This window comes from Amblyomma mixtum, chromosome 3 (assembly GCF_055824585.1).
Source record: "Amblyomma mixtum isolate Tamu chromosome 3, ASM5582458v1, whole genome shotgun sequence".
NCBI lineage: Eukaryota > Metazoa > Arthropoda > Arachnida > Ixodida > Ixodidae > Amblyomma > Amblyomma mixtum.
Genome location: NC_143014.1, coordinates 410421779 through 410565957, shown reverse-complemented (window position 1 = coordinate 410565957; position 144179 = coordinate 410421779). Strand labels below are relative to the sequence as shown.

Genomic DNA, 144179 nt, shown 5'->3' with positions numbered 1-144179 from the left:
GTACCTGCCGACCACCCCCACGGAAAGACACCCGGATTACCAAGGCAAGGAGAACGAGACGCTAGATCGCGACATCCAGACCTGGGAAGTAAGAGTTGCCCTGCAGGAACTCAATGGAAGGTCTGCCGCGGGTCCCGATGGAGTGACCAACAGAAAGCTCAAGAACCTCAACGAAGCGGCCATCGAAACGCTCACGAACTTCTACAACAAGTGCTGGCAAGAAGGAAGGCTACCCAAGCAATGGAAAGCAGCCAAGACGATCCTCATCACCAAGCCTGGCAGGCCGCCCAACATAGAGAACCTCAGGCCGATCTCACTCACTTCGTGCGTGGGAAAGGTCCTCGAGCACGTTCTCATGAACAGGTGGCAGCGTTACCTGGAAGAATCGGAGCTTTACCCAAAATCCATCATCGGGTTTCGGAACAAACTCGGGACGCAAGACGCCATGATCTTACTGAAGAACGAGATCATCGACGATACGACGGGCACCAAGGACAACAGAGCCGTACTCGGGCTGGACTTGCAGAGCTCCTTTGATAAAGTGAGGCACTCGGCTATCCTGGCCCAAGTATCCAGGCTAAACATGGGCAGGAGGACATACCAGTACATCAAAGACTTCCTGACGGAACGAACCACCGAAATCTGTGCGGGAGACCTACAGCTCGAAGAGAAGAAGCTGGGCAGCGTCGGAACTCCGCAGGGGTCGGTGATCTCCCCGCTACTCTTCAACCTCGTGATGATCGGGGTGGCCACCCGGCTAGAAAGAGTAGCGGGAGTCCGGCACACCATCTACGCCGACGACGTGACGCTATGGGTACCGGGAGGAAGCGACGGACACATCGAGACAACGCTGCAAGAAGCGGTCAACGCCATCGAGGAGCAGATGGACGGGTCTGGACTCGTTTGCTCCCCGGCCAAGTCAGAACTGCTGGTGATTCCCCCGAAAGGATCGTGCAGGAAAAGAACGAATATGGAAGTCAAGTACGAGCGTCCCAAGATCACGGTCAAGACGGCGGGAGGACAGGTAATACCGGAGGTCGAGAAGATTCGGGTACTCGGGCTGCTCGTCCAGCGAAACCGAGTCAACGGTGACACGGTCAACAAGCTCGCGGGCAAGGCGGCTGCGGCAATGAGACTCATCAAGAGGGTGTCCAACAGAAAAGCGGGGATGAAGGAGGAGAGCCTGACTAGGCTCGTTCAATCCTTCGCAGTTAGCCACATAACGTACGTGGCCGCCTTCCACAACTGGAGGCCGAGTGAACGTAACAAGGTAGACGCCACCATACGCAAGGCGTATAAGGCGGCACTCGGTCTCCTCGGGGGCACGAGCACCGAAAAATTCATGGCGCTGGGAGTCCACAACACGCTGGACGAAATAGCCGAAGCACAGAGAACGGCGCAACTCGAGCGTCTCGCCGAAACGAGAACCGGAAGACAGCTACTGCGGGACCTTGGTCTCGAACCGAGGGAAGGCAAGCAGCAGAAAGACGTACCTATACCAGATAGCATCAACAGAAAGCTCACGGTCTTCCCGATCCCGAAGAACGTGAACCCCGAGCACAACAGGGAGCGGAGGTTGGCGAGGGCCAGGGCTCTCGTGGACCTCCACGCCAGAGAAGAAGGCGCCGCCTACGTGGACGCGGCAGAGTATCAAGGGCGCACCGACGCATACGCGGCGGTGGTCGTCGGGGATCGACGGGTGCAACGAAGACCGCGGTGAGCGTCCGGACTCGAGAAGCGCACCGGGCGGAGGAGGTGGCCATCGCCTTGGCCGTTTCCGACCCCGGATGTACTACAGTGTTGTGTGACTCTAGAACGGCAGTGAAGAACTACGCCAAGGGTAGGGTATGTAGTGAGGCCGCGAGCATACTGCGCAAGGCCGAAGACATCGGACCCAACAGTCCTGTGGTGATCAAGTGGTTTCCGGCCCACATGGGCATTGACGTGTCGGAACACGGAAACGTGAACCACAACGAGACGGCCAACTCGGCCGCGCGAGGACTAACCAACCGCGCGGCTGAAAGCACGGCCGACTCGGAGTCCTGGTCGCGGCGCAGTGCCAAGGAAAAGATGACCACCTTCAACGAAAGAGTGAAATGGTACAGACTGAACAGACAGACTATGCCGCCACCTCACCCGGGGCTTACCCGGAAGCAGGCAGTGTTATATAGACAGTTACAGGCGGGGTCCCTGCAAACCTTCGGTGCTAGCTAAGCACGTGTGTCCGAGTGTGCACGCGAGCGACATATGCAGACTGTGCGCGAAGGAGAGAGCCACCGCGGCTCACATCCTTTGGGACTGTAGCGTAAATCCGCGCGAAGCCAGCGAGAAGACGACGATCCCACCGCAGCTAGAGGCTGCAACGAGGAGCTGTGATCAAAAGACACAACTCAAGGCTGTCCAGCAGGTCTCGGCAGCTCTCGAGAGGCAGCGACCGAGCGAAACCGTGGAGAGGGGGGCGGCACCCCCAGGAAGGGGGCGGCGGCCCTCTCGAACCCGCGGAAGTAGCGAGGGACGTAACAAGACCTCAAGGAGCACAACGCACGAGATTGACGTAGTGGCCGCGTCGCGGTAAAAGCTTGTCCTCCCTGCTTGGAGGGAGTCTAACCGACTCTGCAGGCTTTCTAAATAAAAGTTGTTCTCTCTCTCTCTCGCAGCACACCCGGACTGGATGTCGCCAAGAAGTCCTTCGTGCAACTTGGGCGCTGAGCAATGCCAAGTTCTCCTACAGCAGGTCGGGTTTGCGAAGACGGGGCTCTTCCGGAGTATTGGTGTAGGGTAGTCGTTTCTCACTTTGTTCCGTACCAAGGCAGGACGCCCACCCACGGAGCTGACCGATACCGACCAGTGGCACGTCAACATCCTACTGCTTGCGGCCCAGCAAGCAGTAGGATGACATTTTTCTAGTGAACCGATTTCACACGTTGAACTCAAAGCCGAACTGGTCGCCTAGAAGGGAAAAGCTAAAAGGCTTGAGTATTTCACGGTGTGTGTTGTGAATTTTATAAGCGTCCTAAACTACTATGTCCTTCCCGAATGTATTTCGAATAGTGTATAGGTACGCTTTGGGATAATCAACGATCAATAGCCAATTACGACCGGTTAAATTTTACTCTTACTGGCGGAGCAGAAGACAACGCTCAAACCACGTGATAACTTATCATGTCATGTCTACTGTCATGTGGGGAGGGCCAGCGCAGCAGCAGCAGCCAGTGGACTACCGCACTAGGCGGCCCACCCACATGTTCTGAGAACATTTAAGAAATAAAGATGTTTGTAATCAATCAATCAATCGCGCCATCACCGAACCCCTGAATGCGAGAGTCACTGAACCAACTGGCGACAACCCTGCAGAGTTGTGCACAAGTGTAGTAGAAGTTATGGGCTTCAAATGCCTAAAAATTACACCAAACGATTATGTGCAACGTTGCAATCTAAACAAATTTTATTAATTCCAAATTTGCAGCTGCATAAATATTTTACAACAAAATTTAACAATTGTTTCAAAATTTAGACTGTTGCCAGACTTACGTGAATAACCTTGGTGGCCAGATTTCTGAACCAAACTATCACTTCCCGCTTGTACTAAAAATGCTTAGTGGGAACTTATTATTTGTTGAGAAAAAAGGAACCTCATTTCTGCAGCAAGTAAAACAGTGTGAGCTCCAAGCTTACAACAAAGACATTGTTGTTGAGCTTTCAAATTTTTGATGCATTGTGGCCAGACGTTTGTGCTCGTCGTGGCAACTATGCATTTCTTATAGCAGATATGTTTCGCGTTACAGTAAAAAGTATTATTTTATTTTTTCTGTTGTGAGGTAGCAATAATTTATGCAACATCTAGTCTAAATCTTAGTGAGTCGTCTGCATCAACGATGTTACAGCGGCGCCTCGCATCGAGCGCCCGTACCCGCGGTCCGACGCGGCATTTCGCCCTGCAGAGGAGCTGCCCAGCCCATAAGACATTTGCATGCGCCCAATCCACCGCTCCAGCTGTCAGTAAGGATTCCTGGGTGGTATCGCCACGCAGCCATAGGACCTGGAATAGCATAAGACCGTCGTAAGACAAGCCTTCGAAGCCGCCTGGTCCCGAGGGATTTCGGCCTTTTGACAAGGACGCGGGAGGGAGGGTGGGGGGCAAGTCCGCATTCCTGCCACTTATCTGAACTAAATAAAGTTTGTCTGTGCTAGCTCTGCGCGTAGCCCGTTCCAAGTGTTGTTAGCCCTCTATTACCAACTAGCAGAGTGTTCATTTTTCTTTAATTTTGCTGCGCTGCCTTACGGCCACAGCAAATTGAATATTTTCTCTGGCCAAGTCGGTGCGCGTTGTGAGGCCAAGACAGAGGCGGGCGGGGAGCACATAGATCAGAACCCCAGAAGCGTGCACGGCGGAGTCCGATTTGCGTCGGCGGAGTCCAGTGTTGTTAGCCCTCCATTACCAACTAGCAGAGTGTTCATTTTTCTTTAATTTTGCTGCGCTGCCTTACGGCCACAGCAAATTGAATATTTTCTCTGGCCAAGTCGGTGCGCGTTGTCAGGCCAAGACAGAGGCGGGCGGGGAGCACATAGATCAGAACCCCAGAAGCGTGCACGGCGGAGTCCGATTTGCCAGTCGCGGGTGTACTTCCGGGTGACGCGTAAAATTTTCTATGTATGCAGGACCAAGCAAGCGACACGGGCGAAACACTTCACGCGACGGTGCTGCTCTAACAGCGCCCTACGAGGTCCACAAACAGTGCTAATTATTTACTCTCCAAAGTTTCTGCTATGCAGCGCGCGGGGCTGGAGGGAAGCGGCGGAGTGCTTGCGCTTTGCAAAAAAATACATATGAAAACAAAATGCATAAGAAGGCAAAAAGAAATGAGCGCGCGCTGACACGCCGATTAACGGGGAGGACTCTGCGTAGACCTTCGTCAGTGCTGCTGTTTCCAAAGCCATAAAGGCGATCTAGTCGAGCCGACCACCCACTGAAGACTCGTCGCAGTGAAATTATTCACTCCATTCTCCCAGTCGCTTGTCCCGGCGGCCGCCGGCGCACTAGCTCAACGCCGAGTTACCATGGAAAAAGGAGATTTTCCTTCCTCCATGATGCGCCGCGAGCTGTGGGGGCGAGATCTAGTGCGGAAAACCGCATGGCGCTCGCGAGCTGTGGCCGCCGTGCTTTCCAAAAGTCGGTGCTAGTTGCTCGCAGCCGAACGGCGTCGTCGCGCACGCTGAGGCGCAGAAAAAATGAGCGGCAGCACACCCGGACTGGATGTCGCCAAGAAGTCCTTCGTGCAACTTGGGCGCTGAGCAACTCCAAGTTCTCCTACAGCAGGTCCGGTTCGCGAAGACGGGGCTCTTCCGGAGTATTGGTGTAGGGCAGTCGTTTCTCACTTTGTTCCGTACCAAGGTAGGACGCCCACCCACAGAGCTGACCGATACCGACCAGTGGCACGTCCACATCCTACTGCTTGCGGCCCAGCAAGGAGTAGGATGACATTTTTCTAGTGAACGGATCTCACACGTTGAACTCATAGCCGAACTGGTCGCCTTTCAGCAGAAGGGAAAAGCTAATAGGCTTGAGTATTTCACGGCGTGTGTTTTGAATATTATAAGCGTCCTAAACTACTATGTCCTTCCCGAATGTATTTCTAATAGTGTATAGGTACGTTTTGGGATAATCAACGATCAATAGCCAATTACGACCGCTTAAATTTTTCTCTTGCTGGTGGAGCAGAAGATAACGCTCAAACCACGTGAAAACTGATCATATCATGTCTACTGTCATGTGGGGAGGGCCAGCGCAGCAGCAGCAGCCAGTGGACTACCGCACTAGGCGGCCCACCCACATGTTCTGAGAACATTGAAGAAATAAAGATGTTTGTAATCAATCAATCAATCGCGCGATCACCGAACCCCTGACAGCGAGAGTCACTGAACCAACTGGCGACAACCCTGCAGAGTTGTGCACGAGTGTAGTAGAAGTTATGGGCTTCAAATGCCTCAAAATTACACCAAACGATTATGTGCAACGATGGAAACTAAACAAATTTTATTAATTCCAAATTTTCAGCTGCATAAATATTTTATAATAAAATTTAACATTTGTTTCAAAATTTAGACTGTTGCCAGACTTACGTGAATAACCTTGGTGGCCAGATTTCTGAACGAAAACTATCACTTCCCACTTTTACTAAAAATTCTCAGTGGCAACTTATTATTTGCTGACACAAAAACAGCCTCATTTCCGCAGCAATCAAAACAGCGTAAGTTCCAATCTTACAACAAAGACATTGTTGTTGAGGTTTCAGATTTTTTATGCAATGTGGCCAGACGTTTGTGCTCATAATGGCAACTATTTCTATTCGCGGATATGTTCTGCTTTATAAATTCAAAATTTGTAGCTGCCTAAGTATTTTATAACAATATTTAACATTTGTTTCAAATTTTTTACTTTGTTGCCGGACTTACGTGAATAACCTTGGTGGCCAGATTTCTGAACGAAAACTATCACTTCCCGGTTGTGCTAAAAATGCTTAGTGGGAACTTATTATTTGCTGAGACAAAAGGAACCTCATTTCTGCAGCAAGTAAAACAGTGTGAGCTCCAAGCTTACAACAAAGACATTGTTGTAGAGCTGTCAAATTTTTGATGCATTGTGGCCAGACGTTTGTGCTCGTCGTGGCAACTATGCATTTCTTATAGCAGATATGTTTCGCGTTACAGTAAAAAGTATTATTTCATTTTATCTGTTGTGAGGTAGCAATAATTTATGCAACATCTAGTCTAAATCTTAGTGAGTCGTCTGCATCAACGATGTTACAGCGGCGCCTCGCATCGAGCGCCCGTACCCGCGGTCCGACGCGGCATTTCGCCCTGCAGAGGAGCTGGCCAGCCCATATGACGTTTGCATGCGCCCAATCCACCGCTGCAGCTGTCAGTAAGGAGTCCTGGGTGGTATCGCCACGCAGCCATAGGAGCTGGAAGAGCATAAGACCGTCGTAAGACAAGCCTTCGAAGCCGCCAGGTCCCGAGAGATCTCGGATGGATGACAAGGACGCGGGGGGGAGGGTGGGGGGCAAGTCCGCATTCCTGCCACTTATCTGAACTAAATAAAGTTTGTCTGTGCTAGCTCTGCGCGTAGCCCGTTCCAAGTGTTGTTAGCCCTCTAATACCAACTAGGAGAGCGTTCATTTTTCTTTAATTTTGCTGCGCTGCCTTACGGCCACAGCAAATTGAATATTTTCTCTGGCCAAGTCGGTGCGCGTTTTGAGGCCAAGACAGAGGCGGCCGGGAAGCACATAGATGAGAACCCCAGAAGCGTGCACGGCGGAGTCCGATTTGCCAGTCGCGGGTGTACTTCCGGGCGACGCGTAAAATTTTCTGTGTCTGCAGGACCAAGCAAGCGACACGGGCGAAACACTTCATGCGACGGTGCTGCTCTAACAGCGCCCTTCGAGGTCCACAAACAGTGCTAATTATTTACTGTCCAAAGTTCCTGCTATGCAGCGCGCGGGGCTCGAGGGAAGCGGCGGAGTGCTTGCCCTTTGCAAAAAAATACATATGAAAACAAAATGCATATGAAGGCAAAAAGAAATGAGCGCACGCTGACACGCCGATTAACGGGGAGGACTCTGCGTAGACCTTCGTCAGTGCTGCTGTTTCCAAAGCCATAAAGGCGATCTAGTCGAGCCGGCCACCCACTGAAAACTCGTCGCAGTGAAATTATTCACTCCATTCTCCCAGTCGCCTGTCCCGGCGGCCGCCGGCGCACTCGCTCAACGCCGAGTTACCATGGAAAAAGGACATTTTCCTTCCTCCATGATGCGCCGCGAGCTGTGGGGGCGAGATCTAGTGCGGAAAACCGCATGGCGCTCGCGAGCTGTGGCCGCCGTGCTTTCCAAAAGTCGGTGCTAGTTTATCGCAGCCGAAAGGCGTCGTCGCGCGCGCGGAGGCGCAGAAAAAATGAGCGGCAGCACACCGTGGGGGCGCTGCGGTCGCCGACGGGAGGGGACACGCTTCTATGCCAATTAACGCAGTGTTAATTTACAGTTACCGCGATATATTTGGTATCAAAGTGTGCGCGAAGGTGCGGGGCATCGACCGGTACCAGTTTTGACCAAGCGGTACGTGATTCTCCCGATTTACGAGGACTTTTCTTGGGTGCGGTGCTAGGCCTAGCGTCGGCCTACCACAAGTACGGCCACCGGTGGCGACGGGCCCGGCCGCTAGGCCTAACCCGACGACGAGTAGGACCAAGATGGCGTCCGACATGGAAGTGGCCACGTCGATGGGAGAGAACATAACGTCAGCGCCGAGCATCGGCAGTCTCGGCGGGCGTACGTCCATTGAAGTTCCCGGAGAGGACATTACACCGGAAGAAGCCGAAGGCTGGTCGGCCTCCGGCAAGCGCATCAAGCAGATCATGGCCGGCAAGGAAAACGGTGAGTCCGCCGCCACTACTCGCCAGTCTAGACCCAAGACTAGGGCCAGTTTTGCTAAGAGAGTTGCAGCCTCGGTAACGAAAGCGGCGATCATGCCGATAGACATGCCGAAGGAAGACACCAAGATAGTCATGAGACCACGGGGAGGTCTCAACGTAGCGAGAACTGAGGTTTCAATAATTATGTCGGCCGTCATGACGGCGGTTCGAATAACGAAGGAAGAAGCCAAAGCAGACACCATCTGCACGAACGCGCAGCAAAACATCATCGTGGTCAGCACCCCGGACGAGAGGCGTGCCACGCTGTACTCTAAGGTCAAAACCCTAAACGTAGGAGACAAGGCATACGAAGTCAGCGCCTACCGAACGGCGCCGGACGGCACGGTCAAGGGAGTCATCCGAGGCATAGCCGTACACGACACCCCGGAAGAGATAACCGAAAACATCGTGAACCCATGCAACCCCCTAGCGGTGGAGGCGCGCAGAATCGGCAATACAACCACAGTGATAGTACTCTTCGCTGGACAAAAAGTACCGAACTACGTCAAGTATGGCTCGATATTAGTCAGCTGCGGGCTTTACCGCAAGCACTTTGACGTGTGCAGGCAATGCGGCAGGATCGGCCATAGAAGAGACGTATGTCCGAATCCCAATGCCAAAGTATGCTTCGGCTGCGGAATCATGAACCCCAGCGAGGATCACAAACGCGAATGGAAGCCCAAGTGCAACCTCTGCGGGGGACAGCATCCAACGGGCGAGAGGGAATGCAAAAACAAGTACAAGATGCCGTATGTGGTCAAAAAACGGCAATGGGAACGCAAGATGGAAGCCATGCAGCAACAACTGGGTCCGAAAAGCTTTCCGCCGCTGCGAGCGCCGTCTGCTGAGAGACCCCGCGGGGATTCGAGGCAGCGCGACAGCAGCCGCAAGAGGGACAACAGCAAGGGAGGCAGGAGCGCCAGCCGCCACAGACCGTCGCAGTCGGGGGTAAGAGTCACCTGGGCCGAAGCAGTCAAGGCTAACATGACAGAGAAAAGACAACCACCGGCGCAAAACGCCACGAAGAAGTTCCAAGAAGAGAATGGAATGGTAATAAAAGCCCTAAGAGACGAGAACGAGAAGCTAAAGCAGAGAATCGCCGAGCAGGACGCAACCATCAAGGAAATCAACGCGAAGCTAACGACATTAATTGCGATGCAGCAACAGCAGCAGCTGCTGCCGAAGCCCGCACAAGAGAGGGAACAAGAAGAGATAACCGAGGACGAACTAGAGGTCGAGGTGGACCCGAGAGCCACGAAAACGGCGGGACCGGCTCCCAAGAGGAGAGCCATAGAGGTCGCCAAGGAACGAAAGACAATGGAGGGAATCGAAAAACAGGACGTGAGACTCGACCGTCTGGAGGCGACCAGCAAGGAAACCAACGAACGACTTACTGCGCTCGCGCAAACGGTTCAGCAGATGACAACGAATATACAGAGCACGATCCAGAACATGATGGCGCAAATGCAAGCACAGCTGCAGACGCAGATACAGGCACAAATACAATGTATGGAAGCACAGATCACCGCCAAACTGCAGCAATCATGGACGGGACAGCAAGTACAGCAGCATCCACACCCCCCGTGAGAGACCTCTTGGTCTGGCACTGGAACTGCAACGGCTTTACCGGCAAGAGAGCAGTGCTGCAGCAACACTTGCAGCAACTAACGAGGTAACCAGACGTCATAATGATTCAAGAAACAGACAGCGAAGAGACGCCGAAACTACCGGGCTACCGGTCGCACGACAGCCCGCCGAGCAAAAGGGACACGTCCAAGGGCAAGGGCAGAGGGGTCTGCACCTTCGTTAGGAGAGGGATCACCTTCGTGGAACACGAAATGATCGGCAGAAGCGCCATCGAACACTGCACGGTGGAAGTAATCACGGGAAAGAACAGGAGGGAGAGCACGTTCCTGGTGAACGTCTACAGCAACCCGTCCCACGGACAACAGAAATTCAAGGCACTGTTCCACAAGGCAGCTTCAGTCGCGGGAAGCAATACGCTCGTAGTGTGCGGAGACTTTAACGCACCGAGCCAAGACTGGGGCTACCAGAGAACGACGGTCAAGGAGAGAGAGCTGATGCAAGACGCCACCGACGTCGGACTGAACCTAATCACGGATCCGGCATTTCCCACCAGGATCGGCACATCTGTTCCGAGAGACACAACTCCGGACCTTACCTTCATCAAAACTGAAGGAGGATCAAGAGAAGCGAAATGGAGAAACACGGGCCAAGAGCTGGGCAGCGATCACTACATCGTAGAGGTCGTCATACTGCTCGAAGGCCAAGGCAACACCGGCATAAGAAAGCATCGCTTTACGGACTGGGACGCCTTTCGAAAGGCGCTACCCGCGGTGCAAGAGGACATTACGGACATCGAGCAATGGGCGGCCAACGTCGTTGAGACGACGGAAGGAGCCACCAAAGAGCTAGAGACGGACGAACGGATAGACAAGATGGACAGTCGGCTGGCCCACCTGATAGAAGCCAAGCAGTCCATAAAGGCGAGGTGGCAGAAGCGACGAACCAACCGAAGTCTAAGGAAGAAGATCGCCGAGCTCAACAGGCAGATCGAGGTCCACTGCAGGGTGCTATGCACCCAACAGTGGAACGAGGCCTGCAACGAAGCCGACGGAATGATGCAGAAGGGCAAGACGTGGAACATGCTGCGGCACCTCCTCGACGAAACCAAGACCAAGGGCCACCAACACAACAACCTGGCCAGGATCCTACACAAGGCAATCTGCGAACACGGGGAGGACGAGGTCAAGCGGCGCTTGGACGCCAAGTACCTGCCGACCACCCCCACGGAAAGACACCCGCATTACCAAGGCAAGGAGAACGAGACGCTAGATCGCGACATCCAGACCTGGGAAGTAAGCATTGCCCTGCAGGAACTCAATGGAAGGTCTGCCGCGGGTCCCGATCGAGTGACCAACAGAGCGCTCAAGAACCTCAACGAAGCGGCCATCGAAACGCTCACGAACTTCTACAACAAGTGCTGGCAAGACGGAAGGCTACCCAAGCAATGGAAAGCAGCCAAGACGATCCTCATCCCCAAGCCTGGCAGGCCGCCCAACATAGAGAACCTCAGGCCGATCTCACTCACTTCGTGCGTGGGAAAGGTCCTCGAGCACGTTCTCATGAACAGGTGGCAGCGTTACCTTGAAGAATCGGAGCTTTACCCAAACTCCATCATCGGGTTTCGAAACAAACTCGGGACGCAAGACGCCATGATCTTACTGAAGAACGAGATCATCGACGATACGACGGGCACCAAGGACAACAGAGCCGTACTCGGGCTGGACTTGCAGAGCGCCTTTGATAAAGTGAGGCACTCGGCTATCCTGGCCCAAGTATCCAGGCTAAACATGTGCAGGAGGACATACCAGTACATCAAAGACTTCCTGACGGAACGAACCACCGAAATCTGTGCGGGAGACCTACAGCTCGAAGAGAAGAAACTGGGCAGCGTCGGAACTCCGCAGAGGTCGGTGATCTCCCCGCTACTCTTCAACCTCGTGATGATCGGGGTGGCCACCCGGCTAGAAAGAGTAGCGGGAGTCCGGCACACCATCTACGCCGACGACGTGACGCTATGGGTACCGGGAGGAAGCGACGGACACATCGAGACAACGCTGCAAGAAGCGGTCAACGCCATCGAGGAGCAGCTGGACGGGTCTGGACTCGTTTGCTCCCCGGCCAAGTCAGAACTGCTGGTGATTCCCCCGAAAGGATCGTGCAGGAAAAGAAAGAATATGGAAGTCAAGTACGAGCGTCCCAAGATCACGGTCAAGACGGCGGGAGGACAGGTAATACCGGAGGTCGAGAAGATTCGGGTACTCGGGCTGCTCGTCCAGCGAAACCGAGTCAACGGTGACACGGTCAACAAGCTCGCGGGCAAGGCGGCTGCGGCAATGAGACTCATCAAGAGGGTGTCCAACAGAAAAGCGGGGATGAAGGAGGAGAGCCTGACTAGGCTCGTTCAATCCTTCGCAGTTAGCCACATAACGTACGTGGCCGCCTTCCACAACTGGAGGCCGAGTGAACGTAACAAGATAGACGCCACCATACGCAAGGCGTATAAGGCGGCACTCGGTTTCCTCGGGGGCACGAGCACCGAAAAATTCATGGTGCTGGGAGTCCACAACACGCTGGACGAAATAGCCGAAGCACAGAGAACGGCGCAACTCGAGCGTCTCTCCGAAACGAGAACCGGAAGACAGATACTGCGGGGCCTTGGCCTCGAACCGAGGGAAGGCAAGCAGCGAAAAGACGTACCTATACCAGATAGCATCAACAGAAAGCTCAGGGTCTTCCCGATCCCGAAGTACGTGAACCCCGAGCACAACAGGGAGCGGAGGTTGGCGAGGGCCAGGGCTCTCGTGGACCTCCACGCCAGAGAAGAAGGTGCCGCCTACGTGGACGCGGCAGAGTATCAAGGGAGCACCGACGCATACGCGGCGGTGGTTGTCGGGGATCGACGGGTGCAACGAAGACCGCGGTGAGCGTCCGGACTCGAGAAGCGCACCGGGCGGAGGAGGTGGCCATCGCCTTGGCCGTTTCCGACCCCGGATGTACTACAGTGTTGTGTGACTCTAGAACGGCAGTGAAGAACTACGCCAAGGGTAGGGTATGTAGTGAGGCCGCGAGCATACTGCGCAAGGCCGAAGACATCGGACGCAACAGTCCTGTGGTGATCAATTGGTTTCCGGCCCACATGGGCAGTGACGTGTCGGAACGCGGAAACGTGAACCACAACGAGACGGCCAAATCGGCCGCGCGAGAACTAACCAACCGCGCGGCTGAAAGCACGGCCGACTCGGAGTCCTGGTCGCGGCGCAGTGCCTAGGACAAGATGACCACCTTCAACGAAATAGTGAAATGGTACAGACTGAACAGACAGACTATGCCGCCACCTCACCCGGGGCTTACCCGGAAGGAGGCAGTGTTATATAGACAGTTACAGACGGGGTCCCTGCTCACCCCGGTGCTAGCTAAGCACGTGTGTCCGAGTGTGCACGCGAGCGACATATGCAGACTGTGCGCGAAGGAGAGAGCCACCGCGGCTCACATCCTTTGGGACTGTAGCGTAAATCCGCGCGAAGCCAGCGAGAAGACGACGATCCCACCGCAGTTAGAGGCTGCAACGAAGAGCTAACCTGCCGAAGGTTAGCCTCGATTCCGTAGGCGCGGGAACTTCCCCGAAGCCACCGCATTACGGCGACCACTACCCAACGCGGCTATGATCCAACTGCAATGGCTTGGACTGAAATCGACATCCAACAGCCTGAAGACAACTCTCCGCCCATCGAAGATGAAGGCCTCTTTACGCTGATTTCAATGCGCAAGCGGGCCCAGCGTCCCAAGGCATCCAAGGGCAGCGCATCGATGGCGTCGCTCAAATCAACACAGGCACCCGGCAGCGATCGCGCTTCGCTTCCGCTGTATAACAAGACTGCTCTTTGGCGTCCGCAAGAGACGCCGAAAATGAACTCCGAAGACATCATTGTAGTTCTCAAGCCAAGAAAAACCATGGACCTTAAGGCGATTTTCCGGCACGGCGAGTTGGGAGCGGCTATTGCCCAGTATGTGGGAGGAGACGCTGGCGCCGCGCTCAGCATATGGCCAGTCTGGACCCAGAACCTCGTGGTTTGTGAAACTCAAAACATCGACGCAGCAAATAAGTTGACTAAAGACTTTGACCTCAAGACCGGAGCGGACTCCCATCCATTTCGGGGCCACGTGAAGCTTAATGGTTAGGTGTGCCGGGGTGTGATCAGTGTGCGGGCTGATGAGACGACGGCTACCCTCAAGAATAAGGTGCAGTGGCGCGGAGGTGAGATAGCCTTTGTGCGCAAACTTGGAAAAACAAATGTGGCGGTGCTCACCTTTGTGGGCCGCAAGGTGCCCCGCTACGTGCATTACAATTGTGAATGCACACTTGTGCGAGAATATAAACGGACGATCCCTGCATGCTACCGCTGCGGGACCATCGGCCACCGGGTCGACAACTGCCCACACCCGGACATCGGAAAATGTGGATTTTGCGGGAATACTGTAGGAGCCTCCAAGCAGGGTTTAAAAGAACATGACTGCACCCCATGCTGCATGGTCTGCGGGCAGGCCCATTTGACTGGCTCCGCGGATTGCAAGATCAAGTTTCGGCGTCTCCAACGATCGAGACCGCTAGCCCAGCAGCAACAAGCGGGTCAACCAAGCAAGCCGGGCAAGTCGCCTATGAACAAGACGGGAAAGTCCGACAAAACTGCCGGGCAGCAAGGAAGCGGAAACCAACCACCTCCAGCTTCTAAAAAGGCAAAATCCGGGACCGGGGCCAAGCCGCCAGCTTTCCAAGCCGGGGATTTCCCCCCCTTGGAAACAACCCACCCTCAACATCAAAGGTAAGCAACTGGGCGGGTGTCGCCTCTATTTCCTCTCCCTCCCCTTCCCCTCTCGAACTTGAGCTGAGAAAAGAGCTAGCGTTTCTCTCAGAACACGCAGCTACAATCCCAAGTCAACGCATTACAAAACGCTAGGGCAGAGCCGCCTGTCTCTGAAACAATGGAGGACGCTGGTGAACTGGCGTCTGCGTGCTCGAGCGTCGCTCCGTCAAGTGCTCCGCTCACTGCAAATATGGAAACCCGCATGACGGATATTGAGAAAAATGTGGCCGATCACAAGGCCCAACTACCAGCGATTATTTCACAAATTATCCAAACACAAATGCAGCAGCTGGTAACAACCATAACTCAGCAACTAACTGTGTCCATAAACTCAGCAAGTCACCCAAAACATTAAAGCCTGGATACAGACTAGCCCAAAATTATTTAGGCGCGCAGGACCCGTAAAGGAAGTAGGCCGCCCATCCAAAATTTGCCGCGACGCTATTGAGGAAGAGAATGAGGATAACCTCCTCGCTACGGTGCAGAACACCAATGCAGTGAGTGGGGTGAGCCAGCCAGCCTCTAGCCTTCATCATGGCTCAGGGCAGTAAACGGACACCTCATAAAACAAAACAGGAACCTTTGGGCGTAATACAATGGAATTGTAGAGGTTTTCGCGACCACGCGAAACGAGCACACCTACGCCTTTACCTAGAAACATTAGAATTTCTTGCCGCCATCGTCGCGCTTCAAGAACCTGGGGCTTCAGCAAAAATTTCTGGATATAACACATTTCAGCGGGACCCATCCACCTGTATCCTTGTACATAAGTCATACACAGCACAGGAGGTAGACCTCGACATAGATATAACATACTCGTACACTATGGTCACCGTGTTACCCCTGCGACGCTCTGACCCCCCTGTACACATACTGAATATATACTGTCCGCCAAAGCTAAAACATATTACTTTCTCAGATATCTTCAGCCGGGCACTGAAGATAGCGGGTCGGGGCCCATTATTGATTGTGGGCGATTTCAATGCCCCCAACCAATTATGGGGCTACAAAAAGGGGGAGGCGCGAGGTAGAAAGCTAGCGGAGCTTATCTCTACGCTAGGCATCACCCTCCGGACCGACCCAGCACATCCCACACGAATGGGAAACTCTGTGACTCGGGACACGTGTCCTGATCTCACACTTTCCAAACACATCCAACACGTGGAATGGAACAATACAGAAGACACGCTAGGCAGTGACCACTGCATCATTAACACACTAATTCACACGCGGCCTCTCAAAAGGCCACTCACACAGGCTCGACTCCCAGACTGGCAGGCTTTCAGAAAGTCCCTGCCCACAACCAGCCTGGTTAAAGATGGATACGAGCAGTGGGCCCAAACACTTATGACAACACTCAAGAAACACGAAACACAGATACAAACCACGGAGGACTGCCCAGCGGTGGACAACCATCTACTCCACATCTGGGAAGCCCGCCGCAGTCTCACGAAACGTTGGAAAAGACAGAAACATAACAGAACACTCAAGAAGCGCATCCTAGATCTCACTCACAAAGCAGCTCAGTATGCCTCAAAACTTGCTGACGCCAACTGGATAGATCGCTGTAACACGGCTGCCAGGCAGATGTCCGGGAAGAACACTTGGAGGCTTTTCCGCAGCCTTATAGACCCCGCGCAGACCCGGGGCGAAACACAGCGCCACATACAACGAGCACTTCATAATTTCAAGGGCAGCACAACACAACTCGCAGACACACTCAGGGACAAGTATCTCTGCTGCAAACAGGACCCTTGTGGTCAGGAGTATCTTTACGCAGGCAAAGATAATCCTGAGTTAGACGAACCGTTCCAACTCTTTCACCTCAAGGCAGCCCTGGCTAAAATGAGAAGGGGCACTGCGCCTGGACGGGACAAGGTCACAGTCAAGCTTCTGGCCAATCTCCCTGACCAGGCGTATGAGGCCCTTCTGGAATACATCAACACTATATGGAAGGGCGAAACCCCGCTCCCTCTAGACTGGAAAACATCTCTAGTAACCTTCATCCCCAAGGCGGGAAAGGAAATCAACACAGACAACTTGAGGCCTATCTCGCTCACCTCGTGTGTGGGCAAGCTAATGGAGACAATGGTGCGGGATAGGCTCTCCGAATACTTGGAACAACGGAATACGTTTCCAGGCACTATGTTCGGCTTTCGCTCACATAAGTCGGCACAGGACATACTCCTCCAACTCAACAGAGACATAATACAACCAGTTGAACATCCACATAATGACAAGGTCGTCCTTGCCTTAGACTTGAAAGGAGCCTTCGACAATATCAAACACAGCGTCATACTGACACACCTCAGTGAGACCCACTGTGGCCGCAACACTTTCAACTATATCAAAGTCTTTCTCACCCATCGAACAGCATTAATCAAAATCCAAGAGGCAGAATACGGTCCGTATCAAATGGGTACGCGGGGGACACCAGAAGGCGCGGTGCTATCCCCCCTACTCTTTAATTTGGCGATGCTCCATCTCCCGGACCAGTTGCAGGGTATTGACGGCATACGGCATGCGCTGTATGCCGATGATATCACGATCTGGGCCACAGAGGGAAACTTAGGGCGCATGGAGTAATGCCTGCAAGCAGCCGCTCACGTAGTGGATCGCTACGCAGGGCACTGTGGTCTCCAATGCGCACCCAGCGAATCTGAATTTGTACACCTTAGGGCATCACCTAAGGACAATACCAAAATGCATCTCTCCTTAACAAGTGGCCCCATACATGAGGCCAAAGAAATTCGAATACTCGGACTCTTCATCAATAGCCAAAGAAGAGTAGACACAACATTGCACAAGCTCCGCAAAATCGGAGACCAGGTGGGCCGTATGGTCCGTCGCGTCTCCAATAAGAGAGGGGGTTTGCGAAGCAAGGATGCAGTTCGGCTGGGCCATGCTTTCGTAATCAGCCGAATTCTCTATTCGGTCCCTTATCTACACTTGCGGAAGCACGACGAAGACAAAGTTGAGGTAATACTCCGTAAAATGATGAAGAGGGCACTTGACCTTCCTGTCTCCACCTCCAATGCGAGACTTCTTGCATTGGGAGTGGTGAACACATTTCAGGAGCTCAAGGAAGCCCATCTCACAAATCAATACACGAGGCTAGCCCAAACGAAGTCGGGCCGGGACTTGCTAGCCCGGCTTCACATCCAACACGATTTACACATTCAGGAGCGGGTCCGAGTGCCCGAACTCTGGAGACGCGCCGTCAGAGTTCGACCCCTCCCCACTAAGATGGATAAGGAAGACCATAGTGGTCGTCGCCAGGCTAGGGCGGGAGCCTTAGCGCGCCACTATGGCAACAAGCAAGGTGTCTACTACGTAGATGTAGCCGGACCGACCCACGGGGGGTGGTACACTGCCGCGGTCATACATCAAGAAATACAGGAGGATGGTCTCTCCTTTCAAGCCCCAGGCACAACACAAGCTGAAGAGGTTGCTATCGCCCTAGCTGCTTCTGATACCAAATCAAAACACATCATAACAGATTCGCGTTCGGCGTGTAAAAATTATGAGGCTGGCTGGATAACTCCACTAGCTGAACGAATACTAAGGAACTGCAGCCGAGACACCGATCCTACTCCCCGCTGCATAGTTTGGACTCCGGGCCATCAGGGCCTAGCAGGAAACGAAGCTGCAGACGCGGCGGCCCGAGCACTCATTCACCGGGCGTTCCCATTGGCTCCTGAGCACCTGAAACCTGAAGGTGGCTCTTTACTCTCGCTCAAAGACATAACATCTTATTATAAGGATAGGCACCGCGTGTACCCAGCCCCTGCAAAGGGACTGGGGAAAGCAAACGAACGCGTTCTACTTAGACTATTCACTAACACAATGCTGTGCCCGGCAGTATTAAAACACTTCGATCCCGCGTTCACTGGCAGGTGCAAACACTGTGGCGAGGTGGCTGACACCTACCACATGGTTTGGGCTTGCCAGCGCAACTCAGCTCTCTCCCCCCACCCCAACCCTACCAGAGAGGAATGGGAGGCGGCCCTCCTTGGCTGCTTGGACCTTCTGGCCCAAAAGGCTTTGGTCAAGAGGGCTAAGCTGGCGGCTTCAACCAATGGGGTCCCGGAATAGGGACTCCACCCATTGCGGGGCTCTTTAAGAAAGCCTCACCTCTTTTATTAAATAAAGGCTTTTCATCATCATCCACCTCACGCGGGGCTTACCCGGAAGGAGGCAATGTTATACAGACAGTTACAGACGGGGTCCCTGCTCACCCCGGTGCTAGCTAAGCACGTGTGTCCGAGTGTGCACGCGAGCGACATATGCAGACTGTGCGCGAAGGAGATAGCCACCGCGGCTCACATCCTTTGGGACTGTAGCGTAAATCCGCGCGAAGCCAGCGAGAAGACGACGATCCCGCCGCAGCTAGAGGCTGCAACGAGGAGCTGTGATCAAAAGACACAACTCAAGGCCGTCCAGCACGTCTCGGCAGCTTTCGAGAGGCAGCGACCGAGCGAAACCGAGGAGAGGGGGGCGGCACCCCCAGGAAGGGGGCGGCGGCCCTCTCGAACCCGCGGAAGTAGCAAGGGACGTAACAAGACCTCAAGGAGCACAACGCACGAGATTGGCGTAGTGGCCGCGTCGCGGTAAAAGCTTGTCCTCCCTGCTTGGAGAGAGCCTAACAGACTCTGCAGGCTTTCTAAATAAAAGTTGTTCTCTCTCTCTCTCGCAGCACACCCGGACTGGATGTCGCCAAGAAGTCCTTCGTGCAACTTGGGCGCTGAGCAATGCCAAGTTCTCCTACAGCAGGTCTGGTTTGCGAAGACGGGGCTCTTCCGGAGTATTGGTGTAGGGCAGTCGTTTCTCACTTTGTTCCGTACCAAGGCAGGACGCCCACCCACGGAGCTGACCGATACCGACCAGTGGCACGTCAACATCCTACTGCTTGCGGCCCAGCAAGCAGTAGGATGACATTTTTCTAGTGAACCGATCTCACACGTTGAACTCAGAGCCGAAATGGTCGCCTTTCAGCAGAAGGGAAAAGCTAATAGGCTTGAGTATTTCACGGTGTGTGTTTTGAATATTATAAGCGTCCTAAACTACTATGTCCTTCCCGAATGTATTTCTAATAGTGTATAGGTACGTTTTGGGATAATCAACGATCAATTGCCAATTACGACCGGTTAAATTTTTCTCTTGCTGGTGGAGCAGAAGATAACGCTCAAACCACGTGATAACTTACCATATCATGTCTACTGTCATGTGGGGAGGGCCAGCGCAGCAGCAGCAGCCAGTGGACTACCGCACTAGGCGGCCCACCCACATGTTCTGAGAACATTGAAGAAATAAAGATGTTTGTAATCAATCAATCAATCGCGCGATCACCGAACCCCTGACAGCGAGAGTCACTGAACCAACTGGCGACAACCCTGCAGAGTTGTGCACAAGTGTAGTAGAAGTTATGGGCATCATATGCCTAAAAATTACACCAAACGATTATGTGCAACGATGCAAACTAAACAAATTTTATTAATTCCAAATTTGCAGCTGCATAAATATTTTATAACAAAATTTAACATTTGTTTCAAAATTTAGACTGTTGCCAGACTTACTTGTATAACCTTGGTGGCCAGATTTCTGAACGAAAACTATCACTTCCCACTTTTACTAAAAATGCTCAGTGGCAACATATTATTTGCTGACACAAAAACAGCCTCATTTCCGCAGCAATCAAAACAGCGTAAGTTCCAATCTTGCAACAAAGACATTGTTGTTGAGCTTTCAGATTTTTTATGCAGTGTGGCCAGACGTTTGTCCTCATAATGGCAACTATTTCTATTCGCGGATATGTTCTGTGTTTTATAAATTCAAAATTTGTAGCTGCATAATTATTTTATAACAATATTTAACTTTTGTTTCAAATTTTTTACTTTGTTGCCAGACTAACGTGAATAACCTTGGTGGCCAGATTTCTGAACGAAAACTATCACTTCCCGCTTGTACTAAAAATGCTTAGTGGGAACTTATTATTTGCTGAGACAAAAGGAACCTCATTTCTGCAGCAAGTAAAACAGTGTGAGTTCAAAGCTTACAACAAAGACATTGTTGTTGAGCTTTCAAATTTTTGATGCATTGTGGCCAGACGTTCGTGCTCATCATGGCAAATATGCATTTCTTATCGCACATATGTTTCGCGTTAGAGTAAAAATTATTATTTTATTTTTTCTGTTGTGAGGTAGCAATAATTTATGCAACATCTAGTCTAAATCTTAGTGAGTCGTCTGCATCAACGATGTTACAGCGGCGCCTCGCAGCGAGCGCCCGTACCCGCGGTCCGACGCGGCATATCCCCCTGCAGAGGAGCTGCCCAGCCCATATGACGTTTGCATGGCCCCAACCCACCGCTGCAGCTGTCAGTAAGGAGTCCTGGGTGGTATCGCCACGCAGCCATAGGACCTGGAAGAGCATAAGACCGTCATAAGACTAGCCTTCGAAGCCGCCAGGTCCCGAGGGATCTCGGCCGGTTGACAAGGACGCGGGGGGGAGGGTGGGGGGCAAGTCCGCCCTCCTGCCACTTATCTGAACTAAATAAAGTTTGTCTGTGCTGGCTCTGCGCGTAGGCCGTTCCAAGTGTTGTTAGCCCTCTTTTACCAACTAGCAGAGTGTTCATTTTTCTTTAATTTTGCTGCGCTGCCTTACGGCCACAGCAAATTGAATATTTTCTCTGGCCAAGTCGGTCCGCGTTTTGAGGCCAAGACAGAGGCGGGCGGGGCGCACATAGATCAGAACCCCAGAAGCGTGCACGGCGGAGTCCGATTTGCCAGTCGCGGGTGTACTTCCGGGCGACGCGTAAAATTTTCTGTGTATGCAGGACCAAGCAAGCAACACGGGCGAAACACTTCACGCGACGGTGCTGCTCTAACAGCGCCCTACGAGGTCCACAAACAGTACTAATTATTTACTGTCCAAAGTTCCTGCTATGCAGCGCGCGGGGCTGGAGGGAAGCGGCGGAGTGCTTGCCCTTTGCAAAAAAATACATATGAAAACAAAATGCATAAGAAGGCAAAAAGAAATGAGAGCGCGCAGACACGCCGATTAACGGGGAGGACTCTGCGTAGACCTTCGTCAGTACTGCTGTTTCCAAAGCCATAAAGGCGATCTAGTCGAGCCGACCACCCACTTTAAACTCGTCGCAGTGAAATTATTCACTCCATTCTCCCAGTCGCCTGTCCCGGCGGCCGCCGGCGAACTCGCTCAACACCGAGTTACCATGGAAAACGGACATTTTCCTTCCTCCATGATGCGCCGCGAGCTGTGGGGGCGAGATCTAGTGCGGAAAACCGCTTGGCGCTCGCGAGCTGCGGCCGCCGTGCTTTCCAAAAGTCGGTGCTAGTTGTTCGCAGCCGAAAGGCGTCGTCGCGCGCGCGGAGGCGCAGAAAAAATGAGCGGCAGCACACCCGGACTGGATGTCGCCAAGAAGTCCTTCGTGCAACTTGGGGGCTGAGCAACGCCAAGTTCTAATACAGTAGGTCTGGTTTGCGAAGACGGGGCTCTTCCGGAGTATTGGTGTAGGGCAGTCGTTTCTCACTTTGTTCCGTACCAAGGCAGGACGCCCACCCACGGAGCTGACCGATACCGACCAGTGACACGTCAACATCCTACTGCTTGCGGCGCAGCAAGCAGTAGGATGACATTTTTCTAGTGAACCAATCTCCCACGTTGAACCCAGAGCCGAACTGGTCGCCTTTCAGCAGAAGGGAAAAGCTAAAAGGCTTGAGTCTTTTACGGTGTGTGTTTTGAATATTATAAGCGTACTAAATTACTATGTCCTTCCCGAATGTATTTCTAATAGTGTATAGGTACGTTTTGGGATAATCAACGATCAATTGCCAATTACGACCGGTTAAATTTTTCTCTTGCTGGTGGAGCAGAAGATAACGCTCAAACCACGTGATAACTTACCATATCATGTCTACTGTCATGTGGGGAGGGCCAGCGCAGCAGCAGCAGCCAGTGGACTACCGCACTAGGCGGCCCACCCACATGTTCTGAGAACATTGAAGAAATAAAGATGTTTGTAATCAATCAATCAATCGCGCGATCACCGAACCCCTGACAGCGAGAGTCACTGAACCAACTGGCGACAACCCTGCAGAGTTGTGCACAAGTGTAGTAGAAGTTATGGGCATCATATGCCTAAAAATTACACCAAACGATTATGTGCAACGATGCAAACTAAACAAATTTTATTAATTCCAAATTTGCAGCTGCATAAATATTTTATAACAAAATTTAACATTTGTTTCAAAATTTAGACTGTTGCCAGACTTACTTGTATAACCTTGGTGGCCAGATTTCTGAACGAAAACTATCACTTCCCACTTTTACTAAAAATGCTCAGTGGCAACATATTATTTGCTGACACAAAAACAGCCTCATTTCCGCAGCAATCAAAACAGCGTAAGTTCCAATCTTGCAACAAAGACATTGTTGTTGAGCTTTCAGATTTTTTATGCAGTGTGGCCAGACGTTTGTCCTCATAATGGCAACTATTTCTATTCGCGGATATGTTCTGTGTTTTATAAATTCAAAATTTGTAGCTGCATAATTATTTTATAACAATATTTAACTTTTGTTTCAAATTTTTTACTTTGTTGCCAGACTAACGTGAATAACCTTGGTGGCCAGATTTCTGAACGAAAACTATCACTTCCCGCTTGTACTAAAAATGCTTAGTGGGAACTTATTATTTGCTGAGACAAAAGGAACCTCATTTCTGCAGCAAGTAAAACAGTGTGAGCTCCAAGCTTACAACAAAGACATTGTTGTTGAGCTTTAAAATTTTTGATGCATTGTGGCCAGACGTTTGTGCTCATCATGGCAACTATGAATTTCTTATCGCAGATATATTTCGCGTTAGAGTAAAAAGTATTATTTTATTTTTTCTGTTGTGAGGTAGCAATAATTTATGCAACATCTAGTCTAAATCTTAGTGAGTCGTCTGCATCAACGATGTTACAGCGGCGCCTCGCATCGAGCGCCCGTAAATGCGGTCCGACGCGGCATTTCGCCCTGCAGAGGAGCTGCCCAGCCCATATGACGTTTGCATGCGCCCAATCCACCGCTGCAGCTGTCAGTAAGGAGTCCTGGGTGGTATCGCCACGCAGCCATAGGACCTGGAAGAGCATAAGACCGTCGTAAGACTAGCCTTCGAAGCCGCCAGGTCCCGAGGGATCTCGGCCGGTTGACAAGGACGCGGGGGGGGGAGGGTGGGGGGCAAGTCCGCCCTCCTGCCACTTATCTGAACTAAATAAAGTTTGTCTGTGCTAGCTCTGCGCGTAGCCCGTTCCAAGTGTTGTTAGCCCTCTTTTACCAACTAGCAGAGTTTTCATTTTTCTTTAATTTTGCTGCGCTGCCTTACGGCCACAGCAAATTGAATATTTTCTCTGGCCAAGTCGGTCCGCGTTTTGAGGCCAAGACAGAGGAGGGCGGGGAGCACATAGATCAGAACCCCAGAAGCGTGCACGGCGGAGTCCGATTTGCCAGTCGCGGGTGTCCTTCCGGGCGACGCGTAAAATTTTCTGTGTATGCAGGACCAAGCAAGCGACACGGGCGAAACACTTCACGCGATGGTGCTGCTCTAACAGCGCCCTACGAGGTCCACAAACAGTGCTAATTATTTACAGTGCAAAGTTGCTGCTATGCAGCGCGCGGGGATGGAGGGAAGCGGCGGAGTGCTTGCCCTTTGCAAAAAAATACATATGAAAACAAAATGCATAAGAAGGCAAAAAGAAATGAGCGCGGGCTGACACGCCGAATAACGGGGAGGACTCGGCGTAGACCTTCGTCAGTGCTGCTGTTTCGAAAGCCATAAAGGCGATCTAGTCGAGCCGACCACCCACTGAAAACTCGTCGCAGTGAAATTATTCACTCCATTCTCCCACTCGCCTGTCCCGGCGGCCGCCGGCGCACTCGCTCAACGCCGAGTTACCATGGAAAACTGACATTTTCCTTCCTCCATGATGCGCCGCGAGCTGTGGGGGCGAGATCTAGTGCGGAAAACCGCTTGGCGCTCGCGAGCTGTGGCCGCCGTGCTTTCCAAAAGTCGGTGCAAGCTGTTCGCAGCTGAAAGGCGTCGTCGCGCGCGCGGAGGCGCAGAAAAAATGAGCGGCAGCACACCCGGCCTGGATGTCGCCAAGAAGTGCTTCGTGCAACTTGGGCGCTGAACAACGCCAAGTTCTCCTACAGCTGGTCTGGTTTGCGAAGACGGGGCTCTTCCGGAGTATTGGTGTAGGGCAGTCGTTTCTCACTTTGTTCCTTACCAAGGCAGGACGCCCACCCACAGAGCTGACCGATACCGACCAGTGGCACGTCAACATCCTACTGCTTGCGGCCCAGCAAGCAGTAGGATGACATTTTTCTAGTGAACCGATCTCACACGTTGAACTCAGAGCCGAACTGGTCGCCTAGAAGGAAAAAGCTAAAAGGCTTGAGTATTTCACGGTGTGTGTTTTGAATATTTTAAGCGTCCTAAATTACTATGTCCTTCCCGAATGTATTTCAAATAGTGTATAGGTACGCTTTGGGATAATCAACGATCAATAGCCAATCACGACCGGTTAAATTTTACTCTTGCTGGCGGAGCAGAAGATAACGCTCAAACCACGTGATAACTTATCATGTCATGCCTACTGTCATGTGGGGAGGGCGAGCGCAGCAGCAGCAGCCAGTGGACTACCGCACTAGGCGGCCCACCCACACGTTCTGCGAACATTGAAGAAATAAAGATGTTTGTAATCAATCAATCAATCGCGCATTCACCGAACCTCTGAAAGCGAGAGTCACTGAACCAACTGGCGACAACCCTGGAGAGTTGTGCACAAGTGTAGTAGAAGTTATGGGCTTGAAATGCCTAAAAATTACACCAAACGATTATGTGCAACGTTGCAAACTAAACAAATTTTATTAGTTCCAAATTTGCAGCTGCATAAATATTTTACAACAAAATTTAACATTTGTTTCAAAATTTAGACTGTTGCTAGACTTACGTGAATAACCTTGGTGGCCAGATTTCTGAACCAAACTATCACTTCCCGCTTGTACTAAAAATGCTTAGTGGGAACTTATTATTTGCTGAGACAAAAGGAACCTCATTTCTGCAGCAAGTAAAACAGTGTGAGCTCCAAGCTTACAACAAAGACATTGTTGTTGAGCTTTCAAATTTTTGATGCATTGTGGCCAGACGTTTGTGCTCATCATGGCAACTATGCATTTCCTATAGCAGATATGTTTCGCGTTACAGTAAAAAGTATTATTTTATTTTTTCTGTTGTGAGGTAGCAATAATTTATGCAACATCTAGTCTAAATCTTAGTGAGTCGTCTGCATCAACGATGTTACAGCGGCGCCTCGCATCGAGCGGCCGTACCCGCGGTCCGACGCGGCATTTCGCCCTGCAGAGGAGCTGCCCAGCCCATATGACGTTTGCATGCGCCCAATCCACCGCTGCAGCTGTCAGTAAGGAGTCCTGGGTGGTATCGCCACGCAGCCATAGGACCTTGAAGAGCATAAGACCGTCGTAAGACAAGCCTTCGAAGCCCTGCTTCGAAGGCTTGCTGTGTGCCTTACGGCCACAGCAAATTGAATATTTTCTCTGGCCTAGTCGGTGCGCGTTTTGAGGCCAAGACAGAGGCGAGCGGGGAGCACATAGATCAGAACCCCAGGAGCGTGCACGGCGGAGTCCGATTTGCCAGTCGCGGGTGTACTTCCGGGTGACGCGTAACATTTTCTGTGTATGCAGGACCAAGCAAGGGACACGGGCGAAACACTTCACGCGACGGTGCTGCTCTAACAGCGCCCTACGAGGTCCACAAACAGTTCTAATTATTTGCTGTCCAAAGTTCCTACTATGCAGCGCGCGGGGCTCGAGGGAAGCGGCGGAGTGCTTGCCCTTTGCAAAAAAATACATATGAAAACAAAATGCATATGAAGGCAAAAAGAAATGAGCGCGCGCTGACACGCCGATTAACGGGGAGGACTCTGCGTAGACCTTCGTCAGTGCTGCTGTTTCCAAAGTCATAAAGGCGATCTAGTCGAGCCGACCACCCTCTGCAAACTCGTCGCAGTGAAATTATTCACTCCATTTTCCCAGTCGCCTGTCCCGGCGGCCGCCGACGCACTCGCTCAACGCCGAGTTACCATGGAAAAAGGACATTTTCCTTCCTCCATGATGCGCCGCGAGCTGTGGGGGCGAGATCTAGTGCGGAAAACCGCATGGCGCTCGCGAGCTGTGGCCGCCGTGCTTTCCAAAAGTCGGTGCGAGTTGTTCGCAGCCGAAAGGCGTCGTCGCGCGCGGAGGCGCAGAAAAAATGAGCGGCAGCACACCCGGACTGGATGTCGCCAAGAAGTCCTTCGTGCAACTTGGGCGCTGAGCAACGCCAAGTTCTCCTACAGCAGGTCTGGTTTGGGAAGACGGGGCTCTTCCGGAGTATTGGTGTAGGGCAGTCGTTTCTCACTTTGTTCCGTATCAAGGCAGGACGCCCACCCACGGAGGTGACCGGTACCGACCAGTGGCACGTCAACATCCTACTGCCTACGGCCCAGCAAGGAGAAGGTTGACATTTTTCTAGTGAACGGATCTCACTCGTTGAACTCAGAGCCGAACTGGTCGCCTTTCAGCAGAAGGGAAAAGCTTATAGGCTTGAGTATTTCACGGTGTGTGTTTTGAATAGTATAAACGTCCTAAACTACTATGTCCTTCCCGAATGTATTTCTAATAGTGTACAGGTACGTTTTGGGATAATCAACGATCAATAGCCAATTACGACCGCTTAAATTTTCTCTTGCTGGAGGAGCAGAAGATAACGCTCAAACCACGTGATAACTTATCATATCATGTCTACTGTCATGTGGGGAGGGCTAGCGCAGCAGCAGCAGCCAGTGGACTACCGCACTAGGCGGCCCACCCACATGTTCTGAGAACATTGAAGAAATAAAGATGTTTGTAATCAATCAATCAATCGCGCGATCACCGAACCCCTGACAGCGAGAGTCACTGAACCAACTGGCGACAACCCTGCAGACTTGTGCACAAGTGTAGTAGAAGTTATGGGCTTCAAATGCCTAAAAATTACACCAAACGATTATGTGCAACGATGGAAACTAAACAAATTTTATTAATTCCAAATTTGCAGCTGCATAAATATTTTATAACAAAATTTAACATTTGTTTCAAAATTTAGACTGTTGCCAGACTTACGTGAATAACCTTGGTGGCCATATTTCTGAACGAAAACTATCACTTCACACTTCTACTAAAAATGCTCAGTGGCAACATATTGTTTGCTGACACAAAAACAGCCTCATTTCCGCAGCAATCAAAACAGCGTAAGTTCCAATCTTACAACAAAGACATTGTTGTTGAGCTTTCAGATTTTTATGCCGTGTGGCCAGACGTTTGTGCTCATAATGGCAACTATTTCTATTCGCGGATATGTTCTGTGTTTTATAAATTCAAAATTTGTAGCTGCCTAAGTATTTTATAACAATATTTAACATTTGTTTCAAAGTTTTTACTTTGTTGCCAGACTTACGTGAATAACCTTGGTGGCCAGATTTCTGAACGAAAACTATCACTTCCCGCTTGTACTAAAAATGCTTAGTGGGAACTTATTATTTGCTGAGACAAAAGGAATCTCATTTCTGCAGCAAGTAAAACAGTGTGAGCTCCAAGCTTACAACAAGGACATTGTTGTTGAGCTTTCAAATTTTTGATGCATTGTGGCCAGACGTTTGCGCTTATCCTGGCAACTATGCATTTCTTATCGCAGATATATTTCGCGTTAGAGTAAAAAGTATTATTTTATTTTTTCTGTTGTGAGGTAGCAATAATTTATGCAACATCTAGTCTAAATCTTAGTGAGTCGTCTGCATCAACGATGTTACAGCGGCGCCTCGCATCGAGCGCCCGTACCCGCGGTCCGACGCGGCATTTCGCCCTGCAGAGCAGCTGCCCAGCCCATATAACGTTTGCATGCGCCCAATCCACCGCTGCAGCTGTCAGTAAGGAGTCCTGGGTGGTATCGCCACGCAGCCATAGGACCTGGAAGAGCATAAGACCGTCGTAAGACTAGCGTTCGAAGCCGCCAGGTCCCGAGGGATCTCGGCCGGTTGACAAGGACGCGGGGGGAGGGTGGGGGGCAAGTCCGCCCTCCTGCCTCTTATCTGAACTAAATAAAGTTTGTCTGTGCTAGCTCTGCGCGTAGCCCGTTCCAAGTGTTGTTAGCCCTCTTTTACCAACTAGCAGAGTGTTCATTTCTCTTTAATTTTGCTGCGCTGCCTTACGGCCACAGCAAATTGAATATTTTCTCTGGCCAAGTCGGTCCGCGTTTTGAGGCCAAGACAGAGGCGGCCGGGGAGCATATAGATCAGAACCCCAGAAGCGTGCACGGCGGAGTCCGATTTGCCAGTCGCGGGTGTACTTCCGGGCGACGCGTAAAATTTTCTGTGTATGCAGGACCGAGCAAGCGACACGGGCGAAACACTTCACGCGACGGTGCTGCTCTAACAGCGCCCTACGAGGTCCACAAACAGTGCTAATTATTTACTGTCCAAAGTTGCTGCTATGCAGCGCGCGGGGCTGGAGGGAAGCGGCGGAGTGCTTGCCCTTTGCAAAAAAATACATATGAAAACAAAATGCATATGAAGGCAAAAAGAAATGAGCGCGCGCTGACACGCCGATTAACGGGGAGGACTCTGCGTAGAAATTCGTCAGTGCTGCTGTTTCCAAAGCCATAAAGGCGATCTAGTCGAGCCGACCACCCACTGAAAACTCGTCGCAGTGAAATTATACACTCCATTTTCCCAGTCGCCTGTCCCGGCGGCCGCCGGCGCACTAGCTCAACGCCGAGTTACCATGGAAAAAGGACATTTTCCTTCCTCCATGATGCGCCGCGAGCTGTGGGGGCGAGATGTAGTGCGGAAAACCGCATGGCGCTCGCGAGCTGTGGCCGCCGTGCTTTCCAAAAGTCGGTGCTAGTTGCTCGCAGCCGAAAGGCGTCGTCGCGCACGCGGAGGCGCAGAAAAAATGAGCGGCAGCACACCCGGACTGGATGTCGCCAAGAAGTCCTTCGTGCAACTTGGGCGCTGAGCAACTCCAAGTTCTACTACAGCAGGTCTGGTTTGCGAAGACGGGGCTCTTCCGGAGTATTGGTGTAGTGCAGTCGTTTCTCACTTTGTTCCGTACCAAGGCAGGACGCTCACCCACAGAGCTGACCGATACCGACCAGTTGCACGTCAACATCCTACCGCTTGCGGCCCAGCAAGGAGTAGGATGACATTTTTCTAGTGAACAGATCTCACACGTTGAACTCAGAGCCGAACTGGTCATCTTTCAGCAGAAGGGAAAAGCTAATAGGCTTGAGTATTTCACGGTGTGTGTTTTGAATATTATAAGCGTCCTAAACTACTATGTCCTTCCCGAATGTATTTCTAATAGTGTATAGATACGTTTTGGGATAATCAACGATATAGCCAATTACGACCGCTTAAATTTTTCTCTTGCTGGTGGAGCAGGAGATAACGCTCAAACCACGTGATAACTTATCATATCATGTCTAGTGTCATGTGGGGAGGGCCAGCGCAGCAGCAGCAGCCAGTGGACTACCGCACTAGGCGGCCCACCCACATGTTCTGAGAACATTGAAGAAATAAAGATGTTTGTAATCAATCAATCAATCGCGCGATCACCGAACCCCTGACACCGAGAGTCACTGAACCAACTGGCGACAACCCTGCAGAGTTGTGCACAAGTGTAGTAGAAGTTATGGGATTCAAATGCCTAAAAATTACACCAAGCGATTATGTGCAACGATGGAAACTAAACAAATTTTATTAATTCCAAATTTGCAGCTGCATAAATATTTTATAACAAAATTTAACATTTGTTTCAAAATTTAGACTGTTGCCAGACTTACGTGAATAACCTTGGTGGCCAGATTTCTGAACGAAAACTATCACTTCCCACTTTTACTAAAAATGCTCAGTGGCAACATGTTATTTGCTGACACAAAAAACAGCCTCATTTCCGCAGCAATCAAAACAGCGTAAGTTCCAATCTTACAACAAAGACATTGTTGTTGAGCTTTCATATTTTTTATGCAGTGTGGCCAGACGTTTGTGCTCATAATGGCAACCATTTCTATTCGCAGATATGTTCGGTTTTATAAATGAAAAATTTGTAGCTGCATAATTATTTTATAACAATATTTAACATTTGTTTCAAAGTTTTTACTTTGTTGCCAGACTTACGTGAATAACCTTGGTGGCCAGATTTCTGAACGAAAACTATCACTTCCCGCTTGTACTAAAAATGCTTAGTGGGAACTTATTATTTGCTGAGACAAAAGGAACCTCATTTCTGCAGCAAGTAAAACAGTGTGAGCTCCAAGCTTACAACAAAAACATTGTTGTTGAGCTTTCAAATTTTTGATGCATTGTGGCCAGACGTTTGCGCTTATCATGGCAACTATGCATTTCTTATCCCAGATATATTTCGCGTTAGAGTAAAAAGTATTATTTTATTTTTTCTGTTGTGAGGTAGCAATAATTTATGCAACATCTAGTCTAAATCTTAGTGAGTCGTCTGCATCAACGATGTTACAGCGGCGCCTCGCATCGAGCGCCCGTACCCGCGGTCCGACGCGGCATATATGACGTTTGCATGCGCCCAATCCACCGCTGCAGCTGTCAGTAAGGAGTCCTGGGTGGTATCGCCATGCAGCCATCGGACCTGGAAGAGCATAAGACCGTCGTAAGACTAGCCTTCGAAGCCGCCAGGTCCCGAGGGATCTCGGCCGGTTGACAAGGACGCGGGGGGGGGGGGGGGGGCAAGTCCGCCCTCCTGCCACTTATCTGAACTAAATAAAGTTTGTCTGTGCTAGCTCTGCGCGTAGCCCGTTCCAAGTGTTGTTAGCCCTCTTTTACCAACTAGCAGAGTGTTCATTTTTCTTTAATTTTGCTGCGCTGCCTTACGGCCACAGCAAATTGAATATTTTCTCTGGCCAAGTCGGTCCGCGTTTTGAGGCCAAGACCGAGGCGGGCGGGGAGCACATAGATTAGAACCCCAGAAGCGTGCACGGCGGAGTCCGATTTGCCAGTCGCGGGTGTACTTCCGGGCGACGCGTAAAATTTTCTGTGTATGCAGGACCAAGCAAGCGACACGGGCGAAACACTTCACGCGACAGTGCTGCTCTAACAGCGCCCTACGAGGTCCACAAACAGTGCTAATTATTTACTGTCCAAAGTTTCTGCTATGCAGCGCGCGGGGCTGGAGGGAAGCGGCGGAGTGCTTGCCCTTTGCAAAAAAATACATATGAAAACAAAATGCATATGAAGGCAAAAAGAAATGAGCGCGCGCTGACACGCCGATTAACGGGGAGGACTCTGCGTAGACCTTCGTCAGTGCTGCTGTTTCCAAAGCCATAAAGGCGATCTAGTCGAGCCGACCACCCACTGAAAACTCGTCGCAGTGAAATTATTCACTCCATTCCCCCAGTCGCCTGTCCCGGCGGCCGCCGGCGCACTCGCTCAACGCCGAGTTACCATGGAAAAAGGACATTTTCCTTCCTCCATGATGCGCCGCGAGCTGTGGGGGCGAGATCTAGTGCGGAAAACCACATGGCGCTCGCGAGCTGTGGCCGCCGTGCTTTCCAAAAGTCTGTGCTAGTTGTTCGCAGCCGAAAGGCGATGTCGCGCGCGCGGAGGCGCAGAAAAAATGAGCGGCAGCACACCGAGAGGGCGCTGCGGTCGCCGACGGGAGGGGACGCGCTTCTCATCGGCCCCTGCTATTATGCCAATTAACGCAGTGTTAATTTACAGTTACCGCGATATATTTGGTATCAAAGTGTGCGCGAAGGTGCGGGGCATCGACCGGTACCAGTTTTGACAAAGCGGTACGTGATTCTCCCGATTTACGAGGACTTTTCTCTGGTGCGGTGCTAGGCCTAGCGTCGGCCTACCACAAGTACGGCCACCGGTGGCGACGGGCCCGGCCGCTAGGCCTAACCCGACGACGACTACGACCAAGATGGCGTCCGACATGGAAGTGTCCACGTCGATGGGAGACAACATAACGTCAGCGCCGAGCATCGGCAGTCTCGGCGGGCGTACGTCCATTGAAGTCCCCGGAGAGGACATTACACCGGAAGAAGCCGAAGGCTGGTCGGCCTCCGGCAAGCGCATCAAGCAGATCATGGCCGGCAAGGAAAACGGTGAGTCCGCCGCCACTACTCGCCAGTCTAGACCCAAGACTAGGGCCAGTTTTGCTAAGAGAGTTGCAGCCTCAGTAACGAAAGCGGCGATGATGCCGAAGGAAGACACCAAGATAGTCATAAGACCACGGGGAGGTCTCAACGTAGCGAGAACTGAGGTTTCAATAATTATGTCGGCCGTCATGACGGCGGTTCGAATAACGAAGGAAGAAGCCAAAGCAGACACCATCTGCACGAACGCGCAGCAAAACTTCATCGTGGTCAGCACCCCGGACGAGAGGCGTGCCACGCTGTACTCTAAGGTCAAAACCCTAAACGTAGGAGACAAGGCATACGAAGTCAGCGCCTACCGAACGGCGCCGGACGGCACGGTCAAGGGAGTCATCCGAGGCATAGCCGTACACGACACCCCGGAAGAGATAACCGAAAACATCGTGAACCCATGCAACCCCCTAGCGGTGGAGGCGCACAGAATCGGCAATACAACCACAGTGATAGTACTCTTCGCTGGACAAAAAGTACCGAACTACGTCAAGTATGGCTCGATATTAGTCAGGTGCGGGCTTTACCGCAAGCACTTTGACGTGTGCAGGCAATGCGGCAGGATCGGCCATAGAAGAGACGTATGTCCGAATCCCAATGCCAAAGTATGCTTCGGCTGCGGAATCGTGAACCCCAGCGAGGATCACAAAAGCGAATGCAAGCCCAAGTGCAAGCTCTGCGGGGGACAGCATCCAACGGGCGAGAGGGAATGCAAAAACAAGTACAAGATGCCCTATGTGGTCAAAAAAGGGCAATGGGAACGCAAGATGGAAGCCATGCAGCAACAACTGGATCCGAAAAGCTTTCCGCCGCTGCGAGCGCCGTCTGCTGAGAGACCCCGCGGGGATTCGAGGCAGCGCGACAGCAGCCGCAAGAGGGACAACAGCAAGGGAGGCAGGAGCGCCAGCCGCCACAGACCGTCGCAGTCAGAGGAAAGAGTCACCTGGGCCGAAGCAGTCAAGGCTAACATGACAGAGAAAAGACAACCACCGGCGCAAAACGCCACGAAGAAGTTCCAAGAAGAGAATGGAATGGTAATAAAAGCCCTAAGAGACGAGAACGAGAAGCTAAAGCAGAGAATCGCCGAGCAGGACGCAACCATCAAGGAAATCAACGCGAAGCTAACGACATTAATTGCGATGCAGCAACAGCAGCAGCTGCTGCCGAAGCCCGCACAAGAGAGGGAACAAGAAGAGATAACCGAGGACGAACTAGAGGTCGAGGTGGACCCGAGAGCCACGAAAACGGCGGGACCGGCTCCCAAGAGGAGAGCCATAGAGGTCGCCAAGGAACGAAAGACAATGGAGAGAATCGAAAAACAGGACGTCAGACTCGACCGTCTGGAGGCGACCAGCAAGGAAACCAACGAACGACTTACTGCGCTCGCGCAAACGGTTCAGCAGATGACAACGAATATACAGAGCACGATCCAGAACATGATGGCGCAAATGCAAGCACAGCTGCAGACGCAGATACAGGCACAATTACAATGTATGGAAGCACAGATCACCACCAAACTGCAGCAATCAAGGACGGGACAGCAAGTACAGCAGCATCCACACCCCCAGTGAGAGACCTCTGGGTCTGGCACTGGAACTGCAACAGCTTTACCAGCAAGAGAGCAGTGCTGGAGCAACACTTGCAGCAACTAACGAGGAAACCAGACGTCATAATGATTCAAGAAACACACAGTTAAGAGACGCCGAAACTACCGGGCTACCGGTCGCACGACAGCCCGCCGAGCAAAAGGGACACGTCCAAGGGCAAGGGCAGAGGGGTCTGCACCTTCGTTAGGAGAGGGATCACCTTCGTGGAACACGAAATGATCGGCAGAAGCGCCATCGAACACTGCACGGTGGAAGTAATCACGGGAAAGAAGAGGAGGGAGAGCACTTTCCTGGTGAACGTCTACAGCAACCCGTCCCACGGACGACGGAAATTCAAGGCACTGTTCCACAAGGCAGCTTCAGTCGCGGGAAGCAATACGCTCGTAGTGTGCGGAGACTTTAACACACCGAGCCAAGACTGGGGCTACCACAGAACGACGGTCAAGGGGAGAGAGCTGATGCAAGACGCCACCGACGTCGGACTGAACCTAATCACGGATCCGGCCTTTCCCACCAGGATCGGCACATCTGTTCCTAGAGACACAACTCCGGACCTTACCTTCATCAAAACTGAAGGAGGATCAAGAGAAGCGAAATGGAGAAACACGGGCCAAGAGCTGGGCAGCGATCACTACATCGTAGAGGTCGTCATACTGCTCGAAGGCCAAGGCAACACCGGCATAAGAAAGCATCGCATTACGGACTGGGACGCCTTTCGAAAGGCGCTACCCGCGGTGCAAGAGGACATTACGGACATCGAGCAATGGGCGGCCAACGTCGTTGAGACGACGGAAGGAGCCACCAAAGAGCTAGAGACGGACGAACAGATAGACAAGATGGACAGTCGGCTGGCCCACCTGATAGAAGCCAAGCAGTCCATAAAGGCGAGGTGGCAGAAGCGACGAACCAACCGAAGTCTAAGGAAGAAGATCGCCGAGCTCAACAGGCAGATCGAGGTCCACTGCAGGGTGCTATGCACCCAACAGTGGAACGAGGCCTGCAACGAAGCCGACCGACAGATGCACAAGGGCAAGACGTGGAACATGCTGCGGCACCTCCTCGACGAAACCAAGACCAAGGGCCACCAACACAACAACCTGGCCAGGATCCTACACAAGGCAATCTGCGAACACGGGGAGGACGAGGTCAAGCGGCGCTTGGACGCCAAGTACCTGCCGACCACCCCCACGGAAAGACACCCGGATTACCAAGGCAAGGAGAACGAGACGCTAGATCGCGACATCCAGACCTGGGAAGTAAGAGTTGCCCTGCAGGAACTCAATGGAAGGTCTGCCGCGGGTCCCGATCGAGTGACCAACAGAGCGCTCAAGAACCTCAGCGAAGCGGCCATCGAAACGCTCACGAACTTCTACAACAAGTTCTGGCAAGAAGGAAGGCTACCCAAGCAATGGAAAGCAGCCAAGACGATCCTCATCCCCAAGCCTGGCAGGCCGCCCAACATAGAGAACCTCAGGCCGATCTCACTCACTTCGTGCGTGGGAAAGGTCCTCGAGCACGTTCTCATGAACAGGTGGCAGCGTTACCTGGAAGAATCGGAGCTTTACCCAAACTCCATCATCGGGTTTCGGAACAAACTCGGGACGCAAGACGCCATGATCTTACTGAAGAACGAGATCATCGACGATACGACGGGCACCAAGGACAACAGAGCCGTAATCGGGCTGGACTTGCAGAGCGCCTTTGATAAAGTGAGGCACTCGGCTATCCTGGCCCAAGTATCCAGGCTAAACATGGGCAGGAGGACATACCAGTACATCAAAGACTTCCTGACGGAACGAACCACCGAAATCTGTGCGGGAGACCTACAGCTCGAAGAGAAGAAGCTGGGCAGCGTCGGAACTCCGCAGGGGTCGGTGATCTCCCCGCTACTCTTCAACCTCGTGATGATCGGGGTGGCCACCCGGCTAGAAAGAGTAGCGGGAGTCCGGCACACCATCTAAGCCGACGACGTGACGCTATGGCTACCGGGAGGAAGCGACGGACACATCGAGACAACGCTGCAAGAAGCGGTCAACGCCATCGAGGAGCAGCTGGACGGGTCTGGACTCGTTTGCTCCCCGGCCAAGTCAGAACTGCTGGTGATTCCCCCGAAAGGATCGTGCAGGAAAAGAAAGAATATGGAAGTCAAGTACGAGCGTCCCAAGATCACGGTCAAGACGGCGGGAGGACAGGTAATACCGGAGGTCGAGAAGATTCGGGTACTCGGGCTGCTCGTCCAGCGAAACCGAGTGAACGGTAACACGGTCAACAAGCTCGCGGGCAAGGCGGCAGCGGCAATGAGACTCATCAAGAGGGTGTCCAACAGAAAAGCGGGGATGAAGGAGGAGAGCCTGACTAGGCTCGTTCAATCCTTCGCAGTTAGCCACATGACGTACGTGGCCGCCTTCCACAACTGGAGGCCGAGTGAACTTAACAAGATAGACGCCACCATACGCAAGGCGTATAAGGCGGCACTCGGTCTCCACGGGGGCACGAGCACCGAAAAATTCATGGCGCTGGGAGTCCACAACACACTGGACGAAATAGCCGAAGCACAGAGAACGGCGCAACTCGAGCGTCTCTCCGAAACGACAACCGGAAGACAGATACTGCGGGACCTTGGCCTCGAACCGAGGGAAGGCAAGCAGCAGAAAGACGTACCTATACCAGATAGCATCAACAGAAAGCTCAGGGTCTTCCCGATCCCGAAGAACGTGAACGCCGAGCACAACAGGGAGCGGAGGTTGGCGAGGGCCAGGGATCTCGTGGACCTCCACGCCAGACAAGAAGGCGCCGCCTACGTGGACGCGGCAGAGTATCAAGGGAGCACCGACGCATACGCGGCGGTGGTTGTCGGGGATCGACGGGTGCAACGAAGACCACGGTGAGCGTCCGGACTCGAGAAGCGCACCGGGCGGAGGAGGTGGCCATCGCCTTGGCCGTTTCCGACCCCGGATGTACTACAGTGTTGTGTGACTCTAGAACGGCAGTGAAGAACTACGCCAAGGGTAGGGTATGTAGTGAGGCCGCGAGCATACTGCGCAAGGCCGAAGACATCGGACGCAACAGTCCTGTGGTGATCAAGTGGTTTCCGGCCCACATGGGCAGTGACGTGTCGGAACGCGGAAACGTGAACGACAACGAGACGGCCAACTCGGCCGTGCGAGGACTAACCAACCGCGCGGCTGAAAGCACGGCCGACTCGGAGTCCTGGTCGCGGCGCAGTGCCAAGGACAAGATGACCACCTTCAACGAAATAGTGAAATGGTACAGACTGAACAGACAGACTTTGCCGCCACCTCACCCGGGGCTTACCCGGAAGGAGGCAGTGTTATATAGACAGTTACAGACGGGGTCCCTGCTCACCCCGGTGCTAGCTAAGCACGTGTGTCCGAGTGTGCACGCGAGCGACATATGCAGACTGTGCGCGAAGGAGAGAGCCACCGCGGCTCACATCCTTTGGGACTGTAGCGTAAATCCGCGCGAAGCCAGCGAGAAGACGACGATCCCGCCGCAGCTAGAGGCTGCAACGAGGAGCTGTGATCAAAAGACACAACTCAAGGCCGTCCAGCAGGTCTCGGCAGCTCTCGAGAGGCAGCGACCGAGCGAAACCGAGGAGAGGGGGGCGGCACCCCCAGGAAGGGGGCGGCCGCCCTCTCGAACCCGCGGAAGTAGCGAGGGACGTAACAAGACCTCAAGGAGCACAACGCACGAGATTGACGTAGTGGCCACGTCGCGGTAAAAGCTTGTCCTCCCTGCTTGGAGGGAGCCTAACCGACTCTGCAGGCAGGCTTTCTAAATAAAAGTTGTTCTCTCTCTCTCTCGCAGCACACCCGGACTGGATGTCGCCAAGAAGTCCTTCGTGCAACTTGGGCGCTGAGCAATGCCAAGTTCTCCTACAGCAGGTCTGGTTTGCGAAGACGGGGCTCTTCCGGAGTATTGGTGTAGGGCAGTCGTTTCTCACTTTGTTCCGTACCAAGGCAGGACGCCCACCCACGGAGCTGACCGATACCGACCAGTGCACGTCAACATCCTACTGCTTGCGGCCCAGCAATCAGTAGGATGACATTTTTCTAGTGAACCGATCTCACACGTTGAACTCATTGCCGAACTGGTCGCCTTTCTGCAGAAGGGAAAAGCTAATAGGCTTGAGTATTTCACGGTGTGTGTTTTGAATATTATAGGCGTCCTAAACTACTATGTCCTTCCCGAATGTATTTCTGATAGTGTATAGGTACGTTTCGGGATAATCAACGATCAATAGCCAATTACGACCGGTTAAATTTTTCTCTTGCTGGTGGAGCAGAAGATAACGCTTAAACCACGTGGTAACTTATCATATCATGTCTACTGTCATGTGGGGAGGGCCAGCGCAGCAGCAGCAGCCAGTGGACTACCGCACTAGGCGGCCCACCCACATGTTCTGAGAACATTGAAGAAATAAGATGTTTGTAATCAATCAATCAATCGCGCGATCACCGAACCCCTGACAGCGACAGTCACTGAACCAACTGGCGACAACCCTGCAGAGTTGTGCACAAGTGTAGTAGAAGTTATGGGCTTCAAATGCCTAAAAAGTACACCAAACGATTATGTGCAACGATGCAAACTAAACAAATTTTATTAATTCCAAATTTGCCGCTGCATAAATATTTTATAACAAAATTTAACATTTGTTTCAAAATTTAGACTGTTGCCAGACTTACGTGAATAACCTTGGTGGCCAGATTTCTGAACGAAAACTATCACTTCCCACTTTTACTAAAAATGCTCAGTGGCAACATATTATTTGCTGACACAAAAACAGCCTCATTTCCGCAGCAATCAAAACAGCGTAAGTTCCAATCTTGCAACAAAGACATTGTTGTTGAGCTTTCAGATTTTTTATGCAGTGTGGCCAGGCGTTTGTGCTCATAATGGCAACTATTTCTATTCGCGGATATGTTCTGTGTTTTATAAATTCAAAATTTGTAGCTGCATAATTATTTTATAACAATATTTAACATTTGTTTCAAATTTTTTTACTTTGTTGCCAGACTTACGTGAATAACCTTGGTGGCCAGATTTCTGAACGAAAACTATCCCTTCCCACTTTTACTAAAAATGCTCAGTGGCAACATATTATTTGCTGACACAAAAACACCCTCATTTCCGCAGCAATCAAAACAGCGTAAGTTCCAATCTTACAACAAAGACATTGTTGTTGAGCTTTCAGATTTTTTATGCAGTGTGGCCAGACGTTTGTGCTCATAATGGCAACTATTTCTATTCTTGAATATGTTCTGTGTTTTATAAATTGAAAATTTGTCGCTGCCTAAGTATTTTATAACAATATTTAACATTTGTTTCAAAGTTTTTACTTTGTTGCCAGACTTACGTGAATAACCTTGGTGGCCAGATTTCTGAACGAAAACTATCACTTCCCGCTTGTACTAAAAATGCTTAGTGGGAACATATTATTTGCTGAGACAAAAGGAACCTCATTTCTGCAGCAAGTAAAACAGTGTGAGCTCCAAGCTTACAACAAAGACATTGTTGTTGAGCTTTCAAATTTTTGATGCATTGTGGCCTGACGTTTGTGCTCATCATGGCAACTATGCATTTCTTATCGCAGATATGTTTCGCGTTAGAGTAAAAAGTATTATTTTATTTTTTTCTGTTGTGAGGTAGCAATAATTTATGCAACATCTAGTCTAAATCTTGGTGAGTCGTCTGCATCAACGATGTTACAGCGGCGCCTCGCATCGAGCGCCCGTACCCGCGGTCCGACGCGGCATTTCGCCCTGCAGAGGAGCTGCCCAGCCCATATGACGTTTGCATGCGCCCAATCCACCGCTGCAGCTGTCAGTAAGGAGTCCTGGGTGGTATTGCCACGCAGCCATAGGGCCTGGAAGAGCATAAGACCGTCGGAAGAGAAGCCTTCGAAGCCGCCAGGTCCCGAGGGATCTCGGCCGGTTGACAAGTACGCGGGGGGGAGGGTGGGGGGCAAGTCCGCCCTCCTGCCACTTATCTGAACTAAATAAAGTTTGTCTGTGCTAGCTCTGCGCGTAGCCCGTTCCAAGTGTTGTTAGCCCTCTTTTACCAACTAGCAGAGTGTTCATTTTTCTTTAATTTTGCTGCGCTGCCTTACGGCCACAGCAAATTGAATATTTTCTCTGGCCAAGTCGGTCCGCGTTTTGAGGCCAAGACAGAGGCGGGCGGGGAGTACATAGATCAGAACCCCAGAAGCGTCCACGGCGGAGTCCGATTTGCCAGTCGCGGGTGTACTTCCGGGCGACGCGTAAAATTTTCTGTGCATGCAGGACCAAGCAAGCGACACGGGCGAAACACTTCACGCGACGGTGCTGCTCTAGCAGCGCCCTACGAGGTCCACAAACAGTGCTAATTATTTACTGTCCAAAGTTCCTGCTATGCAGCGCGCGGGGCTGGAGGGAAGCGGCGGAGTGCTTCCCCTTTGCACAAAAATACATATGAAAACAAAATGCATATGAAGGCAAAAAGAAATGAGCGCGCGCTGACACGCCGATTAACGGGGAGGTCTCTGCGTAGACCTTCGTCAGTGCTGCTGTTTCCAAAGCCATAAAGTCGATCTAGTCGAGCCGACCACCCACTGAAAACTCGTCGCAGTGAAATTATTCACTCCATTCTCCCAGTCGCCTGTCCCGGCGGCCGCCGACGCACTCGCTCAACGCCGAGTTACCATGGAAAAGGGACATTTTCCTTCCTCCATGATGCGCCCGAGCTGTGGGGGCGAGATCTAGTGCGGAAAACCGCTTGGCGCTCGCGAGCTGTGGCCGCCGTGCTTTCAAAAAGTCGGTGCTAGTTGTTCGGAGCCGAAAGGCGTCGTCGCGCGCGCTGAGGCGCAGAAAAAAATGAGCGGCAGCACACCCGGACTGGATGTCGCCAAGAAGTGCTTCGTGCAACTTGGGCGCTGAGCAACGCCAAGTTCTCCTACAGCAGGTCTGGTTTTCGAAGACGGGGCTCTTCCGGAGTATTGGTGTAGGGCAGTCGTTTCTCACTTTGTTCCGTACCAAGGCAGGACGCCCACCCACGGAGCCGACCGATACCGACCAGTGGCACGTCAACATCCTACTGCTTGCGGCCCAGCAAGCAGTAGGATGACATTTTTCAATCAACCGATCTCACTCGTTCAACACAGAGCCGAACTGGTCGCCTTTCAGCAGAAGGGAAAAGCTAAAAGCCTTTTTGTATTTCACGGTGTGTGTTTTGAATTTTATAAGCGTCCTAAACTACTATGTCCTTCCCGAATGTATTTCTAATAGTGTATAGGTACGTTTTGGGATAATCAACGATCAATATAGCCAATTACGATCGGTTAAACTTTACTCTTGCTGGTGGAGCAGAAGATAACGCTCAAACCACGTGGTAACTTATCATGTCATGTCTACTGTCATGTGGGGAGGGCCAGCGCAGCAGCAGCAGCCAGTGGACTACCGCATTAGGCGGCGCACCCACATGTTCTGAGAACATTGAAGAAATAAAGATGTTTGTAATCAATCAATCAATCGCGCGATCACCGAACCCCTGACAGCGAGAGTCACTGAACCAACTGGCGACAACCCTTTAGAGTTGTGCACAAGTGTAGTAGAAGTTATGGGCTTCAAATGCCTAAAAATTACACCAAACGATTATGTGCAACGATGGAAACTAAACAAATTTTATTAATTCCAAATTTGCAGCTGCATAAATATTTTATAACCAAATTTAACATTTGTTTCAAAATTTAGACTGTTGCCAGACTTACGTGAATAACCTTGGTGGCCAGATTTCTGAACGAAAACTATCACTTCCCACTTTTACTAAAAATGCTCAGTGGCAACATATTATTTGCTGACACAAAAACAGCCTCATTTCCGCAGCAATCAAAACAGCGTAAGTTATAATCTTACAACAAAGACATTGTTGTTGAGCTTTCAGATTTTTTATGCAGTGTGGCCAGACGTTTGTGCTCATAATGGCAACTATTTCTACTCGCGGATATGTTTTGTGTTTTATAAATTCAAAATTTGTAGCTGCATAATTATTTTATAACAATATTTAACATTTGTTTCAAATTTTTTACTTTGTTGCCAGACTTACGTGAATAACCTTGGTGGCCAGATTTCTCAACGAAAACTATCACTTCCCGCTTGTACTAAAAATGCTTAGTGGGAACTTATTATTTGCTGAGACAAAAGGAACCTCATTTCTGCAGCAAGCAAAACAGCGTGAGCTCCAAGCTTACAACAAAGACATTGTTGTTGAGCTTTCAAATTTTTGATGCCGTGTGGCCAGACGTTTGTGCTCATAATGGCAACTATTTCTATTCGCGGATATGTTCTGTGTTTTATAAATTCAAAATTTGTAGCTGCCTAAGTATTTTATAACAATATTTAACATTTGTTTCAAATTTTTTACTTTGTTGCCAGACTTACGTGAGTAACCTTGGTGGCCAGATTTCTGAACGAAAACTATCACTTCCCGCTTGTACTAAAAATGCTTAGTGGGAACTTATTATTTTCTGAGACAAAAGGAACCTCATTTCTGCAGCAAGCAAAACAGTGTGAGCTCCAAGCTTACAACAAAGACATTGTTGTTGAGCTTTCAAATTTTTGATGCATTGTGGCCAGACGTATGTGCTCATCATGGAACCTATGCATTTCTTATCGCAGATATATTTCGCGTTAGAGTAAAAAGTATTATTTTATTTTTTCTGTTGTGAGGTAGCAATAATTTATGCAACATCTAGTCTAAATCTTAGTGAGTCGTCTGCATCAACGATGTTACAGCGGCGCCTCGAGTCGAGCGCCCGTACCCGCGGTGCGACGCGGCATTTCGCCCTGCAGAGCAGCTGCCCAGCCCATATGACGTTTGCATGCGCCCAATCCACCGCTGCAGCTGTCAGTAAGGAGTCCTGGGTGGTATCGCCACGCAGCCATAGGACCTGGCAGAGCATAAGACCGTCGTAAGACTAGCCTTCGAAGCCGCCAGGTCCCGAGGGATCTCGGCCGGTTGACAAGGACGCGGGGGGAGGGTGGGGGGCAAGTCCGCCCTCCTGCCACTTATCTGAACTAAATAAAGTTTGTCTGTGCTAGCTCTGCGCGTAGCCCGTTCCAAGTGTTGTTAGCTCTCTTTTACCAACTAGCAGAGTGTACATTTTTCTTCAATTTTGCTGCGCTGCCTTACTGCCACAGCAAATTGAATATTTTCTCTGTCCAAGTCTTTCCGCGTTTTGAGGCCAAGACAGAGGCGGGCGGGGAGCACATAAATCAGAACCCCAGAAGCGTGCACGGCGGAGTGCGATTTGCCAGTCGCGGGTGTAGTTCCGGGCGACGCGTAAAATTTTCTGTGTATGCAGGACCAAGCAAGCGACACGGGCGAAACACTTCACGCAACGGTGCTGCTCTAACAGCGCCCTACGAGGTCCACAAGCAGTGCTAATTATCTACTGTCCAAAGTTCCTGCTATGCAGCGCGCGGGGCTGGAGGGAAGAGGCGGAGTGCTTGCCCTTTGCAAAAAAAATACATATGAAAACAAAATGCATAAGAAGGCAAAAAGAAATGTGCGCGCGCTGACACTCCGATTAACGGGGAGGACTCTGCGTAGACCTTCGTCAGTGCTGCTGTTTCCAAAGCCATAAAGGCGATATAGTCGAGCCGACCACCCACTGAAAACTTATCGCAGTGAAATTATTCACTCCATTCTCCCAGTCGCCTGTCCCGGCGGCGGCCGGTGCACTCGCTCAACGCCGAGTTACCATGGAAAACGGACATTTTCCTTCCTCCATGATGCGCCGCGAGCTGTGGGGGCGAGATCTAGTGCGGAAAACCGCTTGGCGCTCGCGAGCTGTGGCCGCCGTGCTTTCCAAAAGTCGGTGCGAGTTGTTCGCAGCCGAAAGGCGTCGTCGCGCGCGCGGAGGCGCAGAAAAAATGAGCGGCAGCACACCCGGACTGGATGTCGCCAAGAAGTCCTTCGTGCAACTTGGGCGCTGAGCAACGCCGAGTTCTCCTACAGCAGGTCTGGTTTGCGAAGACGGGGCTCTTCCGGAGTATTGGTGTAGGGCAGTCGTTTCTCACTTTGTTCCGTACCAAGGCTGTACGCCCACCCACAGAGCTGACCGATACCGACCAGTGGCACGTCAACATCCTACTGCTTGCGGCCCAGCAAGGAGTAGGATGACATTTTTCTAGTGAACCGATCTCACACGTTGAACTCGGAGCCGAACTGGTCGCCTTTCAGCAGAAGGGAAAAGCTAATAGGCTTGAATATTTCACGGTGTGTGTTTTGAATATTATAAGCGTCCTAAACTACTATGTCCTTCCCGAATGTATTTCTAATAGTGTATAGGTACGTTTTGGGATAATCAACGATCAATAGCCAATTACGACCGGTGAAATTTTTCTCTTGCTGGTGGAGCAGAAGATAACGCTCAAACCACGTGATAACTTATCATATCATGTCTACTGTCATGTGGGGAGGGCCAGCGCAGCAGCAGCAGCCAGTGGACTACCGCACTAGGCGGCCCACCCACATGTTCTGAGAACATTGAAGAAATAAAGATGTTCGTAATCAATCAATCAATCGCGCGATCACCGAACCCCTGACAGCGAGAGTCACTGAACCAACTGGCGACAACCCTGCAGAGTTGTGGACAAGTGTAGTGGAAGTTATGGGCTTCAAATGCCTAAAAATTACACCAAACGATTATGTGCATCGATGCAAACTAAACAAATTTTATTAATTCCAAATTTGCAGCTGCATAAATATTTTATAACAAAATTTAACATTTGTTTCAAAATTTAGACTGTTGCCAGACTTACGTGAATATCCTTGGTGGCCCGATTTCTGAACGAAAACTATCACTTCCCACTTTTACTAAAAATTCTCAGTGGCAACATATTATTTGCTGACACAAAAACAGCCTCATTTCCGCAGCAATGAAAACAGCGTAAGTTCCAATCTTACAACAAAGACATTGTTGTTGAGCTTTCAGATTTTTATGCAGTGTGGCCAGACGTTTGTGCTCATAACGGCAACTATTTCTATTCGCGGATATGTTCTGTGTTTTATAAATTCTAAATTTGTAGCTGCATAATTATTTTATAACAATATTTACCATTTGTTTCAAATTTTTTACTTTGTTGCCAGACTTACGTGAATAGCCTTGATGGCCAGATTTCTGAACCAAACTATCACTTCCCGCTTGTACTAAAAATGCTTAGTGGGAACATATTATTTGCTGACACAAAAACTGCCTCATTTCCGCAGCAATCAAAACAGCGTAAGTTCCAATCTTACAACAAAGACATTGTTGTTGAGCTTTCAGATTTTTTATGCCGTGTGGATAGACGTTTGTGCTCATAATGGCAACTATTTCTATTCGCGGATATGTTCTGTGTTTTATAAATTCAAAATTTGTAGCTGCCTAAGTATTTTATAACAATATTTAACATTTGTTTCAAAGTTTTTACTTTGTTGCCAGACTTACGTGAATAACCTTGGTGGCCAGATTTCTGAACGAAAACTATCACTTCCCGCTTGTACTAAAAATGCTTAGTGGGAACATATTATTTGCTGAGACAAAAGGAACCTCATTTCTGCAGCAAGTAAAACAGTGTGAGCTCCAAGCTTACAACAAAGACATTGTTGTTGAGCTTTCAAATTTTTGATGCATTGTGGCCAGACGTTTGTGCTCATCATGGCAACTATGCATTTCTTATCGCAGATATATTTCGCGTTAGAGTAGAAAGTATTATTTTATTTTTTCTGTTGTGAGGTAGCAATAATTTATGCAACATCTAGTGTAAATCTTAGTGAGTCGTCTGCATCAACGATGTTACAGCGGCGCCTCGCATCGAGCGCCCGTACCCGCGGTCCGACGCGGCATTTCGCCCTGCAGAGGAGCTGCCCAGCCCATATGACGTTTGCATGCGCCCAATCCATCGCTGCGGCTGTCAGTAAGGAGTCCTGGGTGGTATCGCCACGCAGCCATAGGACCTGGAAGAGCATAAGACCGTCGTAAGACTAGCCTTCGAAGCCGCCAGGTCCCGAGGGATCTCGGACGGTTGACAAGGACGCGGGGGGGAGGGTGGGGGGCAAGTCCGCCCTCCTGCCACTTATCTGAACCAAATAAAGTTTCTCTGTGCTAGCTCTGCGCGTAGCCCGTTCCAAGTGTTGTTAGCCCTCTTTTACCAACTAGCAGAGTGTTCATTTTTCTTTAATTTTACTGCGCTGCCTTACGGCCACAGCAAATTGAATATTTTCTCTGGCCAAGTCGGTCCGCGTTTTGAGGCCAAGACAGAGGCGGGCGGGGAGCCCATAGATCAGAACCCCAGAAGCGTGCACGGCGGAGTCCGATTTGCCAGTCGCGGGTGTACTTCCGGGCGACGCGTAAAATTTTCTGTGTATGCAGGACCAAGCAAGCGACACGGGCGAAACACTTCACGCGACGGTGCTGCTCTAACAGCGCCCTACGAGGTCCACAAACAGTGCTAATTATTTACTGTCCAAAGTTCCTGGTATGCAGCGCGCGGGGCTGGAGGGAAGCGGCGGAGTGCTTGCCCTTTGCAAAAAAATACATATGAAAACAAAATGCATATGAAGGCAAAAAGAAATGAGCGCGCGCTGACACGCCGATTAACGGGGAGGACTCAGCGTAGACCTTCGTCAGTGCTGCTGTTTCCAAAGCCATAAAGGCGATCTAGTCGAGCCGACCACCCACTTAAAACTCGTCGCAGTGAAATTATTCACTCCATTTTCCCAGTCGCCTGTCCCGGCGGCCGCCGGCGCACTCGCTCAACGCCAAGTTACCATGGAAAACGGACATTTTCCTTCCTCTATGATGCGCCGCGAGCTGCGGGGGCGAGATCTAGTGCGGAAAACCGCTTGGCGCTCGCGAGCTGTGGCCGCCGTGCTTTCCAAAAGTCGGTGCTAGTTATTCGCAGCCGAAAGGCGTCGTTGCGCGCGCGGAGGCGCAGAAAAAATGAGCGGCAGCACACCCGGACTGGATGTCGCCAAGAAGTCCTTCGTGCAACGTGGGCGCTGAGCAAAGCGAAGTTCTCCTACAGCAGGTCTGGTTTGGGAAGACGGGGCTCTTCCGGAGTATTGGTGTAGGGCAGTCGTTTCTCACTTTGTTCCGTACCAAGGCAGGACGCCACCCACGGAGCTGACCGATACCGACCAGTGGCACGTCAACATCCTACTGCTTGCGGCCCAGCAAGGAGTAGGTTGACATTTTTCTAGTGAGCGGATCTCACACGTTGAACTCAGAGCCGAACTGGTCGCCTTTCAGCAGAAGGGAAAAGCTAATAGGCTTGAGTATTTCACGGTGTGTGTTTTGAATATTATAAACGTCCTAAACTACTATGTCCTTCCCGAATGTGTTTCTAATAGTGTATAGGTATGTTTTGGGATAATCAACGATCAATAGCCAATTACGACCGCTTAAATTTTTCTCTTGCTGGTGGAGCAGAAGATAACGCTCAAACCACGTGATAACTTATCATATCATGTCTGCTGTCATGTGGGGAGGGCCAGCGCAGCAGCAGCAGCCAGTGGACTACCGCACTAGGCGGCCCACCCACATGTTCTGAGAACATTGAAGAAATAAAGATGTTTGTAATCAATCAATCAATCGCGCGACCACCGAACCCCTGACAGCGAGAGTCACTGAACCAACTGGCGACAACCCTGCAGAGTTGTGCACAAGTGAAGTAGAAGTTATGGGCTTCAAATGCCTAAAAATTACACCAAACGATTATGTGCAACGATGGAAACTAAACAAATTTTATTAATTCCAAAGTTGCAGCTGCATAAATATTTTATAACAAAATTTAACATTTGTTTCAAAATTTAGACTGTTGCCAGACTTACGTGAATAACTTTGGTGGCCAGATTTCTGAACGAAAACTATCACTTCCCACTTTTACTAAAAATGCTCAGTGGCAACATATTATTTGCTGACACAAAAACAGCCTCATTTCCGCAGCAATCAAAACAGCGTAAGTTCCAATCTTACAACAAAGACATTGTTGTTGAGCTTTCAGATTTTTTATGCAGTGTGGCCAGACGTTTGTGCTCATAATGGCAACTATTTCTATTCGCGGATATGTTCTGTTTTATAAATTCAAAATGTGTAGCTGCATAGTTATTTTATAACAATATTTACCATTTGTTTCAAATTTTTTACTTTGTTGCCAGACTTACGTGAATAACCTTGGTGGCCAGATTTCTGAACCAAACTATCACTTCCCGCTTGTACTAAAAATGCTTAGTGGGAACATATTATTTGCTGACACAAAAACTGCCTCATTTCCGCAGCAATCAAAACAGCGTAAGTTCCAATCTTACAACAAAGACATTGTTGTTGAGCTTTCAGATTTTTATGCCGTGTGGATAGACGTTTGTGCTCATAATGGCAACTATTTCTATTCGCGGATATGTTCTGTGTTTTATAAATTCAAAATTTGTAGCTGCCAAAGTATTTTATAACAATATTTAACATTTGTTTCAAAGTTTTTACTTTGTTGCCAGACTTACGTGAATAACCTTGGTGGCCAGATTTCTGAACGAAAACTATCACTTCCCGCTTGTACTAAAAATGCTTAGTGGGAACATATTATTTGCTGAGACAAAAGGAACCTCATTTCTGCAGCAAGTAAAACAGTGTGAGCTCCAAGTTTACAACAAAGACATTGTTGTTGAGCTTTCAAATTTTTGATGCATTGTGGCCAGACGTTTGTGCTCATCATGGCAACTATGCATTTCTTATCACATATATTTCGCGTTAGAGTAAAAAGTATTATTTTATTTTTTCTGTTGTGAGGTAGCAATAATTTATGCAACATCTAGTGTAAATCTTAGTGAGTCGTCTGCATCAACGATGTTACAGCGGCGCCTCGCATCGAGCGCCCGTACCCGCGGTCCGACGCGGCATTTCGCCCTGCAGAGGAGCTGCCCAGCCCATATGACGTTTGCATGCGCCCAATCCATCGCTGCGGCTGTCAGTAAGGAGTCCTGGGTGGTATCGCCACGCAGCCATAGGACCTGGAAGAGCATAAGACCGTCGTAAGACTAGCCTTCGAAGCCGCCAGGTCCCGAGGGATCTCGGACGGTTGACAAGGAGGCGGGGGGGAGGGTGGGGGGCAAGTCCGCCCTCCTGCCACTTATCTGAACTAAATAAAGTTTCTCTGTGCTAGCTCTGCGCGTAGCCCGTTCCAAGTGTTGTTAGCCCTCTTTTACCAACTAGCAGAGTGTTCATTTTTCTTTAATTTTACTGCGCTGCCTTACGGCCACAGCAAATTGAATATTTTCTCTGGCCAAGTCGGTCCGCGTTTTGAGGCCAAGACAGAGGCTGTCGGGGAGCCCATAGATCAGAACCCCAGAAGCGTGCACGGCGGAGTCCGATTTGCCAGTCGCGGGTGTACTTCCGGGCGACGCGTAAAATTTTCTGTGTATGCAGGACCAAGCAAGCGACACGGGCGAAACACTTCACGCGACGGTGCTGCTCTAACAGCGCCCTACGAGGTCCACAAACAGTGCTAATTATTTACTGTCCAAAGTTCCTGCTATGCAGCGCGCGGGGCTGGAGGGAAGCGGCGGAGTGCTTGCCCTTTGCAAAAAAATACATATGAAAACAAAATGCATATGAAGGCAAAAAGAAATGAGCGCGCGCTGACACGCCGATTAACGGGGAGGACTCTGCGTAGACCTTCGTCAGTGCTGCTGTTTCCGAAGCCATAAAGGCGATCTAGTCGAGCCGACCACCCACTGAAAACTCGTCGCAGTGAAATTATTCACTCCATTCTCCCAGTCGCCTGTCCCGGCGGCCGCCGGCGCACTAGCTCAACGCCGAGTTACCATGGCAAAAGGACATTTTCCTTCCTCCATGATGCGCCGCGAGCTGTGGGGGCGAGATGTAGTGCGGAAAACCGCATGGCGCTCGCGAGCTGTGGCCGCCGTGCTTTCCAAAAGTCGGTGCAAGTTGTTCGCAGCCGAAAGGCGTCGTCGCGCGCGCGGAGGCGCAGAAAAAATGAGCGGCAGCACACCCGGACTGGATGTCGCCAAGAAGTCCTTCGTGCAACTTGGGCGCTGAGCAACGCCAAGTTCTCCTACAGCAGGTCTGGTTTGCGAAGACGGGGCTCTTCCGGAGTATTGGTGTAGGGCAGTCGTTTCTCACTTTGTTCCGTACCAAGGCAGGACGCCCACCCACAGAGCTGACCGATACCGACCAGTGGCACGTCAACATCCTACCGCTTGCGGCCCAGCAAGGAGTAGGATGACATTTTTCTAGTGAACGGATCTCACACGTTGAACTCAGAGCCGAACTGGTCGCCTTTCAGCAGAAGGGAAAAGCTAATAGGCTTGAGTATTTCACGGTGTGTGTTTTGAATATTATAAGCGTCCTAAACTACTATGTCCTTCCCGAATGTATTTCTTATAGTGTATAGGTACGTTTTGGGACAATCAACGATCAATAGCCAATTACGACCGCTTAAATTTTTCTCTTGCTGGTGGAGCAGAAGATAATGCTCAAACCACGTGATAACTTATCATATTATGTCTACTGTCATGTGGGGAGGGCCAGCGCAGCAGCAGCAGCCAGTGGACTACCGCACTTGGCGGCCCACCCACATGTTCTGAGAACATTGAAGAAATAAAGATGTTTGTAATCAATCAATCAATCGCGCGATCACCGAACCCCTGACAGCGAGAGTCACTGCACCAACTGGCGACAACCCTGCAGAGTTGTGCACAAGTGTAGTAGAAGTTATGGGCTTCAAATGACTAAAAATTACACCAAACGATTATGAACAAGCGAGGGGAAAACCTCAGGTTGCTAGAGCCAACGTTTCGACAAGGGGACTTGTCTTCGTCTGGTCAAAGCGTTCATCATCGGCAGGGATTAAATAGGGCCTTCGCTCCGAGGAGGAAGGCCCCGGGGGTGGGGAAGGTAAGTGATGTGCGAGGGGATGCGTGTCAGGAAGGGGAGGGAGGTGAATCATGATTCCTTAGGCTGCAATAGTGGAACAACTAATATCCGGGGGGTGTGTAATGAACAAAAGGCTTTGAAGGGGCTGCGACGGGGGAGGAGGCGCTGGGTGAACCTGCAAAACTCAGATAAAAGGATTAGTCAGCGTGGTACAGGGAAATGAGAACAAGGGGAAAAAAAAGAAGCTGGCACTGGAAGGAGAAAGGAAGGGGGGCATTTCCAAGGAAGGACAAGGCAGGGGGAGGGGGGGAAATGGCTCGTGTTCAGAGAAAGCCAAAAAGTGGGGGCGGAGGGGGTAACAGGAGTGTCATGGTTTCCGAGAACTGGTAGGAGGGGATTAGGAGAAAAAAAAAAGTGAACAAAGGGAGAGGGTGACAAGGCCGGAAATGTGGTGGAAGATATGACGTGGGAAGGGTGCAAGGAGCGACAATATACTTATGTGAGGTTCTACGAAATAGTCTGACCACGTGCAAGACATTTGTTAATTTAAAATTATGCTGACCCTGGAATGTACCTGAGAGATTCCAGGTTTCTTCTGGACATGTTAATCCCTGTTGGTTGCAGTGTTTTAAATTTGTGGATTAGGAATGCTTCTCTGTATTTTCTGTCCCTAGTCGATTTGAAGCCTGACTGAAGAATGAACAATTTGAGTTCGTCGAATTTGTGATGGCGTTGATTAAAATGGGTCGACACTGCCTTCTGTTCATTCCGTGTTGTGTCAGCCCGGTGCCCGTTTAATCTGGCACTCATTGTTTTTCCGGTTTCTCCGATATATTGTTTCTGGCAGTAGGAGCACTGGAGCATGTAGATAATATTGGACGATGTGCAGTCAAAACTGGTCTTTATATCGAAACTGAAATCGCTTGCCGTATTTTTAACCGTAGTGTCCCTTTGTAAATGTCTGCATGTCTTGCATCTAGGTCGAGAGCATGAAGTTACTGTCGGTGGTGGTTTCTTACCGAGCCTAGCATGCACCAGGATTCAAGCGTTTGGCAGCAGCGGCAGCGGACTGTTTCTACGCCGGATCGCCTGACATCGTTGCTTTTTTTTACCACTTCGCAGACTGCTGCAAAACTTTGGACGCGGTGCCGTGGTCACCGAAGCACTGATCTGCTATCTTCAGAGGAATCGACGGAAAAGCAGCTACGTGCAAACCGACGTCACAGTGCTATGAAAGCCACGGACTACGCCCCTTAGGCATTCAAGCGTTTGGCAGCAGCGGCAGCGGACTGTTTCTACGCCGGATCGCCTGACATCGTTGCTTTTTTTTTACCACTTCGCAGACTGCTGCAAAACTTTGGACGCGGTGCCGTGGTCACCGAAGCACTGATCTGCTATCTTCAGAGGAATCGGCGGAAAAGCAGCTACGTGCAAACCGACGTCACAGTGCTATGAAAGCCACGGACTACGCCCCTTAGGCATTCAAGCGTTTGGCAGCAGCGGCAGCGGACTGTTTCTACGCCGGATCGCCTGACATCGTTGCTTTTTTTTACCACTTCGCAGGTTGGTGCCACGAATTTTTGTTGTACTGTTTTTTATGTACTGTTACAACACTCTGCGGCCGCTGCTGCTACTGCTGCCAAACCAGTTTCTTTGTTTACTCTGTGATCCTGTTACTTTGCTCTAATGCCGGGCCAAACAAACTGTGTATCGTGCAGAGAAAAACTTGGGGATGATGACCAGTATGCCACATGTGTAGAATGTTCCTTCAGTTACCATTACGGTAACTGTTCGGGGGGTTTCGAGAAAAGCGGGAAAGGCAAAGGTGCTAAAAGTTCATGGAAATGCCCTACTTGTAAAGCTGCTCGTCTGAGAGGGCAGAAATCATTAGACAAGCACAACAGCGAGGAAGGCTGTGAACACACTGGCGTACTGGCCGACATCAATGCGAAGTTGGCTGTTTTGGTCGAGATGAAAGTGCAAGTTGATGGTTTGGCGGGTTTGCGAACAACAATAGAAAGTCTTGAAACATCTGTTCAACTGATGTCTGAAAAGTATGATGAAATTCTGGCCAACCAAAAAAAAACAGGATTCTGATATTCAGACCCTCAAAAAAAGAATGGACTACCTTGAAGCAGCTGATCATGCAAATGAAATTATCAACCTAAAATTGCAGGTCAATGAGCTTGAGCAGTACAGTAGACGACAAAACCTTGAACTTCACGGACTTAAGCAAGATGAGGATGAAAATTTGCTGTCAAAAGTGAACAAGCTAGCCGAGTCACTTGGTATCGATTCACTCGAAGAAACTGACCTCGATGGAATTCACAGGCTCCCCTCGAAAAACGCAAACCCTCCAGTTTTAATACGTTTCGTGAGCCGCAAGACAAAGGAGCAATGGCTATCCAAATATCAAGAACTCAGTGAAGTTCGCGGTGCCGTGTTTTGTTTGCTGCATCCGGTCGCTTTATGGGAATGCCCATTAAGTCCTTTTTCTTAGGCCCTCCGTACAACCGCACAGAAAGGGGTCAGTGAACCCAGCGGGAGAAGGGAGGCGCCGAACGGCGGGGGATTACAGGAGACGTCAAACTCCCCTCATGGACGGAGTCGTTAGGCGGCATCCTGTGTGCACGTGTGTACGGCGAGGCAAACCCGCGTCCCAGTGCGTGGCTTTGTGCCATGTCTCCAGCGGCGTGCTTTGACCTATTGTCACGCTAGCTGCAGGCATGAGGAGCGACGATGGGAAAGAGATGAGTTGAAATGGCGTTCCTCGAACTTGGCGGCAACCGGACTTTGGGAAAGCGAGTGTTCGCGAAGCTCGCAGCGGGAAAGCATAATTATCTGAAATCGTGATGGTGGAAAGTGTGCATATGTGTACAGTGTCGCGATGAGTTACCTTCTTTCCCCAATCATTCATTGGTTGTGTTATTCTTTCCCCAATTGCTGATTGGTGGTATTTTCCTTTCCCCAATAAGTTATTGGGTGGATGTTTGTATAGTACTTGATTGGTTATTCTCCCACCGAGGGCGGGGACATAGGATTTAAAACCCGCTGCTTCGGCAGGACCGAGGGCTGGTTTCGTCACATAGAACTGCGAGCCAGTCAAGTGTAAATATGTTTTCTCCTTGCTTGTATCCTCCTTTGTGCTTTTAAGGTATGTCACCACCTTTGAAAAAGCGCTTTTTTTGAAAAAATGACATTTTTTCTTTTTTATATTTTGGGAGTCCCAAAACATTCAAAAATGTTTTGCAGCAAGAATAATGTTCGTATCTTATTTTGTTAAAAAGTTATAGCCAACTTTCGAACAGGTGGTGAACAGTTCTGAAACCGAAACTAATGTGGTTTGGTAACTGAAAATGATAACTCGGCAATAATCAGCGGCGCATATTGAAAATTTTTTGTTTTGTTTTAGTCTGATATGTAAAAGATTACTCAAAGGCAATTTTTAAGGCTTATTTTGTTTTTTAAACATTACTTTAAATTTCTGCAAGGGGGATGCATGAGGCTACAAGCGTCTGAGTTGTTTGCTTCGCGCTATCGCTTTGAATGCTACCGAATTCGTCCTTCAGTGATGGCAACAGAAGTACAGCAGATATTTTGAGGGAAGCAGGCATCGAATCTGGCCGCCACACTCTCCTACCATGTTGCACCAGTGACCATTACCATGTGATGAAGGCCCAACGTCAATCAACGGCTGAGGCAAAACATCTCCGCAAAAAAAGGAGGGGCAGCAACAAATGCCAAAAGAGAGCTCACATCAGCTAAGGAGGGCCCTAGCTATGAACCTGAAGGATTTTAACTTCCTAGGGCATGATGATCTTCTTTCTACAAGGATTGAAAAACTTTAATCTTGTTTTTCTCCAAACTTTATTTCTTGCACTTTCATGTTGCGCAAACAGTCATAACTTCAAAATAAATAAATATTTTTCAATGAAACTTTGCACGCTCTCTCCTTTGTTATTAGCCTGTGCAATGAACTAGAATAAATTAAATCGAATGGTGAGTTTTGATATAATCATGTTTTATGTCAAGGAATGCAGGCAAAAATGACACATTTTTTTGTTTTCTTTGGCATTTTTGCTATAACTTTTTTCCCAATTATCAGATGGCAAAGATCCTAGTTGGATGCACAGTATGGTTAGTTGGCTAAGTCTGCGCCAAAAAGTTTAAAATTCCTGCTCTCCATTCGCTAGTTATGAATGTTTGCATAACAACCAAGTTTGGGCATTTTTCTGTGAATTATTAATACCAGCATGCCTTTTTTCACTCTTTCTTCCTTTTGAATATCATATAAAACGGTGCTTTATAACGTAAATGTGAAATAAAAATTTAATACTCAAATTTAAAAAAATTTTTGAAAAAGGTGGTGACATACCTTAATTGTTATAAAAAGTTTAACCTCTCCAGAAGTGTCCTCTTGCAATGTGATTGAGCAAAACGAATCTGCAAGACGTCAAGAATCCTACAACAATCATCTTTAACCCAATTTCCCTCTACAAGATCAAGAGGGAATCCAACTGGCGCAGTCGCGGCAGGATTTGCTACGTCTTCCTGCTCGAGGTATCTGACGGCGGGGCGGAGGATCAAGTCGGTGGACAAGCTGCAGAGCGGTACGTCCTAAAGGAGGAACGTGAGTCAGCGTCAGAGCGACGCTGAAAGCTTCGGAGACTTCTGGTCATTGTCAACGGGACGTAGGAGGCTCAAGTCAGCGAGGAGCTGAAGGAGCCAGGCGACCGACGTGTCGTGGAGGTGCCAAGTCCGTGAGCTGCGGAAGGAACCAGGCGTCCGCGTTGAGGTTCAAAGAAGAACCAGGCGACCAGCAAGTCAAACGAGGCAGGACAAGTCAGCGAGCTGCTGTGAGAGCCAGGGCTCAACTCAACTCATCCGCATCAAGGAGCCCGCTGTCGTCACTCAGGGCGACGTGACTACCGTGGCAGAGGAAAGCAACCTGCGAGGTAGGAGACCTTTCTGCTTCCTCCGAATTCACCATGTCGGTGTAGTGTTTTCGTGCTATAGATGATAGCACGGAAAAGGGAGATGGCTGCCGTGCGGTACGATCGGAAGAGCATGATGCGATGTTTGGAGACTGAGCAGAAGGCAGAACAGCTGCTTGAAATTGGCAAGTTGAAACTCGAAATTGAACGAGAAAAGATAAAACTTGCACAGATGCAATCTAAATTCAACCAGGGAACGAAATCTGATAGAGGGATGTTATTGGCAGCAGTTCAATGTTTTGACTGCATGGAATTTGGGCATCTAATGATTGACTGTCCGAAATCGAAGCGAGAACAGCATGTTCCCGTATTGAGAGTGACCTGTGGGCCAATGGCTATAGGTGTGAAAGCTGCAGCGTTTAGGCAGCAGGGCCCAACCGTGTGTGCCGTGCCAGGAGAGATGGCCGAGGGCATAGGGGCGTTAGTCACGCCTTTGAAGCGCTACTTGTCAGAGCAAGCCGAGATAGAGGAGACCCAGGAGGCTCATGAGTGTTTGGTTTGTGAACAGGAGTTCAGCATTGAGCAAGAACAGGTTGGCGCAAACTCTGGCGCAGCTGTAACGCTCGACGAAGAGCTAGAGCAGGCGCGCATAACGGGAACACCCTTTGCAGGCGAAGGTAAGCTGGCTGTCAAAGATGAATCGGTTAGCCAGCCGGAGCTGACACTCTGCGCAGTGACAGCAGATGTAGCTGACGGTGTAGCGAAGTTGGTGACACCTGAGACGCACTCGCTGTTAGACCAGATAAAAAGAGAGCGTCTACATCAAGAAAATGAGAGAGCTGATTTGGAAGAGCATTTCAAAATTCGAGACAAATCTGAGACGCCGGTAGAGCTTGAGGCCAATTCGGTAGCTGCAAAAGTTTTTGCAGCAGATTGTGAGCTAACAACGAGCGATGAGGCTGCATTTGATGCCGAGGAAGGAAGGAATGCGCGTTTGATCACTGCAATGGTTTTCGAAGCTGATAAGGAATTGCAGGATTCGGATAATGCGTCTGTCCCTGTGGGTATCAGCGTGGAGGAGAGACAGTCTGTTTCATCGCCAGAAGTGCGCAAGCAAGCTGGTGGAGTCAACTGTGAGAGAAGAAGGCTCGAAGGCATGATTTTCTTTGAAGCGTACGTCGGCGGGCAGTTGTACGAAGAGCTAGGGCTACTTGAATCTCGTTGCAAAACTGCATGCGAAGTAGCCGATGAGAGGCCTGAGCGAACTGTAAAATTGAAAGAAGTGGAGAATGCAGACGCGAGGGCAGCAGCAATCTTCGTAGCCCGCGGGGAGCAGGTGAGCTCTATTGCTCCGACGGTGGCGGCAGCCTTTGGAACCGGCGTTGTCCCGGATAATTCGGAATTTTGGACCAGTCTTATGGACAAAGCCCAAAAGAAACAAGTTTTGTTTCGAGATGTAGGCGGCTAGAAGTAATTTCTGCCAGTTTGGGACACCGATCTGACATGGTGAATTCTGGAATATGCAGATTGGTTTCCAGCCTTGTGTGTGCGGGTTGAAATATCCGCTGTGTGCGCGCATGTGTGCGTGCTGGTGTACTGACCGGACAGCATGTGCATGTGTGCGTGTGTGTGAACTGACCGGACAGCCGACGTACGTGTGTGTGCGTGCGTATGTACTTTTGTTGTTGGACACCGTGGCTGAACTTTAATGTCCCACTGACAACAAGTGTCTGTGTGACATTCTTGGTTGGGAGGAGTGAAGTTCGCGGTGCCGTGTTTTGTTTGCTGCATCCGGTCGCTTTATGGGAATGCCCATTAAGTCCTTTTTCTTAGGCCCTCCGTACAACCGCACAGAAAGGGGTCAGTGAACCCAGCGGGAGAAGGGAGGCGCCGAACGGCGGGGGATTACAGGAGACGTCAAACTCCCCTCATGGACGGAGTCGTTAGGCGGCATCCTGTGTGCACGTGTGTACGGCGAGGCAAACCCGCGTCCCAGTGCGTGGCTTTGTGCCATGTCTCCAGCGGCGTGCTTTGACCTATTGTCACGCTAGCTGCAGGCATGAGGAGCGACGATGGGAAAGAGATGAGTTGAAATGGCGTTCCTCGAACTTGGCGGCAACCGGACTTTGGGAAAGCGAGTGTTCGCGAAGCTCGCAGCGGGAAAGCATAATTATCTGAAATCGTGATGGTGGAAAGTGTGCATGTGTGTACAGTGTCGCGATGAGTTACCTTCTTTCCCCAATCATTCATTGGTTGTGTTGTTCTTTCCCCAATTGCTGATTGGTGGTATTTTCCTTTCCCCAATAAGTTATTCGGTGGATGTTTGTATAGTACTTGATTGGTTATTCTCCCACCGAGGGCGGGGACATAGGATTTAAAACCCGCTGCTTCGGCAGGACCGAGGGCTGGTTTCGTCACATAGAACTGCGAGCCAGTCAAGTGTAAATATGTTTTCTCCTTGCTTGTATCCTCCTTTGTGCTTTTAATTGTTATAAAAGTTTAACCTCTCCCGAAGTGTCCTCTTGCAATGTGATTGAGCAAAACGAATCTGCAAGACGTCAAGAATCCTACAACAATCATCTTTAACCCAATTTCCCTCTACAAGATCAAGAGGGAATCCAACTAACTCAGAACGCAACAATCTGACCTCCGGTTCTATGAAAACCTGACAGCCAAAAACAAGCGACTTCTCTGGCTTGCTCGTGTGAAGGCAAAGGAATTTGACTACAAGTTCACATGGGCACCAAATGGGAAAATTTTCTCAAGAAAAAGGGAAGGCGACCGTGTACTATGCATTGCTTCTGAGAGCGATCTCGAGAAGATTAGATAGTTTTCCATTTATCGTCTCAAGCTCTAAACCTGATTTTTTTTTGGTTAAGTATCACTATGGCTTACATTGACATTGTTTCTTTCAATAACCAAATGTCAAGCTTGAAGAAGCCTGAAAAAAATTATTTCTCAGTTCTTGATTTAAACGTCCGAAGCCTATGTCATAAACAGGATGAACTGGTCACATTGCTGAACGAACTGTCGATAAAATTTGATGTCCTGGTATTCTCGGAAACATGGTTGAAAAGTGAACTTGATGCTTTTAATCTTGAATCTTACACCAGTGTTTCTCAAACAAGGGGTGACAGGAGAGGAGGCGGACTCACTGCATACATAAAAAATGGAAAGTCCTACTACATACTTTCTGAAATTTGTGAAAACAATGAGGATGTTGAGGTACTGGCAGTGTCTTATAATAACATTATTGTGATAGCAATTTATCGACCCCCGTCGGGCTCTGAACACATGTTTTGTAATTACCTTGAAAAAATACTGGACTTTGTTACAATTAATAATATGAATGTAGTGATTGTAGGTGATATCAACATAAACCTTCTCTGCAAACAACCAGCTACTAAACACCTCCTTGACCTGTTGCTTAGCCACGGATTTGATAACAAGGTTGAATCTCCAACTAGGGTGACTGATTTTTCTGAGACACTCATTGACGTGTGTCTGTGCAACTTTGGCGGTTCTGGTGTAATTTCAGGTGTCCTGACTGTTGGTCTCAGTGATCACATGCCCATTTATAGCCTCATCCCACACCACACTGAATACAAAGATAAAAAACAACAAGAAAGCACTTATCGGAGGATTAATGACGAAAGTATAGCCAATTTCAGGAGTCTAGCCATGAACGCGGATTGGAGTGCCGTCCTATCTGAAAGTGATCCATGCTTTGCGCATGGAACATTTCAGACAATTGTTGAGTCACTTTATAATGAGGCGTTTCCGCGGCGGCCAGCAACGAAACATAAAAAGTCCAGGAAACCATAGATCTCAAAAGAACTTTATGACCGCATACTACATAAAAATCGCTTATTCTCAACTTTTATCGAAACAAAAAACGCAGAGATATTTCGAAATTTCAAGAAAATCAGGAACAAGCTAGGGGCCGACATAAAAAAGGCTAGACAACAATACTATCTAAACAAGTTCTCGAATACTACATCTCCAAAGCAGAGTTGGGCTCTCGTAAACGATATCCTCGGGAAAAAACCAAACAGTGTCCTCTCTTCACTAAACATTAATGGGATAGAATACACGGGGATTGAGTTGGCAAATAAATTTAACGAGCATTTCCTTACAGCTGGTGTAATGAAAAATGTAGATCCTCTCCGTAAAGAGCCTACAAGTTACATAAAGAAGACATACACAAATTCAATTTTCCTGGAACCATGTACTGATATTGAAATTGTAGACATAATTAACTCACTCCGAAACAATAGTGCTCCAGGAATAGATGACATCCTGACACGGCCAATCAAATTTGTTGCAGATATTTTAGCTGCCCCACTAGCACATATCTGTAACATCATGCTTAACACTGGTAGGTTCCCAGACTTGATGAAAGTGGCTCGTGTAGCTGTAATTCACAAGAGCGGTGATGCCAACAACCTCAACAACTACAGACCGATTTCCGTTCTCTCAAATTTTGCGAAGGTTGCTGAACATGTAATAAATAATCGCCTATATAATTATCTGGCACGACACAAAATTATTCAAAAGAGCAATATGGTTTCCAAAAGAATAAAACAACAGAATCTGCTTTGCTTAATATTAAGGAACAGCTAATTGACAATATAGAGAGAAGACTAGTAACAATAGGAATTTTTCTTGATTTAAAGAAAGCTTTCGACTCGGCTTCTCACCAGTTATTTAAAAAATCGTTTTCAAATAACCCAAATAAACGCAGTATCATCAACACCAGGGGAAATTGTAGTTGGTGTACCACAGGGTTCTATTTTAGGACCGATACTATTCCTTCTGTATATTAACGACATAGTGAACATACCTCAGACTAAGAATATTATTATTTACGCAGATGGTACTAATGTGTTGTTTTCAGGAAATAATATGGCTATCTTAGAAAAAGAAGCAAACGTATGGCTACAAGAACTTTCTTCATGGCTGGAATCTAACCAATTGAAACTAAATGTTGAAAAGACTAAATATGTCGTATTTAGAGCCAAAAACAAGATGATTACTGAAAGTTTTCAACTGAAATTTCAAAATTCAACTCTACTTCGTGAAAATTCAATAAAATTTTTAGGAGTAATTTTCGAGCAGCACTTACTGTGGAATGACCATTCAGATTATTTACGCAGTAAAGTATCGCGGTCAGTGGGCATAATAAACAGACTACGAATGCTTGTACCTGTCAGATGCAAACTACAGCTATACTACTCTTTAGTTCACTCCTATATACATTACGGCCTACTTGTGTGGGGAACAACAACACTTACTAATATAGCAAAATTATTTGCGCTGCAAAAAAGGGCTATCCGAGCTGTATTCAACCTTACACTCAGCCAAGACACAGGGGAGGTTTTTAGAAAGCACAAGTTACTTAATATACGAACAATGTATGACAAAAAACTGGCTATATACATAAAGAATCAAATAAAATACAGTAAAGAAACGTTTCAGAACACATATCTGCACATGCCTGGACTATATAACTTCCGAACAGCTAGTTTCCATGTTTCAAAGTCCCGCACAAATTATGGCCACCAAATGTTGACATGTATGATACCGCGAGTTCTAAATGCTTACGCCCCGCTACTTTCTATGGCAATGGAAAAACGAAGTGACCAAAGCTATAAAAGAGCCGTGCATGATATGCTACTTTCGTGACAGTGCTGTATAAGTAAACACCGTTGTATCCTTTTTGGTATCAAATCTGTATACTACTGCCAATTTAATTTTAACCTGCGTTTTTTTTTTCTGTTCGAAGTCGGTTGCTGTCAAATGCTTTGAATGTTTGTTTTAATTTGTTGTTTGTTTTTGTATAGGAGGGCAGGCCTTAGTCAGGTGTTGTTTAACGCCTTTTGCCTGCTCGTCCTTGGTTTACGTATGCATTGTAAACCAAAAATAAACCAATAAAAAAAAATGTCCCTCAGGTTTGTGTTGCGTCTGTATGTTACCCTTGGTCCGTCGGGAAATATTTTCTTGAGACGGTCGTTACCAGTTAAAATGGGGTAGTGTTTCCGCAGGATATTGTTTATGTTTGGAAGCGCGTTTGAGTATTTCGTTATAACTGCAGGAGGTCGTTGACTGTTGGCTTTTGTTCGTTTTTTAAGAACTACATCTCGTTTCAAAGTGGTTGCTCGTTGGAACGCATTATTAAGGGTTGTCTGTGGATGGTTTCTGGTGATTAGTGTGTTTTTTAGCGAGTGCAGGTGTTTCAGGTAGTCATCGTCGTCGCTACATATTCTTCTTAGTCTCGTTGCCTGTCCTACGAATATACCTTGTTTGCAGTGTCTTGGATGATGGCTAGTGAAATCTAAGTATTGTTGTCGGTCAGTAGGCTTCCTGTAAAGTGTGGTTTTGAGCTTGCTATTTTCTAAATAGACAGTGGTGTCAAGGAAATTGACTTGCGTTTTCGAGGAGTTCAAGGTGAATTTAATGCTGGAGTGGAATGAATTGAAATGTGTGACGAATGCCTTCAGGGTCTCAGCCCCATGCTCCCATATCATGAAAATATCGTCTATGTACCGCAGGTATATGAGTGGTTTTTTTAGAAATGAATTTAGAAGTTTAGATTCTAGTAGCCCCATAAAAATGTTCGCGTAGGTGGGTGCGAAGGGAGTGCCCATGCTTGTTCCAAATACTTGAAGGTAGTAAGAAGAATTGAATTCAAAGTAGTTGAGTGTTAGTACCAATTCAAGTAGCGTGAGGTACACTTCAGTTTCGTGCGGGTGAGGACTTTGAGTTAGAATTTTTAAGAGTGCGTCGATACCTTCATTAATGGGAATATTTGTGTACAAAGCGGCGACGTCAAGTGTGACAAGTATGCTATCTGCTGGGATAATGGAAGCGTCATTCAGAGACTCTATTATGCGGAGAAAGTGCGGTGTATCCTCGACAAAGGAAAGGAGGTGGGTGGGAATATCTGCAAGATAGTTGTTCAGGAAAATTGATAAGTTCTCTGTGGGCGTGTTATTGTTTGAAACGATAGGTCTGCCGGGGATATCTGCGGTAAACAAGTCTTCTTCGGAAACCTTATGGATTTTGGGAAGTAGGTAAAAGCGTCCTGCCTGTTTGTTTAGCGGATTTAAGAAGTGGTAATCGGACTGCGTGATTAGTTCTCTTGATAGTAAGTTTGCCAGTTTGTTCAGAATCAATTTGCAGAACTCTGAAGTGGGATCTGAATCTAATTTCCTATAATGACAAGGGTTGTTAAGTTGCCTAAAAGCTTCTTTTTTTGTATTTTTCGGCTGGCAGGATAACTATGCTACCTCCTTTGTCTGCAGGTTTAATGACTATATCGGTTCTAGAAGCTAAATGGTTCAGAGTAGCCTGTTCCGTTGGGGTAACGTTTCTGCGTTTTCGAGCTTGCTTTGTTTGGTCTATAATTTCTTTCGAGACAGATTTAATGTACAAGTCTAATTCGGGACTCTGCTGCGCTTCCGGCGTCCACGTGCTTTCGGCTTTGAGAGGGATGGGATTAAGGCTGGTTACTGCAGTAGGGTGAGCACGTGTTGGCCACGTGTTACAGGAAAGAGCTAGGTTAGTAATTGGGGTGTTTGCTTTTTCGGCAAAGAATTCCTTAATTCGCAATCTTCGCGCAAATTCTGTGAGGTCTTTGTGAAGTTCATACTCGTTAAGAAACAATATATCGGAGAAACGGGACAAACAATGAGTGCCAGATTAAACGGGCACCGGGCTGACCCAACACGGAATGAACAGAAGGCAGTGTCGACCCATTTTAATCAACGCCATCAAAAATTCGACGAACTCAAATTGTTCATTCTTCAGTCAGGCTTCAAATCGACTAGGGACAGAAAATACAGAGAAGCATTCCTAATCCACAAATTTAAAACACTGCAACCAACAGGGATTAACATGTCCAGAGGAAACCTGGAATCTCTCAGGTACATTCCAGGGTCAGCGTAATTTTAAATTAACAAATGTCTTGCACGTGGTCAGACTATTTCGTAGAACCTAACATAAGTATATTGTCGCTCCTTGCACCCTTCCCACGTCATATCTTCCACCACATTTCCGGCCATGTCACCCTCTCCCTTTGTTCACTTTTTTTTTCTCCTAATCCCCTGCTACCAGTTCTCGGAAACCATGACACTCCTGTTACCCCCTCCGCCCCCACTTTTTGGCTTTCTCTGAACACGAGCTATTTCCCCCCCTCCCCCTGCCTTGTCCTTCCTTGGAAATGCCCCCCTTCCTTTCTCCTTCCAGTGCCAGCTTCTTTTTTTCCCCTTGTTCTCATTTCCCTGTACCACGCTGACTAATCCTTTTATCTGAGTTTTGCAGGTTCACCCAGCGCCTCCTCCCCTGTCGCAGCCCCTTCAAAGCCTTTTGTTCATTACACACCCCCCGGATATTAGTTGTTCCTCTATTGCAGCCTAAGGAATCATGATTCACCTCCCTCCCCTTCCTGACACGCATCCCCTCCCACATCACTTTCCTGCCCCACCCCCGGGGTCTTCCTCCTCGGAGCGAAGGCCCTATTTAATCCCTGCCGATGATGAACGCTTTGCCCAGACGAAGACAAGTCCCCTTGTCGAAACGTTGGCTCTAGCAACCTGAGGTTTTCCCCTCCCTTGTTCATTTTGTGATCGCCAAGGACCATCTACCGCACCCTCTCTCTACCATGGACCAAACGATTATGTGCAACGATGGAAACTAAACAAATTTTATGAATTCCAAATTTGCAGCTGCATAAATATTTTATAACAAAATTTAACATTTGTTTCAAAATTTAGACTGTTGCCAGACTTACGTGAATAACCTTGGTGGCCAGATTTCTGAACGAAAACTATCACTTCCCACTTTTACTAAAAATGCTCAGTGGCAACAATTATTTGCTGACACAAAAACAGCCTCATTTCCGCAGCAATCAAAACAGCGTAAGTTCCAATCTTACAGCAAAGACATTGTTGTTGAGCTTTCAGATTTTTTATGCAGTGTGGTGAGACGTTTGTTCTCATAATGGCAACTATTTCTATTCGCGGATATGTTCTGTTTTATAAATTCAAAATTTGTAGCTGCATAATTATTTTATAACAATATTTAACATTTGTTTCAAATTTTTTACTTTGTTGCCAGACTTACGTGAATAACCTAGGTGGCCAGATTTCTGAACCAAACTATCACTTCCCGCTTGTACTAAAAATGCTTAGTGGGAACATATTATTTGCTGACACAAAAACAGCCTCATTTCCGCAGCAATCAAAACAGCGTAAGTTCCAATCTTACAACAAAGACATTGTTGTTGAGCTTTCAGATTTTTTATGCCGTGTGGCCAGACGTTTGTGCTCATAATGGCAACTATTTCTATTCGCGGATATGTTCTGTGTTTTATAAATTCAAAATTTGTAGCTGCCTAAGTATTTTATAACAATATTTAACATTTGTATCAAAGTTTTTACTTTGTTGCCAGACTTACGTGAATAACCTTGGTGGCCAGATTTCTGAACGAAAACTATCACTTCCCGCTTGTACTAAAAATGCTTAGTGGGAACTTATTATTTGCTGAGACAAAAGGAACCTCATTTCTGCAGCAAGTAAACCGTGTGAGCTCCAAGCTTACAACAAAGACATTGTTGTTTAGCTTTCAAATTTTTGATGCATTGTGGCCAGACGTTTGTGCTCATCATGGCAACTATGCATTTCTTATCGCAGATATATTTCGCGTTAGAGTAAAAAGTATTATTTTAATTTTTCTGTTGTGAGGTAGCAATAATTTATGCAACAAGTAGTCTAAATCTTAGTGAGTCGTCTGCATCAACGATGTTACAGCGGCGCCTCGCATCGAGCGCCCGTACCCGCGGTCCGACGCGGCATTTCGCCCTGCAGAGGAGGTGCCCAGCCCATATGACGTTTGCATGCGCCCAATCCACCGCTACAGCTGTCAGTAAGGAGTCCTGGGTGGTATCGCCACGCAGCCATAGAACCTGGAATAGCATAAGACCGTCGTAAGACTAGCCTTCGAAGCCGCCAGGTCCCGAGGGATCTCGGCCGGTTGACAAGGACGCGGGGGGGAGGGTGGGGGGCAAGTCCGCCCTCCTGCCACTTATCTGAACTAAATAAAGTTTGTCTGGGCTAGCTCTGCGCGTAGCCCGTTCCAAGTGTTGTTAGCCCTCTTTTACCAACTAGCAGAGTGTTCATTTTTCTTTAATTTTGCTGCGCTGCCTTACGGCCACAGCAAATTGAATATTTTCTCTGGCCAAGTCGGTCCGCGTTTTGAGGCCAAGACAGAGGCGGGCGGGGAGCACATAGATCAGAACCCCAGAAGCGTGCACGGCGGAGTCCGATTTGCCAGTCGCGGGTGTACTTCCGGGCGACGCGTAAAATTTTCTGTGTATGCAGGACCAAGCAAGCGACACGGGCGAAACACTTCACGCGACGGTGCTGCTTTAACAGCGCCCTACGAGGTCCACAAACAGTGCTAATTATTTACTGTCCAAAGTTCCTGCTATGCAGCGCGCGGGTCTGGAGGGAAGCGGCGGAGTGCTTGCCCTTTGCAAAAAAATACATATGAAAACAAAATGCATATGAAGGCAAAAAGAAATGAGCGCGCGCTGACACGCCGATTAACGGGGAGGGCTCTGCGTAGACCTTCGTCAGTGCTGCTGTTTCCAAAGCCATAAAGGCGATCTAGTCGAGCCGACCACCCACTGAAAACTCGTCGCAGTGAAATTATTCACTCCATTCTCCCAGTCGCTTGTCCCGGCGGCCGCCGGCGCACTCGCTCAACGCCGAGTTACCATGGAAAAAGGACATTTTCCTTCCTCCATGATGCGCCGCGAGCTGTTGGGGCGAGATCTAGTGCGGAAAACCGCATGGCGCTCGCGAGCTGTGGCCGCCGTGCTTTCCAAAAGTCGGTGCTAGTTGTTCGCAGCCGAAAGGCGTCGTCGCGCGCGCGGAGGCACAGAAAAAAGGAGCGGCAGCACACCGAGAGGGCGCTGCGGTCGCCGACGGGAGGGGACGCGCTTCTCATCGGCCCCTGCTATTATGCCAATTAACGCAGTGTTAATTTACAGTTAAAGCGATATATTTGGTATCAAAGTGTGCGCGAAGGTGCGGGGCATCGACCGGTACCAGTTTTGACCAAGCGGTACGTGATTCTCCCGATTTACGAGGACTTTTCTCTTGTGCGGTGCTAGGCCTAGCGTCGGCCTACCACAAGTACGGCCACCGGTGGCGACGGGCCCGGCCGCTAGGCCTAACCCGACGACGAGTACGACCAAGATGGCGTCCGAGAATGGAAGTGGACACGTCGATGGGAGACAACATAACGTCAGCGCCGAGCATCGGCAGTCTCGGCGGGCGTACGTCCATTGAAGTTCCCGGAGAGGACATTACACCGGAAGAAGCCGAAGGCTGGTCGGCCTCCGGCAAGCGCATCAAGCAGATCATGGCCGGCAAGGAAAACGGTGAGTCCGCCGTCACTACTCGCCAGTCTAGACCCAAGACTAGGGCCAGTTTTCCTAAGAGAGTTGCAGCCTCGGTAACGAAAGCGGCGATGATGCCGATAGACATGCCGAAGGAAGACACCAAGATAGTCATGAGACCATGGGGAGGTCTCAACGTAGCGAGAACTGAGGTTTCAATAATTATGTCGGCCGTCATGACGGCGGTTCGAATAACGAAGGAAGAAGCCAAAGCAGACACCATCTGCACGAACGCGCAGCAAAACATCATCGTGGTCAGCACCCCGGACGAGAGGCGTGCCACGCTGTACTCTAAGGTCAAAACCCTAAACGTAGGAGACAAGGCATACGAAGTCAGCGCCTACCGAACGGCGCCGGACGGCACGGTGAAGGGAGTCATCCGAGGCATAGCCGTACACGACACCCCGGAAGAGATAACCGAAAACATCGTGAAGCCATGCAACCCCCTAGCGGTGGAGGCGCGCAGAATCGGCAATACAACCACAGTGATAGTACTCTTCGCTGGACAAAAAGTACCGAACTACGTCAAGTATGGCTCGATATTAGTCAGGTGCGAGCTTTACCGCAAGCACTTTGACGTGTGCAGGCAATGCGGCAGGATCGGCCATAGAAGAGACGTATGCCCGAATCCCAATGCCAAAGTATGCTTCGGCTGCAGAATCGTGAACCCCAGCGAGGATCACAAACGCGAATGCAACCCCAAGTGCAAGCTCTGCGGGGGACAGCATCCAACGGGCGAGAGGGAATGCAAAAACAAGTACAAGATGCCGTATGTGGTCAAAAAACGGCAATGGGAACGCAAGATGGAAGCCATGCAGCAACAACTGGATCCGAAAAGCTTTCCGCCGCTGCGAGCGCCGTCTGCTGAGAGACCCCGCGGGGATTCGAGGCAGCGCGACAGCAGCCGCAAGAGGGACAACAGCAAGGGAGGCAGGAGCGCCAGCCGCCACAGACCGTCGCAGTCGGAGGAAAGAGTCACCTGGGCCGAAGCAGTCAAGGCTAACATGACAGAGAAAATACAACCACCGGCGCAAAACGCCACGAAGAAGTTCTAAGAAGAGAATGGAATGGTAATAAAAGCCCTAAGAGACGAGAACGAGAAGCTAAAGCAGAGAATCGCCGAGCAGGACGCAACCATCAAGGAAATCAACGCGAAGCTAACGACATTAATTGCGATGCAGCAACAGCAGCAGCTGCTGCCGAAGCCCGCACAAGAGAGGGAACAAGAAGAGATAACCGAGGACGAACTAGAGGTCGAGGTGGACCCGAGACCCACGAGAACGGCGGGACCGGCTCCCAAGAGGAGAGCCATAGAGGTCGCCAAGGAACGAAAGACAATGGAGAGAATCGAAAAACAGGACGTCAGACTCGACCGTCTGGAGGCGACCAGCAAGGAAACCAAAGAACGACTTACTGCGCTCGCGCAAACGGTTCAGCAGATGACAACGAATATACAGAGCACGATCCAGAACATGATGGCGCAAATGCAAGCACAGCTGCAGACGCAGATACAGGCACAAATACAATGTATGGAAGCACAGATCACCGCCAAACTGCAGCAATTATGGACGGGACAGCAAGTACAGCAGCATCCACACCCCCAGTGAGAGACCTCTTGGTCTGGCACTGGAACTGCAACGGCTTTACCGGCAAGAGAGCAGTGCTGCAGCAACACTTGCAGCAACTAACGAGGAAACCAGACGTCATAATGATTCAAGAAACACACAGCGAAGAGACGCCGAAACTACCGGGCTACCGGTCGCACGACAGCCCGCCGAGCAAAAGGGACACGTCCAAGGGCAAGGGCAGAGGGGTCTGCACCTTCGTTAGGAGAGGGATCACCTTCGTGGAACACGAAATGATCGGCAGAAGCGCCATCGAACACTGCACGGTGGAAGTAATCACGGGAAAGAAGAGGAGGGAGAGCACTTTCCTGGTGAACGTCTACAGCAACCCGTCCCACGGACAACAGAAATTCAAGGCACTGTTCCACAAGGCAGCTTCAGTCGCGGGAAGCAATACGCTCGTAGTGTGCGGAGGCTTTAACGCACCGAGCCAAGACTGGGGCTACCACAGAACGACGGTCAAGGGGAGAGAGCTGATGCAAGACGCCACCGACGTCGGACTGAACCTAATCACGGATCCGGCCTTTCCCACCAGGATCGGCACATCTGTTCCGAGAGACACAACTCCGGACCTTACCTTCATCAAAACTGAAGGAGGATCAAGAGAAGCGAAATGGAGAAACACGGGCCAAGAGCTGGGCAGCGATCACTACATCGTAGAGGTCGTCATACTGCTCGAAGGCCAAGGCAACACCGGCATAAGAAAGCATCGCATTACGGACTGGGACGCCTTTCGAAAGGCGCTACCCGCGGTGCAAGAGGACATTGCGGACATCGAGCAATGGGCGGCCAACGTCGTTGAGACGACGGAAGGAGCCACAAAAGAGCTAGAGACGGACGAACGGATAGACAAGATGGACAGTCGGCTGGCCCACCTGATAGAAGCCAAGCAGTCCATAAAGGCGAGGTGGCAGAAGCGACGAACCAACCGAAGTCTAAGGAAGAAGATCGCCGAGCTCAACAGGCAGATCGAGGTCCACTGCAGGGTGCTATGCACCCAACAGTGGAACGAGGCCTGCAACGAAGCCGACGGACAGATGCACAAGGGCAAGACGTGGAACATGCTGCGGCACCTCCTCGACGAAACCAAGACCAAGGGCCACCAACACAACAACCTGGCCAGGATCCTACACAAGGCAATCTGCGAACACGGGAAGGACGAGGTCAAGCGGCGCTTGGACGCCAAGTACCTGCCGACCACCCCCACGGAAAGACACCCGGATTACCAAGGCAAGGAGAACGAGACGCTAGATCGCGACATCCAGACCTGGGAAGTAAGAGTTGCCCTGCAGGAACTCAATGGAAGGTCTGCCGCGGGTCCCGATCGAGTGACCAACAGAGCGCTCAAGAACCTCAACGAAGCGGCCATCGAAACGCTCACGAACTTCTACAACAAGTGCTGGCAAGAAGGAAGGCTACCCAAGGAATGGAAAGCAGCCAAGACGATCCTCATCCCCAAGCCTGGCAGGCCGCCCAACATAGAGAACCTCAGGCCGATCTCACTCACTTCGTGCGTGGGAAAGGTCCTCGAGCACGTTCTCATGAACAGGTGGAAGCGTTACCTGGAAGAATCGGAGCTTTACCCAAACTCCATCATCGGGTTTCGGAACAAACTCGGGACGCAAGACGCCATGATCTTACTGAAGAACGAGATCATCGACGATACGACGGGCACCAAGGACAACAGAGCCGTACTCGGGCTGGACTTGCAGACCGCCTTTGATAAAGTGAGGCACTCGGCTATCCTGGCCCAAGTATCCAGGCTAAACATGGGAAGGAGGACATACCAGTACATCAAAGACTTCCTGACGGAACGAACCACCGAAATCTGTGCGGGAGACCTACAGCTCGAAGAGAAGAAGCTGGGCAGCGTCGGAACTACGCAGGGGTCGGTGATCTCCCCGCTACTCTTCAACCTCGTGATTATCGGGGTGGCCACCCGGCTACAAAGAGTAGCGGGAGTCCGGCACACCATCTACGCCGACGACGTGACGCTATGGGTACCGGGAGGAAGCGACGGACACATCGAGACAACGCTGCAAGGAGCGGTCAACGCCATCGAGGAGCAGCTGGACGGGTCTGGACTCGTTTGCACCCCGGCCAAGTCAGAACTGCTGGTGATTCCCCCGAAAGGATCGTGCAGGAAAAGAAAGAATATGGAAGTCAAGTACGAGCGTCCCAAGATCACGGTCAAGACGGCGGGAGGACAGGTAATACCGCAGGTCGAGAAGATTCGGACTCGGGCTGCTCGTCCAGCGAAACCGAGTCAACGGTGACACGGTCAACAAGCTCGCGGGCAAGGCGGCTGCGGCAATGAGACTCATCAAGAGGGTGTCCAACAGAAAAGCGGGGATGAAGGAGGAGAGCCTGACTAGGCTCGTTCAATCCTTCGCAGTTAGCCACATAACGTACGTGGCCGCCTTCCACAACTGGAGGCCGAGTGAACTTAACAAGATAGACGCCACAATACGCAAGGCGTATAAGGCGGCACTCGGTCTCCTTGGGGGCACGAGCACCGAAAAATTCATGGCGCTGGGAGTCCACAACACACTGGACGAAATAGCCGAAGCACAGAGAAGGGCGCAACTCGAGCGTCTCTCCGAAACGAGAACCGGAAGACAGATACTGCGGGACCTTGGCCTCGAACCGAGGGAAGGCAAGCAGCAGAAAGACGTACCTATACCAGATAGCATCAACAGAAAGCTCAGGGTCTTCCCGATCCCGAAGAACGTGAACCCCGAGCACAACAGGGAGCGGAGGTTGGCGAGGGCCAGGGCTCTCGTGGACCTCCACGCCAGAGAAGAAGGCGCCGCCTACGTGGACGCGGCAGAGTATCAAGGGAGCACCGACGCATACGCGGCGGTGGTTGTCGGGGATCGACGGGTGCAACGAAGACCGCGGTGAGCGTCCGGACTCGAGAAGCGCACCGGGCGGAGGAGGTGGCCATCGCCTTGGCTGTTTCCGACCCCGGATGTACTACAGTGTTGTGTGACTCTAGAACGGCAGTGAAGAACTACGCCAAGGGTAGGGTATGTAGTGAGGCCGCGAGCATACTGCGCAAGGGCGAAGACATCGGACGCAACAGTCCTGTGGTGATCAAGTGGTTTCTGGCCCACATGGGCAGTGACGTGTCGGAACGCGGAAACGTGAACCACAACGAGATGGCCAATTCGGCCGCGCGAGGACTAACCAACCGCGCGGCTGAAAGCACGGCCGACTCGGAGTCCTGGTCGCGGCGCAGTGCCAAGGACAAGATGACCACCTTCAACGAAATAGTGAAATGGTACAGACTGAACAGACAGACTATGCCGCCACCTCACCCGGGGCTTACCCGGAAGGAGGCAGTGTTATATAGACAGTTACAGACGGGGTCCCTGCTCACCCCGGTGCTAGCTAAGCACGTGTGTCCGAGTGTGCACGCGAGCGACATATGCAGACTGTGCGTGAAGGAGAGAGCCACCGCGGCTCACATCCTTTGGGACTGTAGCGTAAATCCGCGCGAAGCCAGCGAGAAGACGACGATCCCGACGCAGCTAGAGGCTGCAACGAGGAGCTGTGATCAAAAGACACAACTCAAGGCCGTCCAGCAGGTCTCGGCAGCTCTCGAGAGGCAGCGACCGAGCGAAACCGAGGAGAGGGGGGCGGCACCCCCAGGAAGGGGGCGGCGGCCCTCTCGAACCCGCGGAAGTAGCGAGGGACGTAACAAGACCTCAAGGAGCACAACGCACGAGATTGACGTAGTGGCTGCGTCGCGGTAAAAGCTTGTCCTCCCTGCTTGGAGGGAGCCTAACCGACTCTGCAGGCTTTCTAAATAAAAGTTGTTCTCTCTCTCTCTCGCAGCACACCCGGAATGGATGTCGCCAAGAAGTCCTTCGTGCAACTTGGGCGCTGAGCAATGCCAAGTTCTCCTACAGCAGGTCTGGTTTGCGAAGACGGGGCTCTTCCGGAGTATTGGTGTAGGGCAGTCGTTTCTCACTTTGTTCCGTACCAAGGCAGGACGCCCACCCACGGAGCTGACCGATACCGACCAGTGGCACGTCAACATCCTACTGCTTGCGGCGCAGCAAGCAGTAGGATGACATTTTTCTAGTGAACCGATCTCACACGTTGAACTCAGAGCCGAACTCGTCGCCTTTCAGGAGAAGGGAAAAGCTAATAGGCTTGAGTATTTCACGGTGTGTGTTTTGAATATTATAAGCGTCCTAAACTACTATGTCCTTCCCGAATGTATTTCTAATAGTGTATAGGTACGTTTTGGGATAATCAACGATCAATAGCCAATTACGACCGGTTAAATTTTTCTCTTGCTGGTGGAGCAGAAGATAACGCTCAAACCACGTGCTAACTTATCATATCATGTCTACTGTCATGTGGGGAGGGCCAGCGCAGCAGCAGCAGCCAGTGGACTACCGCACTAGGCGGCCCAGCCACATGTTCTGAGAACATTGAAGAAATAAAGATGTTTGTAATCAATCAATCAATCGCGCGATCACCGAACCCCTGACAGCGAGAGTCACTGAACCAACTGGCGACAACCCTACAGAGTTGTGCACAAGTGTAGTAGAAGTTATGGGCTTCAAATGACTAAAAATTACACCAAACGATTATGAACAAGCGAGGGGAAAACCTCAGGTTGCTAGAGCCAACGTTTCGACAAGGGGACTTGTCTTCGTCTGGGCAAAGAGTTCATCATCGGCAGGGATTAAATAGGGCCTTCGCTCCGAGGAGGAAGGCCCCGGGGGTGGGGAAGGTAAGTGATGTGCGAGGGGATGCGTGTCAGGAAGGGGAGGGAGGTGAATCATGATTCCTTAGGCTGCAATAGTGGAACAACTAATATCCGGGGGGTGTGTAATCAACAAAAGGTTTTGAAGGGGCTGCGACGGGGGAGGAGGCGCTGGGTGAACCTGCAAAACTCAGATAAAAGGATTAGTCAGCGTGGTACAGGGAAATGAGAACAAGGGAAAAAAAAAAGAAGCTGGCACTGGAAGGAGAAAGGAAGGGGGGCATTTCCAAGGAAGGACAAGGCAGGGGGTGGGGGGGAAATGGCTCGTGTTCAGAGAAAGCCAAAAAGTGGGGGCGGAGGGGGTAACAGGAGTGTCATGGTTTCCGAGAACTGGTAGCAGGGGATTAGGAGAAAAAAAAAGTGAACAAAGGGAGAGGGTGACAAGGCCGGAAATGTGGTGGAAGATATGACGTGGGAAGGCTGCAAGGAGCGACAATATACTTATGTGAGGTTCTACGAAATAGTCTGACCACGTGCAAGACATTTGTTAATTTAAAATTATGCTGACCCTGAAATGTACCTGAGAGATTCCAGGTTTCCTCTGGACATGTTAATCCCTGTTGGTTGCAGTGTTTTAAATTTGTGGATTAGGAATGCTTCTCTGTATTTTCTGTCCCTAGTCGATTTGAAGCCTGACTGAAGAATGAACAATTTGAGTTCGTCGAATTTGTGATGGCGTTGATTAAAATGGGTCGACACTGCCTTCTGTTCATTCCGTGTTGTGTCAGCCCGGTGCCCGTTTAATCTGGCACTCATTGTTTTTCCGATTTCTCCGATATATTGTTTCTCGCAGTAGGAGCACTGGAGCATGTAGATAATATTGGACGATGTGCAGTCAAAACTGGTCTTTATATCGACACTGAAATCGCTTGCGTATTTTTAACCGTAGTGTCCCTTTGTAAATGTCTGCATGTCTTGCATCTAGGTCGAGAGCATGAAGTTAGTGTCGGTGGTGGTTTCTTACCGAGCCTAGCATGCACCAGGATGTCCCTCAGGTTTGTGTTGCGTCTGTATGTTACCCTTGGTCCGTCGGGAAATATTTTCTTGAGACGGTCGTTACCAGTTAAAATGGGGTAGTATTTCCGCAGGATATTGTTTATGTTTGGAAGCGCGTTTGAGTATTTCGTTATAACTGCAGGAGGTCGTTGACTGATGGCTTTTGTTCGTTTTTTAAGAACTACATCTCGTTTCAAAGTGGTTGCTCGTTGGAACGCATTATTAAGGGTTGTCTGTGGATGGTTTCTGGTGATTAGTGTGTTTTTTAGCGAGTGGAGGTGTTTCAGGTAATCATCGTCGTCGCTACATATTCTTCTTAGTCTCGTTGCCTGTCCTACGAATATACCTTGTTTGCAGTGTCTTGGATGATGGCTAGTGAAATCTAAGTATTGTTGTCGGTCAGTAGGCTTCCTGTAAAGTGTGGTTTTGAGCTTGCTATTTTCTAAATAGACAGTGGTGTCAAGGAAATTGACTTGCGTTTTCGAGGAGTTCAAGGTGAATTTAATGCTGGAGTGGAATGAATTGAAATGTGTGACGAATGCCTTCAGGGTCTCAGCCCCATGCTCCCATATCATGAAAATATCGTCTATGTACCGCAGGTATATGAGTGGTTTTTTTAGAAATGAATTTAGAAGTTTAGATTCTAGTAGCCCCATAAAAATGTTCGCGTAGGTGGGTGCGAAGGGAGTGCCCATGCTTGTTCCAAATACTTGAAGGTAGTAAGAAGAATTGAATTCAAAGTAGTTGAGTGTTAGTACCAATTCAAGTAGCGTGAGGTACACTTCAGTTTCGTGCGGGTGAGGACTTTGAGTTAGAATTTTTAAGAGTGCGTCGATACCTTCATTAATGGGAATATTTGTGTACAAAGCGGCGACGTCAAGTGTGACAAGTATGCTATCTGCTGGGATAATGGAAGCGTCATTCAGAGACTCTATTATGCGGAGAAAGTGCGGTGTATCCTCGACAAAGGAAGGGAGGTGGGTGGGAATATCTGCAAGGTAGTTGTTCAGGAAAATTGATAAGTTCTCTGTGGGCGTGTTATTGTTTGAAACGATAGGTCTGCCGGGGATATCTGCTTTAAACAAGTCTTCTTCGGAAACCTTATGGATTTTGGGAAGTAGATAAAAGCGTCCTGCCTGTTTGTTTAGCGGATTTAAGAAGTGGTAATCGGACTGCGTGATTAGTTCTCTTGATAGTAAGTTTGCCAGTTTGTTCAGAATCAATTTGCAGAACTCTGAAGTGGGATCTGAATCTAATTTCCTATAATGACAAGGGTTGTTAAGTTGCCTAAAAGCTTCTTTTTTGTATTTTTCGGCTGGCAGGATAACTATGCTACCTCCTTTGTCTCCAGGTTTAATGACTATATCGGTTCTAGAAGCTAAATGGTTCAGAGTAGCCTGTTCCGTTGGGGTAACGTTTCTGCGTTTTGGAGCTTGCTTTGTTTGGTCTATAATTTCTTTCGAGACAGATTTAATGTACAAGTCTAATTCGGGACTCTGCTGCGCTTCCGGCGTCCACGTGCTTTCGGCTTTGAGAGGGATGGGATTAAGGCTGGTTACTGCAGTAGGGTGAGCACGTGTTGACCACGTGTTACAGGAAAGAGCTAGGTTAGTAATTGGGGCGTTTGCTTTTTCGGCAAAGAATTCCTTAATTCGCAATCTTCGCGCAAATTCTGTGAGGTCTTTGTGAAGTTCATACTCGTTAAGAAACAATATATCGGAGAAACCGGACAAACAATGAGTGCCAGATTAAACGGGCACCGGGCTGACCCAACACGGAATGAACAGAAGGCAGTGTCGACCCATTTTAATCAACGCCATCACAAATTCGACGAACTCAAATTGTTCATTCTTCTGTCAGGCTTCAAATCGACTAGGGACAGAAAATACAGAGAAGCATTCCTAATCCACAAATTTAAAACACTGCAACCAACAGGGATTAACATGTCCAGAGAAAACCTGGAATCTCTCAGGTACATTCCAGGGTCAGCATAATTTTAAATTAACAAATGTCTTGCACGTGGTCAGACTATTTCGTAGAACCTCACATAAGTATATTGTAAGGGTTCGGTAGCGTTCGCGGGGGTCATCGGAACGCGGCTGGGTGTGCTCACAGCGAAGCGTCTCCTTTCTTGGAACGCGGCCGCTCGCGAACGCGCCGGCAGGTATACGGGTGTTCCCCCACCCGCGGTACTGATTCGCACACGTGCTGGCACGGATGTATATTTGTGTTTTTGTTTTATTTTGTGGTGGAGAGAGCGCTCTACCTTACGGAAGCTGGAGGGCTGGCCATGCCCTGGATGAACCAACCATGTTAAGAGCACAACATGATTGGAAGCTGCAAATGTGGGCTGGGCCTTGATGTCTTTAAAACCTGGCTCCGGCGCCAGAAAAAGAGGTTCTGCGCTAAGGTCAGATGCAACGCATCTTCGGCAACGCCGAGTAGGGGCTTCCCCTAGTATTAGCCAGATCCACCTTTTTGTTTTTGTTTGTCCTTGTGCCGTTAATTTGTCTCGAGTGTCTAAACTTCTGTACGCTGTAAATATCTGTACATAAACCTCAGTTATTGCCTTTCTTTATCCCTGCGTGTCAACACATCTTGAGACCGTCTCTGACGGGGCACCGCTGGTGCAGAGACCAAGCTTCAGTCTTCCAGTTGAAACCAACCCGTCTCTGGCGGGGCACCGCTGGTGCAATAAGGAAGATAATGAACCTGTGAAAATTTACTTATATTGTCGCTCCTTGCACCCTTCCCACGTCATATCTTCCACCACATTTCCGGCCATGTCACCCTCTCCCTTTGTTCACTTTTTTTTTTCTCCTAATCCCCTGCTACCAGTTCTCGGAAACCATGACACTCCTGTTACCCCCTCCGCCCCCACTTTTTGGCTTTCTCTGAACACGAGCCATTTCCCCCCCTCCCTCTGCCTTGTCCTTCCTTGGAAATGCCCCCCTTCCTTTCTCCTTCCAGTGCCAGCTTCTTTTTTTTTCCCCTTGTTCTCATTTCCCTGTACCACGCTGACTAATCCTTTTATCTGAGTTTTGCAGGTTCACCCTGCGCCTCCTCCCCCGTCGCAGCCCCTTCAAAGCCTTTTGATCATTACACACCCCCCGGATATTAGTTGTTCCACTATTGCAGCCTAAGGAATCATGATTCACCTCCCTCCCCTTCCTGACACGCATCCCCTCCCACATCACTTTCCTGCCCCACCCCCGGGGCCTTCCTCCTCGGAGCGAAGGCCCTATTTAATCCCTGCCGATGATGAACGCTTTGCCCAGACGAAGACAAGTCCCCTTGTCGAAACGTTGGCTCTAGCAACCTGAGGTTTTCCCCTCCCTTGTTCATTTTGTGATCGCCAAGGACCATCTACCGCACCCTCTCTCTACCATGGACCAAACGATTATGTGCAACGATGGAAACTAAACAAATTTTATTAATTCCAAATTTGCAGCTGCATAAATATTTTATAACAAAATTTAACATTTGTTTCAAAATTTAGACTGTTGCCAGACTTACGTGAATAACCTTGGTGGCCAGATTTCTGAACGAAAACTATCACTTCCCACTTTTACTAAAAATGCTCAGTGGCAACAATTATTTGCTGACACAAAAACAGCCTCATTTCCGCAGCAATCAAAACAGCGTAAGTTCCAATCTTACAACAAAGACATTGTTGTTGAGCTTTCAGATTTTTTATGCAGTGTGGCCAGACGTTTGTGCTCATAATGGCAACTATTTCTATTCGCGGATATGTTCTGTTTTATAAATTCGAAATTTGTAGCTGCATAATTGTTTTATAACAATATTTAACATTTGTTTCAAATTTTTTACTTTGTTGCCAGACTTACGTGAATAACCTTGGTGGCCAGATTTCTGAACCAAACTATCACTTCCCGCTTGTACTAAAAATGCTTAGTGGGAACATATTATTTGCTGACACAAAAACGGCCTCATTTCCGCAGCAATCAAAACAGCGTAAGTTCCAATCTTACAACAAAGACAGTGTTGTTGAGCTTTCAGATTTTTTATGCCGTGTGGCCAGACGTTTGTGCTCATAATGGCAACTATTTCTATTCGCGGATATGTTCTGTGTTTTATAAATTCAAAATTTGTAGCTGCCTAAGTATTTTATAACAATATTTAACATTTGTTTCAAAGTTTTTACTTTGTTGCAAGACTTACGTGAATAACCTTGGTGGCCAGATTTCTGAACGAAAACTATCACTTCCCGCTTGTACTAAAAATGCTTAGTGGGAACTTATTATTTGCTGAGACAAAAGGAACCTCATTTCTGCAGCAAGTAAAACAGTGTGAGCTCCAAGCTTACAACAAAGACATTGTTGTTGAGCTTTCAAATTTTTGATGCATTGTGGCCAGACGTTTGTGCTCATCATGGCAACTATGCATTTCTTATCGCAGATATATTTCGCGTTAGAGTAAAAAGTATTATTTTATTTTTTCTGTTGTGAGGTAGCAATAATTTATGCAACATCTACTCTAAATCTTAGTGAGTCGTCTGCATCAACGATGTTACAGCGGCGCCTCGCATAGAGCGCCCGTACCCGCGGTCCGACGCGGCATTTCGCCCTGCAGAGGAGCTGCCCAGCCCATATGACGTTTGCATGCGCCCAATCCACCGCTGCAGCTGTCAGTAAGGAGTCCTGGGTGGTATCGCCACGCAGCCATAGGACCTGGAAGAGCATAAGACCGTCGTAAGACTAGCCTTCGAAGCCGCCAGGTCCCGAGGGATCTCGGCCGGTTGACAAGGACGCGGGGGGGAGGGTGGGGGGCAAGTCCGCCCTCCTGCCACTTATCTGAACTAAATAAAGTTTGTCTGGGCTAGCTCTGCGCGTAGCCCGTTCCAAGTGTTGTTAGCCCTCTTTTACCAACTAGCAGAGTGTTCATTTTTCTTTAATTTTGCTGCGCTGCCTTACGGCCACAGCAAATTGAATATTTTCTCTGGCCAAGTCGGTCCGCGTTTTGAGGCCAAGACAGAGGCGGGCGGGGAGCACATAGATCAGAACCCCAGAAGCGTGCACGGCGGAGTCCGATTTGCCAGTCGCGGGTGTACTTCCGGGCGACGCGTAAAATTTTCTGTGTATGCAGGACCAAGCAAGCGACACGGGCGAAACACTTCACGCGACGGTGCTGCTTTAACAGCGCCCTACGAGGTTCACAAACAGTGCTAATTATTTACTGTCCAAAGTTCCTGCTATGCAGCGCGCGGGGCTGGAGGGAAGCGGCGGAGTGCTTGCCCTTTGCAAAAAAATACATATGAAAACAAAATGCATATGAAGGCAAAAAGAAATGAGCGCGCGCTGACACGCCGATTAACGGGGAGGGCTCTGCGTAGACCTTCGTCAGTGCTACTGTTTCCAAAGCCATAAAGGCGATCTAGTCGAGCCGACCACCCACTGAAAACTCGTCGCAGTGAAATTATTCACTCCATTCTCCCAGTCGCTTGTCCCGGCGGCCGCCGGCGCACTAGCTCAACGCCGAGTTACCATGGAAAAAGGACATTTTCCTTCCTCCATGATGCGCCGCGAGCTGTGGGGGCGAGATCTAGTGCGGAAAACCGCATGGCGCTCGCGAGCTGTGGCCGCAATGCTTTCCAAAAGTCGGTGCTAGTTGCTCGCTGCCGAAAGGCGTCGTCGCGCACGCGGAGGCGCAGAAAAAAAGAGCGGCAGCACACCCGGACTGGATGTCGCCAAGAAGTCCTTCGTGCAACTTGGGCGCTGAGCAACTCCAAGTTCTCCTACAGCAGGTCTGGTTTGCGAAGACGGGGCTCTTCCGGAGTATTGGTGTAGGGCAGTCGTTTCTCACTTTGTTCCGTACCAAGGCAGGACGCCCACCCACAGAGCTGACCGATACCGACCAGTGGCACGTCAACATCCTACCGCTTGCGGCCCAGCAAGGAGTAGGATGACATTTTTCTAGTGAAGGGATCTCACACGTTGAACTGAGAGCCGAACTGGTCGCCTTTCAGCAGAAGGGAAAAGCTAATAGGCTTGAGTATTTCACGGTGTGTGTTTTGAATATTATAAGCGTCCTAAACTACTATGTCCTTCCCGAATGTATTTCTAATAGTGTATAGGTACGTTTTGGGATAATCAACGATCAATAGCCAATTACGACCGCTTAATTTTTTCTCTTGCTGGTGGAGCAGAAGATAACGCTCAAACCACGTGATAACTTATCATATCATGTCTGCTGTCATGTGGGGAGGGCCAGCGCAGCAGCAGCAGCCAGTGGACTACCGCACTAGGCGGCCCACCCACATGTTCTGAGAACATTGAAGAAATAAAGATGTTTGTAATCAATCAATCGATCGCGCGATCACCGAACCCCTGACAGCGAGAGTCACTGAACCAACTGGCGACAACCCTGCAGAGTTGTGCACAAGTGTAGTAGAAGTTATGGGCTTCAAATGCCTAAAAATTACACCAAACGATTATGTGCAACGATGGAAACTAAACAAATTTTATTAATTCCAAATTTGCAGCTGCATAAATATTTTATAACAAAATTTAACATTTGTTTCAAAATTTAGACTGTTGCCAGACTTACGTGAATAACCTTGGTGGCCAGATTTCTGAACCAAACAATCACTTTCCGCTTGTACTAAAAATGCTTAGTGGAAACATATTATTTGCTGACACAAAAACAGCCTCATTTCCGCAGCAATCAAAACAGCGTAAGTTCCAATCTTACAACAAAGACATTGCTGTTGAGCTTTCAGATTTTTTATGCCGTGTGGCCAGACGTTTGTGCTCATAATGGCAACTATTTCTATTCGCGGATATGTTCTGTGTTTTATAAATTCAAAATTTGTAGCTGCCTAAGTATTTTATAACAATATTTAACATTTGTTTCAAAGTTTTTACTTTGTTGCCAGACTTACGTGAATAACCTTGGTGGCCAGATTTCTGAACGAAAACTATCACTTCCCGCTTGTACTAAAAATGCTTAGTGGGAACTTATTATTTGCTGAGACAAAAGGAACCTCATTTCTGCAGCAAGTAAAACAGTGTGAGCTCCAAGCTTACTACAAAGACATTGTTGTTGAGCTTTCAAATTTTTGATGCATTGTGGCCAGACGTTTGTGCTCATCATGGCAACTATGCATTTCTTATCGCAGATATATTTCACGTTAGAGTAAAACGTATTATTTTATTTTTTCTGTTGTGAGGTAGCAATAATTTATGCAACATCTAGTCTAAATCTTAGTGAGCCGTCTCCATCAACGATGTTACAGCGGCGCCTCGCATCGAGCGCCCGTACCCGCGGTCCGACGCGGCATTTCGCCCTGCAGAGGAGCTGCCCAGCCCATATGACGTTTGCATGCGCCCAATCCACCGCTGCAGCTGTCAGTAAGGAGTCCTGGGTGGTATCGCCACGCAGGCATATAGGACCTGGAAGAGCATAAGACCGTCGTAAGACTAGCCTTCGAAGCCGCCAGGTCCCGAGGGATCTCGGTCGGTTGACAAGGACGCGGGGGGGAGGGTGGGGGGCAAGTCCGCCCTCCTGCCACTTATCTGAACTAAATAAAGTTTGTCAGTGCTAGCTCTGCGCGTAGCCCGTTCCAAGTGTTGTTAGCCCTCTTTTACCAACTAGCAGAGTGTTCATTTTTCTTTAATTTTGCTGCGCTGCCTTACGGCCACAGCAAATTAAATATTTTCTCTCGCCAAGTCGGTCCGCGTTTTGAGGCCAAGACAGAGGCGGGCGGGGAGCACATAGATCAGAACCCCAGAAGCGTGCACGGCGGAGTCCGATTTGCCAGTCGCGGGTGTACTTCCGGGCGACGCGTAAAATTTTCTGTGTATGCAGGACCAAGCAAGCGACACGGGCGAAACACTTCACGCGACGGTGCTGCTCTAACAGCGCCCTACGAGGTCCACAAACAGTGCTAATTATTTACTGTCCAAAGTTTCTGCTATGCAGCGCGCGGGGCTGGAGGGAAGCGGCAGAGTGCTTGCCCTTTGCAAAAAAATACATATGAAAACAAAATGCATATGAAGGCAAAAAGAAATGAGCGCGCGCTGACGCGCCGATTAACGGGGAGGACTCTTCGTAGACCTTCGTCAGTGCTGCTGTTTCCAAAGCCATAAAGGCGATCTAGTCGAGCCGACCACCCACTGAAAACTCGTCGCAGTGAAATTATTCACTCCATTCTCCCAGTCGCCTGTCCCGGCGGCCGCCGGCGCACTCGCTCAACGCCGAGTTACCATGGAAAAAGGACATTTTCCTTCCTCCATGATGCGCCGCGAGCTGTGGGGGCGAGATCTAGTGCGGAAAACCGCATGGCGCTCGCGAGCGGTGCCCGCCGTGCTTTCCAAAAGTCGGTGCTAGTTGTTCGCAGCCGAAAGGCGTCGTCGCGCGCTCGGAGGCGCAGAAAAAATGAGCGGCAGCACACCGAGAGGGCGCTGCGGTCGCCGACGGGAGGGGACGCGCTTCTCATCGGCCCCTGCTATTATGCCAATTAACGCAGTGTTAATTTACAGTTAAAGCGATATATTTGGTATCAAAGTGTGCGCGAAGGTGCGGGGCATCGACCGGTACCAGTTTTGACCAAGCGGTACGTGATTCTCCCGATTTACGAGGACTTTTCTCTGGTGCGGTGCTAGGCCTAGCGTCGGCCTACCACAAGTACGGCCACCGGTGGCGACGGGCCCGGCCGCGTGTTTCCGTTTGCTAGCCGCTACAGACAAGCCCAATGTTGGCCACGCCCGTTCCCGACAAGTGCAATGTTGCCAAAACAGACGCTGCAGCCAAGTTCAGTGTTGCTCACGCCCGTTCCCGACGAATGCAATGTTGCCAAGGTGTTTTCTGCTGTTGCCATGACGCCCAAACAGACGCCCCGCTGGGTGAATGCTAGGGAGCCTACATGTTGCGCGCCACCGTCTTTTTACATGTAGGCTCTCTAGTGAATGCAGAAATGCAGCGCCGCGCCTTTCCTGGCCCAAGTGTATTGTAGCAACGTTTGCCTGGCCTGCATATGTGCGAAAATTATCGGTGAGTGGTTCAGCCGTAGAGTGAGATTCCTGGCCTTTCAAGCCAGCATTGGTGGCACTTGCTTTGATTGTCGGTGATTTGACTGTGTAACTGTCGCTTTTTTGAGTCTTTTCTCTTAGCGGGTTTCGTGTAAAGTCCACGGCGGAGTGGTTTTTGTATGATGTAGGTTTTGAGCGTATATTTTCGTGGTTTACTGCAAAAATGGTCGTGACAGCCCGTACTCATTGTGCCCATTCTTCGTCTTAGGTTGTGGCACAATTTTTTCAAATTGCTGATTCGTCAAACTCATATCTATCTCACACCTCTCATGAAAGCAGAAGTTACGGATGACGTTGTCGCAAAACTGAAATAAGGGAGCTGGAGTCAGGTAACCTAGAAGAGTGCATTGGGCTGTAAGATCATTTCCTTTAGACATTGTTGCAAACAGTTTCATGACGGCATATACCTGTTGTCTTATCTTATATTGGACACAGGAATGATGATACGTCCACACAAAGTACTAGTGTTAAACGGTTCCGAGTGCAAACAGTAGGCGTTAGTAATATTGCACCCACTGCTCTGTGTGTAATCTGAGATGGATGTGGCAGCCACATATTTTCTGCAATCTGTGATTTTGTTGGTAGTTCCTAAGCATAGATGATCTGAAAGTGCAAGCGTCTCTCATCTAGAGACCAGCTTTCCATGCTTGGCATATGTGCTTGCTCCTTTTCTCCAATGCATAATGACTCTTTTGGTGTAAATCGTACCTTGATGGAAACAGCGCTGCTAGCGATTTTTTTAGACAATTTACAACTTCTACATTGACACTTTGTTCCTCAATTCAATAATGAAAAAGTTAGCTAATTATTCTGAACTAATTAATTAACTTTGAAGCAGGAAAAAAAAACTGCAGACTAGGTCCATAGGTCGGCACACTCACTCTTGAGTGCACTCATATCAGCTCACATGTGAGTGAGTGGTCGTGCGTGTGAGTGGACGCGAGTGCGAGTGAGTGTGGGTGGTGATGGGTGTGAGTGCGAATGAGTGGACGTGAGTGTGAGTGAGAAGTTGTGATTGCTAGTGAGTGATCGTTGTGAATGCAAGGGGTCATGAGTGTGAGAGTAAGTCGTGAGTGCGAGTGGCTAAGAGCGTGAGTAGACATGAGTACGAGTGTGAGTGAGTGGTTGAGAATGCGAGTGGTTACGAGTGTGAGTTGACATGAGTGTGAATGCGAGTGATTGGTTACGAGTGTGAGTGCACATGAATGTGAGTACGAGTGAGTGGATGTGAGGGTGAGTGGCTGTGAGTGCGAATGTTATTGAGACACCCCCCATGGTGCCGAGGTATGACTAGGTCACATCACTCTGAACTACCCTCAGTTGGTCTCACGCAGCTAGGACATTCTGTGTTTTTTAAAAGCTTGGATACTTTTAGCTGGGGCACCTCGTATATGACGCATGATAAAATATGGTAGATAGTAACTGCATACCGGAAAAAGGTGCAGTGGGAATAAACAATCATAACAAAACATTTTATTAAGCATGCTCAATTTTACAAACGTATTAAGGAGCACCGCAAAAAGAGAACACAATACTATATAAAAGCACTCAAGCAATAAAAGCCGTACACAATAAACACAGGGTTCATTGGCATGGCAAATGAAGGTATTTAAAAAGTACACACTTTCAAGTTTTTATGGAATGATGCTTCTGTACTCGATGATTTGATGATTTTTAGTAGTGAGTTCCAGACACAAATTAATAAAACATAAATGAACAAAATGAATAATGAATAAAAACGAAATATCATCATTTTTCAAGCCAGGTATAGGGCTGTTGTCCTCACCAATATCTCTCACGTATTCCAATTACTCCGGGGAATTAAATGCCTTGTACTTTTGGTACACTTACTGCTAACTTTGCATAAGGGTTCCTAAGTCAGCACTGAACCGTAGTTTATCTCAAGCTTGCCTAGAGAATAAACTCGTGCCAGGACAGAAGCATTGCATTTTTGAAACAATTTCTCTGCAATTTATTTATTTATTTATTTAGAGCATACTGCAGTTCCAGTGAAGGGCCCTGGCAGAAGGGGCACAATAAGCACAAAACAAATTTGTACAAGTCAAGTCATGAAACAAAAGCAATTCAATGATGATGGTGGTAGCTGATTCCACTCGGTAATGGTGCGGGGAAAAAAAAGAAAATTTGGATATGTTAGTTGTAGCAGCTCTGCATGCAGCACACTTGTCCGTTTTCGTTCGATGTTATATGAAGCTAGTTGGGACGATGTGCTGTCTTTAAAAGACGTGAATGACGCATATAATGCTTTTTTGTTCAAAGTTAAAACTGTCTATGATAAATGTTTTCCACTAGTCCGTCCACGCAAACGCAATCCAAAGAAGCCGTGGGTTACGCAAGAACTGCTGCGCAAAATAAGGACCAAAGAGAAAATGTTTGCGCAATTCATGAAATCACGGGAGCCTTCCAAGCTTGAGAAATATAAGAAATACCGAAACCAGCTGAATAGAGAATTGCGAACTGCTAAGCTAAGCTATTTTAGTAATGCATTTTCAGTGGGGTCCAATAGAAGTGTTCACAACCAGTGGGACCAACTGAACAAATTACTAAATCGCACCTCAAAAACAACTATTACGACAATAGTGAAAGATGGTATACCAAGAGGTGGGGAGGAACTGTGTAATGAATGTAATAATTACTTTGTTAACATAACCAAAACATTATGCTGTCCCTCTGACACACCTGTGGGTTACGCGTATAATACACCATGCATTCCTGAATCCCTGTTCATGTATCCCACTGATGAAGGTGAAACAGTGACAGTGTTTAGAAATCTAAGAAATAGCAGAGCTGAAGATAAAGATGGCTTTCAGATCAAACCCTTCAAATTTGTAGTTGACATACTAGCTCCAATACTAATGCATATCTATAATCTAGCTATAGAATCTGGTGTGTTTCCAAAAGAAATGCAGGTAGCAAAAGTGGCTGTCATTCACAAAGGTGGTGCTACCTCAGATATGGCTAACTACAGGCCTATTTCCATTCTTCCGATATTATCCAAAGTTCTGGAAAAGATTATTTATGTGAGAATCAATACTTTTCTAGCCAAACATTCAATTCTATCAGACAGTCAGTTTGATTTCAGAAAACAAAGGTCCACGGAAACGGCACTAATTAAGCAAAAAGAAATAATAATAAATGCGTTTGAGGAAAAGCTCCTTGTACTAGGAATATTTGTTGATTTTTCCAAAGCATTTGACCTGCTTAATCATGCTTTACTGGTACATAAACTCAATAACTATGGAATTAGAGGTAACAGCTTATCTTTAATTGAATCATATCTGAAATATCGTAAACAAATCAACCTTGCAAGCTATCCTCTCTGGTGTACCACAAGGCAGCATTCTGGGCCCCCTATTATTTAATATTTACATTAATGATATATTTTCTGCTCCCCTTCCTCTCAACATAATAGCGTATGCAGACGACCTCAAAATGCTTTCTTCAGGTAACACAGAAACAGACCTGCTAGAACACGGCAATAAGTTCTTAGAATTCCTGCGTCAGGGGTCCTTTAAGAACTACCTAAGGGTAAACATCACGAAGACCAAAGCAATAACATTCTGAGCTAAAAACAGAATGGTGCGTGCAAATTTTGACCTTTGGTTAGCAAACAAAAAAATTGATGTCGTGCCAGCTGTGAAATGTCTTGGTGTTGTTTGGACCGAATCACTTAATTGGGATAAACATACTGAGAATATCTGCGCTAAAATAAACAAGATTAATGGCATCCTATGCCGCCAGAGGCATACACTTCCGCCTAGAGTTAAAGTATTAATTTACAATGCATTAATATTGCCACATATAACTTATTGTCTCATGGTCTGGGGGACAACAACCAAGCAAAAGCAAATGAAAATTCTAATGGCGCAAAAACGAGCAATTAGATTAATAGCTAATGTGCTGTGGTGTACTCATACAGGTTCCTACTTTGTAAGGTTCAGTATAATGAAAATCTCTGAGTTATTCCCATTCAAGTTAATCTCTATGTATAAAAATGCTGTTTCAACTAAGAATGATTTCCTCTTATCAAGTTTCAACCTCATTCGTTCGATTCCATCTTATAACACACGGAACAAAATGTTATGGTCCGTACCTTTCTGCCGCACTACATACGGTAAGCAGTCACCGACATACAGTCTACCACATTACCTCAATATTGTGCACAAGAACAACATCATACTTGAAAAGACTTCACGGCATAAATTAATAACACTTATTCCTTTGTTTCAATGTGCATAATTTTTGACGTCATGATTAGAACATATATATATATATATAGCTTTGTGTATCTTCTTTCTACTTGATTTGTATCTCGGTTGATTATAAATGCGTTTCCTGTACATAAATATTTTGAGCAGTTTCTTTTGTCAAATAATGTCGAGTGATAATAGAGGCATAACATCATGCAAATGTTAATGTATATATTTTGTGGCTGTATTTTCTTTTGTGCTTGCGAGTGCGCTCTTGCACTGCTGTTGTGATTAGCTGCCAGGCGATACCGCCGGCAGAGGGCGCAGGGTGGCCCTCAAGCTGCACCAACGCAGCTTTTTGCCTTGCGTCCTCTCTCCTCTGTTACTAATGTAACCTTGTGAGAGTTAATAAAGATGTATGTATGTATGTATGTATGTATATGTATGTTTTAGTTAAAAATGCAGAATCAAGCCTGCCTTTCACAAATGCACAGAACTGTCTCAAAGAGGAAACTTACTGAAGCGTTTTAACACACAAGGGACAAAAACACTGACTGGGCTGCTTTACCAATGGCTGTTCTGACAGAGTTGCTCGATGGGAATGCTTACAAGGTTGTAGCGCCCGGCGACGCTATAAAGCGCAGGCGCTGAGATCGGCGTTCCCGCGACAAAAGAAAATAAAGAACGACGGCGCGTGCTCGGAGCGCACGCCCGGCACACGCAGTTCGGAACTAGAAGCCTGCCACGCTGGTCGTCTCTCTCTGGTGCCCCGCTGCGACCCCGCAAATCCTCAACAAGGTGATCTTGAGGCCCAAGATCAGATTATGTTTGATTGGTGCAGCAAGCATATACTTTCTAGAAAGCCCAAGAGGGAACCTAAACTCAAATGTCAGCATGTGTTAGTTAATCCTCTAGGTCATCCTGCTAGGATTGCAGCCACAGCAGAAAAAATGTGAAGTTGCTTCCATGCATGTTGCACAAAGCATTATCTATCCTAAGTTTCTGTGTACTCCATAAATGCAGAAAGATGACCCCTAGAAACTGCCAGAAGGCCCATGTTAGGTCCAACAGGTTTGCAGCATAAGAATCCAGGTATCTTAAAGCTTCCTGCTACATTTTATTCCATTGCAAAGAAAGTAACTTCAAACACTCTGTGGACTGCAGCTACTAGCCTGCTAAATGTACCTATTAATTGAAACAGGTGCAGTCAGACTTCACAGCCTTGGCAAAAGAAAAATAGGAAATTGGAAAGGGGTAGGTAATGCAGCCAGCACTACAGCAGAAACCCTCCCATAACCAAACAGTAAACATGAACATTCATCGTGAGTCACTGAATGGAAGAACTGTAAAGTGAGAGTGTGATTGATTTGTGTCCTAAGTCTGTGTACACAATGCTGTATCAAAAGTATCGTTACAACAGGATGCATGTATTCTCAAAGACTGAATAGAAAATTCCTGTTGACAGAGTCAGCATGGAGCCTCTTGTTTTGTTTTGAGTTTCAGATCGCTATCTGTTTTGGGGCAAGGAGAATGTTGGGGAATGGAAGATGCCCTTGGAGTGCACATTCAAAATGTAGTTCATTAAGGGAAACACCCAAGGTGAAGTACATTTCAATTAGGCAGTAATTACTCATGAGTTTGTACTTGATCGCAATTATACGGTTGTAGAGCAAAGCTAAACAGCTTTCTCAGAACCTTTGCAGCTGAAGGGAAATCCGTCTTAGTCTGGCGATAGAGCCAGGGACCACTGCCTGCCTGGGCAGTCACTCTACATTTAAGCTAACCAGGGTGCCTAGCAGATGCCATGGTGAGGCCGAATTGATCAGCAACCCAAAGCAAGAACGGTGTTAGTCTCGCTCTGAGTTGTTGATCAATTAGCTCTCTTTATCTAAATGGTGTGAAGCTTCTGACATCATGAGACACTGTGCAGGAAATAGTTGGTGATAGCCCTTGGCCTTTTGCTTCTGACAGCCTATGCAAAAGTTCTCGAGGCAGCATGGTCACATTGCATTAAGTGTATGTCTCTTCAGTCTTCTTTAGATGCTTTAAATTAATCCGGAGCCCTCCACTAAGACGACCCTTGTAGCCAGCGGGTTCTTTTGGGATGTTAAACCGTACAATTTACAATTTTTTTCACGCGCGGGATGCTGGAGCCATAGATGGGGCGGAGAGAAAGTCAAGAAGAGAGGCAATCCATTGATCTTTACGCTGCTCACGAGGCATGACGCAGGTGGTGAGTGAAGGCACAGCGGAGTGGAGGGCGGAGAGGCTGGCAAGCTAGGCCGGGAGCGGGACAGGGCATCAGTGTCCTGGTGCTTGCGGCCCGACCAATAAACGACACGTATGTTTTATTCTTGTAGACGGAAAGCCCATCGAGCAAGGCCGCCGGAGCGAAGAAAGCCAACATAGGGCATGGTGGTTGGTGATCACGTGAAAATGACGCCCATAGAGATAAAGTCTAAACTTGCCAAGGGCCCAGGCAATGGCCAAGCACTCTTTTTCTGTCACGGAGTAGCTGGATCCGGCTTTCATGATGGTGCGACTGGCGTACGCAATGACACATTGTTCGAAGCCAGACTTGCGTTGGGTGAGCACAGCCCTGAGGCCAATGCCACTGGCGTCCGTGTGTGGTTGGAGCTTTGCGGGTCGAAGTGATGCAAGATGGGTGGTGCCATGAGGAGACTTCGCAAGGTGTTGTAGGCGTTGTCACAGGAAGGCGACCAACTCGAAAAAATCCACGTTGCTGCCGAGAAGCTGAGTTAAAGGGGCAACAATGGCCACAAAGTTGCGACTAAAATAGGAACAGAGGCCTAGGAAGCTGCGCAGTTCCTTAATGCAAGTAGGTTTTGGAAATGCAGTCACAGCATGAAGTTTGGCGGGGTCGGGGCAGACGCCCCCTTTTGACACACAGCGTGGCCTAAAATTTTCAGTTCACGAGCAGCAAATCGACACTTCTTTAAGTTCAGCTGAAGGCCGGCATCCATAAGGCAGGTTAAGACATGCTTCAGCCAGGACTGATGAGTCGCAAAGTTGGGCGAAAAGATCACGATGTCGTCGAGATAACGGAGGCACAACTTCCACTTCAGGCCGCACAGACTGGTGTCCATCATGCGCTCAAAAATAGCTGGAGCATTACAGAGGCCAAAAGGCATGACATTAAATTCATACAGGCCATCAGGGGTCACAAATGCGGTTTTAGGGCGATCGTTGGCTGCCATGGTGACCTGCCAATAGCCAGAGCATATATCGAGAGAAGAGAAAAGTTCCGCTCCTTGAAAGCAGTCCAGAGCATCATCAATGCGGGGAAGAGGGTAAACATCCTTTTGCGTGATTCAGGTGGCAGTAATCAATGCAGAAGCGAATAGAGCCATCTTTCTTCTTCTCGAGTACCACGGGTGAGGCCAGGGACTGTGTGAGGCCTGAATCACGCCGCTCTGAAGCATGGTGTCAACTTGTTGTTGAATAACTTAGCGCTCACTGGCGGAGACACAGTATGGGTGCTGACGCAGAGGGGCATGGTCACTGGTGTCGATGTGGTGGGCGACAGTCAACGTGCAGGTCAAAGTGGGTTGGTGTAAATTGAAGGAGGAACGAAAGTGATGAAGCAGTGCGAGAAGTTGAGTGCGTTGAGGTGCAGGGAGAGAGGCGTTGATGGAGGGAAGGAAAACGTCTGGAGGTGAAGTGTCGAGCGAAGTGTGGAGGGCATCTACGTCGAGGGACAGCGAAGCGTCAGTCTCATCGCAATAGAGAATGAAATCAATGATCTGGACGGTACCAAGGCACTCACCGCGACACACAACGGAAGCATATGTAAACAGACTGGTCATGAACAATGCGCTAAGGCCAGCTGACAGGGTGAGGATGGCGTAAGGTATGGGCATGTACTTGTGGCACAGAAAGAGGCGATGGTGTAAAAAGTATGTTGCCGTCGCGAACAAAGTCAGAAGCGATGGGCACAAGAACAGAAGAACAGGGAGGCAGTTGAGTGTCTTCAGCAGTGACGGCTTTGGCAGGAGCAGCAGAAGGGGCATCGGGCGATAAAGAACCGCTGAGAGCAAAAAGAACTCGAGTTCAGCCCGAGCACCATCGATGACTGCGTTTTGGCACGATAGGAAGTCCAAACCCAAGATGATTTCATGAGAACAGTTTGGCAGAATGATGAATTCAATCATGTAGAGGAACTCCTGAATAACGACGCGAGCTGTGCACGTCGCTAATGGCGCAGTAGCCTGCGCGCTTGCGGTGCACAACGAGAATCCAGAAAGTGGGGGCGTCACTTTTCGCAAGGAGCGGCAAAAGGCGACTGACTAGCGAGGTGGAGCTACAATGGACGTTTTTCCAAGAACTCTCGTCCAGCAAACTTTTGTCCCCGATAGTACATATGTGAACAGTGGCGTGTCGCGTCCGCGAAATATACGGTGCGACACTGCTGCATTCTTGTACACGTGGCTTATCTTGGCCTGCATTCTTTACCCGTCCTTGTGAAACGCAATACGACGCCTTGAGAAAAGGGATTGAGACTGCTAAATTAATAGCTTCGCCACATATTCCGTGAACCTCCATGAATGCTAGCACATCCATTCAGCCACTGCTGTGGTTATTGTGTTCGGCTTCTGACCCGAAAGACGCGGGTTCGACCCCAGCAGCTGTCGTATTTCGATGGAGGCGTTAATGCTAGAGGCCCGTGTACTGTCCGATGCAGTGCACGCTGAGGAACCGAAATCAATCCTGTTTATTTATTTATTTATTTATTCAAAATACCTTACAGGGCCCAGAAGGGCATTGAGTAAGGGGGCAAAAACAATAGATTAAGCAAATAGGAACAATGAGTTAAAAACAACGCGTGATACAAGGCAAAAAGTAAACAAAATTATAAATATACAGGGCAAAACGTAACTACAAGACATACATCACCGCATCGAAAGAAAAAGCAGTAGCCATAAAAAATATACTAATGGTTGAAATTGCACAAGAAACCAAAACTTAATACTATACCAACGAGAAGAAAAGGGAACCAAGGACACCGAACAACCTGAAACAAGACACAATGTCGTTAAAGAAAATGTTTGTGCAGCTTGTCTTGAAATGATTGGTGGTTGCCGATAGATGCGATACAGTTGGGAAGATCATTCCAAAGAATAATGGCACGTGGAAGTGCAGATGAATTGAAGGCTAGGGTTCTTCCGTAAATGCGTTTAATGCTGTACTGATTATGTAGGCGGTGTGAAATGCGTGAAGGCTCTTCGAGGGGCAAGGGAGATGGCCTGGTGCTGTGACGATATTTATGAAGTAAGCATAAAAGAGCGATGGAAAGGCGAATATGTAATGGTTCGAGGGAGATATCAAGTTTGATCTTAGTGATGCTGGACGGGGGTGGTACTTTTGTGTGATGAAACGAGCGGCTCTATTTTGTACGGGTTCAAGCATGTTGATTAGGTAATTTTGATAAGGAGACCACGTAGGTGAAGAAAATTCTAGTTGAGGACGCACGATTGTTAAGTAAGCGACTTTTCTCACGTTATTAGGGGTACTTCGCAAGTTCCGCCGCAGGTACCCAAGTGATCTTGAAGCTTTGGCACAGATGGATTGAATGTGCGTGGCCCATAAAAGATTATCCGTGAGGTGAATACCTAAATACTTATAAGATGATGCCCGAGACACTACAGTACCTTAAATGGAGTACGAGAAATTAGAATTAGTACGCTTGCGGGTGAAAGAGATAACCTTGCATTTAGATGAGTTGAGCATCATTTGCCATTTACTACACCAATTTGAAATTAAGTTCAGGTCAGTTTGGAGAGCAAGGTGATCATCCATAGAATTAATGGGCCGGTAAATGATGCAGTCGTCAGCAAAGAGTCGTATAGAAGAAGGTATGTCTGTGGCCAAGTCGTTAATGTATATTAGAAACAATAAGGGGCCAAGAACACTGCCTTGGGGTACGCCAGACTCTACATCACTTAGTGGGGAGGTGAAATTGTTTACTGTAGTGAACTGCTGGCGAAATGAAAGAAAGTTACGTAGCCATGACAGGGTTAAAGAATCTAGGCACAGAGCAAACAATTTTGAGAACAAGCGGTAATGTGCAACACGGTCGAAGGCTTTAGCAAAATCTAAAAAGATACAGTCACTTTGAAGGTTAGCATCCATGTTGAAATCCAAGTCAGTTGTAAATTCTAGCAGTTGGGTGTCACAAGAAAAACCTTTCCGGAAGCCGTGCTGATTAGGAAAAAAGAAAGAATTAAGTTCCAGATGGCAGTAAATGTGGGAAGCAACAACATGCTCGAGTAATTCACAGCAAATGCAGGTTAGCGAAATGGGGTGGTAGTTTTCTGGTGAATTTCTGTTTCCACTTTTGAACACTGGAACGATCTTAGCAATTTTCCAATCTGTAGGAAGTAAACCAGATGATAATGATTGCTGATAGATGGGGCATAGAATTTCACTGGAGATTGATACAGTGTTTTTCAATATTTTAGAATTTATGTTGTCAACACCAGCTGATGAGGAAACCTTAAGATTTGCAATGAGACGAGCGATACCTTCAGCGGTAATGGTAATAGGGGCCATATATTGGTAATCACGATCAGGAACAATGTATATGTTGGAATGATCTTCCCGAGTGAACACTGACGCAAAATATCTGTTAAATGCTTGGGGACATTCACTCTCCGAAAGCTGCACGTGATCGTCGCTGTACAATGAAAATTGGTTGCTAGTACTGCCGGGAGATATCACACGCCAGAGCTTTTTGGGATTAGATTTTAGGAGGGCGGGTAGGTCATGAGAAAAATATTTTTTCTTTGATGCCCGGAGGGCCGAACAGTGAGATTTCAGACAATCGTATTTTTTCCAAGCATCCGATGTAGATATACCAACCGAGCTTTTCTGTACAAACGCTTTTTTTTTGTTTCGATGACGGCGGAGAGATCTATTGAACCATGTATTAGATTTGTCGTTTGAAATTGAAACCAAGGGAACATATTTGTAAACTAGATTGGACATCATGATCTTCATGATCTTATAAAGTACCCAGTTCTGTTCGACGGACCTGTCTGCAAATGAGGGCAAGAACGTTTGAATAAAAAAATCATTAAGTGCAATATTCATATCTCTATAATTAGCTCTACTGTAATCGCGAATTTTCCTGGATGTAAGACCTTGAAACGCTAATGGGACATTAAGTCGCAGATGAATGAGCTTATGGTCACTAAAACCGTCAAGGAGTAACACTTCGTTAATCGTTTCGGGCGCATTGCAGAAAGCTAAATCTAAAATGTTTGAACCGCTAGTGGGTTGGTTAATCACCTGAAAGAAATTAAAATCTAACATAATGTTGATAAGCTCTGTTGAGGCGCGGCAAGATGACGACAAATGTCACCAACCAGTAAGAGACAGCATTTCTAGACCTCCGATATACATATACAGCTTCTAAAGTTCTGCTTGAAATATTACTCATGCCTGGCAGAATTGCCGCTGCCGTGACGCAGACGCGACTCATACAGAAAAAATAATTGTGCCGCTTTCAGGAATAACAGCGTTTCAATGGCAAAAAAAAACAAAAAAAAAACAAAGTCGCTTGCCGAGTTTCGGTTTTGATTTCATGGTGGGCAGTTTTGTGTAAAATCTATTCTTTCGTTATTTTTGCTGTCAGCTCTCATTATTTTTATAGTGCTATTGTGGTGTCGTTTCTTACGAATTTTGAGCCATGCTTCCAGCGCATTTCGCATCAGTTGCAAAAAAAAAATTGCATTTCGTAGGTGGCGCAGCAGCGCCATCTGCCTGGGACGGCCTGCCTATCGACATCAGCATCATTCTCTGCGTGCCGCGGGTTGTTTATATCTGTGGCTGGATGGGTGCTGTTCGTGCTGTTCGTGTTTTTGTTGCGGTCGTGTACGTTCCAGCTTCAGTTTATTGTGCAGTTGTAACACTAAGTGCATTTTTAAGCGTAAACAAAAAGTCATCCTGCAGTGTTCAAGTATGACACGTTGGAACCAGTTCAGGTGAGCTCTCCGTGCTGCGCAGCTGCCTACACGGCCTTCTTTGGTACTGTACTAATTTATGAGAAAACAGCGGTTGAGGTACCTTATGGTCACTTTTATTTTATCATTTACTTTTATTTTATCATCCAGAAATCTTGAGTCACAGTCATGACCTTGTGCTGCACTGCTATCTTCTATTTTGTCAGCCTCAAAAGTTTGCGGAATGTGGCTGTATAGGAAAAACTTCATTGCTGTGCCTTGTGTACCAGTTTCCTGGCATTACACCAGTGAATGGAGCGTGCATGTTCTCTCATGATTGCCTTGCAAATGTTGCTATGGGTTGTGGCGCATGTATATGGGTTTTTCTGCGCACCCAAATTTCGTTGGGTTTTGTCAAGATCATGCATGTCAGAAGGGCTGGTGGTTATTACATCAGAGCAGTGTGAATGTGAAAAATGTACTGCAGTGGGTAAATGAAAACTAAAAAGAATGGTACAAGGCAAAGCTGCCGAAACCGCTCACCAGTTCTTGAAACAAAGTGAACATAGCAGCACTAATTCTGTTTGGGCGAGTAGGTAATGATCCATTTTCTTAAGCAGTTGTGTTGCTTGTCTTGCTTTCATGTGTCCCCTCTTTCCGCACTGTTTAACAATGATATCACTACTATGCCTCACCATTTTTTACCTAATGTGTTTCTCTTGGGTGGCTTGCAAAAATGGCTCACGCTGGCATATCATGGTCCACTGAATGTTAAATTATGGAATAACTTGGATGGTTCTCTGTGTGCATTGCCGAATAATCAGTTTCAAAGAGAACTGCCATACCATTTCTTTGACATTGCTGTAATCAAATGCTGTGTAACCCATCCCTGTTATGCCTCTAACAGAAGAGACAGCAGTATGTGTAAGTAAATAAAAAATACTCGAATGCTTCCTTCTCAAAATTGACGCCATGCAAATGACACCATTTTAGTGAGCAAATTAGTCATGAACTGATAATTCTTATCACATGCTTTGTAGCGTTTCAATGCCTGTTTTTGTCAGCCTGTCTGTAAAGGCTTTCTTTGTTTTTGTTTAGGCAAAGTAAGTGCCGATTATACCAATGCGCAATGTTAGTGCATGAATCTGTCAATAAGAGCAGCATGTTTATTACTGAACAGGTTCCAGTTGACCTCCACTGAACGTGTTCAAAAATTGAGAAGAAAGTGCTCAGAAAAAACTGTCAACTCAGCATTTATTTTGGCGAAGTTTGCTCGGTTGTAGCACTTGATTTGTTTGTTGCGAGTTGCTTTTTTGTGGGGCTCGAAATTGAGATTTCCCGTGATTATGGAACAATTAGTAAGGCCTTCTAGAAGCGTAATATTGGAAAAAAGGTTTACTGGTTAGGATAAGATCAAGAAGTGTGGTATAACGACGCGTGGGTTCAGAAATATGTTGTTGCAATAAAAAAACAAGGCAAGACTGGAGGAAAGTCTGAGCTTCAGGATCATTAGCTGGAGCTGTTAGTGAGGACCAACTAATTGCTGGAAAGTTAAAATCACCTATCAATAGTAAGCCTGAATTAGGAAATTGAACAGTAACTTCCCTTAACATTTTACAGAATTCACATAAGATTAAATGTTCATGTCAGAAGGGTAGTAAACACCAATAATGACATCCGTAGAGTCACATTTCACACGAACCCACACTGGCTCGAGGCATGACATGACCTCAATAAGCACAGCAGTGACTTCTTTTTGTAATGGCAAGAAGTACACCCCTACGGCTTAACGCGGTCACAATGAAGTATGTTAAATTCGGAGTCGCAGAGGAAAATGCAATTGTCAGGAACCATGTCATTTAACCAGGTCTCGGTAAGTGCGATGATAGACAAACTGCATGAATCAATTAGTGAAGAAAGAGCCTTATTTTCAGATGGAACGCTTCTTATGTTAGTGTACAGGAAACTAACATGTGTCTCGTCTCCCCTTTCTGCGTCCTTCGTGAAGTTCGCGCTGTTTTCGTGTGTGTGCTAACATCTAAATCAGTGTGGCGCTGCATGTGACTGAGAGTGTGGTTTGACTGCCAGTTTATGAGGACTGGAAGGAATACATCACTTGTTTAACATCCGCACTGTGCAGAAGAGTTGTCCAGTTCCTTAACTTATGTTTCGAACAGAGAACTCGCAGTGCCTTGGTGCGAAGTACATTGTAGGAAATGTCTTGTTCGTTGAGAAGGGGTCTGGTCTCGCAGCATCAGTACTAGTAATTTTTATTTTTGGTTAAGTACACAGACAATGAAGACAGAGGAAAGGATGACACACTGCTGCTGCTGCTTGCCATTTACTGTTCGCACTCTTGCACAGACTTGTGCAGTAAAGAGTGCTGGCACTGTGAATGCATAAGCATCATCATGACTGCAGGTTTTTGCAGTAAAATGTCGGATGGAGTAGACGTGCATTTTTTTCTTTTCAGACTAGGAATTATTTCTGCTCAGACAATTTCTCGGTTTATCAGAAATGCTTCTTCCCGTGACAATATGTCAAAGGCATGTTGGCATCTGCATACTCTGCAACGAAAGTTGAGGAAACCACCATTCTGTGACTTTGACATTTTTGCAATCCTCATGAAAACAGTCATTTTAATGTACCCCAGTCTGCCGTTGAAGAAACCGTACCTAAGACAGCGGGATCCAATGTACAGTGAATCCTGCGCACTGAACAAATCTGATATTATGTTTGTTTGTTTTTTCACATTCTTTTCATGCAAGAAATGGCTGGCCTAGTCATCTGGCATAACGATTGCAGCTCGTCTGGCACAGAAAACAACCACTTTGACATTGCATCACTGTCCGATTTTCTCTTGGCTATATATATGGCAGTTTGGTTGCTCTGATGAGCAATGAGGAGACAGTGCCTTAATAAAGGACTGCTTCTGTACAATTCATTCCACCGTAAACTTGTCAAGACAGCTATCGTGAAGACAGCTCTTGAATGTCATGTTCACACCATGTTGGCATCAGGTCCTCAAACAATGCACACTTAGCAGAAGCACAGTACCTTAACTACATTTTGGCCAATGTTGCTGAAGGCTTCACTGATATAGTCTCCAGGGCACCTTAGCTGTCGCATAGCTTGAAGAAAATCAGACAGCGAAATAATGTCAGTGGTTTTTTCGTGCATAGCACAAGCTGCAGTACTTTGCTGGATGACGGGGGCAACCACTTCTGGAAAAAAAAATGTTCAAAGATACATGGAAGGGAAAAAATCTTCACTGCACAATATTCATTGTATATTAGATTCTGCTGTCATTGGGCAGGTGTTTAGAAGGGCACACTGGGGTATATTTTTTCTTTCATCTCCTCATGCCACAGTTTCACCTGAGGCTGCAGGATGTGAAGATAAATGTTCAAATGGCCATCTCCATAAACGTTTAAACATTGTAAGAAAAGAATGGAAGCTTCCTCAACCTTTGTTGCGCCAACCTGCGTTGCAAATTAAGCAATGTTTGGTATTGAGATATGACTGCAGTTAAGCGCAGAAGAACTCAGCTTAACAGCAGTTCGAAGCTCTAAATTTATAGGTATAAGCAGCAGGAACAATTTTAGTCTAACCAATGAGGGATGAAACTGAAATTAAACTTTGGGAGTTAGACAGGTCCCACGCTTGACCTCAGCTTTGACACACACTCTAGCATCGATACTGCTGGACTGGGGAACGGCTCAACTCAGCAGTGCAGTGTCTGTCATTGTGGAGCAACATCAGAATTGGGATTTGGTCAGGGAACATGCAAATGGTGCTGTCATGAACAGAGAACCATATGCAAACAAATAGGTGTACCAGGGAATCTATGACTCCAGTACAAAAGGTGCAAATGCACACACAAACCTAGAAGCATTCCGCAAAGCCAACAAAGCCCACCTATACATTGGCTCACCATCGTTGTCACAGATCAGCCAAGAAATCGCATTCTTTGCAGGAAGGTCACAGGCAAATGAATGTGCGCATCAATGACATCCTCCTTGCAAGTCTTCAGGAATGCCTGCAGCTGATGCAGTAGACCCAGGAAGTGGTGAACAACAAGTCATCTACAGGGCTATTGTGAATACAACAGCAAACGCAGAATCGGACACCCAGTGCTAATCCTGACATGTCTCTCAAGGCCTGGGAGGCATTTCGCACTGCAGTGCAATTTTTGTGACCAGGAAAATGTTCAAGTTTCCAAGATTATAATTTGGAATTCACTGCTTGCTGTTATGCAGAAAAGCATACTGTAATCTTAGTGTATATATCTGAATAAATGTGTGTTTGTTTTATTTTTCTTCCCAATTTGTTATGGACAGTTTTGATGGAGGACCAATGTACCATAATTAACGAGGCACGCCTGTATAACCATACAGTATCCAAAAAACACCACCTGGTTTTGCATGATATGTATGGCGTTCCTAAGAAACATCCCTCGTCCCTGCTATGACAAAACAAATGCAAAAATGGTAGAGCAGTTAGTTGAGCTCACAGAAAAGGTATTATGCAAAACTTTCTGAAGTAAACAGCAGCCAGCCAAACAAGTGTCGGTGCTCATTTTCAGAGTCCTTTCAATGCTCCTGTTATGAGGAAGCCCACTAACTTTGCATGCATCTTCTACTGCTGTGCCTGTATCAAAGGATGAACAGCACGATAAACACTGCCACTAAAGTGGGAGCAGTGTATGGGAAGACTCTCAGGATACCAATGATGGCAGGGGGTCACCTTTATTTTGGCCATGGTAGAACAGATGCAGTAACTTGCAGACAGTGGCTATTTAAGAGGGCTAGAAGGTGGCATTTCTGGAGTGCACCCATGCCAATAAACAGCCTCACAGTAAAGGTGTTCCTGCATCACAGTCGGCTGCTGAAGTGTCGAGAAGCTTGATTTCTGCATATTTCCAACCAGTGTGTCGCCGTTTAGTGACTGCAACGAATATGACCGCTGCTTCAAACTACATTTCTGGTCATGTACCGCTCTAGTGTCAAAAAGAGGTGGCACCTTGCTCATTTTAAAAGTTCACTCGCACTTGACAAGGAAATGTGAGAACCAGTCAGAAAGGCAAAGTAGCAAGCAGTACGGCACTTGATGTAAATGATAGGATTTCAAGTCAACGTAATGTGCCCAGCAGTCTGTACCACATCTCCATTTGAAGGGACACAGCTTTCAGCAAAATTTCCTTTATTTCTAGCAGTATGAGGATCCATAGCGCACAAAATTGAAGGGACACAACACTTCGAATGAGACTAGAGCTTGTGTTGTGTCCCTTCAATTTTGTGCGCTATGGATCCTCATGTTGACTACGCACTAGCCCGAACCCTGACCATTCTAGCTGTATCTACTTGAATTTTTTTTAGCAATTTAAAAATAATTTTACTCATCAAATGTCACTGTTTTATGTGCAGAAAATTATTTTATGATATATATTTCTCCTAAATCTTATGAAAAGGCTGCAAAGCTAAGAAAATGTGGCAGAAGGCTAGTTCAGCATTCATTGCTCTTGCAGGGTGAAGTCATGTAATTTTTTTTTGTTTTGCAAAGGTCAAATTTTTGTTTTGAATTTTTGAGATTCAGTGTTTGTTGACATATTCAAGTTAGAAGACAATTTCATACACAAAGTTTAAAATTTTTAAATGTGAAAAACAAAGGTTGCCTAGACCTGCCGCTGTGGTCCTAGGAGTGCAACAAAACAAGTGCTCAAAAAAGATAAAACTGTTGTGAAGAAGTATGCTCCAGGAGGCAGCATCTAGGCAGAAAACCTGAACAGAGAAAATTGCCCGTTTCTTGAATGTTTCGTCACAATTCACAGCCGCCGAGGTTCACGAAACAATTTTTTTACAGTTCTTCCCAGTTGATTTCAGAAATAAAATTTGGGGACAGGAGGGTCATTCCACGCGAAAGGAGATGCGCCAAATTTTTGACATTTTAGATTTGGCTGAGGAAATTCATACCAGTTAAGACCAGTCCCAACAGAAGTGTAGAGACCTTTCGAAGAAAAAAAAATTTTCTCCAAATATCATGCTCCAAAGTGTAAGAAATCTCCTTTATGTGGGCATTTTGTGAAAATTATTGTTCAGGAACCGTTCTGCCGGCAAAGTTTCTCTCCGCATGTAGTCTGGTATTGAGATGCCCTGTCATGCCTCAAAAAGTAAACCGTGGATGATGCCATTTTGGTTTCAAATGGAAGTGCTTAACATGGTTTAAAATGGAAGTGAAGATTTCCGCATTTTTTGAACTAAACTTGGAGTCTAAATTTAAGCGAACTTTTTTGCAGTTTTGCCTGAAACCTTGAAATAGCACTGTTTGCATTAAAGTTGAACCTTGCGTTGTTCTGTAATTTAATTAAAAGTATATCGATTTCTCCAAAAACGGCCACATTGTGGACCAGAAAGCTCGAAGTGGGCAACGGTGCTAGACAAAAAAAAATCCAAATGGTCAACCCATTCAATTAGTTTCACATATAAAAAAAACTAGAAAAGTATTTTTTGTTGGTGAGAAATAAATTTTTAAAAAGGAGTTGCAGAATGTGGCGCCAGCATCTGTTATGGTACGGTAAAACACTGCTTTTATTTCCAGCCTCGCTAAACTCTAGTAGCTGCCATTAGCATTTGGACATACTGTGAGAAGCTACTGCACTGTTTCAGTTATCTTTAAAGAATATGTTTGGGCAGAATACTCATGGTATACAGGGTGTGCCATGTTATTCCCTATAGATCTGACCTAAACGCAGGATTTAAAAAGCCAGTCTGAACGGGTTAGATGGATAAGCATTTATTATTTACATTTGACTTGACTGAGGCATCAGCCTGTCAGATTATTCAACTTCCAAAGCTGTGGTGTATAGCGAATACATGCAATGTTTAATAGACCATTTGTATTGAATTAAACAGGATGCCCTGTATATACACAAAATATGAAGGGGAGATTGCATAGTACAACAACAACAAAAAAAAGGATTATAACATCATGTAGGTCTCTTCTGTGAATACTGAAAATTTTTAAATACCGAATCAAATATCCTGGTATTTTATTTGGTGAATGAATGAAACAGCGTATGTTTAAAATTATTTGGAATGAACTGAATCTGTTCTCAAGTTTGCCAATCATAAGCAAGTTCGAATAGAGCACGTCAAGCAGAACCTGCTCTGGCATTGCACAACATGTTGTAGCTTTGTAGCTATCCCTCTGTGCAGAAAGGAGGGTCCAGCACCACGGCGCAGTTAATTCGTGAGACGGCATTCATAATGCTCATATATCGCCTTCAAGATTGTGCGATGCTGCAGAGTTGAACCTGGTTTAGCAAACACTGCCGTTTTGCCCAGTCTCTGAGGTCATGGCCTAAACTGTCGTTCCTCTCATCAACCGAGATATTGCATTAGTTTGTATGCTGTCATCATCGGTAGCAAAAGGTAAATGCCCTATGCAAATTTCCTAAAGATCATAGTGGTAACATACAGACTTCGTGTTGCATGTCCCCTGGAGGACATCGGTGCTGCGTCTTTCGATTGCTACAGCTGCAATTCCATGACTTATAGCGTAGCCGTTGGTGATTCCTTGTTTCACTTAAACATTTGTTTTGCACTAATATTCGTATAAGTCTGCACAAGCAACTTCAAAGCTGCAAATAATCGCACATATATTCAATTCATATTTCATTCGATCCTTTCACTGTTTGATTCCTGTTCGATTTGGTTTTTAACTACATTATTCATGTTTTATTCGCAAAGCTGGCCTGCTTGTATTAGATTCAATTTCAAAATAACGCTGTTCACACGCCCCTAATGCTGGATTTCCCAAACAAGTTTGCAAATTGGGCTCTTGTACACCTATTACATACGCTGGAAGAGGTGCAGACAGTACTCTGCAGTGCAGAATTTTCAAATATCATTCAGTTTAGGAAGACTGAATAGAGGCTGATACAGGGGCAAAGAACGGCGTCCCTCATAGCCTGAGTTGCTTTGGGGCGTTAAACCGCAATAAACCAAACAGAGGCAAAGAACAAATGCATAGCAAGTTCAGCATGTGTACCATTGACTGCTTATTCTTTTGTCTTCTGCGGTAAGTCAGCTGAGTATGCTCAAAAACAGAAATGCACCAACTTGCCGAACTTTCACTTGTAACTGTAATATCCTAGAAATTAAAAATGTGTAATGACAGGCACAGTCCCTTGACCTCCGCAGACTGCCACTAGTGACAATTTCGGTGCACTCAACAAAAGCTCTTTTCAGCTCATAATCGGAGCATCAGGAGCAGTTCAATAAGTGAGTTGCTGAAAGACTGCCAAACAAAAAATACTGCTAGCTGCTTTCTATGCAAGGGTGTGCGTTAGCAATTTTTCAGAACCGAATCAAATACGGAAGTAAAGCTGGAAAGTGGCTAGAGTATGAATAGGATAACTTTGCAAATATTCACTGTTTCACCACTTGAGCGAATATTTGTATGAAACAAGTATGATGTAAAACAGTGAAGCGAAAGTGGTGGCATTGCAGCACGCTGCTATGCTATAATTTATCAATTTTTAGCTACAGCTGTCAAAAAACAGCAGTGGTGACCTCAGCTAGGCGCTATGCAGCACTAAGAATATAAACTCTGACTATCATGTCCAATGTATAGAAAAAATTACATTTGCTATTGATTGCACTATGCTCTGCAAGACCTTCATGCGCGTGCGACTTGTATATATGTTATTATGTTAATATGTAAATAGATTAGTTGCCAGTGTACCTCTCCCCTGTCCTTTCTACTTTCCCCTCACCTCTTTCAATTCCTTTCTACACACTGCCTGCTATCCTTTATTTCAGCTGCCCCAGCTCAGATGCTTCCAGCAGCAATGGCAGATGCCAGGGCGAGCAAAAATCTTTTTCCTTCCATTTACCATGTTTAATAGAACTACTTACTATTGATTGCAACAGCAAATACACCAACGCCCTGCGTCGATAAACACATGAGAGGCAAGAAATACCTATAAGTATGGCCTCAGAGATCAGGGCCATTTGGTAAACCTGCCAGAACACTGTTGCGTCGCCCAATCTTGGTGGCCATGAGTGAGCACTGTGAACCCCACCACACAAATGGATGCCATCACGAAACTGAAACCTCTATCTCATGCAGACCAGTACCAGCAAAATGCTGTGTGGTGTTGTAGTGAACGCTGTTTTTAAAACGGTCATCAAAGAAAACTATGAAAACTATGGTGTGCCTGATTCAAGCTTCATGCCCATTATACAGAAACTACTTGAGAACAAAAGAGCATATTCGAACCATTTCACATAATTTTGAATGTGTACTATTGAAGGCGTTCAGAGTATTGAATAACATGATGATTCGCTATTACAATTTTTTAAACGTTTGCTCACCCATAGTTTCATGGCATAGCATCACCATCATTTCATCTAGCAACAGGCATGGGCAGTATTGAAGATACATATATCTTCTGTACTATTTTATGTATCGATATAGGTATCGCTTGCCAAAAATGAAAGAATCAGAGTATCCGTATCAAAAACATATATTTACTATACCGTGCATTTTAAAGATACTGTAGCGCCCGGCGACGCTATAAAGCGCCGGCGCTGGGATCGGCGTTCCCGCGCTAGAGGAAAATAAAGATGAACAGCGCGTGCTGGGCGCGCACGCCCGGCACGGGCAGTTCGGAACTAGAAGCCTGCCACGCTGGTCGTCTCTCCCTTGCGCTCCGCTGCGACCCCGCTAATACCTCAACAGTGGTGACCTGGCGAACCGTGCCTTCTATCTCAGCGGCGTTCCAGCATGGCGTACTGGCAGCACCCAAGTTTCGACCCGCCGCTCCCGGCGTTCCGGCCTGCAGGCGTCGGCGGGTGGTTCGCCCAACTGGAGGCTGCGATGTACCTGAACGGCATCACCATCCAGCCGTTCAAACACGAAGTCCTTTGTGACATCCTCCCGGCCGACCTCCTGCGTCGGCTCACCTACTCTGCTTTCGGCGGCCGGCCATACGATGAGCTGCGTGCGGCCGTCTTGGCGTACTTCGGCGCCTACTACGTTCCGCCGCCGCTCTACGACGCAGCGGACCCGTTTTCGCCGCTGCCAGCCTCTGGCCCTGCACCGGCCTCGCTCGCGCCCACGCAGCCTTCATCAGAACCCGGCCCGCCTCAGCAGCCCCTCGCCGCATCGCCGCCACTCCCGTCCAGCGTCTCCAGCCCGGCTGTCTCTCTCGACGCCACACCAGGTGGGATCCGCACGAGCTCCGCCTCGCATCCTGCTCCCACTACTATCCGACCCGCGTCTCTAGCTCTGCCTCCTTGCGCTTCAGTGGCATTGTCGCCAGAGCCTCCTGCAGCCAAGGACAACTCTGCGGCAGCAGCCGTGCCGAGGCTTCCGGCATCTCCACCTACCTCGTCACTACCGTCAACAGCTCTGCAGGCCTCTGCTGTGAGGTTGAAGCCGCCACCACAGCATCTGTCAGATACCAATTCCACTACCCAGGCAGCCACACCGCCTGCCCAAAGGGCCACGCTCCAAACCCTCGGTACTGTCACCCACTTCTCGGCGTCTGACCCTGGCAACTCGACACTGTCGCAGCAAGCGCCTGTTTTGGTGCCTGACTTGAGCAACCTTCAGCACCGAATGATCAAGTTACCCACACCGAGTAGTGCGGCAACTGTTCATCCACCAGCTGTGTCTCTTGCTGTCCGCCAGCCGTCTGATGTAGCAGTCTCAACTACACGGCCTGTCACTGCCACAACCTTCTTGCAGACACCCACAGCTGATCATGCCCACACGCACATCGACACTGGCGAGGTGCTCCGGACTGTCACTCCCGTTTCATCCAAGCACCTTGGATTGAGCCCAGCAACTTGCTCCGGCATCGTCACAGCTGTCACCGTTGTGTCGACGGTCCCACCACATCTGCTGTCAGTCCATGGAGCCGTTTCGGCCGCTCCTGTGCTTGTGATCGCGTACACGGTGCGTCAGATCCCCATGGACATCAGCCGCAACACTCCAACATCGCTGACACTTGTGTCAGCGGGCAGCACTACAGCCGGTGACGGCCTGACCATGGCCTCCCCTGCCTCCATGTCCATTGTCAGCTCGCTACCCTGCATCATTCGCCCGTTGCGCAGCAGCCAGGCTCGTCCACCTGAGCCCGCGTCCTCCACCCGATGGCTCTTCCCGGACCCTGACATGAACTTACTGGACACTCATTCCCTCCTCTCTTCCACCGAGTCCACATTTCGACGTTCCGTCTAGGCGGGGGGCCCTGTAGCGCCCGGCGACGCTATAAAGCGCCGGCGCTGGGATCGGCGTTCCCGCGCTAGAGGAAAATAAAGATGAACAGCGCGTGCTGGGCGCGCACGCCCGGCACGGGCAGTTCGGAACTAGAAGCCTGCCACGCTGGTCGTCTCTCTCTTGCGCTCCGCTGCGACCCCGCTAATACCTCAACAGTGAATGAAGGCACATTAATGAAGGCAGTGATAGCATAGCAGTAGAGCATCTGCCCCACGTGCAAGATGACCGGGTTCGAATTTCGGTGTTACGCAATTCTCCACCGGGTTAAAACAAAAAACCATGTCGATCGAATTGCACAACCAGGCCTGGTTGTGAAATTCGATCAACATGTTTTTTTGTTTTAACCCGGTGGAGAATTGTGTAACCGGTGACCAGAACCGACAACGCACTCCCTCACCAGAACAGGATTTGGCCGCGTTTGAGTTAATGGCATGATCGTAATATTGACATTTTTTCACGCAAGTCGAAGAGTTTCAAAATAAGTGGTTGTGTCTTGTTTGTTTCCTTTTAACTCATCCTGAGGCATCTTTTGACACCACTCACTGTTAACCCTAGCCTTTCCATAAAAACACCATCAATTACTTCCTTTTCCAGGTCGTCACTAGTCTCCTCGCTTAGCTCTTTTATACTGTAAATGACCAGGTTATTTCTGCTGCCTCTGTTTCCTAAACAGAGGTTCCTAACTGTACTGAGCCGCTCCCGAAGTTCCAATATTGCCGATTCTATGTCTTTTACCTTCGTGGCTAAGACATTTAGGCTCTACAGCAGTTTCTCAATACCATCAATTACGAATGCTCAGTTAAATTGGAAAGTTTGTTCTCAATTATGTTTTCAGATGCCTGCAAGCCCTACATTGTCAAATTAATCTTGCTCTGGCCTTCTAGCAATTCCAATAGCATTTGTTTTTCAGTCGGGCCAGGATTTGCTTCAACATCGCTACAATGTCACGGATCCCCCGAGAACACTCGGGCCAAAAGAATGGACTAGGCGACAGGTGTACCCCACAGACGCACATTTAATACACCCTACATGACACAAACACTAGCACACAAAACTAACAAACAAAACTAATACAAAACACAAAGACTACCAATACACACGACCCGGGAACACCCAGTGAGCAACTAGCGTTCGGCGTTCGTGCTCATGGTTTGGTGCTGATGAAGCGTTGCATGGGTCCAGTCAGGGGCATCTAGGTAGCTGACGTCGAGGTGGCATTCGAAGTGCTCAGGCTGGCGTCGCCTCTTTAAAGGAGGCATTCAGAGGACTGGATTGGGAACAGTTGGGGATAAGAGTCAATGGAGAATGACTTAATGATCTGCGATTCACTGATGATATTGCCTTGCTAAGTCACTCAAGAGATGAATTGCACATCATCAATGACTTACCTAAAATATAACACGCAGAAAACCAAAGTAATGTTGAACTGTCTCGCAAGGGAACAGCAGTTCGCAGTTGGTAGCAGATGCTAGAATTGGTAGGGCAATATGTCTACTTAGGGCTGTAGTGACCACTGATCTGTATTATGGCAGGGAAATAACTAGAAGAATAAGAATGGGGTGGAGGCATATGGCAGGTTCTCTCAGATAATGAATGGCAGTTTACCAATATCCCTCAAGAGAAAAGTATACAACAGCTGTATCTTGCCGTTACTCACCTATGGGGCAGAAACGTGGAGGCTCACAAAGAGGGTTCAGCTTAAGTTAAGGACAACGCAGCGAGCTATGGAAAGGAAAATGATAGGTGTAATGGAGGTGGGCGGAGTGGGTGAGGGAACAAATGTGAGTTAATGACATCTTAGTCGAAATGAAGAGGAAGGAATGGGCATGGGCAGGGCATGTAATGTGAAGGCGACATAACCGCTGGTCCTTAATGGTAACGGAGTGGGTCCCAAGAGAAGGCAAGCATAGCAGGAGGCGGCAGAAAGTTAGGTGGGCAAATGAGATTAAGAAGTTTACGGGGATAAAGAAGCCGCAGCTGACGAGGGACACTTAATTGGAGAGACATGGGAGATGCCTTTGCCTTGCATTACGCACAGTCAGGCTGATGATGATAATCATGCAGAAGATAGACGGCGTGCTCATATACTTTTGTCGGCATTCTTGGCGACATGAAAGTCTCAGTTACCTTCCTTTCAGTTTTACCTCTTGCCTTTGCAAAGAACACTGTGTTTTCAAGGACAGGGCAGCAGCCATGCTTCTTGCACTTACTACAGTCCATTGCCAAATGGGCATACTCCCACATGGTAGGCGAATCTCGGCCTGCATTCCAATGTGTGTCCCCTTTGAAAACATCCCTTTCAGCGATACCTGATTGGCCAAAATGCCAGAAGCAGATGTGCATTCACTTCCGCCATTTGGGCCAATCAGTTGTCACCGAATGGAATTTTGAAAAAACATGATGCGCAAAACAGACAACACAGGAGAAAGACAGGCGAAACACGCGCAACTTTGCAACTGTTTATCCACTTAAGCGAGTGAATAAAAGGCAAGAGCAGGCTTCAGCAAGCTGGCTATCCTACTTTGCTGATAAGCTCAGTTGCCGAAGCATTACTGAGAAAGGTGAAAAAGTAAGTGCAATAACAGTGCAAAAAACGATGTTACCAAACAGAAACTTGTGATAATTGCTTATATTCATAAGATGGCACACAATCTGAAACATGTTGAGAGAAAGTTTAATGTTCCTGTAGTTTTTTCCACCCGCAAGAAGCTGTTCTCCTTGTGTGGCAAAATGGATCCCAACAAACTGAAAAAAGCAGAATGCCAGAAAAAGCATGTGATGCCGCTTGTAAAATGTGCAGTGGGCATAGTTTATCAGATCCCGCCAACGTGTGGGAAATCTTACATTGGCCAAACGGGCTGATGTATTAATTAATGATTGCCTTGCTGACCATAATCGCGCGTTAAAGAAAGGCTCGGGTACTCTCTTACCACGTAATTGTAAAGCCTGCGGGGAAAAAGAGAAAAAATTTCAGGCGAAGCTGAAGGAAACAAAAATTCTACGCAGGGGCAAAGACACCACAGCCCATGTAAGCACGCCCTGTCTTACAATTTACAAAAAAGAAGGTGTCTTTTTAGATATGTGCTGAGACACATTTTTTTTAGACACCACAGCCCATGTAAGCACGCCCTGTCTTACAATTTACAAAAAAGAAGGTGTCTTTTTAGATATGTGCTGAGACACATTTTTTTCCTTGAGCCTTTTGTTATCTTTTTGTTTCTACTTGTGCGCATGTGTGGGTCCTCTCTGGTTTTGTCTGTTTGCCTATATATTCACTCGCTCCCTAGGTGAATAAACAGTTGCACTTGTTTCGTCTGTCTTCCTCCTGCATTGTCTGTTTTGCACGTCTGTTTTCAAAACCATGCACCAACTAGCCCCCCCAGCATGTATTACTGAATGGGATGTTTTTGAATGAGCCGCAAGTTGGAATACAGGTCCTCGTTGATGGCCATGAGGCATATTGTGTTTGCTGATGTCTTTTTTTTTTTTAACTCTTTCAGCTATTAATCTTTTGGTCAACCTTGGGTACACCTCAGCAAGCTTACGAGAAGAGGTCTAAAATTTTTGGCCTTTAGCTGATGGAACGAACGAAGGACAAGGGTTGTACCAAAAGAGTGTATTCATGCAAACATTTTCAACGTATTTGCCACTGATGTCAGTGCGTTTTTTCTTGTAACAGATTTATTTTTCCTAATATGCTTTGAAATCATTCCTTTGTGACTTTTGCAATTCACTGTTCCCAGTGGCAGTGGTCTCATTTGTGGAAATAAACAGTGGTCCTAGATGAATCTTCACTCCAAAGATGCTGTTGTAGCTCGAAAAGTCAATAGGTGGGCCTGAGACCACAGTGAAAATGGTACAGTATCTTTGTTCATTTTTGTTCTTTCAAGAATGCCGCTGTTGTCTTTGTACCATCTCCACTTTTTTCTCATATTTATAGTCAGTATGTGTATTTGGAAAAGCACCATGAAGCAGTTATGGTTCAAAAACGACGTAGAAACACCACTGTAAGCTTGACAAGACAGAACATTCATGTATTGCCAAAGTTCACAAAAATTGGACCTCCTTGCATAAATGGCATCAAAAACAGGCTTACTCGTTACCTGCCTGCAACTTTCTTGACGTTGTGGGAAACGTAATGCAGGTAATGCACAGAACACACTTGCTTCCTCTCTTCCTTGCCCTTCAAATGGTGTGTGTGTGTGTGTAGTTCTCATTTCTCCTCCTTCCTTCCTCCTTGCTTTTTCACGCAGTTTTTTTTAAAAGGAATATATAGCCACTAAATATTTTCTTGCATGCTTTCTTGTTTGAAACGATGCCTTAAGATATTAGTATATATGGATCACCCCGTGTATGCCAGGACTGCTAAATAATTTACAATCGAATTTCATCTTGGTGCTCTTTCGGTTCCAGCAGCTGGGATGGTTGTGACATCAAAGGTCTGCGTACTCCACATGCGGCATAAAAAAAAACTGCAATATAATTGCTCCTTCTTTGTTTCCATTAAGTGCAATGCTAAAACCAGCCTGTCTCAAGAGCAATAGTGACTACAAATGAAGAAGCAGTCACCTATATTGACCTTTGATGTCATAGTGATTGTCTGGCTGTCTAAACTGTTCAAAAACAGCACAAGAAAATAAATTGAATTTCAAATTATTTAGCAGTTGTAGCTAAATACCATGTGGTGATCCATGTATTCTAATATTGTGTGCTTCACTACAGAGAAAACAACATACAACTAAAACTAGGTGTCATTTCCAAAAGTGAGTGACAGTATGACATTCACTGCGACCTCCCTTTATCCTTGTTTAACCATGTTAGGACCTTGTTCATAATTCATCAACCTTTTCATGCAGTTCAGATGATAGTAACTGCATGAAGCTTATCTATGTAATAAGGTACACTACCTGTGCAATATATGACACAACTCGGATTGGCACCTACAAAATGTGCCATCTGTCAGGAGCATGTTTGCAATTCGTAACAGTGGGAGAAAGCTAAGCTGGCAGCACAAGCGGCCACTTCAGTAAGAATGAAGCAATTAATGACCTCATTGACACCGCGCCTGGCCTCTTCTTTTTTTTTAAATGCATATCATTTCGTGTATGTAGAATTGCTAGCAAAATTAGCAGAGCTCAAAATGGGACTAAGAGCCTTTGCAAGTTTGTCCAGTGTTACACTATGTGTATGACCGTTTGAATTGTTGAGGACTGGCAGTGATTTCCTCACTAAATTCCCTTGAGATATAGTTTCATGCACCTACATTTCGAGCAATCTATCCCGAGTCAACATACACTGCAGCTGGGTGCAACACTAATGAGGTGTATATTTCAGTGTTTGCCATTCAGCAACTTTGTACACCACAGCTGTCTGGAATATGAAATTGCACATACGAAAGATCTGTTTTTAGATGGACAAGCTTATTATTAATCATTACACAACCTCACTTACACAGCTTTAGACTGGATATCTAAAAGTAATCTTTGTACAACGTGCAGTTATGAGCAGGTTTTATTGCTCTCTCAATGCATAGCAATCGTGAACTTCATGTTAACAGTAAATTATTTAAAGAGAAAGTGCACTTTTTAAAGTAATTTTAAAGAAAGCTGCACACAACTACACACAACTTAAGCTTCAGTTATCACTGGACAACCAACTGATCTTAAAAGGGAAGCCGCCGCTATGGCTCATTGGTTATGGTGCTCGGCTTCTGACCCGAAAGACGCCAGTTGGATCTTGGCAGTGGCAGTCGCATTTCGATGGTGGTGAAATGCTACAGACCCATGTTCTGTGTGATGTCAGTGCACTTAAAGGAACCCCAGGTAGTCAGTATTATCTGGAACCCTCTATTACAGCATCCCTCACAGCTTAAGTCGCTTTGGGACGTTAAACCCCATAAATCAGACAAAAATTAAAAGGACACTGAGGATAAATTAAAGTTGACCTGCTTTTCGACAGACTGTGATATTTTAATGACAAAGGAACTGCTCTCGCCAAAAACTGAGCTTTAATAAGATGAAAAACACCAAAAGTCGAACTACAGGTGTTGTCATCACCAGCTGATTTTGAAAGTAAACTGCGTGCGTAAGCACCAAATTTTTGGGTGTGGATTGCGACACTGCCATTCACTTCAAAACAGCGGTAACCCGACCTTCTCAGTTCGGATATCATGAGTGTGACCATAGAGTATAAAGGAGGCTATGGTGTGACTCATGGGGCGGGGAAATTTTTAAATTCAAATTCCTCAGCCATAATTAGCGTTTGCCGGACAAACTTCAGCATATCAAAAAAAAAACTCGAAAATACCAGAAGATTCTAAAACATTTGCATGACTGAACAAGATGAAAATAGCCCAAGTTGTGGGAAGTGGACAATAGTGGCTTCACCCCGACAACACACCAGCACACAAAGCTGCCTGTGTGTGAACCAAAAACAGCATTACCTAGAATATTTACCTCTACCATTCACATCACCTTGTTCTTCACAACTTCTTTCTGTTCCCTGAAAGAAGAAAGTCCACAGGGTAAACTATTCTGTGGTCGTGAAAGAGGTAGAGAGAAAAAAAGGTGCAGCCACTGAAAGACCCCACTTCTCGCAAGAATTTCTGGACTGGTTCAAAAAAGTGAAAAACAAATTTCACAGCAGAGCATTGGATCAAATGGGCGTTACCTTGAAGGAGATTAAATGTGGGGCACCGCAAACTAATTACACAATTTTTTTTTATACCAAATCTCCCCTTTTAAAACAAGATGTTTAGTTCATTTCGGCCATACATTTGTTCACAGTATGAAGGACGATTTTGTGACAGAGGTGACAAGATGCACAACAAAAGAAGCACTAAAAAAAAACATACCTCTATATGCGGCTCACAAAGTCATAATTTCACACATTTGTAAAATCATGCGTAAAGTTCGTAAAGTTAGTCATGTATTTCATGCAGTCACCGTGGTGAAAAATGCTACTTATTCAAGTCCGAGTTCCTCAACTATAACAACTGCTGTACAATGTTGAGCAAGTGGAAAAATAGATGTGAGAGTAAACTGTTACACTTCAAGAGAGAAATATAAAATGAATATGGTTTTATTTTCCTGCATTAAACTTATCCCAAGCGGCAGACATCATTGCTTCTCAAATGGCGTGTAAAATTACTCACCGGCATAAAATAGATTACCTGCGTTATCGAAAAGCACGACAAGCTGCCATCGAAAAGCATGAAAGCGAATAAATTACTCACCTTGAATTAAGCTTGTCCAAACGGCACTGTGATGGTCACCGCAAGCGGCAGACATCGTTGCTTCCGAACTGGTGGGCATCGATACGCCCTAAGCTTGCCCAAACGGCACACATCGTCGCTCCTGATAATCACCGCCTCACCGGCGTTAAATAAATTTACCTGCGTTGTCGAAAAGCTGGACAACTTGTTATCCTAAAGGCACGAAAACCGGAAGGCGGCAGGGCGCCGCCATTTGCAATTACCAGCGTCGCATTTTCTTGCCTGAGTTGTCGTAGCAACAGCTGCTCCGCGCGCGCGTTGGCGTAGGCAACATTGGCGTGTTCATAGTTGTCATGGCAACAGGTTCTCCGCGCGCGCTTTGGTGTGGGCAACATTGCGTTTGTCTGTAGCGGCTAGCAAACGGAAACACGCGGCCCGGCCGCTAGGCCTAACCCGACGACGAGTACGACCAAGCTGGCGTCCGAGAATGGAAGTGGCCACGTCGATGGGAGACAACATAACGTCAGCGCCGAGCATCGGCAGTCTCGGCGGGCGTACGTCCATTGAAGTTCCCGGAGAGGACATTACACCGGAAGAAGCCGAAGGCTGGTCGGCCTCCGGCAAGCGCATCAAGCAGATCATGGGCGGCAAGGAAAACGGTGAGTCCGCCGCCACTACTCGCCAGTCTAGACCCAAGACTAGGGCCAGTTTTCCTAAGAGAGTTGCAGCCTCGGTATAGAAAGCGGCGATGATGCCGATAGACATGCCGAAGGAAGACACCAAGATAGTCATGAGACCATGGGGAGGTCTCAACGTAGCGAGAACTGAGGTTTCAATAATTATGTCGGCCGTCATGACGGCGGTTCGAATAACGAAGGAAGAAGCCAAAGCAGACACCATCTGCACGAACGCGCAGCAAAACATCATCGTGGTCAGCACCCCCGACGAGAGGCGTGCCACGCTGTACTCTAAGGTCAAAACCCTAAACGTAGGAGACAAGGCATACGAAGTCAGCGCCTACCGAACGGCGCCGGACGGCACGGTCAAGGGAGTCATCCGAGGCTTAGCCGTACACGACACCCCGGAAGAGATAACCGAAAACATCGTGAACCCATGCAACCCCCTAGCGGTGGAGGCGCGCAGAATCGGCAATACAACCACAGTGATAGTACTCTTCGCTGGACAAAAAGTACCGAACTACGTCAAGTATGGCTCGATATTAGTCAGGTGCGGGCTTTACCGCAAGCACTTTGACGTGTGCAGGCAATGCGGCAGGATCGGCCATAGAAGAGACGTATGCCCGAATCCCAATGCCAAAGTATGCTTCGGCTGCGGAATCGTGAACCCCAGCGAGGATCACAAACGCGAATGCAACCCCAAGTGCAAGCTCTGCGGGGGACAGCATCCAACGGGCGAGAGGGAATGCAAAAACAAGTACAAGATGCCGTATGTGGTCAAAAAACGGCAATGGGAACGCAAGATGGAAGCCATGCAGCAACAACTGGATCCGAAAAGCTTTCCGCCGCTGCGAGCGCCGTCTGCTGAGAGACCCCGCGGGGATTCGAGGCAGCGCGACAGCAGCCGCAAGAGGGACAACAGCAAGGGAGGCAGGAGCGCCAGCCGCCACAGACCGTCGCAGTCGGAGGAAAGAGTCACCTGGGCCGAAGCAGTCAAGGCTAACATGACAGAGAAAAGACAACCACCGGCGCAAAACGCCACGAAGAAGTTCTAAGAAGAGAATGGAATGGTAATAAAAGCCCTAAGAGACGAGAACGAGAAGCTAAAGCAGAGAATCGCCGAGCAGGACGCAACCATCAAGGAAATCAACGCGAAGCTAACGACATTAATTGCGATGCAGCAACAGCAGCAGCTGCTGCCGAAGCCCGCACAAGAGAGGGAACAAGAAGAGATAACCGAGGACGAACTAGAGGTCGAGGTGGACCCGAGAGCCACGAAAACGGCGGGACCGGCTCCCAAGAGGAGAGCCATAGAGGTCGCCAAGGAACGAAAGACAATGGAGAGAATCGAAAAACAGGACGTCAGACTCGACCGTCTGGAGGCGACCAGCAAGGAAACCAACGAACGACTTACTGCACTCGCGCAAACGGTTCAGCAGATGACAACGAATATACAGAGCACGATCCAGAACATGATGGCGCAAATGCAAGCACAGCTGCAGACGCAGATACAGGCACAAATACAATGTATGGAAGCACAGATCACCGCCAAACTGCAGCAATCATGGACGGGACAGCAAGTACAGCAGCATCCACACCCCCAGTGAGAGACCTCTTGGTCTGGCACTGGAACTGCAACGGCTTTACCGGCAAGAGAGCAGTGCTGCAGCAACACTTGCAGCAACTAACGAGGAAACCAGACGTCATAATGATTCAAGAAACACACAGCGAAGAGACGCCGAAACTACCGGGCTACCGGTCGCACGACAGCCCGCCGAGCAAAAGGGACACGTCCAAGGGCAAGGGCAGAGGGGTCTGCACCTTCGTTAGGAGAGGGATCACCTTCGTGGAACACGAAATGATCGGCAGAAGCGCCATCGAACACTGCACGGTGGAAGTAATCACGGGAAAGAAGAGGAGGGAGAGCACTTTCCTGGTGAACGTCTACAGCAACCCGTCCCACGGACAACAGAAATTCAAGGCACTGTTCCACAAGGCAGCTTCAGTCGCGGGAAGCAATACGCTCGTAGTGTGCGGAGACTTTAACGCACCGAGCCAAGACTGGGGCTACCACAGAACGACGGTCAAGGGGAGAGAGCTGATGCAAGACGCCACCGACGTCGGACTGAACCTAATCACGGATCCGGCCTTTCCCACCAGGATCGGCACATCTGTTCCGAGAGACACAACTCCGGACCTTACCTTCATCAAAACTCAAGGAGGATCAAGAGAAGCGAAATGGAGAAACACGGGCCAAGAGCTGGGAAGCGATCACTACATCGTAGAGGTCGTCATACTGCTCGAAGGCCAAGGCAACACCGGCATAAGAAAGCATCGCATTACGGACTGGGACGCTTTTCGAATGGCGCTACCCGCGGTGCAAGAGGACATTACGGACATCGAGCAATGGGCGGCCAACGTCGTTGAGACGACGGAAGGAGCCACCAAAGAGCTAGAGACGGACGAACGGATAGACAAGATGGACAGTCGGCTGGCCCACCTGATAGAAGCCAAGCAGTCCATAAAGGCGAGGTGGCAGAAGCGACGAACCAACCGAAGTCTAAGGAAGAAGATCGCCGAGCTCAACAGGCAGATCGAGGTCCACTGCAGGGTGCTATGCACCCAACAGTGGAACGAGGCCTGCAACGAAGCCGAAGGACAGATGCACAAGGGCAAGACGTGGAACATGCTGCGGCACCTCCTCGACGAAACCAAGACCAAGGGCCACCAACACAACAACCTGGCCAGGATCCTACACAAGGCAATCTGCGAACACGGGGAGGACGAGGTCAAGCGGCGCTTGGACGCCAAGTACCTGCCGACCACCCCCACGGAAAGACACCCGGATTACCAAGGCAAGGAGAACGAGACGCTAGATCGCGACATCCACACCTGGGAAGTAAGAGTTGCCCTGCAGGAACTCAATGGAAGGTCTGCCGCGGGTCCCGATCGAGTGACCAACAGAGCGCTCAAGAACCTCAACGAAGCGGCCATCGAAACGCTCACGAACTTCTACAACAAGTGCTGGCAAGAAGGAAGGCTACCCAAGCAATGGAAAGCAGCCAAGACGATCCTCATCCCCAAGCCTGGCAGGCCGCCCAACATAGAGAACCTCAGGCCGATCTCACTCACTTCGTGCGTGGGAAAGGTCCTCGAGCACGTTCTCATGAACAGGTGGCAGCGTTACCTGGAAGAATCGGAGCTTTACCTAAACTCCATCATCGGGTTTCGGAACAAACTCGGGACGCAAGACGCCATGATCTTACTGAAGAACGAGATCATCGACGATACGACGGGCACCAAGGACAACAGAGCCGTACTCGGGCTGGACTTGCAGGGCGCCTTTGATAAAGTGAGGCACTCGGCTATCCTGGCCCAAGTATCCAGGCTAAACATGGGCAGGAGGACATACCAGTACATGAAAGACTTCCTGACGGAACGAACCACCGAAATCTGTGCGGGAGACCTACAGCTCGAAGAGAAGAAGCTGGGCAGCGTCGGAACTCCGCAGGGGTCGGTGATCTCCCCGCTACTCTTCATCCTCGTGATGATCGGGGTGGCCACCCGGCTAGAAAGAGTAGCGGGAGTCCGGCACACCATCTACGCCGACGACGTGACGCTATGGGTACCGGGAGGAAGCGACGGACACATCGAGACAACGCTGCAAGAAGCGGTCAACGCCATCGAGGAGCAGCTGGACGGGTCTGGACTCGTTTGCTCCCCGGCCAAGTCAGAACTGCTGGTGATTCTCCCGAAAGGATCGTGCAGGAAAAGAAAGAATATGGAAGTCAAGTACGAGCGTCCCAAGATCACGGTTAAGACGGCGGGAGGACAGGTAACACCGGAGGTCGAGAAGATTCGGGTACTCGGGCTGCTCGTCCAGCGAAACCGAGTCAACGGTGACACGGTCAACAAGCTCGCGGGCAAGGCGGCTGCGGCAATGAGACTCATCAAGAGGGTGTCCAACAGAAAAGCGGGGATGAAGGAGGAGGGCCTGACTAGGCTCGTTCAATCCTTCGCAGTTAGCCACATAACGTACGTGGCCGCCTTCCACAACTGGAGGCCGAGTGAACGTAACAAGATAGACAAGATAGATAGAACGTAACAAGATATTGAGAAAAATGTGGCCGATCACATGGCCCAACTACCAGCGATTATTTCACAAATTATCCAAACACAAATGCAGCAGCTGGTAACAACCATAACTCAGCAACTAACTGTGTCCATTACTCAGCAAGTCACCCAAAACATTAAAGCCTGGATACAGACTAGCCCAAAATTATTTAGGCGCGCAGGACCCGTAAAGGAAGTAGGCCGCCCATCCAAAATTTGCCGCGACGCTATTGAGGAAGAGAATGAGGATAACCTCCTCGCTACGGTGCAGAACACCAATGCAGTGAGTGGGGTGAGCCAGCCAGCCTCTAGCCTTCATCATGGCTCAGGGCAGTAAACGGACACCTCATAAAACAAAACAGGAACCTTTGGCCGTAATACAATGGAATTGTAGAGGTTTTCGCGACCACGCGAAACGAGCACACCTACGCCTTTACCTAGAAACATTAGAATTTCTTGCCGCCATCGTCGCGCTTCAAGAACCTGGGGCTTCAGCAAAAATTTCTGGATTTAACACATTTCAGCGGGACCCATCCACCTGTATCCTTGTACATAAGTCATACACAGCACAGGAGGTAGACCTCCACATAGATATAACATACTCGTACACTATGGTCACCGTGTTACCCCTGCGACGCTCTGACCCCCCTGTACACATACTGAATATATACTGTCCGCCAAAGCTAAAACATATTACTTTCTCAGATATCTTCAGCCGGGCACTGAAGATAGCGGGTCGGGACCCATTATTGATTGTGGGCGATTTCAATGCCCCCAACCAATTATGGGGCTACAAAAAGGGGGAGGCGCGAGGTAGAAAGCTAGTGGAGCTTATCTCTACGCTAGGCATCACCCTCCGGACCGACACAGCACATCCCACACGAATGGGAAACTCTGTGACTCGGAACACGTGTCCCGATCTCACACTTTCCAAACACATCCAACTCGTGGAATGGAACAATACAGAAGACACGCTAGGCAGTGACCACTGCATCATTAACACACTAATTCACACGCGGCCTCTCAAAAGGCCACTCACACAGGCTCGACTCCCAGACTGGCAGGCTTTCAGAAAGTCCCTGCCCACAACCAGCCTGGTTAAAGATGGATACGAGCAGTGGGCCCAAACACTTATGACAACACTCAAGAAACACGAAACACAGATACAAACCACGGAGGACTGCCCAGCGGTGGACAACCATCTACTCCACATCTGGGAAGCCCGCCGCAGTCTCACGAAACGTTGGAAAAGACAGAAACATAACAGAACACTCAAGAAGCGCATCCTAGATCTCACTCACAAAGCAGCTCAGTATGCCTCAAAACTTGCTGACGCCAACTGGATAGATCGCTGTAACACGGCTGCCAGGCAGATGTCCGGGAAGAACAATTGGAGGCTTTTCCGCAGCCTTATAGACCCCGCGCAGACCCGGGGCGAAACACAGCGCCACTTACAACGAGCACTTCATAATTTCAAGGGCAGCACAACACAACTCGCAGACACACTCAGGGACAAGTATCTCTGCTGCAAACAGGACCCTTGTGGTCAGGAGTATCTTTACGCAGGCAAAGATAATCCTGAGTTAGACGAACCGTTCCAACTCTTTCACCTCAAGGCAGCCCTGGCTAAAATGAGAAGGGGCACTGCGCCTGGACGGGACAAGGTCACAGTCAAGCTTCTGGCCAATCTCCCTGACCAGGCGTATGAGGCCCTTCTGGAATACATCAACACTATATGGAAGGGCGAAACCCCGCTCCCTCTGGACTGGAAAACATCTCTAGTAACCTTCATCCCCAAGGCGGGAAAGGAAATCAACACAGACAACTTGAGGCCTATCTCGCTCACCTCGTGTGTGGGCAAGCTAATGGAGACAATGGTGCGGGATAGGCTCTCCGAATACTTGGAACAACGGAATACGTTTCCAGACACTATGTTCGGCTTTCGCTCACATACGTCGGCACAGGACATACTCCTCCAACTCAACAGAGACATAATACAACCAGTTGAACATCCACATAATGACAAGGTCGTCCTTGCCTTAGACTTGAAAGGAGCCTTCGACAATATCAAACACAGCGTCATACTGACACACCTCAGTGAGACCCACTGTGGCCGCAACACTTTCAACTATATGAAAGACTTTCTCACCCATCGAACCGCATTAATCAAAATCCAAGAGGCAGAATAGGGTCCGTATCAAATGGGTACGCGGGGGACACCACAAGGCGCGGTGCTATCCCCCCTACTCTTTAATTTGGCGATGCTCCATCTCCCGGACCAGTTGCAGGGTATTTACGGCATACGGCATGCGCTGTATGCCGATGATATCACGATCTGGGCCACAGAGGGAAACTTAGGGCGCATGGAGTAATGCCTGCAAGCAGCCGCTCACGTAGTGGATCGCTACGCAGGGCACTGTGGTCTCCAATGCGCACCCAGCAAATCTGAATTTGTACACCTTAGGGCATCACCTAAGGACAATACCAAAATACATCTCTCCTTAACAAGTGGCCCCATACATGAGGCCAAAGAAATTCGAATACTCGGACTCTTCATCAATAGCCAAAGAAGAGTAGACACAACATTGCACAAGCTCCGCAAAATCGGAGACCAGGTGGGCCGTATGGTCCGTCGCGTCTCCAATAAGAGAGGGGGTTTGCGAAGCAAGGATGCAGTTCGGCTGGGGCATGCTTTCGTTATCAGCCGAATTCTCTATTCGGTCCCTTATCTACACTTGCGGAAGCACGACGAAGACAAAGTTGAGGTAATACTCCGTAAAATGATGAAGAGGGCACTTGACCTTCCTGTCTCCACCTCCAATGCGAGACTTCTTGCAGTGGGAGTGGTGAACACCTTTCAGGAGCTCAAGGAAGCCCATCTCACAAATCAATACACGAGGCTAGCCCAAACGAAGTCGGGCCGGGACTTGCTAGCCCGGCTTCACATCCAACACGATTTACACATTCAGGAGCGGGTCCGAGTGCCCGAACTCTGGAGACGCGCCGTCAGAGTTCGACCCCTCCCCACTAAGATGGATAAGGAAGACCACAGTGGTCGTCGCCAGGCTAGGGCGGAAGCCTTAGCGCGCCACTATGGCAACAAGCAAGGTGTCTACTACATAGATGTAGCCGGACCGACCCACGGGGGGTGGTACACTGCCGCGGTCATACATCAAGAAATACAGGTGGATGGTCTCTCCTTTCAAGCCCCAGGCACAACACAAGCTGAAGAGGTTGCTATCGCCCTAGCTGCTTCTGATACCAAATCAAAACACATCATAACAGATTCGCGTTCGGCGTGTAAAAATTATGAGGCTGGCTGGATAACTCCACTAGCTGAACGAATACTAAGGAACTGCAGCCGAGACACCGATCCTACTCCCCGCTGCATAGTTTGGACTCCGGGCCATCAGGGCCTAGCAGGAAACGAAGCTGCAGACGCGGCGGCCCGAGCACTCATTCACCGGGCGTTCCCATTGGCTCCTGAGCACCTGAAACCTGAAGGTGGCTCTTTACTCTCGTTCAAAGACATAACATCTTATTATAAGGATAGGCACCGCGTGTACCCAGCCCCTGCAAAGGGACTGGGGAAAGCAAACGAACGCGTTCTACTTAGACTATTCACTAACACAATGCTGTGCCCGGCAGTATTAAAACACTTCGATCCCGCGTTCACTGGCAGGCGCAAACACTGTGGCGAGGTGGCTGACACCTACCACATGGTTTGGGCTTGCCAGCGCAACTCAGCTCTCTCCCCCCACCCCAACCCTACCAGAGAGGAATGGGAGGCGGCCCTCCTTGGCTGCTTGGACCTTCTGGCCCAAAAGGCTTTGGTCAAGAGGGCTAAGCTGGCGGCTTCAACCAATGGGGTCCCAGAATAGGGACTCCACCCATTGCGGGGCTCTTTAAGAAAGCCTCACCTCTTTTATTAAATAAAGGCTTTTCATCATCATCCACCTCACGCGGGGCTTACCCGGAAGGAGGCAATGTTATATAGACAGTTACAGACGGGGTCCCTGCTCACCCCGGTGCTAGCTAAGCACGTGTGTCCGAGTGTGCACGCGAGCGACATATGCAGACTGTGCGCGAAGGAGATAGCCACCGCGGCTAACATCCTTTGGGACTGTAGCGTAAATCCGCGCGAAGCCAGCGAGAAGACGACGATCCCGCCGCAGCTAGAGGCTGCAACGAGGAGCTGTGATCAAAAGGCACAACTCAAGGCCGTCCAGCAGGTCTCGGCAGCTCTCGAGAGGGAGCGACCGAGCGAAACCGAGGAGAGGGGGCGGCACCCCCAGGAAGGGGGCGGCGGCCCGCTCGAACCCGCGGAAGTAGCGAGGGACGTAACAAGACCTCAAGGAGCACAACGCACGAGATTGACGTAGTGGCCGCGTCGCTGTAAAAGCTTGTCCTCCCTGCTTGGAGGGAGCCTAACCGACTCTGCAGGCTTTCTAAATAAAAGTTGTTCTCTCTCTCTCTCGCAGCACACCCGGACTGGATGTCGCCAAGAAGTCCTTCGTGCAACTTGGGCGCTGAGCAATGCCAAGTTCTCCTACAGCAGGTCTGGTTTGCGAAGACGGGGCTCTTCCGGAGTATTGGTGTAGGGCAGTCGTTTCTCACTTTGTTCCGTACCAAGGCAGGACGCCCACCCACGGAGCTGACCGATACCGACCAGTGGCACGTCAACATCCTACTGCTTGCGGCCCAGCAAGCAGTAGGATGACATTTTTCTAGTGAACCGATCTCACACGTTGAACTCAGAGCCGAACTGGTCGCCTTTCAGCAGAAGGGAAAAGCTAAAAGGCTTGAGTATTTCACGGTGTGTGTTTTGAATATTATAAGCGTCCTAAATTACTATGTCCTTCCCGAATGCATTTCAAATAGTGTATAGGTACGTTTTGGGATAATCAACGATCAATATAGCCAATTACGACCGGTTAAATTTTACTCTTGCTGGTGGAGCAGAAGATAACGCTCAAACCACGTGATAACTTATCATGTCATGTCTACTGTCATGTGGGGAGGGCCAGCGCAGCAGCAGCAGCCAGTGGACTACCGCACTAGGCGGCCCACCCACATGTTCTGAGAACATTGAAGAAATAAAGATGTTTGTAATCAATCAATCAATCGCGCGATCACCGAACCCCTGACAGCGAGAGTCACTGAACCAACAGGCGACAACCCTGCAGAGTTGTGCACAAGTGTAGTAGAAGTTATGGGCTTGAAATGCCTAAAAATTACGCCAAACTATTATGTGCAACGATGCAAACTAAACAAAATTTATTAATTCCAAATTTGCAGCTGCATGAATATTTTATAACAAAATTTAACATTTGTTTCAAAATTTAGACTGTTGCCAGACTTACGTGAATAACCTTGGTGGCCAGATTTCTGAACGAAAACTATCACTTCCCACTTTTACTAAAAATGCTCAGTGGCAACATATTATTTGCTGAAACAAAAGGAACCTCATTTCTGCAGCAAGGAAAACAGTGTGAGTTCCAAGCTTACAACAAAGACATTGTTGTTGAGCTTTAAAATTTTTGATGCATTGTGGCCAGACGTTTGTGCTCATCGTGGCAACTATGCATTTCTTATCGCAGATATGTTTCGCGTTAGAGTAAAAAGTATTATTTTATTTTTTTCTGTTGTGAGGTAGCAATAATTTATGCAACATCTAGTCTAAATCTTAGTGAGTCGTCTGCATCAACGTTGTTACAGCGGCGCCTCGCATCGAGCGCCCTTACCCGCGGTCCGACGCGGCATTTCGCCCTGCAGAGGAGCTGCCCAGCCCATATGACGTTTGCATGCGCCCAATCCACCGCTGCAGCTGTCAGTAAGGAGTCCTGGGTGGTATCGCCACGCAGCCATAGGACCTGGAAGAGCATAAGACCGTCGTAAGACAAGCCTTCGAAGCCGCCAGGTCCCGAGGCAGCTCGGCCGGTTGACAAGGACGCGGGGGGGAGGGTGGGGGGGAAGTCCGCCCTCATGCCACTTATCTGAACTAAATAAAGTTTGTCTGTGCTAGCTCTGCGCGTAGCCCGTTCCAAGTGTTGTTAGTCCTTTATTACCAACTAGCAGAGTGTTCATTTTTCTTTAATTTTGCTGCGCTGCCTTACGGCCACAGCAAATTGAATATTTTCTCTGGCCAAGTAGGTCCGCGTTTTGAGGCCAAGACATAGGCGGGCGGGCCGCACATAGATCAGAACCCCAGAAGCGCGCACGGCGGAGTCCGATTTGCCAGTCGCGGGTGTACTTCCGGGCGATGCGTAAAATTTTCTGTGTATGCAGGACCAAGCAAGCGACACGGGCGAAACACTTCACGTGACGGTGCTGCTCTAACAGCGCCCTACGAGGTCCACAAAAACAGTGCTAAATATTTACTGTCCAAAGTTCCTGCTATGCAGCGCGCGGGGCTGGAGGGAAGCGGCGGAGTGCTTGCCCTTTGCAAAAAAATACATATGAAAACAAAATGCATAAGAAGGCAAAAAGAAATGAGCGCGCGCAGACACGCCGATTAACGGGGAGGTCTCTGCGTAGACCTTCGTCAGTGCTGCTGTTTCCAAAGCCATAAAGGCGATCTAGTCGAGCCGACCACCCACTGTAAACTCGTCGCAGTGAAATTATTCACTCCATTCTCCCAGTCGCCTGTCCCGGCGGCCGCCGGCGCACTCGCTCAACGCCGAGTTTCCATGGAAAACGGACATTTTCCTTCCTCCATGATGCGCCGCGAGCTGTGGGGGCGAGATCTAGTGCGGGAAACCGCTTGGCGCTCGCGAGCTGTGGCCGCCGTGCTTTCCAAAAGTCGGTGCTAGTTGTTCGCAGCCGAAAGGCGTCGTCGCGCGCGCGGAGGCGCAGAAAAAATGAGCGGCAGCACACCCGGACTGGATGTCGCCAAGAAGTCCTTCGTGCAACTTGGGCGCTGAGCAATGCCAAGATCTCCTACAGCAGGTCTGGTTTGCGAAGACGGGGCTCTTCCGGAGTATTGGTGTAGGGCAGTCGTTTCTCACTTTGTTCCGTACCAAGGCAGGACGCCCACCCACGGAGCTGACCGATACCGACCAGTGGCACGTCAACATCCTACTGCTTGCGGCCCAGCAAGCAGTAGGATGACATTTTTCTAGTGAACCGATCTCCCACGTTGAACCCAGAGCCGAACTGGTCGCCTTTCAGCAGAAGGGAAAAGCTAAAAGGCTTGAGTATTTTACGGTGTGTGTTTTGAATATTATAAGCGTACTAAATTACTATGTCCTTCCCGAGTGTATTTCTAATAGTGTATAAGTACGTTTTGGGATAATCAACGATCAATAGCCAATTACGACCGGTTAAATTTTACTCTTGCTGGTGGAGCAGAAGATAACGCTCAAACCACGTGATAACTTATCATGTCATGTCTACTGTCATGTGGGGAGGGCCAGCGCAGCAGCAGCAGCCAGTGGACTACCGCACTAGGCGGCCCACCCACATGTTCTGAAAACATTGAAGAAATAAAGATGTTTGTAATCAATCAATCAATCGCGCGATCACCGAACCCCTGACAGCGAGAGTCACTGAACCAACTGGCGACAACCCTGCAGAGTTGTGCACAAGTGTAGTAGAAGTTATGGGCTTCAAATGCCTAAAAATTACACCAAACGATTATGTGCAACGATGGAAACTAAACAAATTTTATTAATTCCAAATTTGCATGTGCATAAATATTTTATAACAAAATTTAACATTTGTTTCAAAATTTAGACTGTTGCCAGACTTACGTGAATAACCTTGGTGGCCAGATTTCTGAACGAAAACTATCACTTCCCACTTTTACTAAAAATGCTCAGTGGCAACATATTATTTGCTGACACAAAAACAGCCTCATTTCCGCAGCAATCAAAACAGCGTAAGTTCCAATCTTACAACAAAGACATTGTTGTTGAGCTTTCAGATTTTTATGCAGTGCGGCCAGACGTTTAGCTCATAATGGCAACTATTTCTATTCGCGGATATGTTCTGTGTTTTATAAATTCAAAATTTGTAGCAGCATAATTATTTTATAACAATATTTAACATTTGTTTCAAATTTTTTACTTTGTTGCCAGACTTACGTGAATAACCTTGGTGGCCAGATTTCTGAACGAAAACTATCACTTCCCGCTTGTACTAAAATGCTTAGTGGGAACTTATTATTTGCTGAGACAAAAGGAACCTCATTTCTGCAGCAAGTAAAACAGTGTGAGCTCCAAGCTTACAACAAAGACATTGTTGTTGAGCTTTCAAATTTTTGATGCATTGTGGCCAGACGTTTGTGCTCATCATGGCAACTATGCATTTCTTATCGCAGATATATTTCGCGTTAAAGTAAAAAGTATTATTTTATTTTTTCTGTTGTGAGGTAGCAATAATTTATGCAACATCTAGTCTAAATCTTAGTGAGTCGTCTGCATCAACGATGTTACAGCGGCGCCTCGCATCGAGCGCCCGTACCCGCGGTCCGACGCGGCATTTCGCCCTGAGAGGAGCTGCCCAGCCCATATGACGTTTGCATGCGCCCAATCCACCGCTGCAGCTGTCAGTAAGGAGTCCTGGGTGGTATCGTCACGCAGCCATAGGACCTGGAAGAGCATAAGACCGTCGTAAGACTAGCCTTCGAAGCCGCCAGGTCCCGAGGGATCTCGGCCGGTTGACAAGGACGCGGGGGGGAGGGTGGGGGGCAAGTCCCCCCTCCTGCCACTTATCTGAACTAAATAAAGTTTGTCTGTGCTAGCTCAGCGCGTAGCCCGTTCCAAGTGTTGTTAGCCCTCTTCTACCAACTAGCAGAGTGTTCATTTTTCTTTAATTTTGCTGCGCTGCCTTACGGCCACAGCAAATTGAATATTTTCTCTGGCCAAGTCGGTCCGCGTTTTGAGGCCAAGACAGAGGCGGGCAGGGAGCACATAGATCAGAACCCCAGAAGCGTGCGCGGCGGAGTCCGATTTGCCAGTCGCGGGTATACTTCCGGGCGACGCGTAAAATTTTCTGTGTATGCAGGACCAAGCAAGCGACACGGGCGAAACACTTCACGCGACGGTGCTGCTCTAACACCGCCCTACGAGGTCCACAAACAGTGCTAATTATTTACTGTCCAAAGTTTCTGCTATGCAGCGCGCGGGGCTGGAGGGAAGCGGCGGAGTGCTTGCCCTTTGCAAAAAAATACATATGAAAACAAAATGCATATGAAGGCAAAAAGAAATGAGCGCGCGCTGACACGCCGATTAACGGGGAGGACTCTGCGTAGACCTTCGTCAGTGCTGCTGTTTCCAAAGCCATAAAGGCGATCTAGTTGAGCCGACCACCCACTGAAAACTCGTCGCAGTGAAATTATTCACTCCATTCTCCCAGTCGCCTGTCGCGGCGGCCGCCAGCGCACTCGCTCAACGCCGAGTTACCATGGAAAAAGGACATTTTCCTTCCTCCATGATGCGCCGCGAGCTGTGGGGGCGAGATCTAGTGCGGAAAACCGCATGGCGCTCGCGAGCTGTGGCCGCCGTGCTTTCCAAAAGTCGGTGCTAGTTGCTCGCAGCCGAAAGGCGTCGTCGCGCGCGCGGAGGCGCAGAAAAAATGAGCGTCAGCACACCGAGAGGGCGCTGCGGTCGCCGACGGGAGGGGACGCGCTTCTCATCGGCCCCTGCTATTATGCCAATTAACGCAGTGTTAATTTACAGTTACCGCGATATATTTGGTATCAAAGTGTGCGCGAAAGTGCGGGGCATCGACCGGTACCAGTTTTGACCAAGCGGTACATGATTCACCCGATTTACGAGGACTTTTCTCTGGTGCGGTGCTAGGCCTAGCGTCGGCCTACCACAAGTACGGCCACCGGTGGCGACGGGCCCGGCCGCTAGGCCTAACCCGACGACGAGTACGACCAAGATGGCGTCTGACATGGAAGTGGCCACGTCGATGGGAGACAACATAACGTCAGCGCCGAGCATCGGCAGTCTCGGCGGGCGTACGTGCATTGAAGTTCCCGGAGAGGACATTACACCGGAAGAAGCCGAAGGCTGGTCGGCCTCCGGCAAGCGCATCAAGCAGATCATGGCCGGCAAGGAAAACGGTGAGTCCGCCGCCACTACTCGCCAGTCTAGACCCAAGACTAGGGCCAGTGTTGCTAAGAGATTTGCAGCCTCGGTAACGAAAGCGGCGATGATGCCGACAGACATGCCGAAGGAAGACACCAAGATAGTCATGAGACCACGGGGAGGTCTCAACGTAGCGAGAACTGAGGTTTCAATAATTATGTCGGCCGTCATGACGGCGGTTCGAATAACGAAGGAAGAAGCCAAAGCAGACACCATCTGCACGAACGCGCAGCCAAACATCATCGTGGTACGCACCCCGGACGAGAGGCGTGCCACGCTGTACTCTAAGGTCAAAACCCTAAACGTAGGAGACAAGGCATACGAAGTCAGCGCCTACCGAACGGCGCCGGACGGCACGGTCAAGGGAGTCATCCGAGGCATAGCCGTACACGACACCCCCGAAAGAGATAACCGAAAACATCGTGAACCCATGCAACCCCCTAGCGGTGGAGGCGCACAGAATCGGCAATACAACCACAGTGATAGTACTCTTCGCTGGACAAAAAGTACCGAACAACGTCAAGTATGGCTCGATATTAGTCAGGTGCGGGCTTTACCGCAAGCACTTTGACGTGTGCAGGCAATGCGGCAGGATCGGCCATGGAAGAGACGTATGCCCGAATCCCAATGCCAAAGTATGCTTCGGCTGCGGAATCGTGAACCCCAGCGAGGATCACAAACGCGAATGCAAGCCCAAGTGCAAGCTCTGCGGGGGACAGCATCCAACGGGCGAGAGGGAATGCAAAAACAAGTACAAGATGCCATATGTGGTCAAAAAACGGCAATGGGAACGCAAGATGGAAGCCATGCAGCAACAACTGGATCCGAAAAGCTTTCCGCCGCTGCGAGCGCCGTCTGCTGAGAGACCCCGCGGGGATTCGAGGCAGCGCGACAGCAGCCGCAAGAGGGACAACCGCAAGGGAGGCAGGAGCGCCAGCCGCCACAGACCGTCGCAGTCGGGGGAAAGAGTCACCTGGGCAGAAGCAGTCAAGGCTAATATGGCAGAGAAAAGACAACCACCGGCGCAAAACGCCACGAAGAAGTTCCAAGAAGAGAATGGAATGGTAATAAAAGCCCTAAGAGACGAGAACGAGAAGCTAAAGCAGAGAATCGCCGAGCAGGACGCAACCATCAAGGAAATCAACGCGAAGCTAACGACATTAATTGCGATGCAGCAACAGCAGCAGCTGCTGCCGAAGCGCGCACAAGAGAGGGAACAAGAAGAGATAACCGAGGACGAACTAGAGGTCGAGGTGGACCCGAGAGCCACGAAAACGGCGGGACCGGCTCCCAAGAGGAGAGCCATAGAGGTCGCCAAGGAACGAAAGACAATGGAGAGAATCGAAAAACAGGACGTCAGACTCGACCGTCTGGAGGCGACCAGCAAGGAAACCAACGAACGACTTATTGCGCTCCCGCAAACGGTTCAGCAGATGACAACGAATATACAGAGCACGATCCAGAACATGATGGCGCAAATGCAAGCACAGCTGCAGACGCAGGTACAGGCACAAATACAATGTATGGAAGCACAGATCACCGCCAAACTGCAGCAATCATGGACGGGACAGCAAGTACAGCAGCATCCACACCCCCAGTGAGAGACCTCTTGGTCTGGCACTGGAACTGCAACGGCTTTACCGGCAAGAGAGCAGTGCTGCAGCAACACTTGCAGCAACTAACGAGGAAACCAGACGTCATAATGATTCAAGAAACACACAGCGAAGAGACGCCGAAACTACCGGGCTACCGGTCGCACGACAGCCCGCCGAGCAAAAGGGACACGTCCAAGGGCAAGGGCAGAGGGGTCCGCACCTTCGTTAGGAGAGGGATCACCTTCGTGGAACACGAAATGATCGGCAGAAGCGCCATCGAACACTGCACGGTGGAAGTAATCACGGGAAGGAAGAGGAGGGAGAGCACTTTCCTGGTGAACATCTACAGCAACCCGTCCCACGGACAACAGAAATTCAAGGCACTGTTCCACAAGGCAGCTTCAGTCGCGGGAAGCAATACGCTCGTAGTGTGCGGAGACTTTAACGCACCGAGCCAAGACTGGGGCTACCACAGAACGACGGTCAAGGGGAGAGAGCTGATGCAAGACGCCACCGACGTCGGACTGAACCTAATCACGGATCCGGCCTTTCCCACCAGGATCGGCACATCTGTTCCGAGAGACACAACTCCGGACCTTACCTTCATCAAAACTGAAGGAGGATCAAGAGAAGTGAAATGGAGAAACACGGGCCAAGAGCTGGGCAGCGATCACTACATCGTAGAGGTCGTCATACTGCTCGAAGGCCAAGGCAACACCGGCATAAGAAAGCATCGCATTACGGACTGGGACGCCTTTCGAAAGGCGCTACCCGCGGTGCAAGAGGACATTACGGACATCGAGCAATGGGCGGCCAACGTCGTTGAGACGAAGGACGGAGCCACCAAAGAGCTAGAGACGGACGAACGGATAGACAAGATGGACAGTCGGCTGGCCCACCTGATAGAAGCCAAGCAGTCCATAAAGGCGAGGTGGCAGAAGCGACGAACCAACCGAAGTCTAAGGAAGAAGATCGCCGAGCTCAACAGGCAGATCGAGGTCCACTGCAGGGTGCTATGCACCCAACAGTGGAACGAGGCCTGCAACGAAGCCGACAGACAGATGCACAAGGGCAAGACGTGGAACATGCTGCGGCACCTCCTCGACGAAACCAAGACCAAGGGCCACCAACACAACAACCTGGCCAGGATCCTACACAAGGAAATCTGCGAACACGGGGAGGACGAGGTCAAGCGGCGCTTGGACGCCAAGTACCTGCCGACCACCCCCACGGAAAGACACCCGGATTACCAAGGCAAGGAGAACGAGACGCTAGATCGCGACATCCAGACCTGGGAAGTAAGAGTTGCCCTGCAGGAACTCAATGGAAGGTCTGCCGCGGGTCCCGATCGAGTGACCAACAGAGCGCTCAAGAACCTCAGCGAAGCGGCCATCGAAACGCTCACGAACTTCTACAAGTTCTGGCAAGAAGGAAGGCTACCCAAGCAATGGAAAGCAGCCAAGACGATCCTCATCCCCAAGCCTGGCAGGCCGCCCAACATAGAGAACCTCAGGCCGATCTCACTCACTTCGTGCGTGGGAAAGGTCCTCGAGCACGTTCTCATGAACAGGTGGCAGCGTTACCTGGAAGAATCGGAGCTTTACCCAAACTCCATCATCGGGTTTCGGAACAAACTCGGGACGCAAGACGCCATGATCTTACTGAAGAACGAGATCATCGACGATACGACGGGCACCAAGGACAACAGAGCCGTACTCGGGCTGGACTTGCAGAGCGCCTTTGATAAAGTGAGGCACTCGGCTATCCTGGCCCAAGTATCCAGGCTAAACATGGGCAGGAGGACATACCAGTACATCAAAGACTTCCTGACGGAACGAACCACCGAAATCTGTGCGGGAGACCTACAGCTCGAAGAGAAGAATCTGGGCAGCGTCGGAACTCCGCAGGGGTCGGTGATCCCCCCGCTACTCTTCAACCTCGTGATGATCGGGGTGGCCACCCGGCTAGAAAGAGTAGCGGGAGTCCGGCACACCATCTACGCCGACGACGTGACGCTATGGGTACCGGGAGGAAGCGACGGACACATCGAGACAACGCTGCAAGAAGCGGTCAACGCCATAGAGGAGCAGCTGGACGGGTCTGGACTCGTTTGCTCCCCGGCCAAGTCAGAACTGCTGGTGATTCCCCCGAAAGGATCGACCAGGAAAAGAAAGAATATGGAAGTCAAGTACGAGCGTCCCAAGATCACGGTCAAGACGGCGGAAGGACAGGTAACACCGGAGGTCGAGAAGATTCGGGTACTCGGGCTGCTCGTCCAGCGGAACCGAGTCAACGGTGACACGGTCAACAAGCTCGCGGGCAAAGCGGCTGCGGCAATGAGACTCATCAAGAGGGTGTCCAACAGAAAAGCGGGGATGAAGGAGGAGAGCCTGACTAGGCTCGTTCAATCCTTCGCAGTTAGCCACATAACGTACGTGGCCGCCTTCCACAACTGGAGGCCGAGTGAACGTAACAAGATGGACGCCACCATACGCAAGGCGTATAAGGCGGCACTCGGTCTCCTCGGGGCCACGAGCACCGAAAAATTCATGGCGCTGGGAGTCCACAACACGCTGGACGAAATAGCCGAAGCACAGAGAACGGCACAACTCGAGCGTCTCTCCGAAACGAGAACCGGAAGACAGATACTGCGGGACCTTGGCCTCGAACCGAGGGAAGGCAAGCAGCAGAAAGACGTACCTATACCAGATAGCATCAACAGAAAGCTCAGGGTCTTCCCGATCCCGAAGAACGTGAACCCCGAGCACAACAGGGAGCGGAGGTTGGCGAGGGCCAGGGCTCTCGTGGACCTCCACGCCAGAGAAGAAGGCGCCGCCTACGTGGACGCGGCAGAGTATCAAGGGAGCACCGACGCATACGCGGCGGTGGTTGTCGGGGATCGACGGGTGCAACGAAGACCGCGGTGAGCCTCCGGACTCGAGAAGCGCACCGGGCGGAGGAGGTGGCCATCGCCTTGGCCGTTTCCGACCCCGGATGTACTACAGTGTTGTGTGACTCTAGAACGGCAGTGAAGAACTACGCCAAGGGTAGGGTATGTAGTGAGGCCGCGAGCATACTGCGCAAGGCCGAAGACATCGGACGCAACAGTCCTGTGGTGATCAAGTGGTTTCCGGCCCACATGGGCAGTGACGTGTCGGAACGCGGAAACGTGAACCACAACGAGACGGCCAACTCGGCCGCGCGAGGACTAACCAACCGCGCGGCTGAAAGCACGGCCGACTCGGAGTCCTGGTCGCGGCGCACTGCCAAGGACAAGATGACCACCTTCAACGAAATAGTGAAATGGTACAGACTGAACAGACAGACTATGCCGCCACCTCACCCGGGGCTTACCCGGAATGAGGCAGTGTTATATAGACAGTTACAGACGGGGTCCCTGCTCACCCCGGTGCTAGCTAAGCACGTGTGTCCGAGAGTGCACGCGAGGGACATATGCAGACTGTGCGCGAAGGAGAGAGCCACCGCGGCTCACATCCTTTGGGACTGTAGCGTAAATCCGCGCGAAGCCAGCGAGAAGACGACGATCCCGCCGCAGCTAGAGGCTGCAACGAGGAGCTGTGATCAAAAGACACAACTCAAGGCCGTCCAGCAGGTCTCGGCAGCTCTCGAGAGGTAGCGACCGAGCGAAACCGAGGAGAGGGCGGCGGCACCCCCAGGAAGGGGGCGGCGGTCCTCTCGAACCCGCGGAAGTAGCGAAGGACGTAACAAGACCTCAAGGAGCACAACGCACGAGATTGACGTAGTGGCCGCGTCGCGGTAAAAGCTTGTCCTCCCTGCTTGGAGGGAGCCTAACCGACTCTGCAGGCTTTCTAAATAAAAGTTGTTCTCTCTCTCTCTCGCAGCACACCCGGACTGGATGTCGCCAAGAAGTCCTTTGTGCAACTTGGGCACTGAGCAATGCCAAGTTCTCCTACAGCAGGTCTGGTTTGCGAAGACGGGGCTCTTCCGGAGTATTGGTGTAGGGCAGTCGTTTCTCACTTTGTTCCGTACCAAGGCAGGACGCCCACCCACGGAGCTGACCGATACCGACCAGTGGCACGTCAACATCCTACTGCTTGCGGCCCAGCAAGCAGTAGGATGGCATTTTTCTAGTGAACCGATCTCACACGTTGAACTCAGAGCCGAACTGGTCGCCTTTCAGCAGAAGGGAAAAGCTAATAGGCTTGAGTATTTCACGGTGTGTGTTTTGAATATTATAAGCGTCCTAAACTACTATGTCCTTCCCGAATGTATTTCTAATAGTGTATAGGTACGTTTTGGGATAATCAACGATCAATAGCCAATTACGACCGGTTAAATTTTTCTCTTGCTGGTGGAGCAGAAGATAACGCTCAAACCACGTGATAACTTATCATATCATGTCTACTGTCATGTGGGGAGGGCCAGCGCAGCAGCAGTACCCAGTGGACTACCGCACTAGGCGGCCCACCCACATGTTTTGAGAACATTGAAGAAATAAAGATGTTTGTAATCAATCAATCAATCAATCGCGCGATCACCGAACCCCTGACAGCGAGAGTCACTGAACCAACTGGCGACAACCCTGCAGAGTTGTGCACAAGTGTAGTAGAAGTTATGGGCTTCAAATGCCTTAAAATTACACCACACGATTATGTGCAACGATGGAAACTAAACAAATTTTATGAATTCCAAATTTGCAGCTGCATAAATATTTTATGACAAAATTTAACATTTGTTTCAAAATTTAGACTGTTGCCAGACTTACGTGAATAACCTTGGCGGCCAGATTTCTCAACGAAAACTATCACTTCCCACGTTTACTAAAAATGCTCAGTGGCAACATATTATTTGCTGACACAAAAACAGCCTCATTTCCGCAGCAATCAAAACAGCGTAAGTTCCAATCTTGCAACAAAGACATTGTTGTTGAGCTTTCAGATTTTTTATGCAGTGTGGCCAGACGTTTGTGCTCATAATGGCAGCTATTTCTATTCGCGGATATGTTCTGTGTTGTATAAATTCAAAATTTGTAGCTGCATAATTATTTTATAACAATATTTAACATTTGTTTCAAATTGTTTACTTTGTTGCCAGACTTACGTGCATAACCTTGGTGGCCAGATTTCTGAACCAAACTATCACTTCCCGCTTGTACTAGAAATGCTTAGTGGGAACATATTATTTGCTGACACAAAAACAGCCTCATTTTCGCAGCAATCAAAACAGCGTAAGTTCCAATCTTACAACAAAGACATTGCTGTTGAGCTTTCAGATTTTTTATGCCGTGTGGCCAGACGTTTGTGCTCATAATGACAACTATTTCTATTCGCGGATATGTTCTGTGTTTTATAAATTGAAAATTTGTCGCTGCCTAAGTATTTTATAACAATATTTAACATTTGTTTCAAATTTTTTACTTTGTTGCCAGACTAACGTGAATTACCTTGGTGGCCAGATTTCTGAACGAAAACTATCACTTCCCGCTTGTACTAAAAATGCTTAGTGGGAACTCATTATTTGCCGAGACAAAAGGAACCTCATTTCTGCAGCAAGTAAAACAGTGTGAGCTCCAAGCTTACAACAAAGACATAGTTGTTGAGCTTTCAAATTTTTGATGCATTGTGGCCAGACGTTTGTGCTCATCATGGCAACTTTGCATTTCTTATCGCAGATATGTTTCGCGTTAGAGTAAAAAGTATTATTTTATTTTTTCTGTTGTGAGGTAGCAATAATTTATGCAACATCTAGTCTAAATCTTAGTGAGTCGTCTGCATCAACGATGTTACAGCGGCGCCTCGCATCGAGCGCCCGTACCCGCGGTCCGACGCGGCATTTCGCCCTGCAGAGGAGCTGCCCAGCCCATATGACGTTTGCATGCGCCCAATCCACCGCTGCAGCTGTCAGTAAGGAGTCCTGGGTGGTATCGCCACGCAGCCATAGGACCTGGAAGAGCATAAGACCGTCGTAAGACAACCCTTCGAAGCCGCCAGGTCCCGAGGGATCTCGGCCAGTTGACAAGGACGCGGGGGGAGGGTGGGGGGCAAGTCCGCCCTCCTGCCACTTATCTGAACTAAATAAAGTTTGTCTGTGCTAGCCCTGCGCGTAGCCCGTTCCAAGTGTAGTTAGCCCTCTTTTACCAACTAGCAGAGTGTTCATTTGTCTTTAATTTTGCCGCGCTGCCTTACGGCCACAGCAAATTGAATATTTTCTCTGGCCAAGTCGGTCCGCGTTTTGAGGCCAAGGCAGAGGCGGGCGGGGAGCACATAGATCAGAACCCCAGAAGCGTGCACGGCGGAGTCCGATTTGCCAGTCGCGGGTGTACTTCCGGGCGACGCGTAAAATTTTCTGTGTATGCAGGACCAAGCAAGCGACACGGGCGAAACACTTCACGCGACGGTGCTGCTCTAACAGCGCCCTACGAGGTCCACAAACAGTGCTAATTATTTACTGTCCAAACTTCCTGCTATGCAGCGCGCGGGGCTGGTGGGAAGCGGCGGAGTGCTTGCCCTTTGCAAAAAAATACATATGAAAACAAAATGCATATGAAGGCAAAAAGAAATGAGCGCGCGCTGACACGCCGATTAACGGGGAGGACTCTGCGTAGACCTTCGTCAGTGCTGCTGTTTCAAAAGCCATAAAGGCGATCTAGTCGAGCCGACCACCCACTGAAAACTCGTCGCAGTGAAATTATTCACTCCATTCTCCCAGTCGCCTGTCCCGGCGGCCGCCGGCGCAATCGCTCAACGCCGAGTTACCATGGAAAACGGACATTTTCCTTCCTCCATGATGGGCCGCGCGCTGTGGGGGCGAGATCTAGTGCGGGAAACCGCTTGGCGCTCGCGAGCTGTGGCCGCCGTGCTTTCGAAAAGTCGGTGCTAGTTGTTCGCAGCCGAAAGGCGTCGTCGCGCGCGCGGAGGCGCAGAAAAAATGAGCGGCAGCACAGCCGGACTGGATGTCGCCAAGAAGTGCTTCGTGCAACTTGGGCGCTGAGCAACGCAAAGTTCTCCTACAGCAGGTCTGGTTTGCGAAGACGGGGCTCTTCCGGAGTATTGGTGTAGGGCAGTCGTTTCTCACTTTGTTCCGTACCAAGGCAGGACGCCCACACACGGAGCCGACCGATACCGACCAGTGGCACGTCAACATCCTACTGCTTGCGGCCCAGCAAGCAGTAGGATGATATTTTTCTAGTGAGCCGATCTCACATGTTGAACTCAGAGCCGAACTGGTCGCCTTTCAGCAGAAGGGAAAAGCTAAAAGGCTTGAGTATTTCACGGCGTGTGTTTTGAATATTATAAGCGTCCTAAATTACTATGTCCTTCCCGAATGCATTTCAAATAGTGTATAGGTATGTTTTGGAATAATCAACGATCAATATAGGCAATTACGACCGGTTAAATTTTACTCTTGCTGGTGGAGCAGAAGATAACGCTCAAACCACGTGATAACTTATCATGTCATGTCTACTGTCATGTGGGGAGGGCCAGCGCAGCAGCCGCAGCCAGTGGACTACCGCACTAGGCGGCCCACCCACATGTTCTGAGAACATTTAAGAAATAAAGATGTTTGTAATCAATCAATCAATCAATCGCGCGATCACCGAACCCCTGACAACGAGAGTCACTGAACCAACTGGCGACAACCCTGCAGAGTTTTGCACAAGTGTAGTAGAAGTTATGGGCTTCAAATGCCTAAAAATTACACCAAACGGTTATGTGCAACGATGCAAACTAAACAAATTTTATTAATTCCAAATTTGCAGCTACATAAATATTTTATAAAAAAATTTAACATTTGTTTCAAAATTTATACTGTTGCCAGACTTACGTGAATAACCTTGGTGGCCAGATTTCTTGACGAAAACTATCACTTCCCACTTTTACTAAAAATGCTCAGTGGCAACATGTTATTTGCCGACACAAAAACAGCCTCATTTCCGCAGCAATCAAAACAGCGTAAGTTCCAATCTTACAACAAAGACATTGTTGTTGAGCTTTCAGATTTTTTATGCAGTGTGGCCAGACGTTTGTGCTCATAATGGCAGCTATTTCTATTCGCGGATATGTTCTGTGTTTTATAAATACAAAATTTGTACCTGCATAATTATTTTATAACAATATTTAACATTTGTTTCAAATTTTTTACTTTGTTGCCAGACTTACGTGAATAACCTTGGTGGCCAGATTTCTGAACCAAACTATCACTTCCCGCTTGTACTAAAAATGCTTAGTGGGAACTTATTATTTGCTGAGACAAACGGAACCTCATTTCTGCAGCAAGGAAAACAGTGTGAGTTCCAAGCTTACATCAAAGACATTGTTGTTGAGCTTTCAAATTTTTGATGCATTGTGGCCAGACGTTTGTGCTCATCATGGCAACTATGCATTTCTTATCGCAGATATGTTTCGCGTTAGAGTAAAAAGTATTATTTTATTTTTTCTGTTGTGAGGTAGCAATAATTTATGGAACATCTAGTCTAAATCTTAGTGAGTCGTCTCCATCAACGATGTTACAGCGGCGCCTCGCATCGAGCGCCCGTACCCGCGGTCCGACGCGGCATTTCGCCCTGCAGAGGAGCTGCCCAGCCCATATGACGTTTGCATGCGCCCAATCCACCGCTGCAGCTGTCAGTAAGGAGTCCTGGGTGGTATCGCCACGCAGGCATCCCAGGCAGCACAAACCGTTGGCCCAATATTGGGAGTCTGTTGGCTATGTGTGGCCCTATACAGGACCAATGTTGCCATCATTTTCCCCATATTGGCACTGCCACAATGAGCCATTTCCAACATTGGCCCTACTTGTCCGATGTTTTCCCCATATTGGCAATGCCGCTTAGTTACACCTCCAACGATGGACCTACTTTTCCGATGTTTTCCCCATATTGGCAATGCCACTTAGTTACACCTCCAACGATGGCCCTAAATGTCCGCTGTCGTCCCCATATTGGCAGTGCCGCCTCATTACACCCGCAACGATGGCCCTACTTGTCCGCTGTTTTCCCTGTATTGGCAGTGCCGCTCCACAACACACCAAAGGATGTCCCTGTGATTATATGTGGTTATTTCTCTCAATACGTTTTTTTTCTCATTATTCAGACTTGTTTATTTATTTATTTTTTATGACCAATGTCGCAAATTAATGTCGCAAATTGTTTTGTTATTCTGCTGTGCTTTTTGGGTATTCTATAACGACGGCTCTAGCATACGTTTTTGCTTTAAATTATCACGTTTATCAAATTAAAGATCGGAACTTTTTCCCGGTCGCATTTGCACTAGTTTTTTTTGCCTTTTCTTTGCGCGTATCCTTAATACCAATGAGCCATAACAGGTGCATTGCTGAGTAGCGCGCCGGGTCATTTCGAGCTAGCGCAGACACGCACGGGTGGGCCGCATGACTATGGCTTAGACCGACCTGCCTACACTGGTGTGTATAAAATGTAGGGTATTCGTCGCTCTAGAAGCGAATCATTGGATTATATTGATGAATGGTGTTGCTTGGACGTATGTCATCCTACTTTGTCCGCCACAAGTATCATATATGAAACACTCAAAGAACACGCATTGTTCCCGTTAATTTTATTTATTGTTTTATATTTCCGGTATTTTCATAGTAACACATTTATCTCAGCTTCAACCAAAGGCACACGACCGCAGAGATTACGCTAATGTTTGGAGCCGTTTTGACGAAATTCATGCCCAAGCTCCACGTTTCCACTTCCAACATCTCCGCATTGTCGTTTCCTTGCCGCTTTTCACGTGCTCAACTGCCTATGGCGCCCCTCCGGACATTCCGGAATTATTTCACTCATTTCACCCCCCCCCCTCTCCTCCCCCTTTTTGAAGTCCCATACAGCCGCCTTTTGCCGGGCCGAGCCTCTTTGTTGGAAGAGCGCTGGCCCTCACCAAGCTAGGAGTTATTTTTTTCTTTGTGATTTTAGGTGCACTGACCTTCTCAAACCTGTTTTCCCCTCGCGCCCAACTAAGCGCAACGCCGCTCATCCACCCTCCCTAGATTTTCTTCTACCCCTTTTCCAGCTGGCGTTTCTCTTGCTGCAGCAAATTCTCCGAAAAATATAAGAAACCTGTCCCATCGTCGTCTCCTCCTTTCCCGAACACTCGCCCAACGAGTATCGCCTGTAGCTAGCAAGGCGGCGAAAAGCCACACAACCAGCGTGCCGACGAAGCATGCGCGCTCAAGCTGACGCCGTTCGTTGTCGAGAATCCGCACCCGATACGATTTGACAGTTATGACGGAATTCAGTAGCCTGGCCTGCAAGATTGTATTTGTGAGTACCACCATACTTTTATATTGAAATGTGTTCGGAAATGAATATGGTTCTTGGCGTAATTGCCGCTTTGAATCAGCGCCGACCTTTTTTTTCTCCGGCAGGAAAAGAGAAAGCGACAAAGCACTGGCGCCAACTTCTGAATGCCAACTTTCACAGCGAAATGTCTAGCGCAAAGGCATGCACAGAATGGTGAGAACTTTATTTTTCAGCTTTGAAAAAATGGATTTACCGAACGTTGACTATCTCTTCAATCACCCTGGCGGAGTGTTGTGTGGCCCGACTCATGTTGCGTTCATTACGACATTGGTCGTCTATCGTTTGTGCAAGATGAGTACCAGAAGCGCTTATTCTTCCACTGCAGCAGTTTTCTGGCCGCGTGTAATATTCCCGTGCCGGGTGCCTTTGTCTTGGCCAGTTGCAGGCGTACGAGAAAAAGCGGAATTCCTGGTCCCAGCGAACTTTATCCATGTTGTCTCGGAATTAATCACCCATGGACTATCGGAAGAGTGATTCCGTGTGGTTTTCAAGTAAGATTTCCGTCCACCCCGTTACATGCATGTCAAGCGGCATCGATAATCTGCTTACTATAAAAAAAGTGTATTCGGTCTCCTGCGTTCAGCGCATTTCGCAAAACTGTGCAAGCCGTCTTTGCATGGAATATTATATTTCATAGCGAAAAAAAAAATGCTCACAGCTGTTCAATGGGGAGAAGCTGCTACCACCTGTGCCATACTTTGCTGGAACAAAAAGGCAAACAACCAGCTCGCAATAGACATATAATTTTGATAGGAAATATAAAAATAGATTGATTTGTATTAAACACTATATTTATCTCTTTTTGTGACTTTTAATATGCATTTGAGGGTGTTACAAGGCAAATTGGGATTAGAAATTAGCAATGCGGTGGGAAAAAATTGTTAAATTCAATTCAACATTTTGCTATTAGTGTGGGGATTTATATTAAGAGTCATTTAGAAATTATACTTTTAACTAATGGTGCGAGTACCTTCTCGCACACTGCGCGCCACTAAGATCAATGCGTTATTTTATTTCTTGTCTTTTTTCTGCGATGGTTATACTTACACTCATGATCACATCATGCACCTCTTTGCAGCTGCGATGTACAGCCAGGTCATCGTGCAAGAGCTTGGCGAGGAATTTGTTTCAAGGCACTGCAAAAGTTCTCTTACAAGAGGAGTGCAACGATTAGTGCCGATATGACTCATCGATTCAGCGGCTCCGGCAGTGTGCATTTCACGATGTACTGGCACCGTAGATGCAATAAATTTTGTTCTTTGAATCCGTTATTTCTTTTTTGTATTTCTGCTGACTGCTTATATGTAAAATGTTACACATACAAGCTCCGGCTGGTGGAAAACAAGCGGTATATGTCTGCATTGTTGATGGCCAGAAAGAGGTGTGGTACAAAACTAGGTGGGACCCCAGATCACATACAACTTCCCACTGGCCTTGCAATTGATATGCCACCTATAAAAGTTAGATCAAGGGTGGAAAAGTGGGCACAGGTCGGAGCGAACCTGGGGCTATTATTGATACTGGCGGAATGTGGGCATACTAGTGGCGCGAATTTCGGGCCATTATTGACAGATCGACTGAATGTGGGCATACTATTGGCGTGAGATTGGCTGAATATGGGCATAGTATTGGCACGAATGTCGGCCATAATTAATAGATTGGCTGAACATGGGCATTATCTTGGCACGAACGTTGGCCATTTGTGGATAGACTGGCTGAATGTTGGGTCAATGCTGGTAGCTAGACTGGCTGAGTATAGGCACAATCTTGGCATGAATGAAGGGCCATTGTTGGAAAAAGTCTCGGATTGCTCAAATGCCAGTGTAGGACCAATATCCATGCCAATTTCCGCCACTCTTTTGCCACTGTTGGACCAATCAATTTGTGCTGCTTGGGATAGGACCTGGAAGAGCATAAGACCGTCGTAAGACTAGCCTTCGAAGCCGCCAGGTCCCGAGGGATCTCGGTCGGTTGACAAGGACGTGGGGGGGAGGGTGGGGGGCAAGTCCGCCCTCCTGCCACTTATCTGAACTAAATAAAGTTTGTCAGTGCTAGCTCTGCGCGTAGCCCGTTCCAAGTGTTGTTAGCCCTCTATAACCAACTAGCAGAGTGTTCATTTTTCTTTAATTTTGCTGCGCTGCCT

At 48.6% G+C, this 144179-nt stretch overlaps 3 protein-coding genes, 2 long non-coding RNA genes and 4 pseudogenes across 5 annotated transcripts; 8 read left to right on the top strand and 1 right to left on the bottom strand.

The window, feature by feature from the left end:
• The window catches only part of LOC149357647 (uncharacterized), a 3217-nt pseudogene extending 709 nt beyond the window's left edge, over positions 1-2508 (top strand).
• A 5734-nt stretch (positions 2509-8242) lies between these two features.
• Positions 8243-10051, top strand: LOC149357646 (uncharacterized). Its single transcript, XM_089576644.1, has one exon. It carries the CDS (start codon positions 8243-8245, stop codon positions 10049-10051), a length of 1809 nt encoding a protein of 602 aa, XP_089432770.1.
• Positions 10052-10884: 833 nt separating this feature from the next.
• Positions 10885-19460, top strand: LOC149357645 (uncharacterized; annotated as a pseudogene).
• Positions 19461-32961: 13501 nt separating this feature from the next.
• LOC149357644 (uncharacterized) lies at positions 32962-34758 on the top strand. The gene has a single exon (XM_089577955.1). It carries the CDS (start codon positions 32962-32964, stop codon positions 34756-34758), a length of 1797 nt encoding a protein of 598 aa, XP_089434081.1.
• A 33162-nt stretch (positions 34759-67920) lies between these two features.
• LOC149357643 (uncharacterized) lies at positions 67921-82681 on the top strand. The gene is made up of 3 exons (XM_089576643.1): positions 67921-68000; positions 68137-68982; positions 82666-82681. Exons 1-3 carry the CDS (start codon positions 67921-67923, stop codon positions 82679-82681), a joined length of 942 nt encoding a protein of 313 aa, XP_089432769.1.
• Positions 82682-96611: 13930 nt separating this feature from the next.
• LOC149357642 (uncharacterized) lies at positions 96612-101062 on the top strand. Its single transcript, XR_016291856.1, has 2 exons — positions 96612-96791; positions 100726-101062. It is a non-coding gene; the product is annotated as an uncharacterized LOC149357642 (long non-coding RNA).
• A 416-nt stretch (positions 101063-101478) lies between these two features.
• LOC149357641 (uncharacterized) lies at positions 101479-115586 on the bottom strand. The gene is made up of 3 exons (XR_016291855.1): positions 115273-115586; positions 114494-114539; positions 101479-101696 (listed from the first exon to the last, which is right to left on the bottom strand). It is a non-coding gene; the product is annotated as an uncharacterized LOC149357641 (long non-coding RNA).
• Positions 115587-129929: 14343 nt separating this feature from the next.
• Positions 129930-131739, top strand: LOC149357640 (uncharacterized; annotated as a pseudogene).
• A 220-nt stretch (positions 131740-131959) lies between these two features.
• LOC149357639 (uncharacterized) lies at positions 131960-135447 on the top strand (annotated as a pseudogene).
• The last annotated feature ends 8732 nt before the right edge of the window (positions 135448-144179 follow it).

Coding starts and splice junctions, on each gene's coding strand:
- LOC149357646 (XM_089576644.1), top strand. CDS start 8,243: ATGGCGTCCGACATGGAAGTGGCCACGTCGATGGGAGAGAACATAACG.
- LOC149357644 (XM_089577955.1), top strand. CDS start 32,962: ATGGCGTCCGACATGGAAGTGTCCACGTCGATGGGAGACAACATAACG.
- LOC149357643 (XM_089576643.1), top strand. CDS start 67,921: ATGGCGTCCGAGAATGGAAGTGGACACGTCGATGGGAGACAACATAAC. Junction 68,001..68,136: donor CATCGGCAGTCTCGGCGGGC/GTACGTCCATTG, acceptor TCGCCAGTCTAG/ACCCAAGACTAGGGCCAGTT.